Below are 140565 nucleotides of genomic sequence, written 5' to 3'. Positions count from 1 at the left end.
TGAGAGGGGGAGACCGCATTTCCCCACCTCCTCCCCCTGCCATCCGCAGCCATGCAGCAGGTAGAGGAGGATTGCGTTTGGTGGGGAGGATTTATAGCTGTCGTGAGTCAGTCAGAGTGTCAGGGTAAATCAAGCCTGACGTTTTTAACATCTTCCCCACACAAAAGGGGGGCAAGGGGAAACGGAGGAAGCAATTGTAATTTTATGTCTATATCCTGCTCGACTAATCAAGGTGAGCAAGACACATGCCAGCCAGAGGAGATTTTCCTCCTGTTAGCTTAATCGTTTCTTTGCTTTGGCTTTTCCCTTCCTTTCCTGGACTACTATAGCAATCTCCTCTGAGGGGGAAGAAAAATCCAGCTGATCAGTGCTAGAAGCTTGTAGACAAATGGTTCTTGTTTCTCCAGACTGTCTTTTGTAGTATATCTCTAATCAGGTAAGTGAAAACACATTTTAGCAGAAGTTTGACTACCTCCTGTCTCCTCACTCCTATTCAGACCCCAAACCTACTGCTAGCCCTGAGATGGCAGTGCTGTGATGTACCATATCGTGTCCTGGTCCCTTCCTACCCCTCTCACTTTGCTCAGGTTGGACAGGCCTTCACGTGAGCGATGGAGAGAAGGAATATCTGCATCGTGAGGAAAAGCTAGTTCCAGGGGATTTCCAGCAGCAGCATGGCTTAGGAGTTTTGCTTGGTATGCCTCTTGTCTTGCCTCAGGCATGTGCTGCTGCAAAGCCTCCCCGTGCCTTTTACCTTGCTGCCAGCGCAGGCTGCCTCCTCTTGTCCCGGGTAGGCTAATTCCCTCTGGTGAGTAAGGAAAGGCAGGAAGGCAAAAATAAATACAATATAGGTGCCTGTTCCTCACCCTTCCTATGCTACAGCCCAGAGTATCGGTGTAATGCATTAAGAGCATCCTGGCTTGAATACTAGGGTTAGCAGGGTTCTCTACCTTTTGCTAGAAGCAAAGATCCAGTAGACTGGAATACCTGGTGGCAGTGGAAAGGCTTGTGCCCCAGGGAGGGACACTGGCAGCTTCAATGCTGTCTTCTAGCCCATGGCACAGGGTGTCTCGCAGGTGAATGAGGTGGAGCATGCACAGTCCTGAGCTGGAGCTGTTGAGCAGAATTAAAAGCTGCATGCTGGGTCCATGTGCTGTCAACGCAGGGCAGGATCATTAAAATTCCTTGTGTGCACAAAAGTGGGCTAAGTCATCAGCAGAGGGCAGGGAGCCTCTGAGCTCCGTGAGCTAGTGCTGATTTACACCAGCTGGGGAACGGGGCCAAATCTGTCTAATTCAATGAATGATCATTCAATTTTTCTGTCTGCTATCAGGCCCTTAAACAAAAGCCAATTGAAATCAATGGGAGACTTTCATCATTTTCAGGGTTATAGGCCTAAAAAATTGGATGCTTGGGGAAAAAGCAGACAGGGGAAGAGAAAGGGAAGAAGGAATAAATACTGCTGTAACATTATGGTTTACAAAGTAAACAGATGTGAGTGAGAAATGCTTTAGTTACGATTCTCCAGCAGTCACAATTCAGTAAAGCTGTACGTGGAAATGTATACACTGAAGAGCATCCTTCGTTGTGTAAACTGCTCTATGGGCACAAAGGGAGCCTGTCCTCTCTGAATCCTTTCTCTGCATGTCCTATTTCTATATGTGATTAAGTTGTCTGCTCTTCCATTGCAGTTAGGGTTCTTATTAGTAGTAAGCACATGCTCCACGGGATGGCTGCTAATGCACAGAAATGCAGGAAGAAGCACTGCCTTCTGCTCCCAGAAACCAGCAGGATTTTTGCAGTAGCTGGAAGAGGGGGAGGTTAATATCTCGTCCAGCCTCTGGCTGTATTTTGATAAAATCCTTTGTCCAATGACTGCAAAGTACTTTGCAAGTATGGCAGGGTAAATCCCCTTCAGACAGGTATTATCTGGCCTATTTTTACAGCTGAGAATTTGCAGCCTTCAGAGTCATCTAGGCGATGGCGCTGTCTTCACCTTGTGATCTCCTCGGCTGAATGAATATGTCAGGATCGGTCCTTTCAAATCCAGCCCCAGTTCGAACACAGCCCTCCAGTATGTCTGGGTACAGTTAGATCCTTCCTACCTCAGCCTCCCCATCCGTATAACAGGTATGACAATCATCCTTTCCCCTGGGTAAACATTTCATTATGTGATGCTGCTGAAGTACCTCAGAAGGGAGAAGACCTACAGATAAGTCTGCATTCTCATTTTGGCTATATTTGTGTGCGTGTTTTCTGCTTTAACTGCCGTTCTCTTGCTTTGCCTGCTCATTAGTTCTGCCTGAGCGCAGGACCTCTCCAAAAAATGCAGTGTTGGCAGTGGGCATGAATTCTTAACAACTCCTGTCTCTGAAGACAGAATCCAGGGCCAGGCAGTCAGTTTGCTTGCTGAGAGAAGGAGAGGTAGACTAGACGGTAGCTCGCTGCTGCTTTCTCTCGTTGTGGGGTGAGTTTGCAAAATCACAGGAGGATCTGTAAAATATGCTCAGGTGTTGGCCTGCTTCTTGTGCTGCAAGGAGAATTGCTTGGGATGACAGATGGAAAGAGATGCTTCTCAGTCTGTGGAAGGTGTTGAATTTGTTTTTAAAGCTCACTCTGGCCTCTGTCTGCTCTTCTACCCAAGAGATCAACAACAGATTTTGGCTTTTGAACCAAAGCTGGAAATCCTGAGCCTGACTTGGCCAGTGCCCTGTTGTGCTGTCCAACTTAATGCAGAAAGAAAATATTAAACCAGTAAAAAAACCCAAACAAAACAACACAGCAATCAATTTAAAGAAAAAAATGCCAAGGGTTCCATCGTACTGAACAGAAGAAAGAGTTCCCTTAATGGGAAGCTTAAAACTTTCTTTTAGCAATGTTTTTGTTGTCTTTTGTTTCTATTCTCTACTTGTATTCAAAGATTCCTTGACTTTTTTCAAATTCAGTTTTTAACATAAATTAGCTTTTCCTTTCACTGACTTTTTGCATTTTGTTTAAAAAAGAAGCAAGTCTTGGCAAGTTGGAATAGGTGGGAAGGGAAAAGCAGGTGAATCCTGCCTGGGTGCCATTCTGCTTCATTTAATGGCAGGAGTAAGAAGAAAGAAAGAAAGAAGAAAAAAGCATTCAAAATCTTGATAGTTTGTTGATTTTTGACAGACTCTTAAAAGCCAAACCAGAGAAAATTACAATTTTTGGTGGTGAAATCCTGATTTATCATTTTGGTGGATTCCTGCTGAAATGTCATTTGATGGAATTGTTTTGTTTCTGATGAAATCTCAGTATGCACTGAGAAAATTTCAAGTTTCTTCTGGAGCGTGCACTCCCTCCTAGAGCTCTGGTGTTTTCTTTTGGTTTGTCCTTGTTTCTCCTTTCCACCTCCATCCTTGCTGATGCCTTTTTTCACTCCTACTCCTATTCCACTAAAATTGCCACTACAAAGACAGTTAAAATGGCCATGAGGAATCTCCTTCCTGGATGGTCTAGTTGGAGTTGAGATCTTTGTGATTCTGAGAGCTGTTGTCTCGGGCTGACTGAGTTGCCTCCATTTCACACATTGTTGCTCAAAAGTTTTCATCATTCAGCTCAGGGTACCTCCCTCCACTTCTTATATATGGAAAGGCAGATTCTGTCACTGCGATATTCCATGTGGCCCTTGGAGGTCGGTCAGGTAGGCTGGATCTCTACCTGTCTTGATCGGAGAGTCATTCTGGCTTTGCAGTAACTGAAGTTCAGCTTCCTTGCTAGCCTTCTGTTCCTCTGTAGCTCAGATCAGTTAAATAAATAGGTAAATAAATAAAAATGGTGGAAGCCATTTGGAGAATCTTCAGAACCACAGGTTCATCTTTGGTTTGGAGGAAAGGAAAGAGAAAGCTGGGAGGTCTCTTGGCCAGAGGTGTGCACTTTGGGCTTTGCTTTCTAGCTCAGTCCCTTCTGTGCCCGTGGGCCCAGGGAAATGAACTGGTGTTCAGCCTAGTTCCAAGAGACAAAGCACCAGCGTTTTGCACCTCTGTTGGTGGTCTTGGCAGAGTAGTCAGAAAATCAAAGGATCTCTGGAATCTGGAGCTCTCTTCAGAGCTCTGGAGGAGCTTCCTCTGGGGGCGAAGCCTGTGACACAACCTTGGAGATGTGGCCTGCCCATCCCTGGACCAGAATGGTCTGCAGAAATGTGGAGTCACCACCTTCTGTGGCACCCTGGTGCTCCAGACCGTGGCTGAGGAATGTGATGCCTGACAGTGCACTTTTGCTGTGTTTGACTGAGCCACAGATGAAAGTACTTGTGTGTGTCTGTTCCTGGAGCCAGAGATTGACTTTAGCAGTGTGCCACCCAAATGTGTGAGGTGTGGCTGTAGCTCCCAGTGGGGCTTCCAGAGCTACCTCAGCCCCTAAACCTCATGACTCCTTTAGGCACAGGCAGAAGTTTGCTTAGAATGCCACTCTGTGTCTAGGAATTGTCAAGCTGCCCTGTCCATTGAACAGCAAAGAGGACACCTGCTGGGAGGAGAACAAGAAGACAAAAGGCTTAGACAAGACACTTAGCCACCCCTGGCTGAAATGTTTGAGATCATACTGGAAGTGGCTGGGGTCTGGCGAAGGTGCAGTGCATCCCTAACACGAGCCACTGGTCCAGGTCTGGGATGAAATATTCAGTACCTGTTTCTAGTGGGGCGCTCTGCTCCATATCTTGCTGGCAGGCCGTTCCCTGCTTGTCTGTGTACTTCCAGCCCCACGAGAAGGCATGTTGATTCTACATTCCACTTGTTCTCAGGGTGGCTTTTGAAATCCTGTTGTAATTATTCACGAGCTGTGATTGGAGCCCACGCTCAGAAACACTATTTGCATCCAGGGAGGATCTGATTATAATTGTCGCAGGGAAGTTTGTTTGAGATGGATTCTGTGTCAGTTTGAAATTTTTTTATGATGTTCCTTGGGCAGGAGAACTGTGCAGGCGCAAGGTCCGGAGAAGGGTAATGAAAGGGATTGGGGGTGTCAGGCTTGGGTATGGAAATTGCTTTTCCTTCAGAGAAGATGAATGCGGTAGGACTACTTAGCTGGAGAAAGAGCAGAGCAGTAGAAACTAGAATTATCTGACTGATCTTCGGGGTACCACTGTCTTCTCCACTCTAAAGACTTGAGAAAGATGGATGTTTTGTTCAGGATGGTTGATTTAAATCACCCATTTTAATCATGATTTAAATCAACAAGCAGGAAATCTTGATTTAAAAAACACATTTTAATCTTGTATTTTAAAGTTCATTTCCTAATGAAACATAGTTTCTCATTGGTTGGCATAATTTGGTACTATTTTTGGCAAAGCAAAAGGGGACGTGACTCCCATACACATTTATTGGCGTGACTGCATAGCTTGACATACATCTATTCCGATTTGGAACTTTTAAATTTTTTTATTACATTGGAGAAATGGAAAACATGCAATTTCTGATTTATTAGACACAGCTTCTTTTTTTACACTTGTCTCAAGCTATATGAGGACAAAAATTAAAATGCAATTAAAAATGCATGAAGAAAGCATTTTGAAAGTTTGTTGTTGGTATCACAGAGCAGAGGGCTGGAACGAGCCTCTGCAGATAGTCTACTCCATATGTTGGCATTGAGGCGAGATCAATTACACCTTTCCCCTCTGCACAGGTGTTTGTTTAACCTTTACGTAGATGTCTCCCTGAAAAATTCTGCAACTTCCCTGCTATCTGTTCTTGTAAGAAAGTTTTGGGGTTTTAATGTCTAAACTTAAGCTTTCTTTGCTCCAAGTTAAATTATTTCTTCTTCTCTTGCCACTGTGAACACAGAGAACAATCGACTGCTGTCTTAATAACCTGCTAGCTACTGGAAGATTGTTATGCTTCTGTGCCTTAGTCTTTTTTTTTTTTCTTTTTTTTTCTTTTTTTTTTCTTTTTTTTTCCCCTTCCCTAGGCTGTATGAACCTAGTTCATTTAACCTTTTCTTGCCCGTTCTTCTTCCTAAAGCTGTGGTGGTTTTATTTCTTCTCCTCCGGACTGCTTCCTACTTTTTCATCTCATTCTGCATCTCCAGTGAAATGACGTTGTGGGTGCTTCAAAAGGAGAAATTGCTTGCCACAATGTGTAGGCAAACTGTGGAACTCATTGCTACAGGATACTGTGGATGCTAAAGATTAAATGGGTTTGGAAACCTTTTAAGCAAAGTAATGAAAGATGTTCCTGAGCTGTGCATTGCTGGAAGGCCTTGTGAGATTGGGATAAGCGAGATGCAGAGGGAGGAGGGGTAAAATGCTACTGCTCAGTCTTTCGGTTTCATTGCTGGTTTTGGGGAGCCACTAGCCCTGTGGTGGTCATACTGCCACCGGTGCACTGCTCTGCATCCGTGCCATGCTGTTGTGATGTACCAAGAGCCCATCACACTGCTCTGTTTCAAAGAGTTGCTGGGATGTGCCCATGTTTTCCTCCCTGGAGCTCTTCTTTACAGGCTTTCCAGCTTCTGCCCTCCAACTAGCTGTGAAAACAGGAGTCATCTCTGACTTTAGTGCATTGGGAGTCAGAGCCTCAGAAAAGCTGGATGGCAGCAGAGGGTCTATGTGTTTGCTGGGATTTGCATCTTAACCAGAGGCTGTTGGAGTAACGTTCTATCCTATGGCAAATACGAGTGTGGGGTGGTGATGGTAACTTTGCTGGAGTATGGTGGTGGTTAATGCTATCCCAGCGAGGGCTGTGCTAGCACTGTAAACAGCCATCAGGAAGCAAAATCTCTCTCTTCCCCAGAATGTACTGGATTCCAGAGTTCTCCTTTTATCTGTTCAGAAAGAGCTGAAGTGTTTCTAGCTGCTCTTCAAAAGCAATTCTGCACTGCCCAGAGGGGGCTGTAATTCGTGTGGGGAGCCAGGAGAAAATGATGCTACTCCTCTCAGCAGAAGTGTGTAAACCACTTAACTTCTGGCTCCCGCTCCTAAGTGAGATTTAAATGTAAGGATGGGAATGTGGGTACAAGACTCTGTGGGTCACCAGCAGAGCAAAGGTATACTGGGAAGCCATCACTTTTGGAAAGGCAAGGTTTGAGGAGAGCTCTGCTTAGTCCTGTAGCATCTTCAAGGGCATTCAAAAAGGTAATTGCAGTTCTTGGCTTTCCTGATTGCTGAGACCTCATGATGCTCTGTGGTTTTCATGAGAATGCCCTGTTATTGAAGGTCTTTAGAGAACAGTCCTTCTTTGCTCCCATCCATTCTTGGGCTTCCAAATCCCTTTTTTTGCTTTTCAGTTCACCTTGCAGAGGGGAGCACTCTCTAGAAAGACCCTGCCTGGGTTTAACTCTGCTGAGGCCACTGGAGCGCAGCATGGACATGGTAGGTCCACCGTTCCTTGGGTGAGAATGAAGCCACTTCAGCATTTATGGGGAAAGCTGGGATGTGGCTGCTGGTGGGCTGAGGACGGGCAAAGCAAAAAGCTGCTTGTCATCTCCCAAATGATGCTCCCGAGGACCATGGGTTCAGAAGGGGCTCATCACAGGTATTGCATCCCTTGCACCTCTTGAAAAATCTTTGCACTAAGTGATGTCTTTGTTTCAAGAAATAATAAAGCTGGGCAGCTTGCAAGCCGCAGGCTTGTGCTCACCTTCTCCCTGGTGTTCGGGTGCTTGGCAGTGTCTTTGCTTTTGCTGAAGGAGTGTGGATTTTTTTTTTTTTTTAACTGTTACTGCTCCGTGAAAGTAGAGAGTGTGCAGAGGAAGAATAGGTTTGCGTTTTGCAGGTAGGCAGGGGGTGGGCACCAAAACCCTCTCCTCTTTAATCTTGCATGCTGAAGGTGGTCAGAACTTTTTATTTAGAACTTTATATGTTGGCAGCTTAATTAACTAATGGTCCCAGAACGCTTTTACAGAACAAGTGATTTTATCCACTTCAGTGTCGTTATCTCTGTCCTATTGGCACCCAGGCAGTTGCGCACTTGGTTCTTGGGTGGTGAAAGCTGGACGTGGCTTCCTTTCCCAATCCTGGTTTTTATCCATAGGTTTTTGGATTAGAGATTTAACTTTAGAGAGAAAATGAAATCCTCTCTGTAGCTGCGTGGGGAGCACGTGGCTGCAGCTGTAACAGCCTTAGAGTATGAATGGCACAGGGCAAGGAAAACATGATCAGCATTGTTTCATTGCTGCCTTGCCTCGCTGTCTCTGCTCCACACCTGACCTGAGGACACACGTGAGAGCAATACAAGATGTTCAGCCTCTTGTCATGTTGTGTCTTTTCTTTGCCTCTGGCCTGAACCTAGGTCTTTTGGTTGCTAGTTCTTGCAATTTTACTGGTAGCCCTCCTGGTGATACATGTCATGTTGAACTCCTGTGTTGTGGGAGCATATGACAGAGAGAATCACAGCCCTTATTTTAATAAAACTTAATTCCCCTGCCTCCATAAAAATATCTGTGTAAGAAGACACAGCTGAGCCCTCAGGTCTAGATATGAGAAGGTAGAGGGAAGAGCTCCCCCTGGGGTGTGTGTCAGGGGGTGTGTGTGTGCGTATTCAAGTGCTTTCCTGGTGCAGGGATGTGGACTCCTGAAATTGTTGGGTTTGCTGAGGCCACTGCAGTGGAGATTGCTGGGGTGAGCTGGGGTTTGAAGAGAAGTGAAGCTGGCTGTGGAAAAAAAAAAAAAAGACCCGAGTCTTCCTCCAACTTCATACTAGGTTGGGTTTTGCATCTTCTTTGCCAAGGGTGGAAGAAATGGCAACTAGGGCCAGAGCAAACAGCTTTAAAACTCAATGCAGGTCCTCCCTCTTCCATCCCTCCAGCTTTCCCAGACACTTGCTCACTCCCCTTCCACCCACTCAACACAGAGCCCACCATGAAGCCAGTGGCTCATCCCCTGGCCAGTTAAGCACAACCACCTCTGGTGCTGCTGTCTGCTCCCATGCCCTTCCTACAGCATCCATGACCCTACAGGCATTGTGGCAGACTTCTTTCTGGAACTAAAGGCAGTTGGGTCAGCCCCTCCTGCATGTGGTGCTCTGTAGCAGAGGGAACTACTTCTTTTTTTTTTTATTAAAGAGTGATAAAATACACCAGCACACATGGTGGCATCTTCATACAGATGAGTTGATAGTCCCTTAGGTCTGGAAGTGAGCTAAACCCTCCCCTCTGCCCTCACAGACTCTGGGACAATCAAAATTTACTTTGTCCCATGTTTTACAGTGGCTTAGTACCTTAGTGGGTCCCTCTGGGCTGCTGGTGGTTACGGGAATGATGTTGCTATGCTTGAAACCCAGAAAGGGTCAGTAAGCCCCTCAGTCTGGCTTCTTGCATGGCTAAGTGAGAGCGCCCCAGAAATGTAATGTGCTGTTCTCATGGGCAACAGCTCATGCTTGATATTTATAGAGAAATGGTGCTTTGAGAAGACCCCATTTTTTAGCCTCTCCTGCTGTTCTCTAGCTAGGGCTGAACCTTGCTGTTACTAAGGGAAATTGTAGACATCTCTTCACAGTAAAGGCAAAAAAATAAAACTGCTTTGCTTTCCTTCCCATCTTGTCAGGAGCACCCTGCTGTTCCCCTCTGCTTTCTTCCCATCTCACAAAGGGAGTGGATTCTCTTTCTTGGTTGTGCTTCTTTCTAGAAAGCTGGTTGCTGAGTGTGTCCATGCAGCCATACTGTATCCCTTCAGTTGGCTTCTAATAGTAAGCAGAAAGAAAAGTGCAACAGTTTGGGAGAAACGGGGGAGTTTGGAAGACCTGGGGTTAAGTCTCTGTTGTGCTTTGGATTTGCTGTAAAGCCTTGGAAAAGTCACTTCTGTGCATCTGCTCGCTACCTGTAAGCGTTGCCTCTGTCTGCATCAATGTGGTCTGGTCAACTCTTTTAGCATTAAATGGTAGTCATTGTGTCACTTTTTACCATATTCTATCCACAGAGGAAAATATGTGGGTGATAAGCTGAGCCTCAGACATTTGTGTTTCTCAGGTGCTTTCAGGAATATGACCCATGCTTTATGTCACAGGCTGGAAATACAGCAAAAAGCTATTTTGAGCCCTGCTAGCTTTAATTGAGATCCAGGCTCCTTCCAGTCCTTGCAAAATGAGCCTGACACCCTGCACTGTGTTGTTCTAGTGAAAATGTGTTTCTTAAGTTTTTTGCATGTTCTTTGGATAGACATTTGTGATCTGAGGTGTGCGTAATCTCTGTCACCAAAGGAATGGATACTCTGGCTCTGCAGGACTTGTCGAATGTGTGTCAGAATTCTACTTTCGTTTTCTGCTCTGGAAAATCACTGGCTGTGCAAGGATCTCCAATGAGAAAATGCTTGGTTAAAAACTCGGAGGGACACTTCGTGGTGAACCCACGGGAGAATCAGTTTCCCAAGTCTCCTCCTGTCTGCAGGGGCTATGAGGAAATTCATTTATTCTACTCAAAGCCTGCAGGTTTATAAATACAGACTCTTTTCTTCAGGTGAGTTGAAAGGGACAGCTTCTATTTGATTTCCTTTGGGACTGGAGCTTGCTATCTCTATTCCTCAGTTTGGGACTGCAGCAGTGGGGAGATGAGGGGAGGGGGGAAACCCAGGAGAACACTGAGAGGGTCTTGGCTTGTGCTGGACTAGGAAAACCTGTGTCGTGGCAAGGATAGGTAGCAAATCTTGTGATTAAAAGCCCGTTTAAAACTTGTGCTGCTGCAGTGCTGGTTTCCTGCCAGAAGGATTAGCCCCATTAGAGCTCTTGCTGCAGCATCTGTGATGGAGGTGGGTGAATGAGGAAGGGGCTGAAGACATGGTTTGGCTCTTAGGCTTAGGCTGAACTACCTGGCTTTGGAAGGTGAGGGCAAGGGACAGCTTTCCCTGGGCTGGTGCAACACTCAGAAGAACATGCTGGCATTTCTGGGGCCTCTGAATATTACCAGTGTGTTGAAGGTGGCTTTGCGCTCATGAGTGAGAGATGCTATCACAAGGAAACACACTGTGTCTGCAAGTTTGCAGAGCTTGTTGCAGAACTGAGGCTTGAGAAAACAGGTGGGCTGGCTTCTCTTTACAGTAATTTTTTTCCGATGCCATACTCGGGAAGATTCAAATACTCCTGGGACCTGTTCAGGTCTGAGGCTTCTCGGTCACTGGTGGGGTCAATTTCACCTTGCAGAATGGTTTGAAAGGCTCTTCACTGGAGCTCCTCACCCCCCTGCACAGGGATTGAAGGGTTGTGCTCCTTGGCTTGTGAGACAGAATGACCACAGTTGCTGTGAGAGAGCAGGAAATCACCTCTGTAAAGCTGTCCAGAAAGCCTTGAATTCAGGTACAAGCCTCATGTTTATAGAAACATAAAAGGAATCGTGGAAACTAAATATGGGTCAGAGCACCTGCAAGTAGAAAAATCAGAGGGATTGCAGGGTTACCCTAATTTCTCTGCCTTCAGATTTGCTGTGCTGATTTCAAACCTGCCTGGGATCCTAGGCTCTGAAGCAGTCTTTGGAATCCATATGAGGAATGAAATTTCTGGGGAAGGCAGCAGGTAAAAGATGTCATCTAAATGCCTGTTCCATGAGGGTCATATGCTGCTCAGTCATATGTGGGATGCTGCTGGCTGTGATGTTCCTGTTGAGCCCCAAGGGAGGTCAGACACCTGGAGAGGAATGAAGGGCTTTATATGCACAGTTGACGTGGACCTTAAACTTAGCTTCCTTCTGCTCCCTTATCTAGAGGATTGCCCCATAGGGCTCTGCATGCCCTCCTGGGCCCTTAGCAAGGATTCAGCTACTCTGCAGTCCTGAGCTTCATCACGGGGAAACTTCTTCACCTAGCTGCTGCCAGCATGCTTTTGGCGACCCTGGGTGTCCCGTCAGCTGTTACAGGCCATTAAAGGATTTGTTTCTCGGTGTATGAAAAGGCTTAATTCAATTCTCATTCTCTCCTGGCATTCCTCGGAGGTGAGTGCGTCCCCTCGGCATGAATCCTCCAGTGCTGCTAATTGACTTGAAAGTAGCTCGTGTCTCCTTGGAAATGTCACCCAGCCCTTTTCAAGTGCAATTCCAGGCAATCAGGATCAATATGTTTCTTTAGCTAAGGGTATTAGCACATGACTGACAGCCCTGCTGGCATTAGCTTATTCATATGGACTTCCAGATGCTCATTTTTCTTCCCTGTCTCAGCTCTGGTCCTAGTAAGGGGGGGAGAGAGCTTGGAGTGAAGCCATTCCCTGAGCTGCAGTTGTTTACAGAGCACTGGTGGGTATGGCGCTGGCTCTCCCATGCCTGGCCCAAATCTATAGGGTGCTCTTGTCTCCTGCCTTCCAGGAGAAATCAAACTGCATCACCCCATCCATTTGTTCATTGTATCATGGCCTCGAGATGTTTCAGAAAGGCAGGAACTGAATTTTTCTGCCCATGTTAATCAGCGTGGCGTTTCATTTGACATGAGAAAAGGTGTCAGCATATTTTTGCAGTACCTTTGCGCAGAGAATACTGTCAGTGTAATTATCTCTCCTTGGATCTCTACCCTCTCATGCTCCTGGGGAGGCTGCAGTCCACAGCAGAGGACTTCCCTTGCTTTCCTTAGCATGTGGTGATGCTGGGGTGGTCCTGTGCCCAAAACATTTGGGTTTGTCATTCCATCTTTCAGCAAGTATACATTCCTCTGCTTTCTTGCCTCAGAAATGTTTGTGAATTTGTCTTCCCAGCAGCCCTGCAAGGAAGGGGAGTGCTGCGCTCTATTTTTAGAGGTAGGGGGTGAAAGCACTGGGAAATTAATTTAGGGAAGCTTACAAAAGCACTTCTGCAAGTGACTTCAATCCGGGCCCAGATGCCCTCTACTTCCCTTGCCTCCCTCTCTAATAAGGCTGCCATGGCTGATGGACTTGCACCGCTCCTCTGGAGAGACCTCACATCCCTTCTGCACCCCAGCTGTGCCTCTTTGCCTGGGAAGCAGAGGGGACCTCACCTCCCAGTTTGGGAAACACTGACTCAGGGGGCTTAGAAGCAACAATTCAGAAGCAGATCAAAGAATATTTCAGCTTTTCAAAGGAAGAAACTGAGATGCTGAGAGACCAAGACCCATGTCCTATGCGAGGTGATATTTCTCAGACACGATTCTTCTTGGTGCCTGCCACCCTGCCTTGCAGCTAGCTGTGCTCCCAGCTCTTGAGAAAAGCTGCTCCCTGGCATTGGTACATGTTAGAGCCGCAGGAAAAAACCCTGAAGTTAGCTCCCAAGCGGCAAACATTAACATACAGAGGAATGAGGTCTGCTGCACTGTGGTACTGGGAAAACTTTGAGGGCTTCTCTGCCGTGCTGTGAATTTGAGTGTCTCCCTTGAAGGGCTGGTGAAGGCATGTCATTTGCTGCCACCTGGGATTTGTAACTGCTATTGAGGCAGAGGTGGGCAATCTGTGTCAGGGAGCTGCTGAGATCATGTTCCTGAAAGGCACGTCAAGAGATAAACAAGAAAGCCTGGAAGTTTTAATCTGTGAGGCTGCCCGGATACTTGCAGGTGCCTCTGACTGAATTTTGTGTCCTCTGAAATTAGTCAAGAAGGAGTTAACGCACGTGCCCTATGAGACAGCCAGAACAAGTGCATCCGAAACTCCGGCGATCAGAGGCAAGCAACAATTATTAACGCCTCGGCATTTAATGCGGCAGATCGCTTACGCCCCCAGTTATGTTGTGTGTTCAATTCCAGAGCACTCGCAGTTGTCAGTCAGCAGGTCCATAGATCATGGTGACCTTAGCATCATGTCAAGGGGCTTCACTCCATCAGGGATAATGAACATCTCCCACCGGTTTCTTCCTATCATTCATTTGAGATCCAGAAGTTCATCATGCAAATGACAAACAATGTTAATTTTCTGCAAATAATTCCTCCAGATGTCCACGGGATTCCAGCACTCCTTGCCCAGAACAGTAAAATATGTTTATCTTCCTCCCTATAATTCATCACCAGGCCCACAAATCTCCCCAAACTCTCTATAAACAAAGCGGGAGGCAGAGCACAGAGGATAATAGTTCACTGCAGCTGTGCTTCGTGGTCTCTCCATGATACATGCAGGGAAAGGAGTGTTGGAATAGGTCAAGAAGTTTCTTCTCAGGTGAGCTGAATTTGCACTTCGTCTACAGATACAGTGAGTGTGACGGTCTGAGCCAAGCCTCACGCAAACACACGTCAATGTAGGAAGAGAAACTCAGGAGGAATATTTCTGGACTTAAAATTTAGGTCTGGCATGCAGGAATGGCTGTATCTTGAGTGAAACCTGCTGCAAACCTTGTCTGCGTCACTAGAGGACTCTCCATCAGATGGTTTGGCTTTATCGTGGATCTGTATCAAGCTGTGTTTTCCGATGAGTACCAAGGCAAATAGGCAGAGTTTAGTTTCTCCGAGCATCTCTCACCTCCCTGAACTCCAAATCCAGCCAAAACTATGTGAAGAGCTTAAATCCAGGGAGGCTTGGGCCACGGAGCACAAGAAGATGTTTTGGCTTGGACAAATTTGAAGATATGATGCAGGAAGTATCTCCAGCCAATGTACCTGGAATAAGGCAGGCCCATGATGATGCAGCCAGCAAAATGGCTGTATTTTTTACTTGCACGAGGTCAGCAAGCAGCCAGGACAAAAATCCAAGGAGGATGGTGTGAATCCTGGGCTCCTGGCCATGCTCCAAGGAAAGTAAAGTTCAGGAGAATTTGAGGGCACCCAGGTTTGCCTCAGGCTTGAACAGCTTCTGTACTTGTAATTTATTTGTTTGGATATATGAAAATATATAATTTGGTTGGGTAAGTATAAATATATGTATTTTTTTATTTGGTTGGACACGGACAAAAACATGGACGTCCCAAAACTCTTTCTCATCTGACTGCTGAGAGCACCCAGCCACGTGTTCCTCCCTTGCGTTGGCACCCATGAGGTGCTAGAGTCAGCCTGGGGGCTCGGTCCTGAGTTACAGCATGGAAATGGCCTGACCTGGAGACAGGACTGTCTCAGCACAGGTGAACGATGGAGCCACCACCTAAGAGCAAGGCTTGCATGTGCCGGAGGAGGGAGCACCCGGGACTCCATGGGAGGTCCTGCGAGGGCATGAGGCCCCTCTAGCTGATGGCACAGCTGAGCAGTGTGTGGTGGGTGAGTCACTTAACAGGGTACAGCTTTGAATGCTCTTGGAGCATCCTCTCGACTTCAGCAGGGCTTTGCTTTGACAAGTGGGTATTGCTGCTCTGCTCTTCTCAATCTGTTTGCCACAACCCTAGCAGGCCCAGCTTTGCAGTGGCTTTGTCCTCTCCATTCCCCCTGCTCCTGCCAGCCCTCAGAGCACGCACCCACTCCCTCCCCTGCTGGCCTTTTCACACTGAAAGGGTTTTTAAACGTCCCTCTAAGCAGCAGCTGCTGTGTGGCTTTTTGGGTTTTTTTTTTTGGTGTTTTTTATGATGGGCTGGAAATTAATTTCTTTTTCACTGGTGTGGGACTATCCATTCCCCATGTCACAGTGCAGAATGAGCTTGTAACTCTCTTGACTGCCTTGTGGCTGAGTTATGGGGTCTTCTGTAGTGTAGCCCAAAGGGTTTAATTTAACTGTGGATGTTTTGAAGAAAGCAGTGGAGATCTGGCAACTGCCTAATGCTTTTGCTCTCCGTACACTTAGAAAGTTTTTCTTAATGTTTGCTTGAAAGGTTCCTTGTTTTCAATTAAGCTTAGAATTTCTCGTCCTTTCCACAGGTAGGGAAAGATGGTGGTTTTTTTTCCCCTTTCCTTTTTGCTTGTCTGAAGACTGTAACCATGTCTCCATCCTCTCTATACTGAGCATCGCAGATTCTTTCCATCTCTCTTTGCCAGCCATCTCCTATAGATTTCCAGTCACTGTTGTCTGTCTCCTTTGGACTGTCTCCAATTGTTCATACTGTCTTGGAGATCAGCATCCCAAACCGGACAACATGTTCCAGCTGAGATCTTAATAGTGCAGAAGGCATGTGAGGATAATTTGACCACTTATGCATGACAACATTTTTGTGCTTTGATCCTGGTTGCCCTTGGCATGATCTTGAACCTGTTTTGGGGCAAATGGGGTGAAGTGTTTCAGTTACAGTCTAGGCCACCTGTTGTTGTCTCCTTGTCACTACACACAGACACTAATAAGACCATCTGTTGTAGGAACCTGTGTCTCAAATCAGGGATGCTTGGGTGAGCTAATATGAAAGGACAAAAGATGCGGTCTGCTTGCAGGAACTGAAGCTCATTAACCCCCCTGCAGATGCTCCTCCATATAGGCTCCTTCATGAGACTATTTACAGGGTGGTTTAGCATGCCTATTAATATGCAACCTGTGTTGAGTCCCACCTTAGCTGATTTGCTGTAGCTTTCCCAAGTGTCTGCTTGCAGCTGGATCAATGCCACGTGGATTGCTTGTCTGGCAAGTCTAAAGACTGGAGGAGCCACCAGTGACTTGGATTTAAACCACCTGCAGGGTCTGGGATCAGTCCCTGGGCACGGGCACGACACCAGGGGCTTTGCTGCCCATTTGGTGTTCCTTCTGTATGGGAAGAAATTGGTGGGTTTGTGTCCACTGGAGCACTTTTCTACTCACAGAGCTGTGGAGGAGCCATGGGGAAGGAGACAAAAGTCCTTGCTCTTTCCTCAACCCTAGCTCTGCTTTTTTGTAATTTCTCCTTACAGCAATCATCTGACTCATGTTTTTGTTAATGCCCAGTCCATTTTTGGTCCCCTTAATGAGTAATAACATCTTAATAACACTGTCCCATGGCTTTGTCCCTAGCAGGGGAGCATCTAATCCTGCAGTATTTGTTCAGTTGAAGGGGTCACTGGTTTTATTGGACTTACATGAAGGACATGGTATGGATCCAAGTGCAGTTCAGGTGCTGGGCCATGTCTTGAGCTCTTGCAAGAGGGTGATTATATTTCCTCCAGTTTGACTTTGGGGTGTGGAAAGCAAAACTGAAACATCGAGTTGTGAAGCAGGATGGCAATAACAGTCATGAGCAGGAGAGGATTTGATCCTAGCCTGCCTGCTTGTAAGCTAACCCAGCTGGAGGTAGAAGGGAAGGCAGGTCCAGCTAACAGCTGGAAAAGGTGAATAGGAAACTTCAGCCTCCTGAAGGAAGGAGGGACTGAGATCCTCCTCCTCCTGTTCAGGACTGGGCCTAGACTAGAGTGTGATTCTGACAAACCCTGAAGACCTTACAACATTCTGGAAGTAAGGATGGAAATGCGGATTTATTGTGATGCACTGGTGTAACTCCTTAGGTGATGTTTGTGTAAGCACAAGACATGCTGCCTTTGATTTAACCTCTGTCTCAGTGGAAATGACCAAAGAGAACCTGTGAAATCCCTGGTGTTTCTCAGGAGTTTACCCCCAAATGTGGAAGTAAATCAGTGTAACTGTCTTGTCTTGCCTTTACCAGAGTGTTTTAGGTGATCATCTATTTCTGGCCTCACTGGGATGCTGTTTGCAGTCCAAATACTGAGAAGTTCTGCGGGACAGCCCCCATCACCTCAAACTTGTCTCCTGGAGTCAGGTGATTAGGTAAGACTCTCTTTCATCTAAGTGCTTTTTTTATCTTTCTGATCTGTGGAGGGAAGCTGGCAGATATCTTTAAAGGTAAGGAAAATGGAGCCAATATTTTGTATTCCAGAAATCTCATTATTTTCCAACTAATATGCTGATTTTGGATGCTGGGGTTCGGCAATGACACAGGGGTCATTGCTGAACAAAGCAGAAGCAGGTCCATCCTGGAGAAGCCTGCATGAGTAAAATATGCATTTTCTATGGGTGGAAAACATGAATTCTCTCAGTCATGTCAAGGAGTGGGGCATTGTGGGTAGTTTCCCTTCAACTCTGACTTGATGATAGCTTTCACGAGAGGAAAAAGTGTGTTTTAAGAAGTTACTTGATACTGATCTGTCCAGAGTGCTTTTCCCAGGCTGGATTTGGGGAGGGATTATCTCAGATTTTCATTTAGTTCTGAAATCCTGGGTATTGGTTTTATAAACTAAAACCCCTTCACAGCAGGTTGCTTGTTCTGTCTTGTTGTTTTAGCTTGATGCATAGGAAGGAATTTAAATTTTCTGGACGGATGGGGCCTGTGCCTCGCTGGGGTAAATCGGCATCGTTCAAATATTTAAAGGCAGATGCATCAATACTGGCAGCTGAGGATCTGGCTTACTTTGATTAAAATCTGATCAAGATTACTCAGCCTTACCAAGGGACTTGGATTACCAGTCTATAAAAAGAAGAGTAGGAGTGGAGAGGACATTAAATATAAAAATAATCCAATGAAGGACATGAAGCTAAACTCATTGCAAATTGAACAATAATGAAAACATCCTCTTTAAACAGGTGGAGGGTGGCAGGGCTTGCAGGCGAACACTGGGCTTGGAGCTGTCTGAGGTAGAAAAATTGCTCTTGGGTTTCTCGTCGCCATGGCCTCGTCTTTTAAAGGCAGACTTTTTTTCAAAGGAGGGCCTTGCTCGTTAGAAAAGCCCCAAGGGAGTGTTGCGGGAGGAGATGTGGGTGACAAAGCCTTTGGAAAATCCCTGCCTCTGCTTCCTCAGGAGACCTGGGCTAGTGCCTAATCTCACTAGCAAAGAGGTGATTGAAGTTGAGGAACAGAAAATCAACTCTTTTGCAGATTTCAAAATGTGAAATGTGTGTTTGTCTTTAGGGTTTCTTACAGTGGTTGAACTTTACCTCTCCCCTTCCATCACAGCATTTTCTTCCCCCTGGTTTTTCATTCCTTTTTAAATGTAAAACTTATTTAGGGAATATTACTGTTAGGGCAGGCATACTTGGGTCCTAATATAGATGGCTTTTGAAGTCCCCCAAACCCTATTGGGGGCAGCAGATTTCTCTCTTCTCTTTATGGAGCACACCAGCTCAATGGACTTGCACACCCCTTGCTGATCTCTGTGGAAGACATGTGGAAGGAGATATTCTATGGGCGTTGCAGGACTTCTGACTACAGTGTGCTTTTGCATCCAAGACTGGCAACAGTGAACAAGATACATGGTGAACTAGCTGGTCTGGGGGACTGTCTGGGGTGACTGGAAGATGCTCTGACTACTTCAGAGGACTCTGAGAGCCTGGAGAGTGGGGCTGAGTGGCCTTAAAAATACTGGTGACTTAAACTGACGCATCTAAGATTGCCAGAGGAAAGGCGAGGGGTTGGTTGTGGGACCTCCTGGGCGATTATATACACGGATGATCAGCGATAGTGCAATGCCAGTCTGTTCAGTTTTCTTTAATCGGAACTAGGGTCAGATGAGGACAAGATTGTGTTTTGATAAGTATTTGTTAGCAAGTGCTTTCCCTCCCCCTCCCCCCAATATTGTTAATTTTCCTTGCAGTAAGACGTGAATTGTTCAGCTTGTGTTGCTCTGTGTGTCGTGCTCTGTTACTCTGTCTCACTCGCAGCCGCAGAGCGGAGGGAACAATGCCAAAGCTTTTTCTGGGAATTTGCTCTGGTCTTGCTACTTCCCTGGGAGTGCTCAGCTGATGTGTTGGTTGCAGGGTGAATAAAATGCTCAACTGTCAGCTTCTCAATGGACTATTAGAGACCAAGGCAAGGACCAACTACTCCTTCGTCTCTGTGTGCAGGTGCCCCATACACACAGCCATGGTAAGTTTTGGGCAATGACTTTTTGGGAGAGAAATGTTGCTAAACAGTAAATGTGACCTTCTTGACCTGTTTTAAAAGATGTGAGACTTTGCTTAAGGCAGCCTTGGGATAAAGGTGCTTGCCCTCCAGGTCCTTTCCCAGGTGCAAAAATGGGGGCTACAAGTGGCTGTGATACTCTGTGGAAGGGCACCCCTCTGTCTGAGATGCAGTTGTATTTTCACTTGGGCTGGGTGTGTATCAGTGTTTAAACACATAGTTAATTGAAATGCATTGGTTAACACATTTTTAAAACACCTGCTTTCTTGTTGGAGAAATTATTATACTTAGCCAGACTAAACCGCTGCAGGGAAGGTGGAGACGTGGTGCTCTCTGCGGCTGGCTGGGCCGTTCATTTGTTAGCATGGGGTTGAATTTCTGATGACTCAGAAGGGAGCTCGGCTGCCCCTCGGCTATTTGCAGATCTGAAGATCAGTGGTACTGTGGTTATGAACCAGGTTTCTGAGCAATTGCATTGAGCAGAGTTGGGACCAAAAGCCACCTCAGTCTCAAAGTGCGTATAAAAACAAGCAGCTGAGGGTTCCAAAGTGTCAGGTTTGCACAGGGCACTTGCAGGCAAGTCCCAGAAAAATAATACGGTGAATACTGGTTGTGGGATTCTTGCTGCTTGCTTCAGTTTCTTTCGGGCCATGGAGGGGAGCAGGAGCAATTAGAAATGTCAAGACTCTGTCTGAACCATCTGAAGCAGATTAGGAATGAGCAATGAATGTTGTGCAAAAACAGGGGCTTTACTACTGCAGGAGCTGGTATACTGAGTATCTTATACTTTCTGATTTATAGTTACTTCCTGATCTGGAGTCTTCTATCAAATATCTTTGTACACAAAGCCTGAGGCATATTTGATGGGAAAGCTCCTTTTCTTATGGGACATGCCTGTGACCCTTCTCTACCAAGCGACAGCAACTGCAGAGCTTTTGGCCACCCGAGTGGGCCAGGATAACACAGACACTACTGGTAAGCAGTGGTCACTGGTTTGTGTAGCTCCATGGCCTGCGCCTATGCCTGCAGCTCCCCGGGTTGCAGAGCCTGTGTGCTAGCTCAAGGTGTTTAACCTCAGCTCTTGGTGCAGTACATATCTTCAGGCTGTGCTTTGAGCTCCTGAGCTGTGCTCAATCCTTTGTCTTACCTGGGTTTCCTCTTTCTGGGGTCTCTTAAGAGTTGGACAGTTCAGCTGCCCACACCCAGTTGTAACACCCTTCCTTCTTGCCTTTCGTTTGCTTCCCTGAGAAAACGGAGTTAATGTGGTTTTGGCTCCTTTTTGCTCACCCCTAATAACTTTCCAGCCTGATGGCTGATTGCAGCTGTGCTTGACAGAGATCTTGAAGATAACGAGTTCCTACCAGCTCCATATAAATAGATGGCCAGGGAGAAGACTTTATCTTTGCCCTTCTCTGCTGAGGAAGTTCAATCCTTACCAGCGCAAGAGCATCTGTGTGTGAGACAGCGAGGAGGAGAGACATGTTATGAATGCCTATGGGGAAGACTGCGCTTGGAGCTGGTATCCTGCTGCATCCTGGAGAATCCCTCCATGATGTGTAACTCCATGGGAAGTGGAAGTACTGCTGGCCCTACTGTGGACTGAGCACGGTGCAAGGCCTTCTGTTGCTTGCTGCTTCCTCCACAGCCTTTCATCAGAGGCTGGGAGCGGTGATGTGTGTGGTGTTGCTGGCCTGACTTGGAGCAGAGAGCTCAGGTACAGGAGCCTGGCACTGGAGCAGAGGGTTGCAGCCTCCTTCCCAGGGCGATGAAGCTGGTTTAGCCTCTGGCTGGTCGACGGGGCAGCTTTCTTCTGCAGGAGCACTTGCTCTCCCTGAGCAATAGCCAGTATTTCTAGGATATCACTCTGGCTCATCACCCAGCTCCTTTTTCCCCCTCTGCCTTCTGCAGAAAGCTGTTTAATCAAGAGTGTATCAAAATCCATCTGTCTACACTGGTGTCAACAACTTAGCTTCAGGGACATTTTAAACAATTTTCTTTCACACTCTGTAATGGATTTCATTGCCGAGGAGATGGAGAGCAGGGCAGCAAAGGTATTTTAATTACATCTGATTGTGGTATCTTGCAGGCTTACCCTGTCAGTTATTCTGGCACAGTGCCATTTAGAGCCCACTTTTGCCAGCACAGGCATGTTAGCTGGGGGTTTACTGATCACAGAGGAAAATACTGATATTTCACCCCTGACATCACCTTGGGGCTGTGTCTTCTCTCTCTACCCTGCTTTTGTGGCATCAGCTTTTTCCATTCTAGAAGATGTCAGTCCTTCTGTATCGTGTCACTTAGAAGCAGTAAAAACCACAGTCACCTGCGTTATTGTGTGGGCATCATATCTGGGCAGAGCAGAGGTACTGTGCTTGCTCTTAAGAGAACCTGCCTTACTGCAAGGGAAATGTCCCTTGAACCCTTTCACCAGCTCACATCTTGGTTTCACACCCTGTCAACATAAAAAGGGGCTTCCCTTTTTCTCAGTCAAGCAGGGGAAGATTGAAATGCTATCTCCAACAAAACTATTTGGGGGAAGAAGAAGGGAATGAGACAGGGAAAGCTGCTGGTCTCACTGTGCTGAAACACCCCGATCAGACCCATGGGGCTGGATCAGCAAGTCCTGGGACAGGCAAGAGTATGACGGGTGGAATAAAGCACATTTTTGGAAGCACCTGCTCAGCAAACAAGAGGAACTCCAGCTGGGTGTGTGTTGAAATGCCAATATCTATTGTATCTTTACATAGCTTTAGGTGTATTTTCACTAGCACTCAGGACAAGTGATATCTGCAATGCTGCCTGCATGGATGCTGGAGCATTCAGCAGGTAGCAGCTCCCAGTGCCCATACTTTGATCTGCCTTTTCAAAGTGTTTAGCATGCAAAAAGCAGAAACTGTTTGAATCTAAACCTGGGGTTTGGAGGAAGGGAGAGTCCAAGGAGGAGAAGGGCAGAGTTAAGGTAATTTATTTTTTTTGGTATGACTGCTAATATGCATTTCCATTCTTACAAAAGCTTTTGGTTCTGATTTAATAGGAAATTTAATCCTCAAGATCCACAATTTTTCAATGTTGGAATGTGTTTGTGTTCCTAACAACACTCATCTGTGTAATTTCCTCCTCTTAATAGATATAACCTCAGCTGCAGATTAGAGAAGTGTTTTGTTTGTGATTCCTAGGTGCTCTACACTTGATGCATTGTCTTCCTACAGATGCAGGGCAAACTCTGCTCATCCCTTCTGGCCTAGGTTGCAATGATGGATTAAGTAGGTAAGTAATAGAGTGGTAATGAGATAACCACTGACATCAAGCATTAACATGGGAATAAATGAAGTTACCATCCAGAACTAATGGCCTGAACTATCACTGGATTGTAATTAATGAATGTGGTGGCTGAGATTTACAAGGATATTTTAGGATGCTTCTTGCATGCAGCTTTGGGTTTTATGGCTTGGTTGGAGAGAAATCAATTAATGCCAAGAACTTAATGAATGGGCAGAAGCTGTTCTTTGTCAGTTTGTAGTGCCCCATTTGTAGAAGAGGCTAGACTGGCACATGTGAAGTAGCTGACTTTTCTTACTTCAAGGGGTGGAAGAAGTGGGATGCTCTGACTCTGGGTCACTCACTCTTTAGTGCCTAGTAGAGATGTTGCAAGGTGTCTTGAAGGTCTTGTTTCTTGTATTTTATTAGGGCAGAGAAGCAGGAGTCTTGGTGGAAACAATACATTTGGAGTGAACCCATGCAGCAGGCTGACAAGTTTGCTTGTATGTAGAAGAGAGTGCCAGTGACAGGGATTCTCCAGCCAGGACCTCTGAACTGAGCAACGACAAGCTGCCCTGTTTTGCCTCATGAAGGCAGGATGTCTAGCTCCTTCTTCAGGTTTTCTCCTCCCTGCAGCTGTGGTCTGTTCTTCTGTATGTCAGCCCCTGTCTCACCCTGCGGTCTTGCTATGGTGTCCTGTGTGGTGGAGCCTCCTGGAGCAGGAGTTGAGGTGTCCAGGCTGCGTACACGCAGTGTACCCATGCTCAAGCGGCGTTGTCTGGAGAGCTATCCCTCCCTGCTCATGTAGCTTACTAGGCATGTGACCCTGCTAAACACTTCTCAGATGTGTGAATAACACTTTTGAGGTGGTTGCTAGGCTCTTGCAGAAAACACAGCAGAGCAGTCAAAATTCTTCATGTTAATTGGTAGGAATACTCCAGCAACCTCACTGCTGCCTTCCTCATCTTTCCATGGCAACACTCTCTCTACAGCAGCCCAGGTGCTTGTGGTTGGATATAGCGGGATTTTTTTGAGCCCTCTGTCTTCCAAATTGCCCCTTGGAGCATGGAGGGAACATCTGTACTTTTAAAGTATGGGCATCATGTGATAAATCAAATAGCTTCCCTTGGTGTACCCATATTCCTTTTTTATGCTTCAGAGACAGAAAACTTTGGAAACATGCCTGAATTGAACCTTTGCATTTCTTTGGGGGAAAAAGCTGTTGCCCTGGGTTTTTTTAACAGGGAGACAAAGGTGATGAAAGTCTTGAGTGTTTCTCTTCCTTCCCATGTCCTGAGTCGTCACACCTTTCTGTGAACTGGAGAGGGACCACAGGTCACAGCATCTGGTGAGCAAAGGAAAGGATAATCTTTTTCTCTGCTGCAGAGCACAGCCTGGTTGGAGCTGTGATGTCTCCTTCAGGAAACCAGGATGGTGGCTGGAAGGAGCTAGCGGTGAGAAGAGGGAGAGTAGACAGGAGAGAGAAAGCTCAGGCATAGCATCATCCTCACCTCTGCTCCCTGCTGTGAACAAAGGTGTGTGGGACACATGAGACAGCACAAATAGCGACACTGCCTGTTAGATGATGCCCAACTCTGCCAGCATGGGCAGCATCGAGCATTGCAGAGCAGAGGGCTGGTGCGAAGGAAAGGACACAGTGTCCTCTCTTCCTGCTCCCCACCTCTCTGAAACATTCTCCATGTGTATTCTAGCATTGTTATCTCTTTTGGAACCTGTTTTACAGGCGTTTTTAATGATTCCAGGGGAAAATGAGGCTCAGATGGCCAGTGACGAACCGAGCCCAAAGCTCCACAGACTTGGGGAGGTTGCCACTTTGCCTGGAAGCATTACCTTTTCTTGGTGCAGGCTCAATAGCTCCCTTCTGTGCTGAACAGGAGGAAGGAATTTCCACCTGCTGGACCAGCACAAGCGGAGACCCAAATTAAACAAAGAAAGGACGGTGTATTCAGGGATATGTAAACTCTTCTCCCCTAGCCTTAGGAAGTTTATTGCCCTCAACAAAGTACACAGTGTGGCTGCCATTCCTGAGAAGCCCAGGCGGGCCGTTTTGTGACAAGGGAAAATTACCCAGGCTGTTCTCCCGAAGGCAAGTGAGCAGGAATTTTCCTCTGACTGGTTCAGGACAAAGTTAATGTAGGGAAAGCCATTAAAATTAATGCTGGTAAACAAGGATAAAAACCAGCAGGGTTGTAACAAAATTTGGACCAGATTGGGTTTCCCAGCTGTCGTGCTGCATGCTGTCTTAAAGGCAGCAGGCGGAGGGAACGGGTAAGCTGAACTCAGAAAGCTCTTGTTGGAGTGGGCTTTGAGATTAGGGTTGGGGGCATCTGGGCTTCAGTGGCACTGGCTTCATGGCCCTGCACTTTGATCCCCCCAGGCCCACTGTCCTTTTCTGGGAAGCAGTGATGCTGTTTTGTCTGATGGTCGTTACATCTTGTATCTATTCATGCAATGGTTATCTGCCGTTCTCCAGAGGCTGCTGTCAAAGTTCAGTCCCTGCTCTAGGATTCTGGGAATGTGCCCACATGTGGTTGCTCGCTGCAGGTGTTTTGTGTGAGCATGTTTGGGAGCAGATCTCAGGCTGTTTGGGCAGTGACGCCCTCCAAGAAGGTGATTCTGAGTTCAACTGGGAAAGGTGCAAAGCGGCACGGTGATACCCCTCTCCATTTCGTCTGCTCCCATGTGAATGGGAGAGTGAGGATTACTGGGGACGTGGGTCCACCGTACTGGGAGGTTTGATGTCTTTTCTCATGTTGGTGGTGAGTATAGGCTAAACGGGGCCCAAAGCATCACAGGGAAAATACCCTGGCACAGGAGCTGTGTGTTACTGTTTTCTTCTAGGTAAATGGCTTTTTCCAACCCCACAGCATACAACATAAGCCAGTCAACTTCTCCAAAACTCCTGGCACCAGATATTTAACTGACTTGATGCTTTGGAATAGGTCAAATCTAGTATAACCAAGCCAAAATTTCTAGCCCCAGAATTGAAGCAATGGCCTGTATTTTCAAGTGACCACTGATTTGGTGTTAGTGGTGAGAAGGGAGAGATGCAAAAGCAGTTAGCCACTTTCTTGCAGTGCCTGAGACACTTGGATAGTATGTTTGAAAAGAAAGAAGGCAACAGTCTCATCTCTGAGCACAGCCATCTTCAGCACAGATAAACAACATAGATGCCAACAGCCATAGAAAAATCCACAGTCCACCAGCCAGTGCAAATAGTAGCAGAAAGATCCTTTAGTTCCTCAAGAGGCATTATATACCCTGTATCTCCCTAGTGAGGCTGTGTTTGCTCAGTTTTCCATTATTTTGATGTCCCTGTCCTGGATGGTCAGGTTTTTGCAGGACGGATTGGGTTCTGGTGGAGTCTCCATGCAGCAACTCACAGAACAAAGTGAAGCTGCTGAGATAAAGTGCTGCGATGTCTCCAGCCAAGTGCGGGGAACTAGAGTTGGATGTCTAAAGTTATCCTCATCAAAGAGATGAAGGAAAGTCTGGGCCAGTCAAGACTGATGCTGGAGTGGAAAGCAGTGTGAAGAGAGGCCCAACACGCAAGTCTTCTTTTGGAGTCCTCATGCCTGGGGGAATCTACAGGCTGCCTCTATGGGGAGACATCAGCCCCTTTTCTCCAGTCAAACTGCCAGCAGGTTGCTATCTCAGAGGTACTGTAGGTGGGGTGGGCAGGTTTTTTTTTCATGAGACATCATCAAAGAGTCGGGGTGACAGAATTATTTTTGTGGAAGTGACTATGTGAAATATTTTTTTGTTTTGATAATTTGAGAACCAAACTGTTCATGGATTTTAAAATTCCTGTCCCCTCTGAGTTGCTTTGTTTTGTTTTTTATTCCATCTCCCTTATTCCTCAGAGGGAACCATCCGAACCTACACAGTTTGTTATTTCTTGAGGAAATACAATCATTTTCCAGTCTAACCTAGTCTGGAAATGCTTCTGGTGATTAATTTGTCTGAGAAATTTACAGAGCTTGGATGGAACAGAAACCAGGCTGGTTCAGGGAGAGCTTTCTTGTGTTTGAAGACCCACTTGAGTGGGGGTGTTGTTTCAAAGGTTTTTATTGGAAAAAGAAAATTTTTCATAGGCTTTGTTTGGGAGACTTGGGCTCCAGCCATTCTTCTGTTGCAGCTTCTTGTATGGTACCAAGATCTGGAGCCTGGCCATCCCCGTCCCAGATTCCCATGCCTGCTTCATTGCAGAGCTGTGCCACCTCTCACGAAGTCCTACATCTTGAGCCATTTGCTCTCTAGGGGCACCATTTCTGCAGGTTGAGATGGATGTGCTGCCATCTTTGCCTTAAGTATACTTTGTACCCAAAGTCTTTCCCAAGAACAAAACAGGATCGTATGGGTGCAGAGCTGTGTCTTGAATGCAGTAAGGCCCTCCTGTCTCACAGTGGGAGCTCCAGGTCCTACATTCATTATTATAGTCTGCTCAAGCTGCTTACCACCAAGAACCTCTTTCTGAGGCTTCCCAACATCCAGTGAGGTTCAGAGTCAGGCACCAGAAAGGCAGATTCAGTGGCAGTAAACACCACAAAGTCCCCTGCAGAATATCTCTCTTTGGCCTTCAGTTTCCCCACCTATAAAACAAGCATGTTTTAACAGTTTTCTGTTCCCTCATACAACAAGGAGTTGTGGAAAACCACTAGGCAATAGCTGAAATCAGATGAACTGATCTGTCACATCCCAAGAGTAATCCTGGGGTTCAGGGGCTGTTCTTATCATCTCCATGGGATGTCCCAGAGCTAGCTTGATTGGAGGCAAGGTGCATCACGGAAACAGGACTATGCTGGAAAGGCTTGGTCAATGGGGATACTTCACGTGGGGCAGGAGTGGTGGCAAGTGCCTGTGTGTCTAGAAACACAGCAAGAAGTGGGGTGGAGAGAGGAGACCACCCACTGCTGTTGCTGACTTCTCTGTGAGCTGCCAGCTCTGCTGTCTAGCGCTGGCCCGATCCACACTGTAACTGCTCATCTCCAGTGTGTGCCTTCTCTGTGCCCTACATGCTGCTTCTCCTATAAATAGCCCGATGGGAAGCGGAGCACAGAGCCACCGCAGATGGCCCCCAGTTCCACATGCAGTCGTGTGTGAGATCCCAGATAGGGGCTGTCAATTCCTTGCCTTGAGCCACCCGTGAAACCTCATTAAAAATGGTGTCCTCTTCCTTAACCCCCGTCACCCCCTCCCTTCCCACTTCAACTTGCCTGCATTCAAGCACCCTTATTAAACATGCACTTCTAAGCAAGGAGCGCTGACTTTCCCTTAATTGAGGCATAATAATTAGAGCATTAACACATTAGGAGGGTGAGACAGCATGTTTAGCTTTTGTGATTAATTATCTGAGGATTGTAATAAGTTGTTAAGACATTAATTACTCTGGCATGTTTATTGCTCTTTATTGCAGAACAGACACTTGGTAGCAGCAAGTGCTGGTGCATCTGGAAATACAGCAAAAAGCGGGCTGGAGGGAGTAGACCTACTCATCCACAACACAGTGGGCATGTGACAGGGTGGGAATATCCTCCTGCGTGGACCTTGGTGATGAAATAGGTTTATCTCTCTTCCATCTCCAGGAAGCCACAGATGGATAGAAATTATATGAGTCCTGTAGGACAATCTAGGACCTGGAAAATCCTTTCTGATCTTTTCATCTGGATTTTTCTCCTCTTGCAAATGAAGTGTTTCCTTTCTGATGGTTTGAGCTCCCTTTCATTTGGAACTTTGTGTTTCCAATTCTGATCTGTGTGGCTCAGCCTCTGGATCTTATCAGAAAAGTTGTCTGTATTAAAGACAGGCTAAAGTTGTCAGCAGTGGTCAAGGAATGAACCAGGACTCCAGTGCCCTTTCTCACTCCTCCATTGGATGAATTTTCTTCTGGATAATTGGGAGATATGTTAGGGAAGGGTGTTGCTCCAGCAGCAGGAGAGGTTTGGACTGCCGTAGCCTGCTCTTTACACAACAAGCTGCTCTGTGGCCCCTCGACGACTCCACACTGGTTGGTCAGATTTGGTCTAATGGCAAAGTTCAGACCTGGAGGACAAGTAGGTCTTGTATGCTTCTGAAACTCTGACCAAGAGAAAAGGCAGCCAAATCAGCAGGAGGGTATAGTGGGCTTGTTCCCAGCCACATACTCTTCCCATGAAGTAATGCATGATGCCAGACCCTCCCTGCCCCAACCTCCCTCTGCAGTTATCTGGGCTGGGGAGAACATGGGAGACACAGTGGCAGCCCCAACCACCATCACAGATAAAGAAATTCGGGAAGACGATGAAAGACAAGAAGCTGGGGAAGCTATGGCTGCAGTGTGTTGATGTAGATTTCCTTGGGGACCCCTAGACCTGATGATTCTCGTTTCTAGGGTGTTGCTGTGTCCTCATGTTGTTGCAATACATGCTTGTGTCTTGGGACTGTTGCCTCTTGTTAGAGTTAAAACACGTGATGATCTTGACCAGTCTTTGTCGCCCCACCCCGGATTGACCCAGCAGTCTCTCTCCCTGTGGCTTCCACCAGCTCGAGCTGGTGTCACTGTCACTCAGTTGTCTGGGTGGCTGGGGCGGAAAAATCCCTTCCCTGGGTACAAGCTGGGATCTGTCTTGTGTCAGCTAAATGCAATCTGTTGCCTTCAGCCCCTTGGAGCCCCTGCCTGCATCTCGCTAGCCCAGCCTGGATTTGGCATTCACTGTCAGGTACCTGCTTTCTGCATTCAGAGTATGGAAAGGGTCAGCCTGGCATTTCTGCTCAGCTCCTAGGGACAAAGCAGGTCATGACTTATGCATTTTATCATTAAAAAGATAATTTCCTTTAGATGTGTGCAATAAGACAACAGCACTGACCTGTGATCCTGGCATTGCACAGCATTAATGATTTTCCTTTGCAGGTAATAAGCAGCAAATGTACACATTTTGGGGAGATCTGATTTTTTCTTTTTTTTCCTTTTAAGACTGCTGTCTTCCTAGGCCAGACTTAATTAGCAGACCTCATTATTTCCTCAAATGTAACTTGACTTCCATTGAATGAGAATTGTTCAGTGGATGGGGAGCAGCAGAGCAGTGCTGCAATATTCATATTGTTTTAATTGCAACATTAACATTTCATGCTGCTCTTGGCATACTTTCAGGTGCGGCCCTTTAGCTCAATGCAATGCTGTGAAAGGTTGGATCAGAACAATTAGGATAGAGTGACTGGATTTTCTTTTTTTATTTTTTTTTTTAACGAACCCAAGCTTGGATTCAATCCCCATCACTCCTTTTGTTGGGTGGAACAGGCAGTCAAACACCCCTGAAGTGTAAATCCTTTTTTGGAATAAAGGATGTGCTGTAGTGCATGTTTAAATTTTCTTTTTGCAGAGCTGAAGCCCTGCAGGTACAAGAGATATGTGATCCCCTGGGCTGACAGCACCTCCTGGGACTTGACCTTTACCAGGTGAATCAGAGATTCACCCAGTAAAATGTGTCTGGCCAGCTGGGCCAGCATCACATATGAGCTGGAGGGAAAAAGGCTATTTCCCACTTCTCAATTACTTCCAGGGCTCTGGAATGCCTGAGACTGGAAATGACACTGCAAACAGATAATGACTAGGTCAGTGAAGATCCTAAATGAGCACAGGGATTACCCCGCTCTGTCCCCAAATTGCATGTAGGGTTTGGCTTTCTTGCAGCAGGGTCAGACAACACTGAAATGCTGGGCTCAGCCTTAGCAAGCTCCAGTCACCTTTGCTGTCTTGCTGTGTACCGCATGCTTGCTGCTAATTGTTCCCATACCAGAGAGTAGTGATGAGTGATGGGAGCTACCAGCAAGAGTGACTCCAGATTCCACCCTGGAACAGCCTAATGAGGGTCTCCTAACTGGGTCACTGAAAGGAGGTGAGCAAGGAAGGCCAGCCAGCAGCTCTAATAAATGGCTTCTCGGTGTTTCTCTCTGAAGGCTGTATCGCACTGCGTGACATGCAAACTGTTCAGTTGACTTTAAAGGACAACCAAGAGGCTGTTGTGTCCATTTCAGCCTTTAGGAGGAAGAGGAAGGGTCATTGGGGCTCCCCCGTCCTGTCGAGGGAAGGCTGAGCTTTGCACCCACGCTGCTGCCTGCCGGCTACATGCTGGCACCGGCTTGCAGATCTGTACTGAGGCTGGTGAGTGAGTCTGCTCTGCAGCAAGGACCTCTGTGTAGAGGAACAGACTCTCCCTCTCACTCACAATAACAAGTGCCACTAGTCAGTCAACCTGCTAATGGATAGCCTAATGAGTAAGTGATACTGCTGTGAGCTCCCCAGGTGGCTGCTTGGACTCTGGGCTGCCTTCCTGGCATTTGCTGGCAGCAGCCTATGGATGAAACACCTTGCTGGAAGGTGAAATCTCCATGTGGTGGAGAGGCAACAGGAGGGTTGCGGGAGCAAGGGAGCCGCTCTACTTATCAGTGTTCTCCCTTGGATCTAAGCATGTCTTTTCCATTTCAGGGAGCATCTGAACTCATCCATATGGCTGGGATGGCAATTCAAGCTGGAAATGCAGTAGTACCTTGGCTGGTCACTGGAAGAACAGCAAGGGAAGAGCACACAGCCCATTTCCAGAGGCTTTCCAAAGGCTAACGTGCCATCTTAGGTGACTGGCTCTCCTATCAGCCAAACAGGCTTGAAATGTTCTCCCATTAGTACTTGTGTGCAGTAGCATCCATGAAGGCTCGTCTTGTTGGGATGAATAGCTTGGGTTTGGATTCTCTGGTGTCTAGTAAGCTGCTTGTGCTGAATGGAGCACCTCCCTTTACTGGGATATTTATAGCATCTCTCTTTCTCCCACGCAGATTGTCTGATGTCTAATAAGGGATGATACACTACAGTTTGGAAGGTGCTAATAATGTCTCTCCTCTGTTTGACAGTCTGTTCCCATGAAATTTATAGACTCTGACTGTCTCTGAGACCTCTGTCTCTCTGTCAGATCAGGTGGAAATCTGTTCACAGTGTCAGAAGTTGCTGGAGAGTGTGCAGAGGACAGACTGATGCAGCAGGATTGCATATGCTTTGCACTTCTTAGGAAATTAGGCTGAAAATATGCCCAGCTCTGTTTCCTGCAGATCTGGCGGGGGGGGGGGGGGGGTGCAGCTGTAGCTCAGATCACCAAATTGCGAGTTTGGGAAAGCAAGCTGGTTGTGTGGGAGGAAGGCGATGAGCTCAGAAACTACCCAGGAGAAGAGCTGCTCTGCCCCCCGCCATGTCGCTCGGCCTGCCATGCTGTGGGCTCTTCAGGCACGTTCGAGCTGCCTGGGGCGACGAGAGCAAGTGCAGAGCGTGGCCTCTTGTGGAAAACAGCCCCTGAGGACAATAAAAGAGCAAGCCCAGAGCTCCTGGCTGGTGTGAAGAATTGCCCGGCTAAAGGCTAATGAATGCCACAGCAGGAGACAGAGCATTTCTCTGAGGCCATTCATCCCCTTTATCACCCTGCTAACAAGCCCCAGAGTGACTTCAGAGAGACTTCTCTGGAGCAGCACCATCCCTCAGCTGTGTTGATGGCTGGGTGCTGGAGGTTAGGAATACGGTTGTGTGGCAGGAGTGCTCAGCAGGAAACCACAGACCACCCCCCCAAATAACAGCCCCGAGTTTGGGTGTCAGCAGTAGGGACTGTGCAGTGGCTCTGGCTTTGCTGGCCTGGAGACCATGCCCTCCTTCAGGCCATGTGTTGTGCCACCTGAGAGATTTGGACATAAAAGCCAAGCATCTGTCTTTTTTAAAGTGCTTTTGGGCAACGAGGGCCCTGCAGCACCCTTAGGAGGATTCCTCTATCCTAACTCCCAGCTTGTCTAAGATTTAAGATTTATAAGATTTATACAAGACCCAACAGGAGTTTGCGGCCGCCGGCACAGAGGTGAGTTGGTTCTGCTTCACTTGCAGCACAGCTGAGTCTATGCCCGAGTCGTGTGCGAGGAGGAGAGGGCAGGAGTGATGTGCTCTTCGTAAGTGCTAATAAAAGCTAATTCATCCCTTTACTCCAAGACAGTAGGAAGCATTAGCAGCTGGCTGAGTGCCTCCTCCACTGCGGCAGCATGCTGGGTGCCTCCATCTTCCCCCTGGCTGGGAGCAAAGCATGTCCTCCCGTGGAGGGGAGGGCATCTCTGTCAGCAAGAGCTGCGCTGTCTGCGACTTAGTCAACAGGCAGCCTGTGGTGCTGTCTGTAGATGGCATCCCTCCTGGGAAGAAAAACCAGACAGATAACCTGGGCAGGTGGGTCTGGGAATGAGGATGGATAGCCCTTGGGCAATTTCCCATGCTGCGCTTCAGCTCTAGCAAGCACCTCTGCCCCAGGCCTTGGGCCACAGCTCACGGGAACAGAGAAAAGCACCATCCTTGATTTGACTGGGCTACAGGAGGCCCCCAACTGCCCAAATAGGCGACCAAATAGGTTAGAATACCTTCAACAAGCATGTTGTGTGCTTACCTGTGCACAGTGCATACAGGTATGTGGGGTGCCACCCTGTGTGCTCACCTACCAGGGTGATTGTGTCTGGGCCCAGTGAGTGAGCATTAAGTAGAGCTAATTGCCAGTAATTGGAAGGTTTTTCTTTTTCCTCTTGTCTCGGTTTTCTTGATTTCTCCTTCTCCTCCAGGTTTAGCTGTAGGAGGATGCATTTTGTGTGGTCTGTGATAAGAACCCCACGCCCAGTGCCAGTGGCAGGCAGGGCTGGGGGGAAGATAGGGAGGCAAGGAGGAGAAGAAGGGAAAGCAATCAGGAGGGGTTGTATTGTGTCTGGGTGTCCTCAACAATGCTGGTGGTTTTGGGGGCAAAAAAGGAGAAGAAAATCTGCAAAGCCTTGCAGGTGGAGGGTGGAGAGAGCTCCATGATGGGTGACTGGGTTGTTCCATCAAGGACAGAAACAGCAGGAGAGCAACAGTCAGTGGGGATGTCTGGAGCATGTTTGCAGAGCTGTCTGCTCCCTCTACTCAGCTCTGGAGCAGAGGAGAAAGATAGGTGTGTCACGGAACCAGGTGTTCCCCTGAGTGTGAGCAGCACACCAGCAAGAGGACTGCAATCCTGATTTTTTTTTCTCTCTATTCTTTATCAGTAAGTCTCAAAGCATTTTAAAAGGGAGCTTATACCACAGACTGGGAAACTTCATATCTTAAGGCTTTGGAGACTAGTGCAAAGCCCACCAGAGGAGCCAAGGCCTCCACCTGTGAGTGCAGAGCCCCTGTCACGTGCTGTCCTCCCTGGCTCCAAATAGTCTGCACTCCAAACCCTGGCCTTTCTCCCAGGGCCCAGCACTGACCAGACTGATGATGGGGAGCTCATTGGAGGCCAGTCATGTCCAACAGGGTGGCTGCAGGACATACTGCCTCGTATGGCCATGTGTGATCAGCTGGACTGCCTGTGGGAGGGAAGGACACTGGCATGTGAAATGGCCCTTCAAAGCAGGGTTGAATTGATAGGGGTGCACTCTGGTCCCAGTCCGTGAGGCCCCTGTTTCTGCCCTGACCTCTCGCTGTGTTATGGGAGGAGTTCACTCACAATCTGGAAACATCTGGCACTTCTTTGCCTTTTGCCAGCCCCATTAAATGTCAAGTTGAAGGGAAACACAATGCATCACCTTTCTCATGGGATGCCGTTCAGCCAAAAGTAACAAGAGATTAGCCTTCAATCACACAGGGACTGGAGCTGAAGGAAACCTTCCTGAGGACACGCTGGAGAAACATTTTCATTAGCAGAGGAGAACCTGACAGAGATGAAGTGCCCCTTCACCTCGACTGCCAGACCTCTTCCCTGCCTGGCATTAACAGGACAAGGAGATGCTAACTGAGGAGCTGGTGCCAGCTGCAACACTTTTCAGTGCTGTCTGCATCCAGATGTGAGGAAAAGCTGTGACACAGTGACGTAGCGCTTTTATAGGCCCATCGGGGTGGCTTTGGTTTTTCTCCTGCCAGCACTGACTGCTGGAAGCAATCTGGCTCTCTCATGCCATCAATCTAATGGAGGAAATATGTGTGAGGTTGTGAGCCACGTGCCTGAATGGATACTCTAGCATGGGCCAGAAAAAGATGTTCTTGGGTGATAAGGTCCGTAGGTCCAGGAGGTATCACGGGCTGTGCGTCCTGCAACATGTTTTGCAAATTTAACAGGACTGCCTTTGTGGTAGTGGAGGCTTTCTCTGCTTCATGGAAAGCTGTCCCACAGCCCACTGTTGCAGGCATCTGCTCTTAGTCTGCATCCGCCCAGGGCAGTCGAGATGCCCAGGATTCACTTCTGCTATTGATGTCTCCTTTGTGTTACAGAAACGCATCCTGTGCCCCAGCCGGGGCCTGGCACAGACCTGTCTGTCCTGGTTACTGGGAATTAGCCAGCAGGATCCCTGCAGTCGCGTCTGCAGTCCCCCACCTCGCCTCCCTGGGGCTGGCGTGCTCCTGACAAAGGCAGGCTCCGTCTCTTTCACTCACAGCTGAAGGATGCCTTGCCTAGTCCTATCTTGCAGGTTGGAAGGAAATCATTTTAATTTGTGTGGCACATTCCTTTGCGGGGGGCGGGTAAAAAAAAAAACAAAAACAACAGAAACTCTGGTCATTCGGGGTATTTTTAGCTCTTTGCAAAGGACCATTAGCATCTCTCTCTCTCGTTTTAAAAACTCCCTGAAGACCATCCTCTCTTTGGGGCTGCCTGCAATACTGCATCACATCCCTGTGGTGAAGGTAAGCTGGTGCTCAGCACACCCCAAGACTCTGACTCGCAAGCAGCCTCGTCTCCTCTCCTTGCTCTCTGGGTGCCCACCACACGCGCAGCCCTCTGAGAATAGGTGCCCTGGCAGGGAGGGTGACAGTCTCAGAGATGTCTTCTGGGATGGGTTTTATCAGGAACATAATTTAAGCTTCCTGAAAGGAAGGTGACACAGCCTGGCAGGTAAGGCATAGTTTTGGGACACAAAATCAGGTGGCTTCTGATTGTGGAGCATCCTCATGCTAAGGTACCTCTTACTTCCCCCTCCTCCCTTTCAGAAGTGAGAGCAACCAGAATTAGAGGAAAATTTGGCTCCTGACCTTTTTTTCTCCTGAAACCTTCACCTGCCTTGTTTTCTTTTTTCTCCTACAATGTCAGCTGGCTGAGTTTCAGTGTCAGCCTATTGAAAGGAAAGGCACGTGCTGGCTTACAGAGGGAGAGAGACCTGAGACAGGATAAATCTGGAGGCAATGAGATTGGAGGAAGGCAAGTCAGCTGCTCTGACACTTTTATTATGGAGCCAGGCTGCTTAGGAATGAATCTTTCTTGAAGCGTATATTGCTGGATGACATTTCTACCAGGTGCCGGCAGTAACCTTTGCCAAGCCTCACTGTCCAGCCCTGCACTTGCTTGTTCTGGGGGAAAAGGGAGCGAATGTCATCTGGAAATGCCACAGGCAGCAGGGCTCAATGGTGCTCGATGCACCTCCAATGAGTATGAAAGTACCTAGACTTTCTCACCAGAAATGCTTCAGGCTTTGGTGACTTTGGCTTGTGTTGTTTTACAAGGGAGGTGTTTGCTTCTGCATGTGTTTCTTATTTCAGAAATGAAGAGGATACAACAGAGATCAAAACAAAATTCTCCTTGGAGTTGCCCAGAAGGATGGATAACTGCAAGGAAAGATTACTCCATGGCCCTGGAAAAGGAAGATCTACTTGCTTAGTAACCTAGTGATGAGGTACTGACTCTGCTCTGTGCAGAGGCTGGAAGCCAGGGGAGATTTCGGGTTACAAAGAGGGCTGGGCAGAGTTTGCCGCCCTCTCCACTCCTTTCCTGTAACACTGTCAACTTAGATTTCACATCAAGAGGGTGATGATATGGCTGGCAGTGACAATAACAGAATGCCACCGGCAGAGGTGAAATCTTTCCCTCTGTGAGGGTGCTTCTTCCTTTCCTTTCCACTTGGCTTACATCAAGAACTGCTGGCTCCCAATGCCAAGCGGGACATGCATACATGCTGCCCGAGGGACAACGTATACTGTGCTGAGCATCACTTTTCCTTGCTGTGTCGGTAAGCAGCTCTGTGTCACTGATGCCTCATTGCTGCATGGTGACCAGGGACAGAGGGTGAACCCTTGTCACTGCCTGAGACAGATCAGGGTCATTGGGAGCTGCCATGTTTGCCATCATGAGAAGCATTGCATGGAGTGGTCCTTTGCCATGCTGGCACTCTGGGGACAGGAGATCTGCCAGGGATGCCCCTTCAGAGCCCTGGAGGACATCTGTGTTCTTTGGGGGCCAGGCCCGAACTAAGTCAAGGTCTCAGGGGCAGAAAAACGTGTTAATCGTTAATGTTGTCTGGAGGCTGTCTCACATCTCCTCTAAACGGGAGCTCATCTCGTAGGAGAGTGCCTGTGCCTACACAGCTTCAGCAGCCCCTCTGCCAGACTTCTGTCTTTGAGGGCCAGGTCAGCAAAGCCTTGGTGCTGTTCTGGGTCCAGCTTTTGTTTTCCAGCTGCTTACAGAGGACAGAATGAAGGTAGCTGCTGCTGCCAGGCCACACTAGAAAACAGAGGCAAGGGACGGGCCTCTTTGTGCACTTAAAGATCCAAGAGTTTAATCTGATTCAGGTTCTCTATTAGCCCTGACCCTGTCTTGCATCTTTTCTGGCTGACGCCTGAGCCTGTCTTTCTTATGCTTTTTTTCTTTTTCCCTTTTTCCCCTCACCTTATGAAAAATGGCTTTGCCATCTGCATCTGTCAGGAGTCCGCCGAGCCGTGTGTATGGCTCAGTGAATATACAAATGTGCGGTTGGATCATGGCCCCCTCTGACAGGCCGGAGATGAATACCAAATGTGCAGGGAGAAGAGTGCATTCCCTTCCTCTTCTGCTGCTGCCTCTGATGGTTGTTTTTCTTATCCCAAGGAGGTGTGAGAATCGCCTTTGGGAGCAGGGCTTCCTTCTGCTCCTGTTCTGCCTTGCCAAGGATCAGTTCTCTGCCATCCATCATCAGACAAGTCTTCTCCTCGCTCCCACATCTCGGCTGCTGATGGGAATGCTGGGGAAGGGGTAACGATTTTATCCTGCTTTTTCATACCATCCTGTTCCCTCTCCCTATTGCATCCCACCTTCTAGTCCCATTACAAGGCAATTGGCAGGCTGGGGCTTGAGGATACTTGCCTTCACTTGCTGATCCAGGTACTTTTAAAGAGAAATAAGGATGAAGTAGAGGGGAGAGGATTGTTTGGACTTACCAAAGTGGCTTAAAATATAATTTTGAATGGAAGTTTTCGGCAATGCTGTGCATGACTCCACATAAGACATGCTGAAAGCACCCAAGCACTCCTGCATGTCTCAGCCTCGCCGCATCCGCTTTCCCTGCTATAGGTGACCAGTGCTATGGGGGTCTGCAAGGAGGAATGCACTAGCTATGGGGTCCTCAGTTGCAATAACTCTGCAGGGTCACTCAAGTACCCAAAGGGAGATGACAGCCTGACTTGACACCCATGGATTTGCTCACCTCCTCCTGCCTCTTGGTTTCCTGCAGTCTGGTACGTGAGCTGCTTCCCTGGCCTTGATGTACTAAGAAGCTTTCAGCCAGGTGGGCTCAGAGGAGCAGGCAGGCAGAAAATTAAATGAGTCTCTCCATGCTCTTGCCACAGATATCTGGTCAAGGAGGGGAAGTTTCTGGGAGGACAGATCCCCACTTTGGCAGGAGGAGAGAGCAGGCAGCTTGAGCTGAGCTGGTTTTTTGACAAGCAGATGGATGTTCAGTGGGGGCCCAAGAAAACCCTCACTTCAGGCTCGCTGTGAGCCCTCCAAACCAAAGCATTGTGCTGACGCAAAAAAAGCATCGCTCCATTGATGCTCAGCCTGAATTACCTCTTCCAGGCACCTGATTCAGAACGCAGCAGCCATCTCCTCCTGCCACTGGCTCCCAGGAGGAGCCAGCTGCATGCTTGCAACCAGGCAAGGATGCAGAAGGAGCAGTTGAGCTGCAAGGAGGGAGGAAGGCGAGCAATGGCAGATTCCTCTGGCGTCTCCACACCGTGGGGCTCTTGGCGAGCGAGCGCTCATCTGCTTTGAAAGCTCTTAGTGCTCCTGCAGGTGGAAGCCAATTTGTCTGCTCTCCTGCCCAGGTGCCATCTGTTTGTAAGATTGCCTGTGTGGTGGATGAGCATGATGGGGATGGTGAAGGGAAGGGGCTGCTGGGGTGGGAGAAATGAGCCTAAAACTTTCCTTGAGTAACTTCAGCGCTTCTGGCTGCCATTGCTCCCTCTCCCCTGCATCATGGCAGGGAAATCACAGCCTGTCATTTGCTGTTCCTGGAGCGTGATAGGGAGCTGAGGCACCGCTAATAGCAAGCTATCATTTTAATGCTAATTTCCTACTGTTAGCTCAGGGTGGGGGAGGCTCAGCCTGAGTGGAGGGAAGCCATTAGCAGATGGAGAAGGGGGACATGTGTGGGGATTGTTCTGCACCCTGCGAAGGGACTTCTAGAGGGCAGATGATTAACCACCACCAGGAAAACTGGTAGAAGGCACTGGGGTCAGTCTCTGGTAGATGTGGGAGGGAGGGAACTTGGACGCTTTGTTCCAAGTTTTCTTCCTGTAGGGATTTCTCAAATGCTTCAGGCTTTGGCTTGAATTTGGTGTTTGCTGCTTGTTTCCAGCCATCAGTGCATTGCGACCCGGGGGATGCTCAGGGCGCTGGCAGGGCTGCAGCTGGTGGCATGGTTGTCCCTTTAACAAAGGAGCCAAGCAGAGTTGGGTTTAGCTACTGTCTTTTTGTGAGAAGTTCCCCAATTCAGGAGCCTGGACATCTGTGTTGGGTAATGGGCTTCAAAGCAGGGAAATTTTGAAGCCGTTCTTGAGATACACAAGAGCAAAAGAAAGAAACTTGCCCTTTTGTCATGGGAACAAGCTCAGCTGCCCCAAGCTGGAGAGCTGGCAGGAGAAACCAGTGGCTGAGTTTGGAGTTGTGAAGGAAACTGAACCATTTCCCTGCCCTTTCCAGAGGTGGGAGTTTCCACATCCAACCTCTTGGTCAGTATCCTTTAGCCATGCTTACCAAATGGAAGAGCTTGTGCCACTCTCCAGACTGGTGTAGTTGCCTGGGAGCTCCTGTGGAGTTTGAAGAAAGGTGACTGGTTGCAGTAGGAGTGTAGGGCCTGTTTAGGATTGTGTTGGCAGCAGTCAAAGAGGCTCCTCTACCATTTCTAGACCTGCTTGGAAACCTTGGGGTGTGAGCTTAGATGCCGTGCCTGGCTTGAAAGAAACTGGTTGCCTACTACCGAGGGACAGCATTGTTTTAAGACAAGGGACCAGTAGTTTCCTGGTCTGTGGTTTGACACATCTCCTGAAGACCCACCAGGCTGTGCTGATCTAGACCATTGGCTTCATTTCATATGGAAGCATACATGGATTTTCTAAAACCACATTTTAAAACTCTGTTGGCATCTAGCAGAGAGGCAATGGAGGGACAAAACCAGCTATGATAAAGGGAAAGAAAACCAGCAACTGGTTAAATGTCAAAGGGATGGGAAACCAGGAGGGAGACAATCCTGCCAGGAGGACATTAGCACGAGGCTACATTACCCACAGCACTGCCTGCTGTGGTTACAAACTATCAGATCTGCCTTAGGGTGGAGCATGACCCACTGTTTTTTAGGGAGCTATTTCCATCTGAAAGATGGCTCCTAGATTTTCTAGAGCCCCTTCCCTATCCTGGGTGAGGAGAGAGAGAAAAAAGTGAAGGGCTACTTTTTCCTAGCTGAAGAGAGTGAAACAAACTTTCCCTCAAGTAGCTGAGTGAGGAAATCAGCACCTTATGTATTCCCGAGAATAATACAATCAAGTAGTTGGGGGGAAAAAAATTTTGAAATAAAATAGCATTGCTTTTCCCAGTTCAGCACTCTGAATAATGAGCCTACAAGCCGGAGGGAGAGCTCCCGGGAGAGGCGCCTGTGTACAGGAGATGGACACAACAAGTGTCTCGGATGGGCCAATATCTGAAGCGATATCTCTCTAATTTTCTACATCAGTGAGAACACAGCGCGGTGCCATCAATCATAGTCAACCTTCCCTCAGAAAGCCACCTCCTGCTTCGCCATACTGCGGCGTCCCCCCTCCGCTTCTGTCCCTGGCTGGGGACCGCAGGTGTCCCATCCAGCAGCGCCTGCAGGCACGTTCACTCCCGGGGGGGTTTCTTCTTCATCACGTTTAAGCCTGCTTGTGTTTCTGCCTTTCTCCTTCTTCAACCCCCAGCACCTGTTCCTCGCCAATGCTTTATTTCCAGACTGCGTCTCCCCTTCCTGGAGTCAGAAAAGGCCAAATACTCCATTTATCCCCAATGAGTAGGTGTGGAGCTGCCTGTCCTGGGATAAAACCCCTGCATGCTGCCTGGAGAAGGGATGGGGGTGGTTTTGATGTCTGTACTGCTCATCTGGGGATGGGGAGGTTGGACTTTACATCTCCCCTGAGGCTGCTCCTGCAGTAGTGACCATCTGGGTATGTTCTGGGGACTGCTGGTGCCTGGTCTGGCTCCTTTTGCCCCAGCCCCAGCTTGGGCATGGAGCAGCTAAGGGAGCCATCTTTCATGCTGGACTGGTGGTGTGATGCAGCAGCTCTTTGGACTCGTGGTTTCCCTTTTTGTGAAGTCCTTTGCTCCTTCCAGGCCTGGCTGTGTTTCCACCAGACCCAGCGGCACCTCTTTGGTAGGAGCACTGGTGGTGGGTGTCCTCCTGAGCAGGCCCAGGCATGACGCACTCCTAAGCTGGCCAGAAGGCTGGTGGGACATGGATCTGTGCTCATGGCTGTTTCTTCTACTGGAACATGGACACAGCCAGTGGGTTTGATGGCTCTTGCTTCTTCATCTCTCTCATGTGCTAGATTGGGTGCTCTTGCTCAATTGTGGTGGCTCTTGGACCTACCAAAATCTGGCTTATGTCAGCTGTCATGACACAAAACTAGTTTGCAATCCCAGTTCTGTCTCCATGGGATCAAGCACTAGCTAGAACCAAAGACTGTGATTCTTTCTTGAGCACAGCCCTAGACAGAAGCATCTTCTGAATAAACCTGTGCAATTGCCACCTGCCTCAGCCTCTTACACTGGATTCTGAGAGCTGCTAAGGATCCTTGACCTCTCTTTCAGGCATGGTTTCCTGCATGTATCATCCCTGCTCCAGTGTTGTGGAGCTATTGCTGCCCTCCATAATAGCTGCTTTGTTTACTTCCCAAATGCCTGCCCTTTCTGTAATGAGCTATAATTCATCCTGGTTTATACAGTGCTCAGAGATACCTGGAGCAAGGAAGGTGTGCCATTAAACCGCCTTCTAGGCTGCTCTCTGGACTGGGATTGTTGATCTCCTGGAGATGTAAAACAGGGAGGACATGGGGGATGAGACTGAAATGGGGAATTATTACCTAGCAGGGTAAAAGAGGCTGACTGGGTTGGAAACTGCTGGGAGCTGACATGCAGGTGCAGGTGAGTGGCAGGCAGGCAGGGCGAAGGGATGAAAGATGTTTTTTTAAAGCATCTGCTTTCCTCTCTTCCTCTGCTTTATAACCTGTTTTTATAGAGACTGCATGAGGAACACATTTTTTTATTAGCAGCTTGGGAGTGGAGAGTAATAAAGATTAATTTTTTAAATAATTCCTTGCATTATCTTTTAATTTCCTGTGGCAGAGTTTGACTTTTAAATCTGCAGACAGAGTTAATGTGCTCATCAGTTTGGAAGCAGCAGCCAAAGGAGCTGTGGGACTCTGTGAACTCGGGACGCCTCAAGTCTCAGCCTCTCCTAGGCTGGCCACAGTCTGTTCCCTGGCCAAAAGAACCTGTTCAGGTCTGCAGCGCTAGGCTGCATCTCTGTCCCAGGAAAACTCAGAGAGATCTAATCCGTACTGCAGCTCATGGTGTCCATTTTACTTCCTTCTGTCAATGATAATGATGAAGCTTCCCTGAGGAGGAAGGAGGGAAACCTGATGGCCCTGCTGTGCTGCTGTGGGCGATGCATCTTTGCTGGCCTCCACCCAGGATGGCATGTGCTGCTGGGACCTGTGCTGAGTTGCACGGGATAGTGGGCACGGGTGTTGTCCAGCTGGGTTCCTCAGTGGTCTTGCTGGCACTAGGGGAAGATGGTTGCCGGACTCAGGGGAAAGATATTAGGAAGAAATCACAAGGAAGCAGCTGAAGGAGAAGAGTGTGAGGTGAGAGAGAGAAGTGACAACACTGGGGATCTGATAGAAAAAGTCTCTCTCTGTCCACTGCATCCACACTCTCCATCCCAGCCCCCATGAGCACAGAAGACCTTATGCTCTGCTGGTCTTTAACCCAGTTGGGACACTGGCTTACCATGGAGCTGAACTAACTTCACTGGCTCGGATGAGCTCTCACATGCCCTGTAAGTGTACCCATAGACAGGGTGGCACTGAAGCTGGGCAGAAGTGATGCCCAGTATGCAGAGACACCAGCCCCAGCCTACTTTGACCACTGACCTTCTTTTCACAGCTTGTTTTTATTATATGGCCATGCTGGCTGCTCGAGTTTGCTCTGAACTTCTGATCTCTCTGTAGAGCAGAGGCAGAGAATAGCCGTTATGGACAGCTAGCCAGTTTGGACAGGAGCATTTTGGCTCACATGGGTACGAAAGCAGCTGTAGCTCAAGTGCCTGCTGTGGGCTTTGGGAAGGCAGAGGGGAAGCTGAGTGAAGCGGGAAGCACAGTAGGAGTGTTGACCGTGTCCTGAGAAAGCATTTTACTGGAGTACATCACTCCTGTGTTGAAACCAGGACTGGGATGAGGGTTTTTGGAGATGTCTGCGGATGAGGAAGAGCCAAATATTGCATGGGGAGCACTCTGACCCAGACAGCTCCTGGCTCCCTCTGACAGATGCCATCTGGAGCAGGCTTTGTGCATGCCTGGGTGTCTATGTGCTTTAGCAGCCCTCTGATGGCCAGCTCTGCTGACCCAGCATGGGAGGACTGTGCTCTCCCTCCTCAGAGTGCTTCTCTGCATGGTTGGAAGATCAGCTCTGCATCACGGCAGAGGGGCTCCAGGCTTGATCCAGCCTCACTGCTGCTCCCACATCTCCCCTTGCTCCTCAGAAGAGGAGAAGCACACCTCAGCCCATCCCCAGGTGTGAAGGTTGGTTGCCCCATGCCAGGTCATCTGTGTTTGTTGGCATTTTGCTGGGCAAAGCTGCCCCTGATGAGGTCTGGATTTGCGAGCACAGTGCAGGGGGATGTGGGTTGGTCTGCTTTTGGAGGCTGTGAGACTGCCTGGCACCAGGTATCCCGCTCGCAGCAAAAAATGTGGTTTAGGTTCTGGTTTTGTACTTTGGCAGCAGGCTGAGGTTTCATTCTGCTGGCCAGGCTTCATCTGACTGGATCCTCTGGTGTCTAAGGGAGTGACTGAAAACTTTGGTGCAATGTCTCATGCATGTTTTGGGTGGGAAAACACATTCTTTAGCCCTCTCTTTGTATTCTCCATTTATTCAACTCTTGGACAAAAAAGGGACCCTGCCCTCTGCCAGCCAAAGATGACAGAAGTGCCCTAGGGATGGTCCTGATCTCAGGAGGGAAACTGAGGCACAAAGAGGTGTCTTGATGCCTGTACCACTAGCACTGCAGTCACACACACATCCATCCTTGTGTGTATGGCTGCCAGCTCTGGTGTCCCGACGTGCTATGAATAACCACAGCTTTGAGTTATGTTTTCCAGCCAAAAGAAGCATTATTTGCTAAAGTTACCAGGTGTCAGAAAAACTGGGGGGGGCAGTTCCCGATTGTCAATACCTGTCCAAAAGCAGAAATCTCTCCTCTTGTAGTGGGTTCTTCTTTTTTTCCCTTCTGAAGCCACAGAGAGAAAAAAATGGAAATAAAAACAGCAGGGAGAGAGCTGTTAAAAAGCTTAAAGCTGTCACAAGGCATTGGTTAGTTTATGTTCAGTGAAGTATACAAACAAGTTTTCAGCTTGTTGGTTGGAGCCAAGGAGCAGGTTTTTTTGTGTGATAAATATGTTTTATAGGTCTTTTATGGGATTTTTTAAAATGGCTGTCCCAATAAATTATTTACCAGGGTAATAAAAGATCAAGGAAATTGTTCCAACCATATCGCTGAGCATCTAAATCCCAAACTTTTACTAGGGTGGAAGGACCCTCTGAATTCCCGTGGCCTTATAAAAGATGGTCCAGGCGTGCTGTTTGCCTATGGCGTTCTTCTAGAGGCTGGGTCCCTAGCCAGCCCCAGCACTCAGTGTATCTCCAGGAGGTCCCAGAGGCTTGAAACCAGTTTTCAGCCCCTCAGCATCTACTCCTGGAGATGGATAGCATTTCCCTCCACTGCTGGCTCTCACAGCTGCAAATCTCTTGATAGTCTCTGACTGTTTATTTAAGTTTCCAAAAGGTCTCAGAAGCATAATGGTCCTTTCTGGTGTGAAATGGGAGGTAGAAATCACTTAGAAAGCAGCAAGGAGTTTGAAGAACAGCCTTAGCCCCTGCAGTACAGGCTGCAAAGGCTGCCACATAGTCCTGCAGATAACTGGGACCTCCTTCCACCCTGGATATCTGGATGGGTACGTTTTTCCTTGCTTGGTATCAACCACCATGCAAGGGAAGGGCTAGGTTATTCTAGCTGCTGGCCTGGTCTCCATGGCAGACAAGCCCAAAATAGCCTTTGTGGAGGTGAAATAAAAATTTATGGCATTACAGCCACAGAGTCTATAAATACATCTTTTTGGGCATTGCACCAGGCTTTAGAAAAAGTTCAATCACTCTCCCTCCCTGCTCCTCACAAGGGGACAGAGAAAGGAGAAGGCTGGGGGTCCTATCAAGGGTCCCCATCTCATGACAGGGCAAATACTTTGGCTGCATTCCAGACTTTCTGTAGTAAGTGGGATTAGATTTAACCCCTGGTAGGGTTTAAAAGACATCCAGTTGTTAATGCGGTGGCTTTTGTACAGACTCTGGTTGAGAAAGATACATCCCTGTGTGGTAAGCTGGTCATAAATAAATTTAGACGGGATTTTAGAAGCAATTTCTGAGGCTTGAAAGAGATCATTCTGAAGTGGCCTTCAAAAGGGATGGTGGGTGGGAAGGGACAGCCACTGTTTCAAGATAGCTCTCAATATTCATGGGAAGGATTATTCATTCAGAGCCTTTCCAGAGGGGAGAGTCCTTGGGTATCCGATGTGTTGAAGTGAGACTGGACTGATCTTTGTTCGTGCTGTCTTTAGCTTATATTAATCCCACACCTCAGGGTGTCTGCTGTCCTCTGCAGGGTCCAGGAAGGAATACTCATCTCCATGGATGCCTAATTTGGCTCCTGGGTTTGGTGGTGCTCTTGTCTCTCTCTGAGGTGGTGGAGAGTGGCCACAGCTGGAAACACATCTGGGGACAGGGAGCAATTTCCCTGGTCAGCCAACAGGGAGCATAGGGCTTTATTTGGCTTCCTTCTGGCGCCTGGAGGCTTTCTAAGGTTTTACAATTTTCTGAAATAATTCTTCTGCTGTTATAAGGCCCTAGGAAATTCATGGAGCTGCTAATCCTCATTTGCTTCCCATGCCACTTTATAGTGGTGGTTTTTGGACTTTCCTTGGGCTGGTCCTGCAGCCTGGGTCATGGCCATGTCTCCAGACCCTTTGGTGTAACAAACCACTGGAATTGAGATCCTGAGCAGCTCCTGGATGTCCTGAGATGCTCTTCTGAGCTGTCCTAAGCCTGGAGAGATGGCAGGCAGTAAAAAAGCGGCTTGCTCCTCTAATGTGGGAGCTGGACTAGAAGGAACAGCCCTGTAGCATCCATTCTCTTGGCTGGTGGCTGCCAAAGTTTTGTGGTATGTTGGCTGCACCCCAGAGGCTATCAATGCTGGTGCCCACTTCTGTGGTGCATCCCCAGCAAGTGGGCTAAGCCAGACTGAGGGCTCAAGGCCCACGAATTGTTACAGCTTTAGCCTGGGGAAGGTTTAAACTAGATCTGTGTGTTTTAATGGGTGATGTTTGCTGGGGTCAAGGCTGTGTGGTTTGGCTTTTAGGCTGGCAGCTGGAGACTAGATTTCAGAGCCGGCTTTCCATTGCAGGGAGCAGAGCTTGGTACAGTGTCTGATGTTTGACTAAAGAAAAAAGGACACATCTCCCCACATCTCTCTTATTAATTGTAAACACATCCTGCCAGTTTGGGAATGGATGCCGTAAATTTAAATGAGGATTGAGCCAGCACGGGGCAGGTGTAAGAAGCCCAGATGATGTGTGTAGGCCAGGCTTAGTATCTCCTCCCGCTCGCTCCAGACTATGCAGCACGACTCCGCTGACTTCGGTGGCATTTCCTCCTGGCTCGCCTCCTCGTGATGGGAATTGGACTGCACGTAATTGAAAAGGATGGGGCGTCTGCCAGCAGACTGCGAGCCACATTCCCCTTGGCAGCTTGAGATTGTTGGTGGAGGACGGGGGAGACAGGCTGGGGCAGACACTTGCACTGGGGGGAGGTGAGCCTCAGCATTGCAGGGATCCCAAATCCATCTCCATCTGAAGTTCTCTGGATGCGGCTCCCTGTTGCACAGGGGTTGCCCGTGCCCAGAGGGGGACTGATGTCTCCAGCTGCTGTTTCATAAGCAGTAATTTGCTCTCATTTGTGATCTCCCCCTCACTGGCAGCAGGACAGACATGTGAATAACTGCTCCTCTGAGCAGCTTTCTGAACCAAAGGCTTGATCTTGAAAAGCATCCTGTGATCTGGCCAGCTGTTGCTGACATTGGGCTTTGCACTGCCATGTCTCCCTGCCCAAGCGTCTGTCAAGAGAGGCTGAAAGAGGTAAAAGGCTCCCGGGGTTTGTGCGGTCCTGAACACTAACGAGAGCTCAGTGTATACAGACGGTACAGTGGGCCTTGGTGTAAGGCCAGTGATCAAGACGCAAGGGCGTTGTAAATCTAGCACCTACAAAGATGCGGGGAACAAAGTGGGGCAGGATCTGCATTTCAAAGAGTGTTGTTTCTGTAATGGCACCGGGAGCCGACATGCCTGCCTGCTGCCAAGGTGGAGCAATGAAGCTGTTTGAACTACGGTCTCTTGGAGCCTGTAACTACCAGCTCCACATTCAGGGCATGGTTAAAGAAAAGCTTTATAACCCTCCACTAATTGCACGGTGCTGAGCGTAGGAGGTGATGCCTGCTGGGCACAGCTCTGCCTAACACAGGAAACATCAGATGATGTCTTGAAACCAGGCTTTGCTTTCAAGTGTACATCGTCCCTCACTTGGCTACTAATGACAGAAATGTCCCTGCCACTGAATTGAGGCTGGCCATGCCAGTGCTAGGAGATCCCCTTAGGGAGCGCCAGGTCCTACCTCAAAAAGCCTGCAGTCCAGGCAGCAGAGGCAGCCGTGGGAGTAAGAGGTGAAAGAAAATCCAGTGGTGATTAAATGATTTGGTTTTGTCTTCCAGTTATAGCAGGGATTGGGTTGGGAATGACTGGACACGGCCAGAGCTCTAGCCTGGCCACGATCACTGGACAAATTGGCCTCCTTCACTGCATACGGCTTCTTTAAAAAAAAATCAGGGTTGGTTTTGGCTATGAATTGGTTTTTTTGTTCGTATTTTCTGGAAGGAGAAATTCTAGAGGGTGGGTGGTTTTGGGCAGCTCGGCACAATTTTCATTTCTCTGTGTCAGCCAACTTGGTGGGAGATGGAGGATTTCCTCCCCAGCACTGCCGGCTGCTCTCATGCTCTCAGAGCAACTGTTTTGCTGGGGGAAGAGAGAGCATCAGCAAATCCCAATTTCTGAGTGACTCCAGCCTGCCCTGCCTGGCATGGGGTTGTGACAGGTTTGGTTTGCGGATGTCCCTGGGTGATGGATGAGCAGACCTCTGCGTTCCTTGGCAGCCCTGCTGACATCCAGACCCTCTGAGCCAAGACCGGGAGCAGGATCCTGATGCTTGGCTTATGTTGAAACCTTGTGTGCCTCAAAGGGGCTCGAAGGAGGGGCAGTTATAGAGGGAGATGCTTCCTCTAGGAAGCAAAATAAAATAGAGCAAGGCGGTGGCTGGACATAGCAAATAAGACAGCTTAGTTTTTTCCCCCCTCCCCCCCATCACCAAATTGAGTGAGGAGCAAGGATTTATGAATAAAACTGTTCTGTTTGTCCAGGTCAGTCACCTGTCCAGGTCACCACTGTGCAGTTATTTACATCTCAGACGGCACCATCAGGGAGAAAAACAAACAGAAAGAAGAAAAATCCCATCTGTGTCACTCAAAACACCTTGGTTCACTTGGGCTGTTGTCCAGAAAAGCACTTAAGTGTCCACAAACGTCTGCCTGGGCGGCAGCGCGTGGCATCCCTGCCTGGGGCAGGTCAGCAGGGGCTTTACTGTCAATGTTGGAAGCCAGGTGTCACAGTGAGGGGCCAGGGAGGACCTTGCTCTTTGACCCCTGCCTTTGCAGCATCCTCGTGAGGTACTCTGCAAGGTAGCCCCTTTCAGCAGTTCCTGATTTGATCATTGCTGAGCCTGGACTGGGAAGTTACAATGTTTTTATTTCTATTTCTTAATCAAGTGACCCTGCCTGTGAGAAATTGAAACCTTCCTGGAAATGAGGATTTGCTCCTTCATACTGAGATGACTGGAGGCCTGCAGGATGTCACCCTGAGGCAGGACATAATTTTTCAGACAAACAGGTACTTCGGGGTCACCAGGACGTAAAAGCAAAGTCCTTTGGTCACAGGTCTGCCCTTAGGCCAGTCTCACTTTCAAGGCTGCATCTATACAGTTATGCTTCTGGACCCATGGAGACCTCAAGCCCAGCTGCCAACACTGGCGTGGTTGCGGGACCTGTACGAGACTCTCCTGGGAGCAGCAGAGCTCTCTCTTGGTGTTCCTCTCCAGAAACGCGCACGTCAGCAGGAGGGTGGAGGCAGGATGGGCTTCTCTTGTGGCTCAGTGGACTCCTACAGAGAGCAGAAGGATGGTGAGCAGCCCCACGGCTGAGACCAGAGCTGGACCCAGCACAGTCACCAGTACTGTGGGCTGAGTCCACCATTGCCAGGCCCTCCTGGCCTGCTGCGATAGCGCGTGGGGCTGAGGACTGCTCTGGCCACCACCATGGTGACACGCAGGATCCCACCTCGCACTGGCTGCCAGTGTGCAGGGCATCACACCATCAGCACGCAGTTATGCATTTGCTGTTTTACAAACCTTGGCTGGGTCATTAACAGAGGAAGGAAATAAAAAAGCAAGGGCTCCAAATGGATCCCAGAGGGATTCCCTGTAGCAATTAGCTTTATACTTGAAAACATATTTCCAATCTTTACTGCCTGCTCTCTGTATTTGAAATAATTTTCTACCCAATAAACCTTACTAGCCCCCAAACATAATTTTAGCAATGCATTAATTAACAACAAGGCGACCTGATGGTTCAAAAGCTGAGCAAAACCCAATGCATGTATTAGGCAGTAAGACAGTATTTCTGAGATGCTCACTGGGGCAGTGTGTGGATGCAAGTGCTTTATATAGGACATTACCCAAGGCCCAACTGGCCAGAGCGGAGGGCAGTCTGCGTTCTCGGTTGCTGACGGGCACCTTCTACATTGGATAACCACGCTGGGATTTGAGATGTACCTCTTTCTCTTGCAGAGCTCTAACAAACAGACAGTTTGTTAGTCCTTCATAAAGAATAATTTTGGATATCTGTTAGGTTTAGGAAGGTCTCCAAACCTGAAAAAACCCCCACTTAACATTCCTGGTGCCTTGTGGCAGGGAGTTTCAGTGGTTAGACATGTGCAATATATCCCTTGAGCTGTTGTGCAATCGCCTGCTTTCCCTTTGCTTTGATTTACATCCCCGTAGGTGCAGTAACTAGCAGGGCTAGCAGAAAATCCCTGGTGACTTCTTACCCGCAGCTCCCTTGGTGGTAATGCATGCTGGAGGAAAGCACAAGGCTTGAGGTGCCTGGTTGCTTCTGGGGGTGCAAGCCATTTGTTCAGGGCCAGTGAAGGCTCCTGGGCTGGGGAAGGCATCAGGTGGAGGGGGAATATGGACTCACCGCACTGTGCAGCGCTGATGCATGTAGAGTGGGGCTCCCCCGAGCCCAGTTAACCCACTTGCAGGTCCCTCTGGGACCCAGTCCCATCCAGCTTCTGTAGAGCATAGGCAAGGATGGGGGGAGCATTGCCAAGAAGGTTGGATCTGCTCCCCATGCAGCTTTACCCAGGCAGGTCTGCAGCCCATTGTGGACTGGTGGAGAATGATGCACTGGTGTGATGGCTTCATCACGTCTCAGCTGGCCACCTGGGAAATGGCCAGCTAGTAGCTGGCAGTGACCATGAGAGTGGGGACCCTGATGGTTGCCACCACCATGGGGGCCATGGCAGAGGCAACTGGAGCACTGATCCAGTGTTGCCTGGTCTCTGTGTGCAAGGTAAGCTTGTAATCTCCTACTTAACAAAAGATGGGAGGTATCATTACAGGCTGCTGCTGCTATCTGGGCTTTCAGCTATCGTGGGCTCATCCTGCTTTATCTGTTGCATGTGAAATATCCCATGTAAAGCTATGCAAAGCTGCAAAGCTACCGTAATCCTTCCTAAAGCCACCCTGCCCTTCTGTGCGAATATTATATTAGATGATATGCTTATTAAACTCACTCAACAGAAGTTTTACTTCCAGCTGGTGGTGATAGTCTTGAAATGCCATTAAGGTAATAATTATATCACATTGCCCTTGATCCAGATTTTGGGTGGTAATTGTTCACACCTGCTGCTAGCTATTTAAGTGATAGTAGATGCAAGGGAAGAGTTGTGGCATCGTGAGTGGTGTGATCTCAGATGGGCATGGGAAACCTGTACGGGCTCCTTGGGGAAGTTTTGTCACTGCTCTTTTCCGTTATGCTAGTCCCAGTCAGAGCACTGTTCCCAGACCACCCCAGAGCTCCTCCAGCTTCTCCACTAGGATGGTCTGAAGAAAGGAGAGAAGGCATACAGCTGTGTGGAGGTGGGACCTGGGACACTCCTCTGGCACCTGCTCTCTGGTGGAGCAACCTCCTGGCCACATGTGAATCAATGCCTCTGTCTGGGGCTGGATGATGGATGGGAGGTTCCCTGTCCCTCCCTTGCACATTTGTGTTGTCCCCATGCCTTGGAGACAGAGATAGTGCTGTTTAACACCTTCATAAAGCACCTTGAGTTCTGCTGGCAAACAGTGATGGAAACTTCATGCTCAGAGGAGGAGAAAAGGAAGGGAAGTCTTTGGAATGAGACTGCTGTGGCTCATTCTTCATATCCATGGTATTGTTGGATTTGGGTCCCTCTGATTTACCTGGTCTGTAGAAAGCAACTGGTTGGCCAAACCCCTGTGCTGGAGATAAGACACCAAGCCATGGATGTCTCACTTTGCTCCTTGCTCTTCCACTCAAATGTAAGGCTGAATTAACTTCAATTGTTTCTGTGAAGCTTATATATTATATGGAACTCACTCCTATCAATTCCACTTACATCTTGGGGGGGGGGTGGGGAGTTGCAGTTTAAAATTTAGCAAAATTGCAATAGGTGGTTATTTTAAGTCAAGTGAACTCTATTAATCCTCCAGTCAGATGTAAACCCACTGCCTATCACTCATCCCACCCCACTCTGCCACAGCCCTGCTGAAAGGATCTGTTTATCTGTAAACCCTGTGAGCCTAGAATGTGTTGCTTCCTGGGTTATGGATTTAACAGAGAGACGACAGCTTCCCCTCACTTTGTTGGTACCGAGTAAGAGCAGGGCACAACCTGACATCCTGGTCCAATGGGATTTGTAAGGCTAAAGAGTCCGAAGACTTGTTGAGGTGTATCCCTGGACTGCAATGGCCCTTTACTTCTAGCGAAGAAATCAGTTCAGATTTTGCATGAAATGGGATTGCTCGGAGTGACTTTGGTTGCCAGTCCCAGTTAGAGCAGAGGCATCCTCATTCTGTTTTGGCCTTAGTGAGATACCAGGGAGTCTGCTAGGCTGCTGGGTAGCTTGGAGGGGGATCCTACCTCTCCTGAACACATGTGGAGGGGAGGGAGCTGTGTGGTAGCACCTGGTGCTAAGCAGAGGATGTTGGGATTCTTGAACGTTAAGAAGGAGCCCCAGGAGGACGTGGCGACCCAACCTGGCTGTAACCCTCCTTTCAAAAGTGGGATTTTAGTCCTCTCCGAGAAAGCAATGATGATCTTGTTCAGAGCAGCACTCCACCAAGGCTGGGTCTTGCTCTTGTGCTGTCTTGGAGCCGATGTCAGAGTGTGGACATGATCCCAACCACTATGAAGTCAATAAGGATTGTTGTCTCCTGGCTGGGAACTGGATCAGGAAATGACACACTGGCCAGGGGGTTTATTGCCCTCCTGGAGAGGGTAAATCAGGAGTGACAACAAGCTAGGAGAATTCCTTATGGCTGTGGAATGAGGTAGCACTTCACTCCAGAGGTCAATAGGAAGTGCTGCATGCTAGTATGAATCTCTGTAGTCTGTGACAGAAGAAAATGAGTTAGTAATTGGTTCCCAGGTGCAGCTGGTTGGGTGGCCACTGAGATTGTTTAGTCAGACCACCTTCCAGGTCCTCAAACCTCTCTAGCATTGCTGGCTGTGCAGCAGATAAGGATCTCTAACCCCATCGTCAAGGGCAGGTGGAAATGGCAGCATGTGTCTCTAGGTGGACCCCAGATGAGCCAGAAGAATTAGGCTTTTGGGCTTCATGCCTTTGCTAATGTGTCCTGCTGCCTCCAAGGCTGAATGACCAGCTGAAGGCGATTATGTACGATGACATAGAGGTAAACAGATGGACATGCCATGGCCTCAGGCTCCAGTGCTGGGCATCCCCCCCTCTGCCTTCAGCTTCCCGCCTTTCTGAATCTCCAGAGAGCAAGCTGCTGGCAGACATTTACCATCAGTCATGGGTGGGGAGTGATCAGCTGGGTTAGCATGACACTGATGTAAATTTAAATCCTTCTTTTGCTCTCTCTACTAGCAGCCCTGTATTTTCAGGAAGAAAGAGAATGGGAAACAACTTTTTTAATGAAGTACAGCATTTAAATTCTCTTTATGTTTAGTCCTAGCTGGAGCTCTTTACCCAAATGAAGCAGAAAGCATTTACAGTTGTATTTTCCATCACACCAACCAAGGAATATATTCATTTGCAGTAACATGGCACTCAATGAAGTGGAAAATAAGCTCCCAAAATTGCTCTTGCTATGAAATGGTCTCAATGACTAGGAAAAGCCTGTTTGGTTTCCAGTGACCAGTCACTTTGGTTATGATAAAAAATAATTTGGTCAAACACCTGAGCTGTGGCAGAGTAGATGCTTGGCCCTGAGATAGCTCTGCTTGGGACTGGGCTTGGGATTGCTGCCTCCAACGGAATTCCCATTGCTCCTCCTCTTGGTTTTGCTTGCCCAGGAGACCTGGATGAGACCCTAATGCCTCCAAGGGCTGGCCATCAGTGGCACATGGATGTACGGCAGCTGATGCCCCATGTGTCCTGCTCCACATCTGCCACACAGCCACAGAAGGGGACATTGCCAGCATCGTGGCAGGGCTGGCCCCTGGTTGGTGACAGTATTGCTGCTCATGGCCACCACATACAGGCTAGACATACAGGTTTCCCTGCGAGAAGCAGGCTACGAGCAAAGGAGGTGGAAATGGGTTCCTCCTTCCGTCTGCAGCAACACGACAAGGACGTGAGTGGAGCATTAAGCAGGTACGGACCAAACACCAGCAGAAGGTTCTGCTAATTCCTTGTGATGTCTAGTCCAACTCCATCGGCACAAGCAACAATTGCTATGGGAAATGCAATTAATAATTAAGCACCTAGCACTGGCAGGTGTCAGCAGGAATCCGCGGGGCCTGGCATCCCCCGCGTTGACACCTGCCTCTGCCTCTACAGAAGCAGGCAGCGCCAGGCAGGATGCAGCCCTTCACTGCCTGGATCGATACTCAGTGAGATGCAGATTTATGCCTTGAAGAACTACTTGGTGGTATTTCCACAGCATGGATGATGGCTTCCTGCTGTCAGGGCTGTGGGCAGCAGGACGGGGCTCCAACACTGCCTGCCCAACTGTTGAGACCTGTGCATCGTCCCCAGTTATCATTGCAGTAGCACCTCCTAGCTTGATCCATCCCTGCCAAGGATGTTCTGCGAGCATTTTCCATCCTCACTGTACAGGGTGACTTCGGGTGGAAACAGCTTGGCAGCACTTCTCTGCAGTGTCAAAGACTGGGAGCGTCCCACCCTCGGGCTGGCACAGCCACTGCAGGGGTGAGCACGGTGGCTGGGCTGCAGGCAGCTGAGCAATGATGCCCTGTCCCAGCAAAGAAGGGGGCTCACTCTGTCCCTGGGCAGCACATCCCCCAGCTGGGGACTACAGCACGCAGCAGAGCCATCCCAGTGCTGGCTGGCAGAAAGCAGCACCTTGATGCATTGAAATGTCTCGCTGAGGTGTCCTCCTGGCTTACTGCAGTCTTGGGACCCTGCTGCATCCCCACTCGCAGGCTCAGCCAGCATCACTTTTGCTTGCAGCTTTGGCTGCTGTTTGTGATGACTTACAGCCTTCTTCAAGCTGGCTTTTATTTTTAATTACATTTTGCCTCTGAAGATGAGCTGCTTTGCTGGTTGCTTTTTTTCCCCTGCTCTTTTTTTCTTTTCTCTTTTAAAGGCCAACACAGTTTAGACTCCTTGAGAAATTGCTTCAGCTTTTAGGAAGGTGCAGAGCCTTTTCCCTGGGTAGCAAAGTGTTGATTTCCTACCACAGGGCTGAGTGATGGTGATTCCCTTATTAAACTGCACTTAGAGGCAGCGACTGTCAGGCAGGGATGGAGAGCTTCTCCGATAAGTTGGAGCTATTCATTATTAAATTATCTTCATTCACTTGAACATCTCATTTTCATTGAATTAGATAAAAAGTGCTCAAAGGCAGCTGCTACAGTTGCTTGGAGGCTGCCAGGAGCAGCGTGCAAATGTCAGTGCTGGCCTTTCCATGAGATGGCTGCCCTCTGGGATGGACCTTAAGGCTGGTGTAAAGCTGAGGAGTTGCACCAGCTGATGGCCTGACCTTGGAGACCTTGACTCACCAGCTCTGAGAGCTGGAGCTAGTGGGGATCAACTCCACCAGGGAATAAGGTAGCATGGCTCCAGGGCTGATCTCTGCCAGCTTGGGAGGGGTGACCAAGGTGAGTGTCCCCAGTAACTGGGGGCTGGTGTGACCACTGTGGGAGTCAGCACCGGTATTTCAAACACTGCATGTCCTGCTGGGGGGCTGCAGCTGGGCTTGGCTGAGTTATGCTTTAAGCTTGGCTTAAAGGACCCTGCAGGGTATGTGAGCTTGCCCACGGTGCCTGGGGAGATGCGCTGCTGGCATGGGCAGGTAGCACGGGGCAGGCAGCAGGAACTTGGGCATAAAGCACGTCGCAGTGCAGGCAGCAGTGAGCTGCCTTTTCCTGTGCCCATCTCAGGGCAGAGACAGTGCATGACATGGGGTGGGGGGTGGTTCATCACCTCCGGTCACAGCAAAATGCATGCAGGAGCTGCCTGGGGCTCAGCAGGTCTCAGCCTGTTCTAGAGGGGCTGCCTCTTGCTGTTTCGTTGTCTGGTCATCTTACCAACAGCAACAACCCTGTTCTTTGCCCACCACCCAAGTAAGAGCTTTCTCCTCCTGCCACCACCTCTTCCCCACCTTCACCCCTTTTTATCACTCCTTTCTTGGGCAGTGTGAATTGGGCAATCACAAGCCAGGCAAAAGGGTATGGATGGCACTTAAATACGAAGGCATCCAGACCCTGGATTCTCTAGAGAAACGCCAGCAATGGCACCAGCTCCCTGCCTGCATACCCTTGTGGATGGCTGTGGTGGTTTGGTGTCTGGCGGGGTTTTGGCGCGGTTTTGGCAGTGGGGGAGGGGGCTACAGAGATGGCTCCCGTAAAAGGCTTCGAGAAGCTCCCCCAGCTCCAATTTCGGACCCGCCTCTGGGCAAGGCCAGGCCAATGGCACCTCTGCGAATAACTGTTTGAGAGTGAAAGAAGCCGCTGATCGTGTCTTGTGCCTCTTTGTTCTATTTGTGTTGGCGAGCGAAGGGGACGGGAGAGAGACAGCCCTGCGGACACCCCGGTCAGTGAGGCAGGAGAGGGGGAGCTGTGCCGGAGCAGGGGTTCCCCCGCGGCCCGCGGTGCGGTGGCGGCTGAGCCCCTGCAGCCCCTGGAGCCCAGCGGGGGCCCAGAGGTCGCCCTGCAGCCCTTGGAGGGCCCTGGGCCGGAGGAGCAGGGCCCGGGCCCGGAGCAGAGCGCGACTGCGGCCGCGCTGGAGCCGCCCGTGGGTGGGAGGGCGGCAGCCCCGGGAGGGCCCCGCGCTGGGGGGTTCTGGGGAGCTGCGGCCCCGCGGGAAGGACTCGCGTTGGGGCAGCGGGAGGAGGAAGGTCTGCCGTGAGAGGGACCCCGCGGTGGGGCAGGGGAGGGCTGCGAGGGCCCCTCTCCCTGAGGGGGAAGGAGCAGCGGAGACCCCTTGTGCCGGACGGGCTGTGACCCCCATTCCCTGCCCCTGCGCTGCTGGGGGGGAAGAGGGAGCAGAGCTGAGCCCGGGGAGACCGGAGGGGGGGGGAAGGGGGGAAGGTGTGTTGTATTTAAGACCTGGTTGTATCTGTCATTGTCCTTGGTGGTGGTGGTGGTTGTTTTGTATTAAATGTGTGTTGTTATCCCCAAGTTGAGTCTGTCTTTTGCCCGTGACCATAACTGGTGGGTGAGCCCTCCCTGTCCTGAGTCTCGACCCTCAGTCAAGCCCTTTTGGTTGCATTTTCTCCTCCCCATCCCTCAGGGGACGGGGTAGGAGTGAGTGAGCGGCTTCTGCGTGGTGCTTTTGGAGCCAGCTGGGTAGGCTCAAACCACGACAATGGCTTTACCCCTGCCCCTGCTGCCCTCTCCCCACCTGAGCAGCAGTGTGTCCCCCTTCGGGGCAGCCACCAGCCACACTGGGCCCAGCTTTAGCCCTCGATTGCAGATGAGCTGTTTTGAGTCCTGGTGGTTATTTTTGTGGGAGGATGCCATCTGGCTGCTTGATCTCTCCGCTTTCACCTTGGCATCAGTAGCTGGCACCCAGCCCCATTTCTCAGCACCGAGCCAGGGGGCTGCTGTCTGGGCTTGCCAGCCCGCAGCTCTTCAAGGGGTTTTGCAGAGCCTGGGATGGTTTAAAGCTGCCCTCTAGGAATGTGAGGCTTTTGTTTCGAGGCAAAAGACCTTGGACATGGCACAATCTGCCCAGGCATCATTGATCTCTGTCCCAGTTGTATGTAAAGCTATATCTTTCCCTAGGAGAGCTCAGAAGCAGGACACTTGGCTGCTGCGCAGTCCCAAACGGTTCAGGAGCAGGCAGAATCCCTCTCGCCTATGACAGCCTACAACCTCACCAGCTGGTGAAAATCCGTTTGCTTTGCTGCCCTGGGTGCCATGAAGTCCTTCGCACTTCCTGCCCGCAGCTACCATTTTGTTCCCAGCAAGGAACCACTGGCCCCTTGGACCAGTTCCTCAACAACTGTTGCTTTTCCTTGCCAGTGAATCTCACCCGAAGAAGCTGCTTTGATCAATGAACTTGTATTTCAGCCTTCAGCCTTGATCAAGGCAGGGGGAGGGATGAGAGCGAGTACTCACAGGCTCTTTGGGGACAGTCTAGAAAATGAAGCTCATTCTCCAAGAAAAACCTGCTTCAAAGTAAGAGGCGGTGCTATCAGAATAAGAGTGATCCAGGCAGGCAGAGGATGAGGAGGAGGGCCCCAGCAGGGCTGAGTGAGGTGTGGCTCCAGCGGGGATGGTGATGGTGGCACTGTCATGGGGCTAGAGCTGCTGCTGGATGAGGGCAGGAAACCATAGCTTGGGAGGTGTGGTGGGGAGGGGGAATCTATGCCTCCCCCTACACTTAATTCTGCTGCAAACTTGATTTTCTCTGTGTGTTAGCTTTTTGGCTCTCCCACCTTCACCAGCCCTGGGGACCAGGGGACAAGAAGGTTTTCTGAGCTGAGAAGGGGCTGTATTTGCTTCCTTGAGTCAGTGATTCCCTCCCAGACTTTAACTGGTGGGGATGGTGCTGCAGGTTGGGTGTCATGGACCTGAGGATGGCTGTGGGACAAGAGCAAGAGGGAGAAACAGCATCCCCTCCTTGGTAGCTGTGGTCTGACCATTTCAGCCATAAGCTCTTTGTGTTGGATGGAGGGATGCATAGACACTGCTCTACGTTTGATCAGATCAGAGCTTCTGGTTAATGGTAATTAATGGCCAGGAGGGGACCTCCAGGGGCTTGTCAGCTTTGTTTCTCCCACCGCTGCACTCAGGAATACTGCGTCAGCAGCACTAGCGGCCACAGGCCCTACCTCTGTAGGTTGCATTACCTCAAAGGGGAGCAAAGGACCGAGCAGTGATGCAGAGCCTGGAGGTCCCCATGAGCAGGCGAAAGCTTTGGCCAGAAATGGCCCTCCAGCACCAACCTTCCCCACTCTGGCAATCCTGCTCCATTCCTGCTCCCGCTCCTTCTTCCACTGTCACCTTCCTCAGGTGCGCACACACACACACGCAGACACCCCTCTCACCTTTCCTTTCAGCTACAGATGGTAGGCAGGAAAACCAGCCAGGCAGATGTGTTTTTCATAGCTCCCAAGCCAGGCATAACTAAACATTTACATTTATTACCAATTAGATGGGAAACAGACTGTAGTTTTATGTACTGTATGTGTCTGGATATACTTTGGTTTGTGACCTTACTTACACTCCCCCCAGCAACTAAGTCTCTCTTGGTTAGGAGCAAACGCCTGGAAAGCATCCGCAGCAGCAGATCCCAGCCCAGCATCCCAACTCCCTGCCATTAGGAGATGACGTGGATGCTGTAGCAGCCTCTGACACTCCCTGGGCTTGCTTTGCAAGCGGCTGGAGAAAGCCTGTGCAGGGTTTTGCTCCGGGATGATGCTGATCATCCCTAGGGACACCCGCCTGTCACATCCCCTGGGCAGGGATTGCTATGGTGCCCAGCCTTCGGCAGGAGCAGCGTCCATTAACCCCATGTATAGATTTGCACACAGCACGGCTGTCAATTTATGGCTTGCGAGTACCCAATGCCCGCGGCTTCCAAGCCAACATCACAGCGGCCTTTTAGCAATGTTTGAGCCAACAGCAAAATGCAAATAAATCCATAACCAGACTTCAGGCCTCGCTGAGAGCGGGAGAAGGTGTGGAAAAAAAAAAAAGTGCGTGATGGTGGTGGTGGTGCCCTGTGCATGGTCACTAAGGCACTGACGTCCTAATGAAGACTGGATCCAGTCTAGCAATGGTCCAGCCCCAAGGTTGTCACCACAGTAGAGTGCCATTGCATTGCTGCTTGTGCAGCTCTGCGAGGCCAGCAGCTTAACCAGAGCTAGTCTGAGCCGCAGGAGCTCAGGACAGGATTTGCATGTGACCAGCTAGCCTTGGGCAGACCGACAGACTCCCAGTCACATGGGGACAAGAACTTACTGGTTCTTTGGGGATACTGGTTCTGCTATAGGGCTGTTGGTTCTCGATCCTGACTTGGGGTAATGGTTAAACTGCAAAATCTCAATCCTTTTCTCCAAGCCACCAGCCAGGAAGAGATGAAGGGAGAAATGTGCGGTGAGGCCAGGGCACATTGGACAAGAGTGTTCTTTAAAAAAGGTTGTCCCACATCCACCCTGATACTGGGAACATGCCCACCTAATGTCATCCCCACAGCAGCCCAGCTGGGATGCGCCTCTACTTCCACGTTCCCCCCTCCACCTGCCTGTGCCTCCCCCATCCTCCCCCTAGCTCCCAGCAGGTACTGCAGCCATCAGTTCAAGCTGCAACATCCCACTTCCTTCCTTGCTTCCACTTGCTCCCCCTGAACCCTCCGGCAGTCCTGTCTGAAGCTCACCTCTGGCTGTGCTGCCTAGATCACCTCTGGCTGTGCTGCCTAGATCCCTGTGCCCACCTCTACCGTTGCTCAGGCAACAACCTCTGGGTTGAATGCGGGGTTTTATTCCCCTCCTCTCTCCAGGATGCTGCTGCTGGGGAAACAGCCCGGACACAGAGGGAAAGCCACAGATGATGCCATATAGTGGTTGTGTGCATCCCTCCAGCCGCTGCCAGGGATGCCGGGGGGATTTATTTGATCATGGTGGGGCTTTAGAAATGCAGTGTTTTATTAGAAACCTATTAAACTGCTCAACCAGGTGATTAAGAGATGTTGCGGTGCAGGGCAGCAGCTGATGCAAATCGAAGCAAGGTGGGGGCGGATTTCCCACCTGAGCAGGGAGAGCCATGGCCTGACATGGCCAGAGGGCTGAGGCTGGCTCTATGAAGCCAAGCTGAGGAATAAATAAAGCTGATAGGCTAAAGCAGGTGGGTATAAAGGGCTGCAGTATTTTGACAGAGTTATTGGAGAGAGAGGGACCAGCCCTGGGGTAGAAATGGTCCAACCCAAGCTCAGCCCATGGAGGATCTGGTGCTTGTGTCCATCTCATGGGGGGCAGCATCCTGCCTTCATTTGGGTGGGAGGCACCAGGTACAGGCAGGACTGAGGGTGCCACAAGCCTTGGCCACTAGCCTTTGGTCACTTCTAGAAAGGAGCCGACATGGGGATGGGGCTGCGTGGGGAACCTTTATCCAGCAAGGGCTGGAGAGGAGGAAGATGGGAGGTGCAGCTTCTACAGCTTCATGCATGGATTTGTCCCATCATCCTGCTAATCAGCAAACACAGGTCATGGTTGAGCTGGAGAGCCAGGTTTAAGATTAAAAAACAATATTTTTTTTCCCCTCTCCCTTAACTTTGCTAGAGTGTGACAGGGTGGGGGCTCTTGGCAGCAGGGATGTTAAATGTTTTTCCACATGGTCTCTTGATTATTAATGGATTTTAGTACTTGACAAAGTAGAAATTAGGAGATAAAAGCTATTAGAAACTAATTTGGGTAATCACTGATTCTGTTCCCCCAGGAGCCTTTCTGAGAGCACTGCTCCCAACACCACTGCCGAGGCTCAGGAGAGAAGGAAATCTCTTTTTAACTGAGTTTCATGGGCTTCAAGGGAGCCCTCTGATTTACAGCTGATGAGGAGATGGGTTGGATGAAGCAGGCACGATCCAAATATTGCTCTTCTTGTAGCAGCCTCCTGGGATTTATAGTGTTTCACATCCCTGAACACTATTTGGGGTGGTTTATATGCCATATTTTTTTACTGTTACGTTGGTGAAACAACCATAGAAACTAGTTTGGGAAAACCATGTGGGAGACAGATAAGTCATCAGCAATGAAATGGGCTACAGGTGGAGAAACAGGTCCCTGAGACCATTTTCTCCTTCAATTTCCATCTCCCCCATCTCCCTGGGCAGATCGATAATGCCAGGGGCAAGGACTGGGCAAGGAACCATCACGGGGAATCAAATTAAAGAAAAAGCTGGAAGATAGTGACTGATGTAGTAACCACTGCTGATTTTGAGACAGATTGGCTGGCAGAGTTTGTGCATCCTTTTACGGAGCAGAGGCTGCCTGTAGGCTGGGAGAGCACTTTTAAAAATAATTCAAGTGATCTCTTTCCTTCTTTCTTTCCATTCAGTCAGGCTCTGCTCCTGGCACGCATAGTAGGAGCAAAAGGTCTGTCTTGCATCTTTGTCTGGGTGCTTTTTCATAGAGCTTTGCCCTTCAGGGAGATCCTTCCAAAATTCACCCACCATCTCAACCCCTGGTCCAGGAGCAGAGCCAAGACGTCCCCTGGGGGCACTGTCCTGGAGGCGGCTGGGCCAGGCAGGGGTTCAGGGTCCAGCCCGATGAGGTAAGTCCTCCAGCCAGGCTTCTGGCTGTGAATCAGCGCTGCCCCTGGCCCCGGCACTGCTGATTTACGCTGACTGCAGTGGCACCCTGTGGCAGGGCACCCGTATTTAATGAATGGGGGTACCACTGCCAGCAGCAGCAGCTCCTAGCCCTGAGCTAGGGGAGGAAAAGGCAATTTGCCATCAGTGTCCCCAGTCCCCTGCAAGTTTCTCCGCTTGCAGAATGGAATGCTGTGAAGATATGTTATTTAAGGGTGTCTGAAGAAGTCTTCAGGTTCTTGAGAGCTGGGAGCAGCTGGTGGGCACTCAAGGAGGTAAAGGGGTGGGTGCTAATGGGTGGGTGAGGTTATGCTTTTCCATCTTTGCTTAAGGAGGAGTTAGAGGGGAGGGAAGAAGGGAGCTGAGGAACTGGGACTGGAGTCTTCTGAGATCCCCACCAGCTTGAATCATCCCAGGTCCTCACTAAGCTTCTGGGCGGGATACAAGAGGGTGGCTGGGACCTGTCCTCCATGCCTGGTCTGGAAGCAACCTCCTCCTGCCTCCTCCTCTTCTGCCCCTTGCAGTCTCTCCTGCCCTCTTCGGAGGCTGCAGCAGGACACTGAGGAGGGGGGGAAGAAGAAGCTGAGGTCGTCATCATTTCAAGAACCTGTTAATTGTCCTCCCATGCTCCCTATGAAGTGGCCATTTACTGCAGGCCCTGTAAATCCCCTCTGGAGAGGGAACACCAGGAAGCATGGTATGGGAGGATGAGAGCCCTCGATGGCTTTGAAAGAGACAGCAGAGAGATGGAGCAGAGAGGAAGAACCCATCCCACTGTCGGCGAAGGGAGAAAATAGACCGAAACAGAGAGAAGCTGAAAATGTGCTGAAGCAGCTGATGACAACCGAAACAGCAGGAGAAGGTTCCTGCCTGCCAATTAATGAGGCTCTGCTGCTAATTTGCCACCTTGACTGCACTTCTGAGCTTGTCAGGAGAAGGGGGAGGGAAGATGAGTCTAAAAAAAAAAAAGACAGTGAGGTTTTGGCTTGCCTCTTGGCTGCGCAGACATTGCTGGGGGAAGCAAGGGGGGTGGCGAACCCCACCACCCCAAGCCTGGAGTGGGAAGAGGATGATGACAGGTCTCCATGGGCTTGTGTTGGCAGAGGAGCTCCAGGCCATGGCACTACTCAACCTGGAGATCCTGGTTTCCCAGGGATCACATCCCACGGTTTGCTTCGTTAGTTGGGAGAGTAAATGGTGATCCCACGCGTGCCCAGCAGCATCTCTGGTACCTGAGGCAAAACCGTGTTATAACGAAGAAGCTGGAACAGCCCCGTGCTGGAGCGGAGAGGTCCACAGGCAGCTTGCCATTGCCTGCCTCCCCCAGAAACACTGTCAAACAGCAAAACAGCTCTGTTGGCAGCTGCCTGGTGGTTCTGTGCAGCTAACGAAGCCAGAGGAGCCCTGAGCAAAATGCTCAGCATGAAGACTCCCACCAAGTGAAATGTCTGATTTCCACTTCTTGCCTTTCCTGCAGCCCAAACCAAGAGGGCAGAGACCACAGGGATGAATTTCAACTGAAATCTGCACCTGTGTGCTGTTTACATATAAAGAAAAAGAGTATCTGCCAGCAAAGCATGTTACCTGGAGGCCCCTAGCCCTCCTTTCTTCCCTTGGGGTTGTTTTACCCCCTGTGCATCCCATGCTGTTCTCCCAGGCTGATACACCATCAGTTGGGAGGTAAGAGTGGGGAAACTGAGGCGAGCTGGAGCATGGATACAGACAGGGATGTAGGCAGCCAGGGATGCCAACTTAGCCCTACAGCCTCCCTCCATTCTGGCTCTTCATGGCAAAACTGTCCTTGTTATCTTGGCACAGCCTCATGCAGAGATGCTCTTGGCCATGAGGCCAAAGGCACCACCTCACGTGCAGGGCTGGAGGCTCAGCCAATGCAGCGGAAAAGGGGTGAAAACACTGGAGGGGAAAAAGAGTGTAGGTTAGATAGCGGGAGCTGCGAGCTGTTCAGTTCAGGTATAGCCAATCCCAGCGCTTCACTGACTGTGTGGGGCCGGGAGATGGAGGTGGGACCAACCTGCACCTGGGAGCCCTGAGCAGGGATGCTGAGGGAGAGTGCTGCAGATAGTCCCATCCTGCTGCTGGGGCTGTGGGTGAAACAGCCCGGCCTTTCCCTGGCCTCCTTTTCCCTGGCAGTGCTGCTAAATAAACATGTCTGGAGGGAACCGGAGTGTCTGCCATCAAGCAAGTGAGGAGCTCAACTCAATATTTAAGAAGCAGCTTTCTGGCTTTCATGCTGCAGAGGATATTGTATAAATGCAGGGGCTTGCAAACCAGAGCCCAGGTAAGGATAACCCCAAACACACCAGTATTTAACACCTAATGGGTTTGACGCTGAGTTCGTGGTTCAGGGTGGCATGCTGGCTTTTTGCATCCAGAGGCCAGATCCTGCTAGTGCCATGCAGCAGTGACTCCAGCCAGCTCCACTGGTGTCAGTGGTGTTCTTTGCAAGGGAAAGTGCTGCAAGGTAATCAAATGCTGACCTCCAGTTATTAACCTCATCTTCTTAATCACCTCCATCGAGTGCCTTAATTGCTGAACAGGGATGGGAGGTCCTGGCTGCTTCCACCCGAGATTAACATGCAGCCTGGCAGTCCCTTCCTGTGGGGGCATGCTGCTGCTGCTTTTCCTTTAACTTATCCACTTACCCTGACAAAAAGTGGTTCTCTCCCAAAATACAGCAATTTATCAGCAAAATTCAGGGAACCATCCCTCTCTTTTTCCTCCACTAGGTTAAAGAGGTGGTGCAGCCCCACAGCTTGGGGGGCAGGTGGCTAGGGATGTGTTCAGCATCGCTGTCACTCCCCGTCCACTGGCCCCTGCATTGCACATTGCAGTGTTCAGCCGAGAAGGCACTGTGCTGGGCTGGGAATGTCGCACACGGCCTCGTTCCCACTGGGAATCAGTGATTTTGGCCAAGATTTGGTGCTTCTGGGCAATACATGATGGTATCTTGCTGGGGGCCTGCAGGGAGGGGAGGCTGCAGCACCACTCTGCCTGCCAGCATGGGGGCAACCACCGAGGATGGAAAGAGTTGATGGCGCATCCCTCCAGCTGCCTGCCTGCCCCTTTTTGCCCTTTTTTTTGCATTAAACTGAAGGTAACCAGCCTTCATCCCTCTCCATCCCCACACGCAGGACTGTTACTCTCAAGGTGTCACCCACCTGCCTCTGGAGCCAGCACCAATGCAGAGATGCCCAGGGTCAGTCCCCTGCCGGGTGGAAGCTGCTCCACCATGTCTTGGCTGGTGGCTTCTTGAGATGCTGCCAGACATCCTGATGGCTCTTGTATTCACGTTCAGTTGGTTTTAGGATGTATGACTGGGTAAAGGCATGGAAAAGCATGGTTGGAAATGCTCTGTCCGGAGGCAACAGAGGATGGAGCCAAGGAACGTTAGCACAGTGCATGGCCCATGTGACAATGGGGAAAAGAAGTGATGTGATGGCCCAGAGAGATGTGTGACAGAAACTGAAATAGTCTTTCTAGCTGGGAAGCCTCCTGGCAGCCCTGCCTGCTCAGGAGCAGGTAGCACTACCAGCCCTCTTGCCTATATATTCCTCACCTCTGGGCAGAGCCTACCACCTTCCCCTGGGGAGCTGAGATGATGGCTTTGACTTGTCATTTCCTCCTGGTGTGTTTAATTGCCTGATTTTTTTTTTTTCCCTTTAGGACTGGGAGACAAGAGAGGAGAAGTGGGCAAAGGAAGACAGATGTAAGGAGAAGTCCAGGTGACAGATTGAAGGATGCTATAACCACAATAGCTGGCCTGATGGATTGATAGATTAGACAGGGAATATAAATAGCAAGCATGGTTTATCTACGCCCGTTTTATTTTCATCTGGCCTATCTCTTTATCTCTCCTAGTGTTATTTTCTTCTCGCTTATCTCTTTATCTGTCCAACCTGAGGATGGAGGAGAGGGGGGAAAAGGCGGGTGACAGAAACAGGATGGATGAGTTTGGGTTACCACCGCTTCTGCAGCATCCAAGCAGGCAAGTTTTGCCAGCCAGGGAGGATTAGGAAGCGGACTCAGATCTGCACACTGATACACTTTTCCCCCTCCCTCTCCTTTTCCCTGAACCCTACCCATCCCCTCTGCCCACATTGCCTGCTTTGGGGATGCTACGGGTTGAAGAGTCGGCTCCTTCCTCTCTAGTCTGTCCTCAGCCAAGAAATTAGGGCAGCCGCTGAAGCGGTGAGCTCTGCTTGTCTGGATACCAGTGTTTCCATCTGACAGCCGGGCAGCACCACTGCTTGATATTCTGATCAGGCACTGAGCGCAGCAGCAGCAGCAGCAGCACCAGGAAGGAGGGAGGGGAGCCCGGCTCTGCTGAGCTGTCAGCTGCCAGCTCACCTGCCCCCACCACCCTGCTCTTTGCCCCAGCTTGCCAGGCTGAGCTGAGCAGGCACTGAAGTTGCCACCAGCTCCCTGGCAGTGGAGCTGCTGGAGATGCTGGCCTCAGGGAGACTCGCTACTCCTTGATGCCAGCACTGGGTGTAGCAGAGGGAGGTGTCCAGGATGGGTTGTGTCTGGTTTGGGGTTCTTTCTAAGAGGATGGTGAATGAGAAGGCCTTGAAGAGGTCAAGGAAGATACCAGAAGTATGGAGCAACCTATGTACACGGACCAAGCAATAGAGCTAGGACACAGAGATGACTATCATACCTGTCTATACAATTGTAACTAGCTGGAAAGCGTGGCTGAGGGTCAGATATCCCCCATCTCTTCCCATACCAGAGCTAAGGATCATCAAGTGAAGCTCCCAAGGGCCACACTTGACATGCCCAAAGAAGTGGCATGTGCCATAGCAGGCAATTGAGCCGCAGCACTGCTCACTCTGAGGGATGGTGGATGTTTACATGGGACCAGGAGGAGGTTGGACATGAGATGTGGCTGGTATCAGGCAGGTCCTTCCCCTGAGCTTGGGAGTGTCTGTTCCAGGCACCTTGCTGGGAGCAAAGGCGAGAGCCAGGGGGAGCAGGCAGGAGCTGCCAGCTCCAGGTGTGGGCAGGATCCCTCCCTGCCTCCAGGCACATCCCATCGTCTTAATGTGTCACCTCAGAGCCCCATCCCTCCGAGTTAATGAAGACATGGACAGGAGACAGATGGCCAGTCCATGCAGTGGCATCTCCCCTCCTCAGGAGGCTCGGCTAAAATCCAGAGAGCAGGATGGTGTGGACACACAGGGGGGACAGGGCAGCCAGACATGCACAGGAACCTCCTTGCCATCCTCTCCTGCTGCGCAGCAAGGGAAAAGCCAGGGCCAGACATGACAGTAACTGGTGTTTTTTTGTTGGTTTTTTTTTTTTTTTTTTTAATCTCAGTTGGTTTTGGTTGCTCTTTTGCTCAAAAAAGGCATTTTTTAAAAAATATATTAAACAGATACATTTTACTAAGATGTCTCTTGGCTGGAGCCACTGACAAGAAATGACACTCCCCAAATAAATAGGCTTAAAAAAATCCCTCCCAAACAAAACAAATAAATAAATACATAAATAAACCTTTTTTTTTTTTTTTTTCTTTCTTTGTTTTGTTTTAGGTTTCTTTAGGGTTTTTTTGTAAGGAATTGCAGCCCAGAGGTCTCCACCGGTGTCTGTGATGGCAGTGTCCACGGGCGACATGCCAGGTCCTCCCCACTCAAGGGGTGAAAAAGCCTCAGTACTGCCACAGGTGTGGGATGCTCGTGGAGAGGCCCCAGGGGAGATCTGCTGGGTCTCAGGGGCCTGGGGTGTGGTTCCGCCCCTGCGCTGTGTGAGAGGGCATGCCTGCAGGATGGATGGATTGTGGGGGATGCAAAAGCAAAGGCGCCAGTAGAAACCTCTCTTAAAAAGACTACAAAAGTTGGGGTGCCGAGAAGGTCACCACTGGCAGGTTGGCATCTGCTCTGGTGGGCCCAGCAGCTCCCTCTGTCCAAACCACATCCCCCCTGGCCATCGGTGCATCTCCCCAGCCACCGATGGAGTGGCCATGCTGGCATTGTCCCCATGCTCAGAGCCAGTCTGTGCGGCGTGAGCCACCCCTCCTCATAGTCCTGCTGGTGTCCTCCATCTGCTTGAGCCCTGCATCTCTTTGGCCAGTCACTGGGTGTACCATGGAAGCACGCAGTTGGCACTAAGGTAAGGCCTTGATTTAATTTCTTAGGGTGGTTATTTTTCCCTTCCCCCTCCGGGGGAGTTGTTTCTCCCAGCACCCTCACTTCAAGATCTGAGCAGCCCCAGTCGTTAGCTGCACAGTTTGCCCGTCTCCTGCTCTAGTGCATTGGGCAGCTTGGTATTGAAGGCCCTCAAGGAGGACTGGATCCTTGCCACCTCGTTGTTGGCCAACTTCAGCCTGTGGCGGAGCAAGCAAGTGAAGAGGTCGAGGCGGGTTTTGCCAGGGGGTGACAACCTGTTCACCCGGTCCCTGATCTCCAACAGCTGGAGCATGGCTGAGTCCTGGGAGCCCTGGGTATAGGGGTAGTCCAGCTGAAGGATCAGGTCACGAATAGCATCCGGTTCAAAGGGCAGGCTGTAGCCGAAGACTTGCAAGCTGTTGATTTTCATGTACCCCAAGTTCTTGGATGGATCTGCCATTTCCAAAGGTTCATAGTAGATTGTCTCGTTGGAGCTGTCATCCAGAGACTTGATGCGGCTCCGCAAGTAGACATGGACCGTTTCAAAGAAAGTCTTCCACTTATTGCCCAAGGTGAGTGTCCAGTTTTGGCACTGGGCAGAGGCATCTACATTAGTCCTTTCCCAGTCTGGGAAGTTGCCCTCGTTGACGGGCATGAACCAGCTCTCTGAGTGGCTTCCCCCAAAGGGGTTGACGTAGATGGCCATGACAGGCTCCAGCGTGCTGTTCTTGGTGAGGCAGATCTGCAGGGAGAGGGCCAACATCACGTGAACCAGCCCAGGCTTGTACTTGTTGCTCTTCAGGGTCAAGAGCATGCGTTTCCTCCAGGAGGGGTCGAACCAGCTCCCCAGGCGCATGTCGTTGCTGATGAAGATGGAGTGCACCTCAATGCGGCTGTCTCGTTTCTGCAGGAGGTACTTAAGCTCCAAGTCTTGCAGGTCCGTCTCCAGCCCCAGGTAGTGCTCCAGCGAGTCGGCCACCTCGGGGCGGCAGAAGCCCTGGGTGAGCACGTAGCCGTGGTTGCAGGTCCCACAGCGGGTGCTGTTGTCCTCTGCACAGCTGGCGCAGGCTGGCCCCTCGCCCAAGGCACACGGTATGGACCCCTGGCAGGACGGCTGGTCGGAGGGACACGTGCAGCTGTGGCTTTCTTCCAGGAAGGTCCCAGGCACGGTGGTCTCGCTGCAGTACAGGAGTGACTGTGCGCGGCTCCACCAGTAAGGGAGGGACCTGGTGGAGAAGAGACACGGGAGGAGAGATGTTTACATGGCATCTTTGGGGCATGACTGACTTTCCCTAGGGATGGAAGACCTGCCCACCTTGTGTTCATTTTTCTGCACTGCTGGTGGCCCCCCATGAACTGAGCCCCATTTTCCACCTCCAGGCTTGGACCCAGCCTCTCAGGGCCACATCCCAGGGTGGCACGGCTGCTACTGCTGCCTGCTTACCCCTTGGCGTCCCTCTGGCAAGGTAGGAGCTCCTCCAGTCCCAGTCACAGGGAGGTGGGCCGTGGGTCTGAACCCCCCTCGGGGCTTTGAGCCCTGGCGTGGGACAGGGGTGCTGTGGCACCCTACCTCTCCTTTGGCAGTTTGAAGTGAGGTTGCCGGTGGCACCGTTTGCTGAGGTTGAAAAGCCGTCGGATGAGTCGGTGGGTTTTCCTGGAGAGCAGCTTCAGGCTGGTGCCCAGCTGCTGGTAGCGATGCTGGACGTCCAGATCCATGGCCCAGAAGTGGGAGATGGCTGTCCTGTTCAGGAAATGATCCCCAGGGAGCCTCTTCACCAGGGCCTGAAACTCCTCTTTGGGGGGGGGAGAGAGATGGCATCAGCAGACCCAGGACAGCAAGCAGTGAAGGTAGGGCTGGAGGTAACCTCCCTCCACCTGGGCTCTCAGGTCTTCACAGTGAGACAACCACCCTGGATCCTGCCCTGGAGCCCCACCACCCAGCCTGGGTTGCTCCCAAAGGAGGAGTTGCAGGGAAGGAGGTGCTTGCTGGGGTCTCCCTAGCCTCACCTGACTCCTCGAACTGGCTGTAGTGGCTCTCCCAGGCTCGACGGAGCTGGGCCAGGCTGCTCTCCAGCGCCTGGATGTCAGCCTCAGGGCAGTTGCAGCGGGGAAAAGCAGGCTGGCACTGGCAGCGGCAGTCACTCCGGTGGCACACCAGCTCCCCGGCCGAGCTGCAGGCGATGTAGCTGAGGGCAGCCGCCACGAACCTCTCCCGCAGGTAGGAGGGGAGCACCGTCTGCAGCCCTGTGAGCAGGAGGCAGCCCCAAGAGTGTCAGGGCACAGGCAGGCCCCCTTGAAAACATGACCCAGGCAAGGAGGGAGCGAGCCTTTCGCCTTCCCGGGCTCCCACCTTTGCATGATTATCATATCAATTTGCTGTGGAGCCGCTTGTCTGGGCTCTGCATTGATCTTGGCTCCTTTTGGCAGAGGAGCAACAACCTCATCCTGCCCAGCTTTGATTATTTTCATCCCCCTTCCTCCCCAGCCCTTAAATTAAAAGCAGCATCTCAAGCCAGCATCATTCCCTGTGGCCCAGTGCGCACCCATGAGCATCCCATGGTGGCACTCATTCATCACCATGTCCCCACCAGCCTGATCCTACCTTGGAGCTGCACTTTGTTTTCAGGGCTCTGCACCAGGACAGAGCTCACCGAGTCCAGGTTATCATAGTTGCTGCAGCCGAGTGGCCCCGTCCGTGTTTCAGTCACCTAAAGGAGGGACCCGCAGGTGGTCAGGGGCACAGGAGGGGACCCAGGGCACATGCCACCCCCCCAAAAGTGCTGCAGATAACTGCTGGCCAGGCTTGCTGTGCCCCACTCCCCATAGTGAGGTGATGCTCAGAGAGAACTAATTGGCTGCTAATTGGCTTGTTGACAGGCAGCAGCCCTGCCTGCAGCCCGCTGAAAAATGTGCCTTTATTAGCGTGCCCAATTTCCCATAAATAACACGATGTGCTAACTTTGACTGCTCTCCCCCTTCATCTCCCCTCCCTGGGGTGTGATGCTGCTTTAGGGTCTCAACCAGCTTTAAGGGGCCCTGGGCGATGCCCAGGGCCACTATCTCCCCACGCTGCCCTTTCCCTCACACCCTTGCCTACCTTGATGGCGGCCGTGGCAATCTGGATGTGGTGGAGCCGGCGCAGTGTGCTCTCCCGGTCGATGAAGTAGGAGGCTGCCAGCTGGTGCAGGGTCTCCAGCGAGACCCCTGAGCTGTTCCCGGCCCCCCCGGCAGGCTCTGCTCTCCGGCTCAGCTTGCGCTTGTCCACAAAAATGGTCAGGGACTCCTCTCCTGGGGGGGAAATGTGACGCTTTTGGGGAGCTGCTGAGCTGCCCCCCCATTCCCTTTCTTGGCCATATTTCTCCTGCAGTGCTCATTTCCCTCCCTCCCTCCTTTGCACGCTGCCTTGTGAAAAGGGAAGGGAGCAGGAAGCAAGCAGGGAGCGCGCACCCACCAGCACTCACCTCCCAGCGTGGCAGCGAGCAAGAAGTGGGTCCCATACTTTTTGATGAGGCTGTCGGTGATCTGCTGGGGGCTGGGCCGGCGTCCCAGCAGTCGGATGTTGCGGATGAATTCAGGGGCCAGGGGAAGTGGCAAGCTGAAGAAGTCTTTCCTCTCCAAGGCCAAATTATTCACCTTCCAGCGAGCAAACTCTCTGTGGGAGGACAGCAGCGATGGGGAGAGGGCTCAAAGCTGGTCTGGCCATGCCATGTGCATGCTATCCCCTCCGCTGTCCCAAATTTCCACCTTGGGGCAGAGGATTAGTAGGTGGAAAGACTCCTGTTGGGACCATCCCAACTTCCCGATCACCGCAATGGGAGTGAAGGACCCGCTGCGCACACTCACCAGCTATAGATCCAGCCAGGAAGAAAGCATTGTCCCTCCCTAAGCCATCAACGGCAATAATGAGCTACAAGCAGCGAAGATGCCTGATACTGATTAATCAGGCACCTCCGGTGGGCATTAATCACAGCCCAGGGCAGGGCAGAGCCTTTTCCAGCCCACTGGGCTGGATGGGCCTCGTCCACCCTCCATCCCCATCCCTATGTATCCGGGTGAAAATCCAACATCTAGGGGCTTCATGGTTTTAAGTACTAGCAGCATTTTGTAGGAAGCTGGAGGTGTTGGGATGTAGTGGGTCCCCTCATAGCCTCGGAGGATGTGAATGTGCCCCACCCGCCCCCCCCAGCATCACTGGGCCCCACGGGGGGGAGCCGCCAGCCTTCCGCTGCCTCACACAACCAAAGGCCCCATAAACAACCAGCAGCTGATTTCAGCGTAATCTTTGGCATTTTGCTCTAATTAAAACGAGGCAGCAGCTTTCAGACAGTTTAATTAGGGCTGGTTGGGAAAGGAGGGAGAGGGAGGAGGAGGGAACAGTGGATGGGTGGGTGCAAAGCAGACAAGGGGCTTGGCAAGTGCCGGGTTGCCTCCCATCACGATTTTTAGGCCCAGAAAGTGGGATGTTTAGGCAAGGACTGGAGCTAGGGGTGAGGGACAGGGGCATGCTTGCATGCACACTCCCTGGGTGCTGGGGTGCATGGCAGTGGGGGGCCAGGAGCCCTGTGCTGGGTACCCCCATCCCACAGGCAAAGCAAGCCCCAAAGGCTGCTAGAAGGTTCTCCGCCTTGGAGGAGGTGCAAGCCGGCCGCCGTCCCTTCGGCTCCTCCACCACCGTCACCAGCAGCATCCCTGGAGTATGTGGGTCCCTTGGCATGGCAGCGTCAGCACATAGGAAGGGGGTAAGAGTAGCTCTCTGGGGCTGCCAGGCTGCATAACAAGGCACCCACGTCAGCTCCCCCAGGAGGTAGCAGCCTGGCTTTGCTCCACTGCTGGAAACACCCGGGGCTTGGCACCAGCAAGGAGAAGAAGGCAAAAGTGCTCCTTAGGAGAAGGTAACAGCTCCTGGAGGTGGTGGAGTGGTTTTCCCACGCTGGCTGTCATGGGGTGGCCCTTTGCTGGGGTCAGCGGACACCACCACTGCCAAGCCTGCTTCTCCACCAGCAAGAAAACCCACCAGCATTAGCCCACACACACGTAGCATCCCATTGCTGTGGTCTGTAGGTTGCTGGCACTGGGGACATGCCTGGGGGTCAATCAGGATGGCTCTTCACGAGCCCCAGCAGCATCCCAGCCCCAGATGCCTGGCAATCCAGGCAGGCTCAGTAATTCAGGACAGAGGTGTCTGTGCACAGCAAAAGGACAAAGGAGCATCCCTCTGTGCCTCCCACTATAAGGGCTGATCCCATCTCAACCTGCACACTAAATCACTTCCGGCTCAGGGCAAATCTTGCTGGGAGCCCATCCCAGCCATGACATGAACAACCTGGGGGAGGCTGCTGTTATATTCCATGGGAAAGCAACATCTCACATACACTTATGCGCCATCTCTCCCAATGGGCAGCCTCCTCCCACACACAGTGGTCTGCTCGTGCAGATTAAAGTAGGTCCCTCTCCACCCTGCTGTGCCCCCTCCCAGCTCCAGCACGGGGCACCCATGGCCTCTCACCTGTAGATCCTGTACCTGGTGGTGAAACCTTGTCGATAGCGCTCCATGAAGTCCACGTACTCCTGGGCTCGGTAGAAGGGTCCCCGGTCAGTGAGGAGCCAGTCGAGGGGTGCCCGGCCAGAGGAAGAGGAAGATGAGGAGGAGGAGGAAGGGGTTGCAGGGGCAGCATGCTGCTGGGGCACTGTGCTGCCTGTCCCGCCGGCCACCCCCCAGCGGCAGCACGCACTCAGGGCCAGGAGGGCCAGTGGCCACGGGAGCATCGGCGGGGGCCCGTCAGCACGTGGGAGGTCCTGCCGCCCCATCCTGCTGCCGCCCGACCGGCTTCTTCATTCTCTCACCCCGCGGCGATCCTCCGGGACAGCCCTGCCCTGCAACGGCACCGCGCGAAGCAGGGAGCCCCGTGAGACTGGTAGCATTGGGTGGCTGCGCCAGGCGAGGTGCCAGGTGGGGCCAGTTCAGCATGGATATGAACCAGGTGCAACCACAAGCTAAGGGAAGATGGGGTTCGCATTGGGGAGGCTGCTGGGATGCTGATCAAGGGAAAGCCATGCTCCAGGGAGAGCCACGCATCAGGCATGGACGGGTTGTGCCACAGGCAGTAAGAGTTTATGGAGTTAAAGGTGCTGGCTGCTGCTGAAGTTAAATGAAAACCTAGCTAGTGCCTGTTTGAGAAATTTCTGGCTTTTTCTTTACATTTATCTCTGCTATGCATCAGCCTGGTGAGCCAAGCTTGCTGCTACGGGGTGCCCGTATTGTGGGGAAGGTGGGCTGCCTCTGTGTCCTGCATTTTGGGGATGCCCATCACAAGCATGTGCAGGTTGTTTCAGGGGGGGCTAAAAGATAATACACCTAGGGAACTGGAAAATATGAGCTTCTTTAGGTATGGGCTAAGTTGTGTGTGGTTTATGTTAGACTTTCCTTCGCATCCTGCCAGAGGCTGAGACGATGGATGGATGGATGGATGTCCACTCCAGGGCTGGCTGGGCTGATTGCAGTGGTGCTTTGAATGCACTTGATGTTTATCTCAAGCTAAGACCTTTCTGCTTTCATGGCCCAGCATGGCAGTATCTGCGGGAGTGAAGATGGAGCTTCGCTGGGAGCAGCGGACCCTGGGTCAGAGCTTGAATTTGCAAGTGAACGCTAGTACAAACAGCATCCTGCCAGGCAGCAAGAACCGTCTGCCTATAGAGAGCCCATCACTGCAGTGCTTCCAAGGGAGGTGATTTTTATTCCAGGAAGTTGGCCGGTGGGGGCCTGAAGCCCAAACGCTTGCCCCTACTTGGCACACACCAGCCCCATGTTCTCCCAAACAGATGAATCATTGTGCTTTAACATGTATTATTATTATTTTAATTTTTTTCTTCTCCCTCTCCTCTATCTTTAAACCCTTGAGGGTGCACTTTGATTACGTTTTCTCAGCTTCTCGCTCAGCCCTTGAGGCTGGGGCCCTGTTAATTTTAAACAAAAGCTGAGATTTTTGCATCACCTGATTGGGGTGCTGGGGCAGCGGGGCAGGCAGGAGCAGCAGGCAGGGTTTTTTCTGTCTCCCTTGCACTATCTTTCCACATGTCACCCTGCTTTCTCCCAGCCTTGCTGACAGCCACATAACACCCCAGTCATTGCCTCCTGCGCCTGGCACATGGAGTCCCCCATGGCCATGATGTGGTCGAATCTTGGCCCAAATGAACATGCCCCCATGCTGGGGTTTCCTCACTCTGCGCCGCGAGTGTTGGAGGGGGCATCTGTCCCCCCGAAACATGGCAGGACCCAATGCCAGCTGCTCACAGAGCTGCTCATGCACTGCCACGTGTGGGTGATGGCTGAGCAGCTGAGGCACTTTGGCTGCTCTGAAATCCACCCTGCCTGCTTCCCTGCCTGCAACCAAAGCGGGAAGCAAGCAGCCGGGATGCAGCAGCTGCCTAAAACAGGCAAGCACCTTGCCCTTCTCCCCAAGAATATCTGCAGATGCAATGAAAATTGAGGCAGCCTGGGGACCATGCAAGGCTCAGGATTAAACCCTCCCAGGCCCCTGCTGCCCTGCAGCCATGAGTCCTGCTGCTGTGCTGTACAGGGTGACCCAGGGAGCAGGGAAAAGCTGCCGTGCCCAGGAGGGCATGGTGGGAGCCAAGGCCTGGCAGCAAATCCTACAGATGGTTTAGATACTGACCATGGGCTAAACCCTCCATGACTTGGTCCCTCTCCCATACAGCAGGAAGGAAAGGAGCACTCCGGCTCTCGGCCAAGAAGCCGAGGCGAAAGCACTCCTTGAACAGCATCTTTCTAAACCCTGCTCATGAAAACATACTGCTTGTAGCATTAAATATGGCTGTGCTAGCAGAATACCTTGCTTAAACAACCAGCGCACTAGGTAGCCTGCCTGTTGCACCACAAACAGGCTTGGCATGGCTGATCTCCTCATCTCCTGACCACTCCAGCCAAGATGGGGCTGGGCTGGGGGGCAGAGGCTGCTCCCTGGCTGGCCCCCTCTCTCCTCTCCCCCTGCCTGGGTCTGTACAGCCAAGTGGATGCTTTTCCACAAATGCCCTGGGAGACTGGCCTCATCAGTCACCACTACACACCACCACAGACTGGTATGGATGGTCTCGCACCAGTCACCCCACTTTCCTCCCCAAGGCTTTCCTGGTGAAAATCAGGAGGACGTGGCAGCATCCTTCCTTTTGATTCAAAGCACATAGGGGATCTTTTGGGGAGACCAGGCAGAGCACTGTCTCTTCCAGCAAACCATCCTGGGTGCTAACAGCTTCCCGCCACCACTGACCACCCCCTTGCCACCACCATCACAGGGGGTACCTCCATGTGCCTTCCCCAAGAGGGTCTCCTCATTCTGTCCTTCCCCTCCAGGCCCCCTCTCCTACCTCCCCTCCCAGCACTGCAGCTCAAGGCAGAAACTTCTTCTGGGTGGCCATCATGGGGACAGATATTAGGGGTGGTACCACCTTGGGCCACCTCTTTCCTTGGGCTGCAGTCCTCAAACCAGCTAAAACCATTTCAGCCTGCTCTGCTGCCTTCCCTGGGGAGCTTATTCTGAGATTCATAGCTGAACATGAGATATTTCGTTGTGGCCATGGTTTAATACAGAGCAATAAAAATTGTCGGAACTGTGTATTTCCAGTGCTTGGCTGGTGCAAATCCAGCAAAGGTGTCCTTCTGGCGTGGAGTCCCTTAAAAGCAGCAAAGTTTCCAACTTTACTAAATGAGCTCTTATTTACACCTGCCTCTTATTTACGCCATGAGTGCTGGCACCTCTGAGGCAGGCTCTTGCGTGGGGACAGGCACTGACGCACATGAGCATCCTTGCCAACAGACACTTGAAGCCCCAAGTCAGACAGGAATGGGCAAGCCACTGCAGGCAGAAGGGCCTGCACAGGAGCTGCACTGAGTTACACAGCAACCTTATCCCGGAGGAGCAGCTTTCCTGCACCATCATTAGCTGGGCTAATTTATTTTATATAACCCCTGATCGATACAAGCAAAAACATGCAGAAATTGCTATAGCTCCATACAGCCCTTAGTCCATGCAGCTGGCAGGGGGAAGGGGGGGTTGGCTTTGGTTTTGCTGCTGCTGCTCTGCAGGGCTGGGTGCAATGCTTATTGGGGTGCACCTCCACCTGCTCACATCAGCATCCTCCTAGGAGAGCAAAGCTCTTCGGAAATGAGTAACTCCCTTGACCTTACTACTAGAGCTGGAAATAACTTTCTAATCACTTTTCCTTGATCCAAAAGAATGAAGATTTGATGAGAAGCGTCTGACTACTCTTTTTTTTTATTTAGGGTTTTGCATCACAAAAGTTGGAAAACTTCCAGCTTGTTATTTTTTTTTTCCTTCCCCCTTCTATAAAAACCTTAAAGCAAAGGAAGAAGAGTGCCAATGCAAATATTCTTGGCAAACTTTCCCAGGACCACAACCTCCTTCCTGGCCAAGTCTTCCTGATCTCCTTGCAGACCTCCAACGTCCCCATTACCTCCAGCATAATGCCCCAGTGTCCCCCTGGTGATGGCCAATGCACAGCTCAGACTGTCACTTGTCACAAGCTGCACCTTAAAAATAGCTTGTTGCAATTTTTAGAGCGCCTTCCCACCCTTGAGATGGCAACAGGACTGCTTCTGTGGTGGTGTCCTCATCCAAAAAGACTCAAGAGACTGAGGCAGGATGGTGCAAAGTGTGGATGGGGATGCTCAAGTGCCTGGCGAGCAGCTCGGGTGAGCTGCAGAAGACTTTCTGTACTGCCCTTGGAACTGACGGTGACAGCAGCAACATCCTGCAGAGCTATGCTAAGGTCCTGCTTGCTTCCATGAAGACGGCATCTCCAGAGCCACGCATTCCACTACTAATCAGGCTGAGTTCGATAATTAAGATGTTAGCTAATTGTCAGGGACATTAACATTGATTTCTGCCCTTTCGTGCTGCAGGAGTGGATCTGGAGATAAATAAACTGGGAACTGTGTACTGGGGAGAGGCTGTGGTGGTATTTGCTGGGTGCTGTGGGGAAGCACAGGACTCTGGACAGACTAAGATCCTACCCCCTGTAAACACTGAGCAGAAGCCCAGAGCAAAAGCAGCAGCTGATGTCTGTGCCAGGCAAAGCAATACCTGTCGGTGGCAGAACTGTAGGATGCACCCAGCCACAGGGGCTGGTCCCTGGGGCACAGCAGGAGCAAAGATGCATCCGTGCGGGAGGAGGGAGCAGTCGGGATGTGTCTTGAGCTCCCTACGGGTGCCTTTTAGTGGGAATGAATGTCAAACTTGGCAACCGAGTCACCTTTCATTAAATATGGGAAAGCTTTATCAAATTAAGGCCACTTAAAAGAGTCTGGGCAGAGGCTAAGTGCAGTTCAGTTTCTGAAGCGGATTGACTCAGCTGAACTGTGCCTATGTGAATTCACACAGGCACCCAGAGCACCTCTTGCTTTGCTACTTGCACCCCTGGGACAGACCATTGCAAAGGGCTCAATCCTGCAGGATGCTCAGCCCCTCACTCTGGAGTACTCAACCTTGCTTGGGGCTTCATGGGACCCAGCTCCCTTGCACCCAGCTCGGTCTCTCCCTGTCTACACTGCTGCCTCCTCTGCCGCCCCCGGCTCTGTCGTGGTTTGCAATGAGCTGCAGCTGCCAAGCTCACACCCGCACGCTCCCAAGGAAGCGCCAGGGCCTCATTGATCTGCTGGGGTAATTAAGAGAGCGAGCCAGGCACCGCCGGAGCGACAGCAGCACAGTAATCGCTGGCAAAGCGGGCACGGCAGGATGCTGTCAGCCACCTGGCACCCAGCCTGCAGAGACACGGCTCCAGGCACCTCCAGACAGCCACCTTGGAGCCTGCCTTCCTTGCTCGCACAGGGATGTTAAAGATCACAACCGTGGCTGTGAACCAATTCTCGCTAGGGTCCTGCGAACCAGCCCCCGTAGCCCTTTCAGTCACTATAGCTAAGTGACTTTAAGTCACTGCCTTTGCTCCCCAGCTCATGAGACTGGTTTAAAAACCTGCAAGACTTGATGAATTGGGTTCCTTTTATTAGCTTTTCTTCACATCCTTAAGAGCAAGGCACTTGAAGTTGAAAGCAAAGAAAAATAGCAGAAAATCCCAGGACTCAGGGAGCTAAGGATTTGCATAAGACATCAAATGAGATGAAGCCTGGGCTGCCATCAGGGGAGATAGCAGCTGTGTGCAGCGTGTCGCACCAGCACCATGTGTTCTGCCCTCTGGCTTTGCTCACCCGAGACTTTCACACCCACAGGCGGAAAGCCTCTTAAAAGAGCAATGTGCAAAATACAACTCCCCCCAGCGAGGCGGCGGCAGCAGCGCTGGCTTCCCCCGCCTTGTGCTGAGCTCTCAGCCCGAAGCATCCCGGCAGATGAGTCTCTGGGGCCAGGGAAGAGCATCCCTGCAGCCCCCTCCCGAAGAGGATGTCTCCTCCCCACTTCACGCGCCCCCCGACGGACCCCGCAAGCCGAGTACCAGCCCCATGCAGGAGCTGGGGGCAGCGCAAGGTGAGGACCGCTCCCTCCCATCCCTCCCTTGCCTTCGCACAGGTGACAAGTGCCAGGGGTGGGCAGTGAGGCAAGGCGGTAGTTCAGCATTAGCAGCACAGGGTAAATAAGGCAGTCGGTGGCTGGTGCTGGGCAGAGCGAGGGGGAAGATCTGGGATGTCAGAGTGGGGCCAGCCCCCTTCCCAGCACCCCGCTGCTCCCCAGGTCTCAAAACTGTCACTGAACCCCACCAAAGCGCCTCGGCTTGGAAAAAAAAAGTGCAAGGCGCTCCTTGCAACATCTCCGAGGCTGGTACAGACCCTCCTGGCTGCTGACAGAGAGGGGACACTGACATCTGCCGGCAGGTCCCACCCAGCCCCACAGCACCCAGTCTCCGGGACCACAGCGGGGGGCAGCCCTGGTACCACCACCCTTGCTCCGGGGCAGCCTGGGAGGGCAGCGGCATGCGGGTCCCCCTAAGAAAGGGCACGACAGGTGCTTTAACGATCCAGAGTTTTGCTTCCTACTAAAAAAAAATAGCGTTCGGTGAAGGGAATTGAGCCTCGCAGCCGGGGAACCCCGTCTCCCAGAGCCGCCGGAGGCTGCGGTCACCGGCACCGCGCTGGTAACCCCACGCAGCGTTCGAGGTGAGCAAACACCCTCCGACAGGTCGCCCGCTCCTCGCCTCGGCCCGGTGCTCCGGCGGGAAAGCCGGTGGCAGCGGGGCCCTGCGTTGCAGCACGGGGCAGGGGAGACCTCTCCTGTTGATTTATGTATGCCCAGCGGTACAGTTCGAGCACTTCGGGGGGCATCTCCCCCCGTCCCTGCGGTCCCGGAGCACCTCACACCGGCACCTCCTCCGGCGCAGGACACGCTGCCCAAGCAGCAGCAGGTTTCCTGCCTCCCGGGCATCTTGTTTACCCCGGCAGCCCGCCAGCACCCGGTTCCACCGGCCGGTCGCAGCCCCCCGGCTCCGCTGGGCCCCGCGCTTGGGCACCGGGGCGGCTCCCGCTCGGGAAAGGCTCGTTGCCTTCCTCTACACCCGTCCTCGTCGGGGAGGCTGCGAAGCGAGCCCGGAGCAGGGAGACAACTTGACCAAGGTCACCGAGCGAGCCGGCGGCGGCCGAGCCGCGTCTCCGCCACCGCGCACGGCAGTACCCGGGATCTCCGCCGTGCGGGGCCGCCGCTCCCCCCACACCGCTCCTTCCCCTTCCCGCCCACCATCCCACCCACCGGCGGCGTCCCCACGCCAGCTCACCCCCTTCCCGACCCCACGGACTTACCTCAGGCTCCCACTCAGCGCCGGCAGGGCACCGGCCGCCTCTCCGTCCCGCTCCGCCTCAGCGGCCCCGGGCCCTGCCCCGCCGCCGCCTCCCGGCCGCCCCGCGGCGCCCCATGGCCGGGCGGGCAGGCGGCCCCGCCAGCATCCCGCGCCCGCCGCGACCGGGCTCCCGCTGCCGCTCCCGGCCCCGCGCCGGGTCCCGCCGCGCTCCGCGGGCGCCGCCGCCGCCGCTCGATAATATATGCAGAGGCGGCAGCCAATGAGAGGCGCCGCCGGCCTCCCCGCGCCTTCCTATTGGTGATAGCGCGTCCGGCGCGGGGCGGGGCGGAGCGGCGGGGGGGACACGCGTGGAGCGGCGCGGGGGTCGCGGCTCTGGGCGCTCAGCCCGGTCACTGGGCCGCAGCGCCGCGGGGGCTTCTGAGCCCCGCCGGCCTTTCCCCTCCCTCCTTCCCGGCCCCCAAGGCCGCATGTCCCCGCCGAAGGGCCGGGTGGGTGCCCCCACGGTGCCAGGGAGGGGTCGCTGCCTCGAGGCCCTGGTGGGGCATTGGCACTGGCTTCGTCCGGACTTTGAAGGAATCCTGATTGTGCCGAGTTACGCCATCAATACCAGTAAACAGTTTGGTATGTGGATGTCACGCGTCGGGTGTTGTGGGTGATCAGCAGGAGGATGCTGCCAGTCACCTCGGATTTGCCATTCTCCGCTGTTTTCTTTCTCAATGCTTTATTTATCTGTATGTATTAGTCACGCCTCCTGCCAAGCCCCTTGTTTGCTCCCCTTCATGTGGTGTAGGTGTTAATGGGGCACCACTCCTGGGGACACGCTCCGTTTTCAAACAGCAGCTGAAAGGACCTTCTTGATAACCCCTTCTGAATAATGCAATTGCACTTTTTTTTTTTTTTTTTCCCCCCAGGAAAACTCCTTTTAAGGATTTTGTGTCCCCTGATGAAAGGTGAGCAGAGAAAGGGCCTGGGAGAGGCCCTCCAATTTCCCTGTGCCCCCCAAAATGAGGGCCGTGCCCCTTCCTACAAAACACCACTGCTCATTTTTACTGATTTTTCCTGATTTTTTTATTGTTTCTGCTGCCAGCTGCAGCTGATCAGTGCTGGAGGGGGACAGTGCTGCTGAAACACACCCTGCTGCATCCTCACTGTTTTATGTTTTGTTCAGTTCTTGGCTCTGATTGCTAATGAGGCTGGCATTGAAAATGTGTCATTTCTGGTGAGCGTGGCTTTTCCTCCCCAAACTGTAGTGGATAGCTGAGAGGGTTATTATAAATCAGAAACAGGTCTGGGGAAAAGCACCCACTGTGGCTCTTCCACTCGGTATGTTTGGGGCACAGCATTGTTGCCTTGCAATGCCCACACGGGAGGATGTTAAGCTTCATGGCTGGCACAAATGAGGGAGGAGAAATTTGGGGAAATCCCTGCAGCTGCTGCAAGGTGAGGGAGAAAGACCTAAAAAAAAAAAAAAAAAAAAAAAAAAAAAAAATTGCAAGATTTTTTTAAAGTATGGTGTATCTGCTCTGTGTGGGTTTCTTTGGAGGCACCAGTCAGGATGGAGCCATGACCCCCCACAAGGAGCTGGTGAGGAGCTCGTGGGGTGGGAGCTCTGCTTCCAGGGCGACGATGCCTCCACACCCCTCTGCTCCACGGGTGTCAGTCGTCAGGAGCCTCTGAGGGGGAAAACCAAACCGGTGTGGCCATGTGTTCCTGCCGTGGTGAGGCCTGGGCCTTTCACCCCACACTGGGAGGAGAACATTTACTGTCAGAACATTTTGGCTGCAGAACTACAGGTGTCTGCAGGAAGGTTTGGCAGTTGGGCAAGCTCTTGGTGCTGCTTCGAACTCACTTAAAGAGCAGAATGAAAGACATCCGGTGCAAAAAGAACCAGCAGGTTTGGGGTTGACCTTTACGCTCTCAATAACCCAATATGTTTGTATTTTTCATAACACACTGGCTTGGGGGCTTTGGGGGTCTTCTCCTGGGATGTTGAAGGTCCGTGAGTTCTTCTGGGTTTTTGGAGGTTTGGGACTTCGGAGGTCCATGATTTCTTGTGGGGGGGTGGGGGGCTGTACCTGTAAGTTAGTGCAGAAGGAGGCAAAGGCAGCTGAGCCGGGCAGCACCGGCACCCCTCCCGCCACCGCACGGCTCCGCAGTCCTCCCGGTTTTCCGGAGGAGAGGGGAGGCGCGGGGCCGGGGAAACCGAGCCGCGCCGTGCCGTGCCGTGCCGTGCCGTGCCGTGCCGTGCCGCGCCGCGCCGCGCCGCGCCGTGCCGAGCCGCACGGGGAGGCGCCGGGCCCCGCGTCCCCGCCCCTCGCCGCCGCCGCCGCCGCCGCCCGCCCGGCCGGCGCTGGGAGCGCGGCGCGGGGCTCCAAGATGGCTTTGGCCGGGCTGTGCGCCCTGCTCGCCGGTTGCTGCCTGGCGGCGGGCAGCGGCCCCGCCGAGGCGGCGGCGGAGGCGGCGGCCAAGGAGCTGGAGTGTAAGCTGAAGAGCATCACGGTGTCGGCGCTGCCCTTCCTGCGGGAGAACGACCTCAGCATCATGCACGGCCCCTCGGCCGCCGAGCCCAAGCTGCTCTTCTCCGTCCGCAACGATTTCCCCGGCGAGATGGTGGTGGTGGATGACCTGGAGAATACGGAGCTGCCTTACTTCGTGCTGGGTGAGCCTCCGGGCGGGCCTGCGGGCAGCGCCGGTACGCGGTGGGCCCCCTCCCCTCCCGGCGGCGGGCCCCGAGCATCCCCGGCAGCGGGGCTCCTCCCTGCGGCACCGGCGTGCGGGTACCCTGCAGCATCTCGGCCCCGGTGCCGGTTCACCCCGCTGCAGCATCTTGGCCCTGGTGCCGGTTCACCCCGCTGCAGCACCTCAGCACCAGCTGCAGCACCAGGCTGGATGCCATGGAGATGCTGCAGGCCTGGGGTGCTCGGTGCATCCCCAGGTTGTCATCCACGGGGCTTGTCTCCAGCTCCATGCATGGTCACCGGCAGCTTGTGCTGGCAGGAGGCCCGCAATCTGCTACCGGTGTGGCTGGCTGGAGGTGAGGGTTTCTGCTTTGTCTGCCCCTGAGCAGAGTCACCTTTCCTGCAGCCTGGTGGAAAAACACTCCAGTGCCCGGCATTTCCCATCCCGCCTGCGTGTGCCGTCTCCGGTACTCCTGCCCCAGGTTTTAGGCTTTGGCCTGCTCACATGGTTCAGGTGGTTCCCACCCACTCTAGCCAGGCCTCTGCGCCTCACCCACTGTGTGAAGCACACCTGCCCAAATCTGATGGGCTTCTTCAGTTTTCTCCCACCAAAAAAAGCCAACGATTTGCTCCGTTGTTTATGCTGGGATCAGAGTAAGGCCTTTGCCACTTGTGCACAGGGACCCGCTTCCCTCCACGCCACCTGGAACATGTTGCTGAGATTTCTATTTTTTAGTGATATTTGTACAGAATACCAGTTTCTTACCACCGCCTGTATGTAATCCCCTACCCTGGGCAAATGGCTTTCCCAGCAGCCCCATGGGGATTGTGTGTACCTCCTGAAAGCCTTGTCCATCCGTTGCTGCTCCAGCAGCACCTTGGGTGCCCTGTGAAGTTTTTTAAATGCCACCTTCGTCTGGATGTTGGCCTGAAAATGAAGCACTGGTGTGTTGCTTTGCACAGCATTGCCCCTCTGTTCTACCCTTGTGTGCAGGCAGAGTATAGCAGTGGACCCAGTCTGGGTTTTCTCTCCAGCAATTCATCACCTCCACGGCCCCTGACCTCTCTGTGCACAAAGAAGCCCTGAGTCCTGGGTGCTGCGTGGGCTCAGGGCAGTGCTCGCTGCTGTGTGAGCATCCCCCTTCTCCCATGAGAAAGGCGGAGGCAGGTGGGGGGCAGTTTATGCCATGGGGAAATGTATGTGGGGGCACCCAGGGACTGTTTGCTCGAGGCTGGGTGTCGTGCGGGGAGGCGGCAGCAGGCTGTGCTGCCCCCCAATCCCCCGGTCCAAGCCCTGTGCTGCGGGATGCTGCGGCGGAGGCCGGAGAGCGTTGCTGTGGCAACAGGGCGGCAGCGCAGCGGATGCAGGGGATGCGCAGGCATGGCCGCCAACCCCGCGCCACTTCGACGCCCCAAAGGCGACACGGGTGCTTGTCCCCTGGCCCCTCGGATTCAGTCCCAGGGAGCCGGACCCCGATGGGCTCCAGAGCCTGGGATGCTGCCAGTGGGGAGCATCTGGGTGGGGATGCATGATGCTGCTCGGGTGGGGGTCCCTGGGCATGGCCCCTGGCTGGTACTGCAGGAATTTCCTCCGGGATTTTTCAAATCCATGACGTGCCGTATGCTGGGCAGCACAGGAAAGGACCCACCCGCTCTGACAGCCTCCACTGCACCCAGGGCTTGCTGGGCAGGGGTTTGCTTTCACCTCCTTCTGCTTATGGCCACTGGACAGACACAAGGACAGCTGGCCCTGTATCAGTGCACCCTGATGTCCTGGTGGTGACTGCACTCTTCTGGGCACTACTTCATCCGTCCCCCAAGAGCCTGTGGGTGCACGGGGGCTGAGCTGGCCCCTGGCACGCAGGGGTTTGAGCTATGGAAACAGAGAGGTGGTCCCACTACAAGTCTCCCTGCCCAGGGTGCTGGGGCTGGGGACTGGGCTGGCAGGAGGGAACACCTTGCAGGCCCCCTGTTTGCCAGGGTTTTGGCTTGAGGATTCCTGGGAAATACCATGTTACATCTCCCTCCCTCCTGCAAGAGAAGGGCTTGCTTTGAAGCTGGCATAGCCACTTTGCCATGTGTGGATATTATTGTTGTTGTTGTTGTAGGTGTTGTGCTGCTTTGCCATGCATGGGGGGTGTTGTTGTTGTTATTGTTGTTATAATAATAATTATTAATATAATTAATATTGTGCCTGGGCACAACTTTTGCATGGCAGAAGCCCTGAAGTGTCTAGAAGTCTTGCAAGACCCAGAGTTGGTATCTCAGAGGCTGCACCCTCTGAAGCTGGACAGCCCCCAGCCCAAGAAACCCATGGAGCAGGAAACATCACTGCTGGCACTGCGCACTTGGTGGGGACGTGGCCGTATCGGGTTGATGCGTGGAACTGGTGTCAGCGGCTTGTTTCCACAAGCCCTCATGCATGGGCTGGAGAGTGTGTTTGAGCCTCCTTCTAGGAACCTGGCTTCATGCAGCGCTGATTGCCACATCCCTGGCAAACCCCAGGCCCATTAATTATGCCCACCTTGTTATGTTTGAATGTGTAATAACGTGTCGGAGCGGTGGATGATATGCACACCCACATCTGTGCCTCTGAGCCTGGTCTGGTTCAGTGTCTCAAATGGGTAGCTGCTCCTTCTCCTCTTGCTGGTTTTTGGACCCAGGGCCTATGTACAGGAAAGGGGTTCCTGAGTGGAGAGGAGCTGTACTGCCGGTTGGCAGGGGCTTGGACCAGACCCCAGGGTGCTGCCTCTGGGCCAGGGAGGGCCTGGGTTTGGGCTTGGAGCACTCTGAAGGGCAGACAGTGCTGCACAGGTGCTCCTGGCAGTGGCACCTTGGCTCTGCCACATAGGCTCTTGAGCAACTCCCTCGAGATCGTTCTGTGCCTTAGTTTCCCCTGGGAAACTGAGAGGGTGGGAGCATGAGGGGAGGTGGCTGTGGCAGGCTGAGACTGTGGCAGGGGGAGGGGTGAGGGGGAGCAACTGGGAAAGGGTCAGATTGGGGAGCCGAAGAGTATCCAGGTGTCATCCCCCTCTGGTCCTGGCTGTCCCCCTCAAAACACCCCTAAATAATTCAAGTGCTTTCAAGCTTGGTCAGTGTTCACGGAGACCATTGTGCGTGGTTTCCCCCGCCTTGGTGGCACCTCCGTGCTGCAGTGGCGAAGCCAGGCATCCCCCTGATGGGCACATGGTTCAAGGTTTCTCCCCTAGCTGGAGATGAGCTGGGGTCTTTGGAAAGTCATATGTGGTGCTTGCTAAAAATAGAATGCCGGGCATGTGTGTTGAACTGGGTACTCCAAAAATGGCTGTCACTCCTGACCCCTGATGAGGTGCTTCAGTAACATAATCAACTTAATGATGAGCATAAAGGTTGTGGGCATCCCCTTGCAGCTGGTGAGTGGTGTGGCAGGGACTTTGATGGATGCCCTCCTGAGCCAAGCTCTGCTGGGGTTTGCCTGTGCCAGTGGGGACGATGGGGACCTGGGGGCTGTCTGCCCAACCTGAGGATCTGCAGAAGGCAATGGGAAAGTCACGCAGGGGGACTTGCGTCCATCCCCTTCAGGCATTTGCTTCTCCCTGCTGTGGGTAGTGGTGAGCTGTGGCTTGGCCAGGAACTGGGGGGGATGCGTTTGCTTTAGCTTGCCCTGACCTGCTGCCCTGCAGCTTTGGCTTTATGTTGATCTCTACCTGGGAAGGTGAGGCATTGTTGGCTGCCTGCTCTCCATGCAACATTTTTGGGTCTCACCAGAGGCAGGTATGTTGAGTGCGTTGGTGCTCAGCCCTCCCAAACCTGCAGACCCCGTGGCTGCTGCCACATTCCTCTGAAAGCAGAGGGATATTTTTTGTATTATTACCCCTGGTTTATCATGAGGGGAGGTGCTTGGGCAGGGCTTTCAGCTGCTTTGTAGCTCCCTTTGCTAATGAATGGAGCGTGTTTTAATTGCACTGGCCGCCTTCTTGTGCACGTGCTACCTCATTGCCTGCATTTTCTCAGGAGCAGCTTGGTGCACGCCGTCCCCACGTGCATCACTTTTCGTGCTCATACCCATAAAAACCCACACAGCTTTATATGTGTGTTCTCAAAGGGACTCTGACACCATTCCCCCTGTTTTGCTGTGAGGTTTTTTCCCACCTCCCGAATTTTCAGGAAGCGGCGAGGGTGTGGGAGCAGGGATGGGGCTGCTTGCTGGTGCATGTCAGGCTGCCTGCATTTAAAATCACCCGGTTTCATCCTACTTTAAATCAAGGAAACCTCAATTTGAAATAGTTGCCTTTCATATCGTTCTTTGTTTGTTGCATTAGTTGTATTTTTTCCTGAAGGGAGGCTGAGTCTTGCTGGTCGATGGCCATTAAGAAATGCTAATTAGGAGCTCAATATTCCCTGTCCGCTAACCTTCACACCCCCTTCTTCCTCACTGCCTGGCTCGGCAGCATCCAGCCACATTTGATATGTCATTAACTGGATTCACACTCCTGCAGGCTGCTAATTTTTTGGGGCCCCATCCTTCCCAGGTTATAAACCAGTGAGCGGGATATTTATTAGCATCCTGGCTTCCCACAGCCCCTTGGGTTCGGTGGAGATTTGCGATGCAATTAAAAAGGCACGCAGAAGATGGTGTCTTTGACTCCTTTGCCTTCTCTGTAATGCACTAGATATTTGAAAAGTAAAGTCTTGAAATACCTTTTTCTGTGTAAAATCGACTTGAGGAACAAGAAAGCGGAGTGGATGGGTCGAACTTGTGCTTTCTGGGCTCTGGATAATTCAAGATCTTGAAATACAGGATGGTTTCTCGTGTTTTTTTTACCCTGAGCGTGGAGGAGCTGAAGGAGCCTTTTCTACCTCTATGGTTTCCAGGCCTGCTGTTGTGTCCTGAAACAGGGGCAGCGCAGCTCCTTGCCCCCTGCTTCCTCTGCTCCCTGTCACCCTCATGGGAGCCTTGGCAGCAGAGGATGGGAGAAGGTTCTTAACTTCAATGACTTTAATAGATTATCATAAACTCAGGCCTTAATACAAGCTGTCATGATTTCAAATTATCTTACTTTTAAATTAAATAGATTCCTTTTTAAATACAAAATCAATTCTAATTTTTTAGAGGGGTGAGATTTTTCAAAGGCACCGATGAGTTGGGCATATTTAACTGCTCTTGAATATCTCCCCGAAATATCTAATCAATTTTTTTTGTTAAATCTCAGCTAAGCTCTTGGCTGTGCTGGTGGATGCTCTGGCTGTGACTTCCCTGGGTTAATAATGGGATAGCACAGGAGGTCATGGGGATGTGAGACAGACCACCGCGGGGATGCGGGATGCTGCTAATCGGGCTGACGGGCTGACGGCGCTCCTGCCCGCCCCAGCTCTCCTTCCAGGCTGCACAGGGAGGCAGCGAGATGTGACACCCGTCGGCTCTCATCCATGTCCCATGTGTCTCCCCGCCGCTGCAGACTGCGGGAGGTGGTGTGTTGTGTCCTGCCCCCCGCCCCTGGCTCCTAAATGGCCCCAGAGAAGGGAAGCAGGAGCCAAGGGGCTGCAGGGTTGCGTTACCCCTTCTTTTATTTTTTTTTTTTTTTTCACTTCCATATCAGGTGGGAAGAGCATCACATTGGGTTTTGGCTGACAATTGCTTGGCCCTGCTTCTCTCAATTGGGTCTGGGTGCTGCAGTGAGTCCCAAAGCTGGTGGAACACAGGGCAGGTCTTTGGTCTTGACCCTCCATGATGGGAAAGTGGGTCTTGAGGGGTGGCAGTGCTGGTCCCCAGCTCAACTTCATTTCCAAGGGAGGCGAGGGCACCCCAGTATCACCAATGGAGCCCCCCTTCCCCATCACACATCCCCTTCCCATGAGGCCAGGGCACAGCAGAATGCTGCAGTAGGGCTGGTCCCACTGTGGGACCCACAGCATTGCTCCAGTGTGAACCTTGCACCTGGAAATAGGTGTAATGGCAAAATAATGGAGCAAATATTAAGAAATTCGTAAGTACCTAGAGAATAACCAAGTTAAATTACACCAGAGGAGCTCAATTGCCTTGCTTAGATTGATTGAATTACTAAATGAGCCTGACTAATGGAATGGAGTGGATATATCGGACTTTTACTCAAGATCCTGAAATAATTTCTCTAATAAGATTGTGAGCCATTAATTGAACTTGGCTTTGATCCTGGACACTGTCGCTTGCACTGAAACCCGGTGGCATGATCGATGCTTCCACGTGCCTGGCCAAGGGGGCGCCTGCTGGCACCTCCCTGCTGGGCAGCTTGGAGGGCAACCAGGGGGTTCACCAGGCAGGTCCAAACGCATCCACGCTAGGACCTGTGGTGGGGAAGAGACCCCAAAACACCCTGTCTCGGTAGCCCTCTTACCTGCTGGCAAAACCCACCCTGGCAGTGGGATGTGCTTAATTCCCTTCTGCTGCCAGCAGCTGATCGCCTGGCTGGGATCCTAACCCCAGTTCCCATCACTGTGGGGTGAATTTGAGATGGATACTTCGGGGTTTACATCTGCAAATCCAGGGATGCCACCTTTTTTCCTATGCACTCCTGGAGTGGTTGGTGCTGGTGGTGGGATGTTGTCCATAGCATCCAGAGCACTGCTGGCTGCCCAGTCTGTGGTGTGAGATGCTTGCGTCCTCCTTTTTTCTTCATCAAACCTGGCTTGTCACTAAGACCTCAGTGTTGCTGCACCTCCTTCCCCCTCTGATGCTTTGGTGCTTGCTTTTCGCCCTGGGGGTATCCTCTTGGGTGCTGGCAGCAAAAGCCAGCGTGCCCCAAAGTGTGCCATCAAGGCCTAGGGGCTTGCAATGCTTCCAGCAAGGTAGAGTGGGACCTGACGAGGGGATGCATCCTGCCATGGACCTGCCCTGGAGCACCTGGTGGGACAAGACAGGCTCTTCTGATAGGGTTTGGGTGCAAACCACTGGTGCGACCCCTTTCCTGCCCTTGCTCTTGGCCATGCAACATAAATTTGACCTCTCCACATCCCTTTTGCGGCTGAAGGATGGGGCCAAAGTGGGTGAGGTGACATGCTCAGAGCTGCTGAAGCACCAAGCGCACCCCCATGCCTGGTCACACACCCTCCTCCAGGCGATGGAGCCCAGCACCAACCTCAGCTATGAGCAGGGACAGCCCTTAAAACCCAGTGCATGGGAAAATGCTGCAGCAAAGTGGGCAGCATCCCTGGGAGGAGCATGGCGTCCTCTGTGTCCAAACCAAGAGTTTGACCAAAGCTCAGGAGGGAAGCACAGGGTGCACGTCCCTGTCCTTATGGACAGCTTGTCCCTGTGCTGTGCCCATTGCCAACCAGCTCTTTTACTGGGAGTGGAGGTTTCAGTGGCATGTAGAGGGCTTCTTGTATATTTTTTTCTTAACCAAGGAAAAAAAAAGAAATAGGGATTTCGTCTCTGGGAACCCGTTGCCACAGCAACCATGCATCCAGCTGGCTCCAGTGGCAGCGGGGCTGGGAGGGGATCTCGCTGACCCAGAAAGCAGCGGGGGGAGCTGGCCGTGGGGCTCCTTGGCGTTTCAGTGGTGGGTATGAGGGTCTGGCAGTGCCCGGTAGGGCGGACAGGGGACTGGTGCTCAGCCGAGGGGGCTGCGGGGGGCCTGGCCCCCTGTTTCAGCTGGACGTGCAGAGCGATGTTCCTGGCTTCTTTTAATCACTCCCAGCCTTAATTTCTGAGACCGCATCCAGGCAGGGATGCTCAGGCTCTCCCCCGTTGTCACTCTGAGACCTGTCCCAGTTTTGGGGGCCGGGCTGCTTGTGCAGGTGCTCCTCAAAGACCTCCAAAGCTTTGTGGTATGCTTTACCCCCTGGAATTGGCTCTGGTCTTAGCAGTGATGGGGACCCTCGGGCAGTCACATGCCTCCCTGATGCTGCTATCTCACCTCTGCCCTTCTCTCCCCACACTGGTAGCATTGGGGAAATGCATCCCATTTCCTACCATTTTATTTTATTTTATTTTATTTTATTTTATTTTATTTTACTTTATTTTATTTTATTTTATTTTGTTTTATTTTGTTTTATTTTATATTCTAATTTATTCTATTTTATTTTTGTAATTGTTGCTTAGCCAGCTAAATGGATGCTCTGAAATCACCTCTCTTGGAGTCTCGTTGCAGAGCAGTCCTCCAAATAAAGGAATTTTTGCCTGGCAGGATTAAGGCAGCATCTGGATGGTGACAGTGCTGCCATTTAAGACTGGTTGTCCTTTTACTTGCAAATTGCCGGGCTCTGGCTTCTCTGCAGCCAGCCGGGCTGTGGCCGGTGTCTCACCCCAAGCAGCAGCGCTCTGAAGACTGGGGGATTTGCCTACATAAGGGAAGATTTTAGATTGCCAGGTTCTGGCCACCTTGCTATGGCCTAATGCTGAGAAAGTGCCCGGAGGAGAGCATCCTCTGCTCCCACAGACTGCGTTGGTATTTCTGATCCTGTTTTGCTGCCCTGCAGCTGGGGGATGCTGGGGATGGATGCTCACCCCGCAGTGTCGGCGCTGGGCTCTTCAGGGTCTGGTCTGGGATGTGGTCTAAGATGACCCCATGCTTTGCTTTACTGTGGAGCCTCATTTGCTGGTGATGGGCTCAGGCAGGGGTCTGAGCCCATCCCCTCTGATGTGTCCTGTCCGCAGAGCATGAGATCTGCTGGGGAATGGACAGGGGTGTTTTTCACAATTTATAATTGAAGTGCGGATAAAGGATCCTTGAGGGACCCTCTAGCTGTTGGTGGCATATCGGTCACAGAAGTTTGGGGTCCATGGCCTTGATGCAAGAGGAGATATGGTCCCTTTCATGACTGGCTCTGAGGCACTTCAGTAATTAGCATGAGTAACGAGCATAGCAGAGCAAGCAACTATGAGGGATGCAGAGAGCTGGCTTTGCTCCCATGGGGAGCTGATCCAGCTGAAAACTAACCTAGTGGAGGAAAGAAGTTGGAGAAGGGTTGGAGAAGGCAGCAGGAGATGTGAAGTATAGCCTGCCCATGTCCTTGCTTGGACATATCACTTCTGCTTGGCCCAGTGAGGGCTGTGTTTCCTTGGGAGTGCTCCCTGAATCAGGTCTGCTGCCCAAGCAAAACCATCATCTGGCTGCCAGAGCCATTTGGGGTGGAGGTCTGCCTTATGGGAAGGGGAAACTGGTACAGACAGGACTTTGACCTTGGTTTTTGGGAGCGGCACGTCCTGTTCATCTCTCCTGCACCCCTACCCTCCTCCCCTGCCAAAAAACCTGGCCGCGATGTCACTGTCACAACACAGTGCCTGCCTGGGAAAGCAGATATTAGCAACCCTGAAATATCCCGGGGACAGGCTCTTGTGTGATGGGAGACAGTTACCATGGAAACCTCCTTCAAATAAAATAAAAAAAAAGAAAAGAAAAAACCCCGAAATTTAAAGCAGCCCTTGTAGCTCAGAGGAACTGTAGACCTTATTATGGGTTTTGGCACCCCTCTTTTTCTTTTATTTGTTCCAGCTAAAAGCTCCAGGAGACAAGGCAATTAATTTGAGCATCCCAAGGGGAGCGAGAGAGGGAGGGCACAGTACTGGGAACCAGCTGCCTGGGCCAGTGGGCTCCCCATACTTCCTGGTGCCGCTGCCCTGCAGCCACCAAATGCCCTGCTGTAAAGGGGTTTTCTCCAGCACAGAGGAAGAAGCAGGGTGGTTTTTTAGAAGAGGTGGCCTAAGGCTTAAAAAATTTCTTCCCAGCTCCATAGGTGAGGATATGGGAAGCGACTGAAGGGCACAGCTCCAGCATGGGGGTGGGCACCTCAGCACAGGTCAGGGTGATTTGTCTTTACATGTGTGGCATCAGGAGGTAGTGCCCTTTCTCCTGCTGAGAAGGGCAGCATCGTGGCAGGGGGGCCTCTGCGGGGATCGGTTGGGCTGACTGGCTTCGGTGGGGAAGGGGAGATGCCTGGGAGAAGCAACATCATGCTCCCAAATTTTCTTGCCAGTGTCAATTTTGCAGACGTGGCTGCAGCGTCCCAGGGGGGCTAAGTCCAGCTCAGTGCAGATTTTAAATTGCTGTGATGCTCTCAGCCCGTCCTCTCCCCTAATGATGTCCCCAGTGTCTGCAGCCACTGGGAAATCTGGAAACATCAGGTTTGGACCTGAGAGCCTGTTGTGCCTCCCACTGCCCCAGGCCAGCCTGGAGCTCCACTGGGCGCTGCTTTCCCAGTGGCTATTTTACCAATGCAGAGCTGTTTTTCCATTCCAGAGCTGCATCTCCCCAACTTTTCCTCTGTTGCTTAGCCAGAAATAGTTGGTCTCTGTCTTTTGCTGCTTCAGGAGAGCTCTGGAGAGGAGTAGCGATGGGATTTTAGAGCTGTTGCGCTGCCATGGAGCTGCTAGCTTTCTTGCTGGTGAAAGGGACAAGCAAGGAAGTTTGTATGTGTAGATGAGACCCATGTGACTCATGAATTTGAGGGGGATTAGAAATGTCTCTACTGGCCCGTGAGATAGGAGCTGCAGGGGTCTCATCCCAGCTGACATCAAGGCGCAGCTTTAGCCAGGCTGGGATGCGTGTTCAAGCATCCACAAGCAAGAAGTGTCTGCGAGCAGGTGCCTGAAATGTCCTTCTAGGGAAAAAACAAAACCAATTTTATTAGCTTTTCAGAAGGAGCTGCTCTCTTCCAAGGTGTGCAGTGCTCCTTACACACTCAGACCTGGTGGGCAGGAGAAATAGCACAGCCCACTTGGTGGAGGTTGGAAATGCCTGTGAGCTGTGGAGGGGAGCACATCATATGCATCAAGCTCGCTTAGTCAACCTTGGACATGGGCTGGTTTCCACAGCTTTTTATTATCATGTTTTCCCCCCTTTCTTGCTTGTCAAGTAAGGCACATTGCTGCTTAACAGCTGAAGGACTCAGCTTCAAGCTGCCCACCCCAAGCATCCCCCCGCAGTCCCCCCATGCTGGCTGGCACAAACCGGGGTGAAGGGGTGTCCCATGGGCACTGAGGCTGAATGAAGGAAGCAGGGGTTCCCAGGATGAATGTGGTGCACATCTCCCTGTGGGATGGTGATGGTATAGTTGGCCTGGGCTGTATCCAGCCCCCTTGTAATTAAAGCTCAGCGCTCGGGAAGAAAGGCTTTTTGCATGCTGCGGGATGAAAGGCAGCATGCATGTGAAATGCAGCCGTGCCAGCGGCAGGAAAGCATTGGGGTGATGGAGAGAGGGCAGGAAAGGAAGGACCACGAGGTGGGAGGAGTGGCACAATGGCAGTAGGTAGTAAATAATTGGAGGGACCACGCGAAAGCCAAGGGGTGTTAGCAGCAGTGATGGAGGGTACTGGCAGAACCGCTCACCATGGGTGTGAGCCACGGCATCCCTGGTGGCTTCTTGAAGCCACCATGCACAGAGCCCAGTAAAGTGCCCTTTCAGCCCAATAAAGCTAGTCACTGCAGGAATTAATGACTAGTTTTGCACCGAGTGGCAGCATCCGTGTCCTGGGAATAGCACTGCAGGGGCCGTGGCTATGTATTCAGTGGGTTTCTGGCTAAGGAAGGGAGGAGGTGGCAGGATGGCTTGCTGAGCCTCAGTCTTGTCAACAGCCAGAGTCAGTGGGGTTAAAGCAAATATGTGGCCATAAATGCAGGAGTTTGCAGTTACCTGTTGCTCAGAGTTGGACAGGGCTCTTCACTCACAAGATACCGAAAATGCAGCTCACCCTCACCTTGATTTGATTTTGTTTGCTTACAGAAATGCTACTTATTTATTAAAATGGGATGCTTCTTCCCTTTGGTGCAGGAGGATCAAGAGGCAGCAACCCCTCTCTCAGAAACCCCCTGGTCACAGAGGTGCTGTCCTGGCCAGGGTGACCCTTGGCACTTGGCTGGGCCAGAGCATCCTGGCTCCATCCCCTTTTTTCTGTCCATCTCAGATTTCAGCACTGGACTAAGAAAATCAGTAGATTTTCCTCCTTTTTTTTTTTTTTTTTTCATGCAAATGCATGGGAACTTTCTGCCTGTGGTTATGACATTGGGGTTTCCTTTTCCCTACCAAGGGTGTGAGCCCTGCCTGAAAAGACAGGCAGGTAAATACAGGCAGGGCTGTACTGCCGTGTGATCACATTAAAGCTGATGGGTGCTGAAACTGAAGAGCGGCGTTACATAATTTGGACTGCAATGCAGAAGCGCTTGCTTAATTTTTAATTATCCAATTGCCACACGTACATAGCACTCGACCTGGGAGGCAGGGTTGGCCCGCAGGCACGTGCAAGGGGGCTTGGCTGGCAAAGACGATGGGAAAGCCTTCCCTCGTGTTCCTGTCCTTCCAAGTACAGTGAGAAGAAATGTGTCCCCGTGGCACTGGCATGCACAGCAGGAGCAGGGCTGAGCTGTGGCGTCTGGGAAGGATGCTCTGCAGCCATGTCAGGGACCCAGCAGCATCCCATTGAGCGGTGGGAGAAGGAATGCACATCTGCAAAGGTCTTTGAGGTTTCTCTAGGTCACAGAGTTAGATAAATGGAAGACACCATGTTTGCTTTGCATCCAGATTTTCTGTAGCTAGTGCTAAAAGAACCCCAAGTGCCTCCCACGGTGGACTTGTTGGGATGTGGGAGAAACAGTGAAAGAGCTGTTGTAGACTTCAGCTGTGAAGCACTGTTTGTTACCCTCCCTATTTCTCCTCCTCTTTCAGATCCTCACTCTGCACTTTCTGTCCTTCCTACAAAGGCAGCCACCTCGAAGCAGCTTAGGCTTCAAAGTTCCCAAAATAACAAAGGTTAAAATAAATTAAAAAAAAAAAAAAAGAAAAAGAAAAAAAAGAGTCAGTGCCCCACTTGCACCCAGGCTTTGAGCTTCAAAGCAGCTGCAGAGAGCCCCCTGCAGCGTCCATGGTCAGGCATCTCTACACTCAGGGTGCCATCTTCATCCTCCTGAAGTCACAGGAGATTTTGGAGTAGCCAGGATGAGGCTGCAGGTAATTGCATCCATTGAAAGTGGCGGGTGTCCTGCTGCTCTTGCTGCCTGTGGGGGCAATCTGGAGAAGGTCTCTCATGGAGGAGAGGGTTGTGGTGGCTGCGGTGATGAGCAGGTCCATACAGGTGAGATGGATGTCCACAGGGCTCTGTCCTACACCCACCAGCCCTGTCCCTTGGGCAGGCAGGTGGGCAAACAGCTCTTCGTGGAGAGGCTCCTTGCTCAACGTGGCACTTTGTGCCTCTGCTGGCTCCACTGATTTATATAGATCATCAATATGACAATTATATACACCTGCAGATTTAATTACCTCCATTTTCGTCAGGCGGTGACAGATTTATGCCTCTATTCAGTTCCTGTAAATCTGAAACAAGCTTGACTAGACCCAAAAGTCCTCCCATTGATCACCACACACTGGCTGGTCTCTGGCCCTTTTGACAAGCTCTTCTTTCAAGAATGATAAATTCAAGATGCACAGTTAACTTTTCCCCCTTCTACATCTTTCTTCCTTCTTCTTTTTTTTTTCTTTTCCTTCTCCCTGTTATCTTTCAAAGCGCCTCCACAAACTTGAAAATGGAGCTTGAAATCGGGTAAGAGCTCCTAAGCACCAAAGAATTTATGACATTAGGCTGCAGTGAGTAGTAGCCCGTGCCTGTCTTCTCCATCCCAGTATGGGGCCACTGGTTAGGATTCGTCCTGCTTCCAAGAGCAGCATCGGTCTCTCCAGGGAAGGTGGGAGGAAGAACTCTTGGTGCCTCTGATGGCAGCAGAGCAGACAGGGTTATTTCAGTCCTGTTTCACCCCCTGGGAGGTCCACCTCATCCCTCCTATGACACAGAAGACTGCCAGGTCCTGGCTCTCCCCCCAGGAGATGAACAACGAGTGGCCGTGCTTGTTTCCTGTGCTGAGCATGAGAACGCCAAAATAACATCTAATTTGCCCAACCTCTTGGCCTCAGCACCATGAGTACTTAAACAAATTAGTCTGCAGGAGCAGGCTGAAGTTTACCCTTGAAGTGAAGTCCATGTCATCACTGTAATGTATCCCCCCCACCTCCCCTGCCTGTCCCACCACCACTGCTGCCTGACCTCGCCTGTATGATATGCTCCGATGTCTTGCTAAGTGCCTGGCAGATGGGCTGGAGTGGCCGGCCATTACCTTCCCTGCCAGCCCGCGATGGATATAAATAGCCCTTTGCCTCCCTGTGAAAATCTCTGGCTGGCTTGGAAAGCTGAAGGTAATCTTGGCAGGCATCTTGGGTCTATAGGGTCCAATGGCACAGATGGCTGGGGTTTAGAGAGGAGAAGTTGCCGGCTGGGTGTTGAAAGGCTATCTTGATGGGAGGGAGTTGCCTTGGGGTCTCCTTCCCTCAGTGAGGCAGTGCCTGGAGGAGCAGAGAGTCTCAGCTGCTCCTGAAGGGACATGTGGATGCAGGATGCATCCTTGAAAGGTTGCCTGGGTAGCATCTAGCTGGCTTTGCAGTCACCCTCCATCCCCAAGACACTGGGCAGAGTGGGGTCAGCCTTGGCAAGTAGCTGACAATTGGGGAAAAAACGTTAAAAATGCAGCATATATAGCATGGTCCTTTCCCTACTGCCAAAGTCTGTGCTGCAGGTATTTCTCGAGCTGGGATTTGCCTCTGGGCTGTCTGGCTCAATAGCTGTTGGTGGCTCTGTCTTCCCTGAATTTGGTTCCTTTCTCAGTACTTTCATATTTTATGGTGGATGAAACAGTGCCTTTTGTTAGTTTTTACATGCCTGACTCTTGCAAAGCGAGAAATAGTGAATAATCATTGCCTTTCCCACTGCTCCACTGGCTTCATGATCTTGTGGGCTTCTAATCCTGTCTCTGCTCACTTGTTTGTTTTCCTTGCTGAGGAGTCCTAACGCCGTTGGTTTCTCCTCTCCACAAAGCTGTTGTGACATCTCATCTTCCTTGTACACCTCCTCCGAACCTTCCAAGCTTTGCCTCCTCTATTACGAGATGGCTGACCTGAATACTGCTTGCAGTATTCGAGATCAGCTTGCTTTTACCAAAGTTGAATTTCACCTGCCCACTTCCTTGCCCACTTTCCTCCAGCACTTCGCAGCTTTAGCTTTGAGGAGACTAAATTTAGTGTTGGTGACCAACTTTGTCATTCACCACCTCTTCCAGAGCATTTCTGAACAGCTGAGGTCCTGACAAAGATCTCTGTGGGGCTTCTTAGTAACCTCCTTTCATTGCGAAAACTAACCTCTTACTCCTCCCCCACCTGGTGGGCTTCAGGATGACTTTCCCTCTTATCCCAACCTCACTTCAGCACTGTGGGAAACTTTGAGGGTAGATTTTGACAATGACTCTTTGAAATGAGTCTGTCAAACTGCATCACCCTTATCTACTGGCAAACAGTGTTGAGAGCCAGATATTCACCCATGCACCTACCGGTTCCTCTAACAAACTGTCCAGGGCAGAAGTAGGATTTACTGGACTGTAATTTCCATGATGCACAAGAGTCTTTTTAAGAGATTGGGGTCTCCTCCGCCAAGTTTTGCTCCTCCAGTTGCTCACCCTTTCTGAGTGATAGCTGGTGTGTTAGTGGAGTTCAGCAGCTGTCCTCCTCTGCTGCTCGTAGCAGAGCACCATCTGGGCTGAGGAGTTCGTGCTCTCCATCTCTCTAATTTTCTAGGAGGCAAATTAGCCAGGGCAGTAATTTTCCATGGCTGATTGGGAGCTTCTCCATCATTTGGACTCTTTCTGTGGAGTTCTGGGCTTCCTTCTGGAGGAGGTGATGTGATGGCGTTGCAGGGTAGGGTATCAACTAGAAATACGGTCCTTTCTGGGATTTAAATATCAACATTGCATCTCATAAGTTGTTGTTACACATTCTCTTTAATTTGCTTTTGCTCACTGTCGTGGTGGGGGGCTTTGGGGTCTTTTTTACATGACCGTGTCTCACAAAGTGTTGGTCCAGGTGGTGGACTTGTCTGTCTTTCCACATCTCCTCTGCAGCTCATGGTTATGGCATATGGGACCAAACTGACAAAACAGGAATAAAAATCAAACACCAGTGAGTATCCCAGCCTGCTTGTTGCAGCCACATGCATTAGACAAGTTTTTCCCCGTTTTTGGTCAAAATTGACAAATACAGTGGAAAAATATCTCGGAGGGTATGTTGTGCAGGTGCAGTTGGGACACATCCTTGGGTCCGCAGAGAAGAGCGGGGCAACGGGGCATATTGCATTGTAAGGCCAGCATCTGCAGAGCAAACCAGGTCAACTCAGACCCATTAATGATGAATCAGTGTCCTTCACTCTGGAAAGGGCTGCATGGCACAAAGTCTTTCCCAGAGTGGTGGAGGGTTTTGTTGTTAAAGAAAGGGATGAAGTAGGGCCTGACATATTCGGGACAAAAATCCCAGTTCAAGGCTAAAGCGTGGCTACAGCTTTGAAATGTAAGCCCTCGATGACCTTCCTAAAAGCAAAGGCACCCTACATTTCAAGGAGAAGCCTGGTTAGCTGTCAGCCTTGCTATGACAGTTAATTGCTTCACGTGTACCAGCCCCACGTGCAGACGTTGTGGTGGGGTGATCTCTCTGACCTAGCCAGAGAGTGGCTCCAGATACAGCGGGTGCCTTTTCCTTGAGCCTTTAGGTTCTCCCACATCTATGGATCTTTTGGAAATTTTGCCCAAGATGCCTTCTCCTGTGAAATTTTGCCATGATGCCGGGTCTCGGTGTGGGGACGAGGATGTGGGCATGAGTCCATGTCGATGTTGGGCTTGGGGGCCATGGTTTTGCTGTTGCACCAGTTCAGGTGCTGAATTGGACTGCAATGGAGGTGTTACCTCCCAAAACTGGGAGATGCTGAGGTGCTGCCTCTAGAACGACTGGGTTGACTTTGGGTGGGATGGCTGTCCCTATCCTGTGAAGATAAAGTGGGGTTCGTGTTTGCTGGTATGGAACAGCTGGATTGTCTTGAAAAGGCAGAATGACCTACAGAATGAGCTGGTTTTCCTTCCTGGGATTGGAGACAGGAAAAAACAATGCAAATAAAATCTGGATAGTCAGTGATGAATGTGATTTTTTTTTAAACATGCCCATAAAAACGTGAATATTATCCCATGAAAGATGTGTCACTACAGCCTCAGAAGTAAAAATGAGTTAAATATCAGGATAGCGTTTTGACATCTGATTTGATAGGACTCAAGGCCTGAGGTCCCAACAGAGAGTGTGAGTGGCTCATGGTGCAAAGGTCTTCTGAGTTACTTCAGACATTGGAGACCTTTGGAGGAGTGCAAGGCCAGGGCTTGCTTTAGTTGAGTTAGGGCCCTTTAAAGGGTGTGCGAGGTTTAGATACAGAGCAAAAGCCTTAGCTAATGGTGAACTTAAATAAAAACACAGTCAGGTTCCGGATGGAAAATAAGCCAGGTTTAAATGTTAACGAGGAAATGTAAGTCCAAGTCAAAATCTGCGCTCTGCTGTATGAAATGAGTCTGCAGAGACTGGCATTATGGCAGAATTCATTTGACTAATCGGAGCCATCTATTAGTGCAAAACGCTTCCAAATGGAAAGGAAAATCGTTCCGCCACTTGTTTTTTTCCTTCATCGAAATGCTGGTGTGCATTTTTAAGGAGAGTTGTGCTCTTTTTGTGCCATGATGCCGGGTCTCGGTGTGGGGACGAGGATGTGGGCATGAGTCCATGTCGATGTTGGGCTTGGGGGCCATGGTTTTGCTGTTGCACCAGTTCAGGTGCTGAATTGGACTGCAATGGAGGTGTTACCTCCCAAAACTGGGAGATGCTGAGGTGCTGCCTCTAGAACGACTGGGTTGACTTTGGGTGGGATGGCTGTCCCTAGGGAAATGAGGTTATTTGGGATGATCAGTTATGAAGCATGTATAAATCCACCCACCCTCAGCAACTTCATCTGGACTTTTGTCCTCTCCTCAGTTTGCTCCTCTACAACTTTTCCTTCCCCTGTCCCTCCCCTCACAGCTGGTCTGGGAGGGGAAGCAGCCACAGTCGTTATGTTGAAAGCATCAGCTGGGGTCTTTGGAGGCTGCTGCTTCTGTAGCTATGAAAGACCTGGGCCACATTTGATACCAGGTGAATGTGGCACAGCCTAATTAGTGGTCTCCTACTGTTATTAACCCCTGACTCAGACAGGCTATTTTTTAACAGAGGTGCAAGAAGTTAATACTAGTGCTAATGGCTTCATATCCAAGGCCTTAATGAAAGCCAAGCAGGGACCAGACTTATCATCAATATCTTTCAAACTTTGAACTTGAACTGAAAATTTCCTCTCCCCCCTCCTTCTTTTTTTTTTTATGTCTTTCTGCCCACTTTCCCACATCCTCTGGGGTCTCTTGGCCCTGCGGTATGAGCTGGCCAGCACGGTTGGCACCTGCCAGCCCCATGGCAGAACTGAGTCCTGTAGCATTCAGATAAATGGCCCCAGCTGACTGCATGGGTCACTGTAGCATCTCCCACCAAGTGATAAGATGTCTACTTGGAGAGCAAGACAAAGATAAAAGTGAAATGCATTGGACTGGGAGAAGAGAGAGCAAAGAGATGCAGTGTTAGGGAGGAAGCTTGTTCTTCATCTTGGTCTTGTCTTTGTCTTGTCTTGGTCTTGCTTGAATAAACTCCAGGAGAACTTCACAGGTGCAGGAAAGCATTGTATGTATAATTTTTTCAAGTAGAAATGGAGTGGGATAGGTGCAGCTAGCCTGTTGCTAAGACCCTCGAGGAGAGGAGAAGGAGGTCCAAGGATGAAACTTGCTCATCCAGATGCTGCCTCAAGAGCCTTTGTCCAGGACAGGAGAAGAGGTGGTAGAGCAGCCTTGTCCTGTGGTGTGGTGGAGGGGTTATAGCCTGCCAATTCAGGGTGATGACGGTTGATTTCTGGGGTGTTTTCCTCTGTTTCTAGCACTTCTGACTTTTGTGTGATGCAGCTGCAGGTTTGTGTTGTGATGTCTGGTGGGAGAGGATAATGTGCTCAGGCTCTGTGGCTGGATTGTGCTTTTTTAAAACAAGAATCCATTTTTTATTGAAATACATTTTTCTTCTTAAAAATAAGCCTGTTTAAATAAATTTGAAATTATGACAACCTATTTTAAGGCTTAAATTTACTATAATCTATTAATCATTTAAATAACTTCCATCAAGGAGTCCTTCTCAAATATTAATGAACTGAAGGGTGCTGCTTTTTCAATGATATGTCAGATCAGGGGGAAAACATCTTTAACTCTAGCTTTCTAAATGTCACAATGTCATATACTTAGTATCTATTATTTTCACTCTTTACAATGGAGCAAATGCTGGTATTTACATTTTTCCAAATGTCAGTGTGTTGAGTTCCTGTTGTGCATAAAAGCTCTTGCCTTAATTACTCCTAATTTCACGTTAGCAGACAGGTGCAGGGAGAATATTTTCTTCCATTTGAGCTAGTTCATTTGAAGTTGAGAAGCCATGGGGAGCTGGGGAAGCAGGAAAGCTTGTTTTCCCCTTTCAGCCCATGAATAAAGACCAGGTGGGAGAGGAGGAGATCTGCTTTTTCAAACCCTCCAGGCTCCCAGGACTAGCTTTTCAAAGGGGATCAGTGTGCCTAAACACACAGCTCAGCGGTTAGAGGGAATTTCAAAAGTGCTTCTGGCTTTCTAGATGCTTTAACTCCTCTTGGTTTTGCTTCCCTGTGGCATCGAGGAAAGCTCAGCATCTCTCTGCTTGGGACACTCAGAGTGCACTGATTACTGCCAGAAATATGGCCCGTGCTGAGCAGAAACAATCTGCCAATTCGCTCACTGCAGCTAATGTTTCTTTTGATTAATCAAATCAGTTTGGGAGGATGAACCTGGTTTCTGATGCAGATTACACACACACACACACACACACACCGCTAGATAGCTCACTTAAGGCAGCCTAATGAAATTAATTAACAGTAAATTTAAAATGTTGTTTTTCAGTACTGTAATTGAATTCCAGTTTTCATTTGAAGGCAGCATGAAACAAGCAAAATAAAGATGACAATTTGCAAAGTGAGCTGGGCTCTTTCCCATTGCCATCAAAACGCATGGCTACAAATGGGATGGAGCAGACAGGTCTGGCTGGACTGTTCCCACAGGGCAGAGACAGGAGGGGAAGCTGCGTCTTGCTGGGAAGGTCATCACATTTTTAATGTTCATTCCAACGAATGCAACTGAAGCTTATATTTTCAGGAAAAATAACTAAACGACAGGCTCGAGCTGATGGCTGAGATTAAGGTGATCTGAGACGGTGATCAAGGTGATCTGATCTGAGGTGGAGGTGGTGGTTAAAATAGTGCCTATCTCTCCCAGGGATATGCAGGTGTCACCTTTGCTTTTGCTAAGACCAAGCCATTGTATGTCCCTGAAATTTTGGAGTCAGCCAGCTGAATTTGGTTTAATTTGACATTCAGGGTCCTGCAGCACATGTTGTGTCCCCGTCCTCAGCTCCTCCTCCTGCTTGGGTGTCCTCTGCTGCTGTCACTCCTCTGCTGCTGTCACTCCTCAGCCCAACTCTGTCCATCTGTCCCACTGCTCCCAAACCCTGATGTTAAAGGTAATTAGGGAAAGTTGGGGAATTTGGGCAGAAGATGCAGGTACGTTTGCAGATCTCAGGGCTGAGTCCTCTGTGTGGAGCTGTAAAAAATGGTTGAAGACTGAAAACCTCTGAATGCAGAGCCAGAGCTGCAGGTGCGATCACAGTTATGTGCATGTTTCTCTGTTCACAAAGGATGGGAAATATTTTCTGTCTGCAGTAATTTGTGACGTGGTCCCAACGTTCCCATTAGTGCCGCTGAGAAGTTGTCCTATATCCTCTGCTCTCAGCTGAAGCTGTATTTAACAACAAGCACGTGGGTGAAACCTGTCCAAATTACGGCTGGAAGGATGCTGCCGGGCTCCCTGGCTCTGGCCCTGAGATGCTGTCAGGAAGTGCTCTGTCCCTGCACCACGTCTGGATTTTTGGAGTGTCCCACAATTGGATTTTACCCAGATATATGATTTTACTTTGCTTTAACTCTTCAGGTTGTGGTCATGTAGGGGCAGCCATGGTGCTGACAGGACGTAACCAGAGGGAGCCTTCTGTGTGTGTCCCTTGGTCCCTCCACCCATTTTCTGGGAAGAGGCGAATATCCCCCATCACCCCTCTCCTCCACCTTTCCCGCGTGACCGGCTTTGCTTTTGCAGAGATCTCAGGCAACACGGACGACATCCCACTGGTGCGCTGGCGGCAGCAGTGGCTGGAGAACGGCACGTTGCTCTTCCATATCCATCACCAAGACGGGGCCCCCAACCTGCCTGGCTTTGACCCCACAGACGAGCCCCAGACCGAGTCGGCAGAGGAGGAGCTGAGGATCCTCCATATCTCTGTCATGGTACGTGATGGGAAGGCAGCCTCTGTTTAGGTGTCCAGAAACATGTAGAAAATATAGGGGCTTTTGAAAAGACATGTATTTCCCCATCTGGCTCCAGCTGCCCTAGGATGGGGAAGTCAGCCCACATCAGGGGCTGATTAAGATTCCCTGGGCACTTCTCCAAACAATGCTGCATGCAGGGTGCTTTAACACTGAGCTGCTTTAAACCTCTCACTTAGTTTGTGTAACTTTGCAAATATGTTTGCAGGGGTGCCTTTATCCCTAGGCGTGGGGGGGGTGCTGGGCTTTGAAGGTCTCAACCACCTTAACCCAGGGTTAATCCACATTGACTTTGTCAGGAGCCCTTTGCCCAGTGGATGGTGCCTGGCACCCACTGCTCTGGTGTGCAGTGGCTGTCACGGTGCCACTGGGCACTGTCACAGCCACTTTTATCATCACGGCAGCCTCGTGGCCACAGTTTCACAGTGTGCAGTAAGCAAGAGCATCCCATGCACAAAAGCTGCACAGCTCTCCTCCTCCCCCCAGTTACACAGGGATGAGGTTTTGATGGCAGGGAAAGGAGGGCAAGACACAGATCTGTGTGTTGGAGGTGGATCTGTAGTTTGTTGATTGGTGGGTTTTTTTCATTATGTTGGAAAAAATTTGAAGAATCCGACAATTTTTGTGCCATTGGAAGATAATTAGCTGGAGACAATGTGTTGCCGAGGCTGCAAACAGGCTGTTTAATGGTGCCTACCCTAATGAGAGCGTCAATAGCTCTTCCAGATTGCAGCCCCAGGCCAGGTTTCTCCTCCATCATTTGTGCTTGATTAGTCCCAAGGAAAAAAATATTCACTGGCAAAGCCACCCCCAAAAACATTTTGCATTTTTATTGTCCGTTCCCAGCTGATCCTGAGAGGATGCATCACCTCAGGAGAGACTGGTCCTGCTCTACCACCTTGGTCTTGATCTTCTCGAGTACCACTGAATCCTAAGATTGAGACAGGAGTGCCTGAAACAAGGCTTATTATCAAGCTGATGAAAAGGATGTCTGCAACTCATTGGTCTTGTAACAAAATGTAAATAGAGATTGAATGCTCCCTGTCCCCCTTTTTCCCCATCACTTTCAGCTCTGCTTTGGCCGCATCCTTACAGCCTGACAAACAGGTTGGCTTTTGTGCTAGGAGTCAGGATCATGTGGAGTTTTCAAGGCTGATTTTCTTTCTTTCCTGTGTGATTGCTAAAAGAAGTGTGAGCGAGGGGCTGTATCCATCGTGACAGCAGTCCACACGTGGGCTGTGTGAGAAGCGCTCCCATGCCTGTCCAGCTTGGGGCTCCTCTCACAGCCATTGTATGAGTGATGGGTGCAGGAGAATGAGGGCAGAATGGGATTTCTCTGGTGCCCTGATCCCCCTCCAACAAGCAGCAGGTGAAGGGGACTCCAACACTGGTTTTCCTCCTCCTTTCGGAGCCTCTTGAAATCTCAAATTGCCACAGGCTGCCTTTCCTCGGGGATAGTTTGAGCTCTTGGACTATCAGGGCAGAAAAAATTCAGTATCGATTAATTAACAGGTCTTTTTTGAGAACCCACTGCCGCAGACCTAAATAAATGGGCATCCACCTGACTCGAGCTCCAGCTTGGTCTCCCTTGTTTACCAGCACAGGTGTATGGCAGAGCTCTCTGGTGTTTGGGGGATTTAATGTGAATACAGAGGGCAACAAAGGAAAGCCAGGAATGCCCCGCTATTATTCCCACCTGCTTGTCACCCCTTCTGCAGGTGGACCCTTCCCCAAGGTGATGGAGAGCCGTGACATGGGAGGACATCTCCAGTGGGGTATGGGGATAGCCCCCACTTATTTGTGGATCAGAGGAACTCAAAGGGATTTGAACGTGATAGAAAATTGGGCCCTGGCTTTACCACTGAAAAACTCAGTGTGAACATGGCCAGGCTTGAATCCAGTGCCAGTTTTCAGCCCCAGCAAGAGATTTCCTGTCCTCTTGGCTGCAGGCTCCTGGCGGGAGAGACACTGAGTGCCAGCCAGCCCCCCTCCTCTGCTGGACTGCTTGTCTCCTTAATCACTAGAGCTTCTTTGTTTTTTCTTTCTTTTTATTTTCTTTTTTTAAAGAAAGTTTGGGAGGAGGCTAGGAGGGTGCATCACAGCTCCATTATCTGGGAATGAAAGAGGGTTAAACTGTAATGGCCATTAGAGCTCCTTTTCCAGCTGCTTCTCCTGCTTCTTATTCAGTAATTCCCTTAATGTTTTATCCTAATGGAGCAGATTATTAGTATTATTTTATTTTATTAAGATCACCTATTCAATAGTAAAGAGGAGAGGGACCAGAGCCACGGATGGACACAGAGCTCTTTGCTGGCTCTGAACGTTGTTGTTGTTGTTATTATTATTATTGTTATTGGCATAAAGACATATTCTGGGCATAAAGGGCCAGTTTGGGCTTTCATCTCATCACCTCTATTTGTGTGCAGCAACAATGTCTCTGCAAGAGAGTGACCTTGGGGACAATGGTGAGGTGGCAGGGCTGGGTGCAGTTTTGGGGATCCATCTTTGCGGGGCAGGAGCTTTTCAGTCTCTTCCCCCTGGGCGTTCCCCAAACAACGTTTCAGTCATCTGGCTGTCTTGAGCCTTGATCTCCTTTAATCTGTGCTGCAATTTCTGCAGGATACCCTGGGAAAAATCTCCCAAGATTGAGAGTGACAGCACTGAAACCGGTTGGAAATGGGTCAGAAAAAGTTGCCTGTAGGAGCATTTGCCTGGAATAAATCTGATCTCTGCTTTCAAAGACGTGTTGAGGGAGAGTGAAACAAAACACGCTCTGTTTTAAATGCTGCTTTTTCATGCCTCGGTGGTGACTTCAAAGCTGGTCTAGCTTGAGGCAGGCTTCAGCTGGCAGTATTTGGTCATCGCTGGGTGCCAGCACCCTCTTTCCGGCATGACCGGGCTCCTCTTGCCATTGCTTTTGCTTTGGCCACCCCAGAGCATCCCCAGGGCATTCACATCCCTGGGGGGTGCCTGGCGCTGGTTCCCAACTGAGCCTTGCTCGCGTTTGTGCCCACAGGGAGGGATGATCGCCCTGCTGCTCTCCATCCTCTGCCTGGTGATGATACTCTACACCCGCCGGCGGTGGTGCAAGCGGCGTCGGGTGCCTCAGCCCCAGAAGAGTGCCAGCGCCGAGGCGGCCAATGAGATCCACTACATCCCCTCAGTGCTGATCGGGGGCCATGGGCGGGAGAGCCTGCGCAACGCCCGCGTGCAGGGCCACAACTCCAGCGGGACGCTCAGCATCCGCGAGACCCCCATCCTGGATGGCTATGAGTACGACATCACCGACCTGCGGCACCACCTCCAGCGCGAGTGCATGAACGGTGGGGAGGACTTTGCCAGCCAGGTCACCCGCACGCTGGACTCGCTGCAGGGCTGCAATGAGAAGGCCAGCATGGACCTCACACCAGGTGGGGGTGGGACGGGGGAGCATGGGCTGAGCTGGGTCCTTTCCAACTTATCTTCTCTCCATCCTTCCATATGCATGTTTTCCCTTGAGCATTTTCCCTGTTTCTCTGGGTTTTTGTTGCGTGTGAGATACTGGTGGCACTCTGAAGGCGCTTCCATTGCTGGGAGACCTTGCGGCCAGTTGAGAGCAGTCCCTGCTGAGTGGGACATGGCTGGGACAATGTAGGGTGGAGCTTTGAGGGGAAAGGCTGTTGTTCACATGGTCTGATGAAGAACCAGAATGGTGTCCCCTCTGAGCTACCTCATGGTGACCCCCAAAATACACTTCTATATCCCAGGATTTCCCCTGTATGATTCAGAGTTAATGGTGTCTTCTGATCGCCAGCAGGGATTCTTTGAGGCTTGTAACACACTTGCTCATTGGCCATACTACCAACTGAGCCACCCAACTGAAGCCTTCTCAGCTAAGACATGGTTTGGGAAGACCATGGTGTGGTTCCTAAAGCTCTCCAGGGTTTTTCTTTATGGGCCTGAGTACGTAGAAGTGCCCTGAGAGGCTGAATGTTAAATCTCAGCTTTTGGCTAGCTTGCTGGAGGTTCTGGTCCCCTTCAGGCTTTGAGGAACTCGTGAGTGTGCATTGGGGGCACCTCAGCCCTTTGGCCATGGCACCCTCATTGCCTCATGCAGATGCTGGAGATGGATCCAAGGAAATCTCTCTCTCTTGCCTTCATCCTTTTTTCTGAATCTTTATCCCTGAAAGATTTTGCCTTCAATTCTTCCTGCTCAGGGAGTGATAACGCCAAGCTGTCCCTGATGAACAAGTACAAGGACAACATCATTGCCACCAGCCCCGTGGACTCAAACCACCAGCAGGCCACGCTGCTGTCCCACACCTCTAGCAGCCAGCGCAAGCGCATCAACAACAAAGCGCGAGGTAGGGGTGTCCCTGGGGTGGGTGGGGTGCTCTGGGCCTCCACGCACCCATGCTCCACCCTCTCCTGGGATAGAGAAATAGGGCCAGCATTGGGCAAGAGCATGGAAAGGAGTGTTGGGCGGGGGGAAGTAGAAAAAGTGATGTCTGCAAGGATCAAACGATGTTGGGCTGGTTGTTTGCAAAGATGAAGAAGGTGTTGGTCACAGTGAATATTTTATGACACTGACATGGCCATGGGGAAAAGTTGCAAGGTAATGGGAGCTGTAGCAGGGTACATGGCTGTGTGTGGTGGGAAGGGGAAAAGATGCTGTCCCTGCTGTGCCAGGCAGACAGGGCTCCTGGTCTTCAAGGCAAGGCTTGCCCTGAAGGGGTGATGTAGGATGCGGCAGCTTAGGGTGGCACAGTGCTGGCCCCACTGTGACCACACTCGGTGTCCCCTGCAGCCGGCTCAGCGTTTCTCAACCCTGAGGGGGACTCAGGGACAGAGGCAGACACCGATCCCCAGCTAACCTTCTACACGGACCCCTCGCGGAGCCGGAGGCGCAGCCGAGGTGGGTGCAGGTGCGGAGGCGGGTGGCAAGCCGTGGCCCATCTTGCCTTGTTTGCCATCACCTTTCTGGGTTCGGAAACTTTCTGTCAGCAAAATATGGAAACCCAGGCACAATCTGGGCTGTCACAGGCAGGCACTAGTCCCTGCTCTTGCAGCAGGCTGCCACTGCTTTCCGGTGGTTTCTCAGCAGAGGATGAAATATATTCTGATTTTTTGCTGAAGGCTTCTGCCAGGCTCTGGTGTGTATTAATGAGTAACATGCTTCAAAGGCTGTCCTGTGAGCTCCTGTGCTGCTGTTCGGTACAGTGCTGCTGTGGGTTTGCTTCGGCACCATGCACATACGAGCTGTATGTGTAGTAGAGGATGGGGACAGGCTTGGTCCCCAGGCAGGATTCTCGCCCCACTGCCCTGCACCATCCCTTTGGGAGGTTTTCTCCTCCGGGGAGTAGAGTTTGTGTCTGTTTCCCCTCACTGAGCCTTGTTTGCTGGGTGGTGACTTGTTTTTCTGGGAGTGGCAGGACTGGGAGGCATCTCCTTCACTCCCAGCACACATGCTGGGCGCTGGGAGGCTGGTTCAGACTGTCTCCACAGGTGATATCTCAGCCCCCAGCCAGCTTTTTCGACTCAGATTCTTCAGAGAAGAGATTAAAAGTCAAAGACCTGTGTACCCTGAGCAGTTAGGGCTCTCAGGTGCTTTTTCAAAGGCACCTAGGAGGCTGTTGTCATGGCAAAATTAACCCAAAAGAAGTGCTGAGAAGAAGGAGAGGGGAAAAAAGAGGGATATTGCATTTACCTTTCTTCTCCTCGATATCTCTGCTCTACTTTAAAGTCCTGCTGCTGAAAAGGTCTCAGTGTGCTGTGGTGCAGGGGTGTGGGAGAGCCTGGGCTGTGGGGGCTCAGGGAGACCCAAGCTGCAGCAGGCGGGAGAGAGGGTCCCATGGCAAAGGCTGCTTCATGCTCTTGAAAATCCAAAGTGACTCTGCTTGATTGGATTGATGCTGGATTTCTAGGGGGCTGGGCAGGGTCTCTGCACCCCAAGATCCCCTGGCTGCACCCCAATAATTTTCCCCAAGAAAAACCCCAAGATTTTCCTAGGTCCCCCAGATCTCAGATTTGACTGTGCTTTCATGTTTTGCAGTGGGGTCCCCCCGGAGCCCCGTGAACAAGACCACACTGACCCTCATCAGCGTGACGAGCTGCATCATCAGCCTGGTGTGCTCTTCTCACATGAACTGCCCCCTTGTTGTCAAGATCACCCTCCATGTCCCTGAGCACCTCATTGCAGATGGTGAGTGCCCCATGGTCTTACCCACCCCCTCCTGCTCCGTTCTGTAAGCTGTAATAGAGAGGAGGAGTGAATGATGGAGAGGACAAATGCAGGATGGGCACAGGACGGAGGGGACAGGTGGAGGACAGATATGGCTGTTGCAGAATGGAGGGGATGGGTGCAGGACACAGGGGGCAGATGTGAGATGGAGAATAGCAGTGTGGGAGTGAGGGATGGAGGCATACAGGATGGAGGGGATGGGCACAGGACAGAGGAGACAGATGAAGGATGAAGATGGCTGTTGTGGGACAGAGGTGATAGGTGCAGTATGGAGGGGACAGGCATGGGATGGAGGGTACCAGTGCGGGACACAGGGGATGGGTGCAGGATGGAGGGAATGGGCACAGGATGGAGGGGATGGGCACAGGACCAAGGTGACCATTGTGGGATGGAGGGAACAGGTATGGGATGGAATGGACCATCACGGGATGAAGGACATCAGTGTGGGACAGAGGGAACAGGTGTGGGACCAAGGGGACAGGTGTGGGATAGAGGTGGTCATTGTGGGACAGAGGAGACAGGCACAGGATGGAGAGGGATGTCATGTAATGGAGGAGAGAGGCGTGGGACAGAGGGGGTCATCACAGGGCAGAGGGGATAGGCACAAGACAGAGGGATTCATTGTGGGACAGTGCGGGCTGTTGTGGGGCAGAGGGCACTGTCTCAGGATGGAGGGGGTGGACAGGGTATGGAGGGATCCATCACAAGATGGAAGGGACCATCACGGGATGGAGGGGTCCATTATGGGATGCAGGGGACCATCACGGGATGCAGGTGACAGCAGTGGGTCACTGCCGCTGACTCCCCTCTTGGCGACAGGGAGCCGGTTCATCCTGCTGGAGGGGAGTCAACTGGATGCCAGTGACTGGCTGAACCCGGCACAGGTTGTCCTCTTCTCCCAGCAAAACTCCAGTGGGCCCTGGGCTCTGGACCTCTGTGCCCGGCGCCTCCTCGACCCCTGCGAGCACCAGTGCGACCCCGAGACTGGTAGGTGGTCAGGTGGTTGGGGTGAGTTTTGGAGCTCACCTCTGCCTGCTCAACCTGGCTCTGGTGGGAAAACACTTTCGCACCTGGCTGCACACACAAGAATGGAGCTGCCACGTGCCCCAGGTGGCTGCAGGCTGGGTTTGGTAGGGAAACACGTGGAAAGCCTTGTCTCCCACGTCCCTCGTCTCCCCTCTCTCTGTAGGTGAGTGTCTCTGCTACGAAGGCTACATGAAGGACCCGGTGCATAAGCACCTCTGCATCCGGAACGAGTGGGGAACAAACCAGGGGTGAGTGCTCCTGCTGCAGTGTGCCCAGGCTTGGACCATCCTCACACAAGCTGCTGGGCTTCAAGGGCAGTGTAGCAGGGCTGTGGAAAATCCTCTTGTGTGAAAGAGTTAGAGGCATCTTGGTGAATCGTAAGGTCAGCGCACAGCTGGGCTCTGCAGCAGGTCTGCAGGAGGCAAGGATTTCTATTCTTTGAAGTAATCAGAGATGATACAGAAGAGGCCATTGCTAGGTTTCAGAGTAAACACTCCTTGGAGAAGATTGAGACTGCTCCTCTTCCTCTTGTGGGCACTCTCCTTGGCATTCTGTGCTTCATGGGGCTTTTGGTTTGGGTGTGCGAGGCGTCAGAGAAGGGCTGAGGTTGGGCTGCAGTCCCCAGTGGAGGAGTGAGGCTGTGGGATGGAAATGCCCCATTGAAAACTGGGCAAATTAGATGCTTCGATGCTATGGCCTGAGGAAACAGAGCAGTGGCCATCTGCTCCACAGCTTTACACCCCTGGAAGTGCAAAGGGAAATTTTTCTGATGTTTCAGCAGCAATTTGGTGGGAAATCCCAAACATTCCCATCTCGCTGTGACCCTCAGGGGATGCTCCATCTGGTCCTTAACACTCATGGGTCTCTGACGTGCAGATGGGGACTCCCAGGGATGGCTGGAGGTAGTTTGCAGAAAGCCAAGACAACCCCAAAACCAGAGGCCTCATGTGCACTGGCACCACCAACCCCCTTCTTCCTCCCCTCGTCTCGTTGTGCTGCAGCTGGATCTGCGGCAGCGGCAGCCTGCACGTGGCAGGACGCCCTCTCTGAAGTCATTAGTCTTCACAGCAGGAAGAGAAAAATCATCAAAGGCTGGACTTGGCGGCACCCCCACCATGCCACTGCGCTGGAGGATGGCAGCCACGGGATGCTGCCTGTGCTGACTGGCCCCGGCTGCGTCCCTTTGAACTGGGGCCTGGGGAGAGCACTGCTGCTCTGTCTCCAGCCCCCTCTCTGATTTCTTCATTTTAAAAGCAATTTAGCAATTAAACTCAGTGCAGAGCACCAGCTGTGGGAGATAAGGGCAGCCATCATTGTGGGTGCACTAAGTCAGGCTGGGGACCGGACGATGCTCATGAGATGGGTGGCACCATCCTGGGGATGTGCTGAGTGGTGTGGTCGGGGTCCCCAGACCACTGCAAGGTACTGCTGCCGTGGTGGGAAAATACAGACAGACATACAGATGCCCTGTTCATCCCCAGGGTACAGGTGTCGATAGGTACGTCCCCAGCTCCTCTGTGCTCATCTATTAAGAGGCACTGAGCGATGGGGATTGGGGTGCGGAAGGGGATTGGGATGTTTTATATTTAGGAGTGTCTCACAGTGGGTTGGACAGAGACCATGGCTACCCACGACCACACATGGCTTTGGTGCCAGCCTGTGCTTTGATCAGAGCTACCAGCAGTGTGCTGGACCCACCACCTTGCAATAAGCAAGAAGGCAAATGACTGTCCAATGAGGCAGGTAATAAAAATGGATAAGCACAGGTAGAGAAACATTTGCTTCCTCCCCCTCTGCTTTTCCTTTACTCCTGGGAGTGGGACTACATCTTCACACTTTTTCTTTCATGCACATTGCTGTTCTCTATCTTCTTCCTGATCTAGCTGCTCCATCATCTAAAGGGAAAGTGGAGAAAAAGTTGCTTTCAGGCGAATTGAGAAAAAAATATAGATGGTAACAAGCGGGAGAGAAGCCAAGGGCAGGAAGTATAGATCCATTCCTGCAGCCCTCTGGACCTGGTTGCAGCTCTAGACCCAGCTTTAGTCTCAGCAATGCCAACATGAAAGGTGCTCAGGGCCCACAACGTTCCTCTGGGGGATTTGGGTCCATTTTTCAGACCCAGCTCCATCATGATGCTGCCACAGGAGCCTTCTCTGTGCTCATCCTTTTCCTCCTGCAACAGTGTTCCTACCTGGACAGGATACATGTTGTCTTGGGTCTTTTCTTATATACCAAAGTTGGCTATGACAAATTATACACAGCATTTCTAACATACTTTTCAGTTTGGGGAAGAGAAACCTAGCAGATCTCTTTTTCCCCAAGATGCAACATAGCCCTAGACCATGGTGTGGCTATCAAAGAAAGGCCCTGCCCTTCTCTGAGCTCTCGAGAAGACTCCAATGCTGCAGTGTTGGTGCTTTTTCAGCACCACCCTTTGAGAGTTCCTCTCTCAAGCTGTTTGAAACCAGGGCCATTTTATATTCCTTCCTTGAACTTGTCAGATTTTTGTTTCAGAAAATGGTAGCAGCTGAAACCACACTTTGCCATCCCTGCCTGCAGCTTCCACTATTTATAGGGGCTCTTGAAAGCGTGCTCACACTAAGTATCATGATCCCAAGGCCAGCTTGATGTTTAATGAGGATTTTTTTCTGCACTGCGGTCTATTCCAGATGCTGTTTGGTGCAGCTCTACCTGCAAGGGCTTGTGGTGGTGGAGGTCTCTTCTACCTGTCCAAGGTGTCCCCTGTGAACCCTTAGCCTCCACAGCGTCATGTCTGTCATGAACTCTCTTGGCCCAGTGGAACCATCTTGTCAGAGCCTGTTTAACTGAATAACTTGTAACTTCAACACATTTTTTGGGGTGGAGGTTGAGCTGGCAGGCCACACAGTCTTTTGTTGCACTCATCAGCTCACTCACAGCTCTAGCCTAACAAGGTTGCCCACAGGCCACCTGAAAGAGATGTCTGCAAATCCTCTAGTCTCTCCCCCATCCCAAGGAGTGATCAACTGTGCCTGAGTTTTTTCTGATCATTGTTTGTCTAATATGCTCCTAACTCCTCCAATATTGAAGCGATGTGCTGCAGCCACAGGTAGCACAAGCCAGGCAGTGAGTCAGTCCCTGCAGAAGCCACATTGGCTCTTAGCAAAGGGGAGCTCAGCAAAGCAGGACCTGGGGGCTCTGCCAAATCCCTTGGCATGTTTGGGAGTGACGTGGTCTTTTGTTTTCTTAGGGTGGCGTTTTTCTGAAAACTCATTTCAACCCTTTGGTTTAGATAGGTTTGCCATTGGTTTGTTTTTGTTTACAGTGATTATGGGTTGACTCGCTGTCTGTTCACTCAGCAGCATCTAATTTTGCTCATGAAGGCGAGCTCATCTTTGAACTTTATTGGCAATGGCAGTGAGGCTTTGTGTGCTGTGTGTATTTTGGGTACCATGCTGAGATCCGCGCCTCTGCGGTACATCCTTTACCCAATGCATCCAGTCCCTAAATCTTCATCAGTTTTTCAAAAAATAAGATCTTTTTGATCATGGGTAGCAGATACATTTGATCAGCTGCTTTTTTTGTGCTGCTCTTCAGCTGTTTTAAACAAATCTGGCTGGTGCTGTTTGTGTGTTCACAGTCTGTCTCCCTACTTTGATATGCATTGTTAATTAGCTGCTTTTCGGCTCTTACTGTAGCGTTTCCTGAGTAGGATGTGGTTTCCAGCAATCCAACCAATCCTGCCTCATCTTTGCTTATCAAACCAAATTCCTGCGGTTACTTCGTGGTATGGCTTGACCAAAAGTCAAATCAGTTCATTCTGCCTTTAGTTAATAAAGTATTACCTGCCCACATTTATATCCCATCCCTGTGTGCTGTTCTTGCCTAGGTGCCCTTTTCAGACACCCCGATGAGATTTAAGACGGCCTGTGTTTAAGGGGTCTTTACCAATGTGCCCTTTCAACTTGTAATGGGCTTCGCCCCGGCATGAGGAGGTTTTAGTCCAGTTTAAGAAAATTTGGCGGATGCATCTGGCTGGGTACTCTCATCCTCTTCTAGCAGCTTGCCACCCCACCCCACAGCCTTGCAGACATTTTTTCCAGCACAGGACCCAAATTAGTGCAACAGCCTGTGCCCTGCTCACCCACCTCCCCTCCCCGTGGTGCCTTGTCTCTTCTGCATGCAGTTATCCCACTCCCTGGTCATACACCTGCTTCTCCTGTCCCATCCCTATGCACCATCCACTCCCCAACCCCCAGAGAAGCCAGGGACACACTGAAGTGACAAGGACAGCACTTTTCCTGCTTAAAGTCTTTTTTTTCCCCTTCTCTTTTTCTCTTTTTTTTTCCCCACTCCTTTTTCTATCTTTTTTTTTTTTTTTCAACTCTGCCTCTCTCCAACCCCTGCTGTGTGCCTCGGCTTTGCGAGCTTGAAGGACGGCCAGATAAAAAGCTCCTCTTTCTTTCAGATCCTTTCACCAAACCACCCATCCGCCTCCTCCTCCCGCCCCATTCTCCTCGCAGATTTACGGGCAGCCGAGGGAGAAAGCGCCGGCATTAGCATTTTTAATAAAGAGCTGCTTGGAAGGGATGGCAGGGGGTGGGGAGGTGGGAAGGGGAGAGGAATCAGCAGCTGAAGCTGGAGCAAAGCTGTTGCAAAGCAAAATGAAGTTGGGGAGGAGCTGGGATGGACATTGCTGTCGGGAGAAATCGACAGCTCAGTGCTCATGTAGCATTTGCTCTCTACTGGCTCTGCATCAGGGTGAGTCTTCATGGGTCCCCACTTTGGTCATTGTGGGGAGTGGGTCCTGGGGCTGCAGAAGGGGTGCAGGTGCTGCAGCAATGCTTCTGTTCCATTCACCCTGGGCTTGAAATCCTGAGCCACCAGTGAAGGGATGCGGCAAGCGCCTTTGTCTGTGCTGCTCACTCCCAGTACGCACTTGGAACTGGTGCTTTGATGCCATGATGGGGTTCATCATGGCTGTCCTTGTGCCACTCGCTGGGTGGAAACCTCTGGGAGCACAGGGGTTTAGGGAACCAGACACAAAGTCACCTATTTCAGTGCATAACAGCCGACCACCTTCTCCTCCAGTGGCATTTCAGCCACACTCATGTGCAGTGACTTCTCAGTGCCTTCTGCAGCCCCTCCGACCTCCCTTCCAGCTCCCCTCAAACTGCTCTGGGTTAGCTCATTGTGGTCACATCCTACAGGTACCAGGCTTTGATTCCTCATCTCACCCATCTTGTCCAGAAGAGCTTTGCAGGGAGCGAGGAACAGCAGGAGCACAGTTCTTGATGCTGGAAGTCAGTTTGACCTCGTCCCCTTGGGTCTGCAATTCAAACATGGCCGGGGTCCTGTTGAGGTGGGTCAGAGGATCACCAGCAGCACCAGGTCTGGAGGGCTTAGCAGGTATCTCAGGAACTTCCACTCAAGCCCAGATCTGGAACAAAGCATAGCTGATGGTCCATCCAGCAAAAGCAGAGGCCCGAAGATTGTCTTGGGGATGCACTGGCAGTGCTTTGGCCATGAGAACTTGCTGACTGAATGGGGAGTTTGCTGGTTCTCAGCTGCTCTGGTGATCCCCTGTTTTGTTGTTTCAGATGCCTACCTGAGTGCTAAGCCTTGCAGGGAGCCAAGAGGTGTCGTTTCTGTCCTATTTAATCCAAGCTGGTCAGGAGGAGAGCTGCTTCTGATCAGTCCCACTTTCCTTTGTGATCCCTGCAACCAAAATACTTGCCAAGAGCAACAAAAAACAGAGCAGTGAAGTGCCTCCAGTGATCACAGAAAGTGGAGAGGGAGACAGCTATGTGGGTGGGCACATGCTTGCATGCACAGGAGAGGAAGGAGGGAGTGAAACAGCAGCAGAGGCGCAGGGAGCAAAAGGCAGCAATGGAGAAGGTGAGGTGTGCCTCGGGGAGGAGACCTTGCCCTGTCCTCTGCAGCAGAAGGCACAAGTCTGCAAGGGTGCGTGGGTGGAAATGTCAGCGATGAGCTCCTGGAGAGCTTCCTCAGAGATAAGTATGGATGAGTGCCTCTTGTTGAGCTGGAGTTCTTGTATGGAGACTGTCTCAGGGCTTACCTGCAGAAGGTGCTATGTCTTCACAGACTCAATGGTGCTGTCAGAATTGGTTGTCCCCTGCCACATAGGCACATAGCTAAAGGCTGAACATTCCTTTTAACGGGCCTTTTTTGACTCCAAGTGGAGGCAAAGTGGGGCAGGCTGGGGACATGCCATGTGGCCCCTTCCTGGAGCATGGAAACCTCTTCCCTGGCTCAAAGCCATCATCACACGAATTTTAGCCACAGCTGGAAATTGCACCCTGAGTGGAATCAACATGGCCTGGGAACTGATTTCCATCTCTCAGGCAGGTCCAAGCCCACTGTCTACGTGTCCCGTGTGTGTTGGCATCCATGGGCTGCCAGACGGCACACCTGGCAGAGGTCTGGCAGCCACCGCACCTCTGCAGTTCCTACCCTGGCACTGAGCTCCGCTGCAAGCCGAGAGTGGCTCTTCATAACTGCTTTTCCACTCGAGTCAATGGGGAACAATACCTTGCCTCTGCTTTTGTTCCCTGCCTGATGTGTTCTTGAGAAGCAAGAATAAAACCCATCTGCGGGAGCGCTGGAAGGCGGAGGCGCGAAGCATTCAAGGTGTTGGTGAGACGCAAGGAGCACATCGCTTTTCGGCCAAAGCTGACCTCATTCAGGGCAATCCGATCTGTGGGCTGAATGTAATCCCCTGCTCCCAGCTGACTGGATGGGAAAATGGCATTGTATCCCAGCGAGGAAATGAGACGGCACACTGTAATCCTGCAATCAGGATTTTTTTTTTTTTTTTTTTTGTCCTTGCTGAAATAACTTCAGATTAGAAATTAAAGTGCTTGTGCAGGAGAGCTGTAATTGCCTCTGGAGAAAATCCCTGGTCTTGTCAGTGGCACCTGATACTCTCACTCTGAATTTTAACAACAGCAATGCAGTGGGATGGAAAATCTCTTTTTCTCCCCAGCTCTGAACTCTTGCAAAGGGGTTTTTGATCTTTAGCGTTTGGGAGTGGGGTTTGTGTTGCCTGATTGCGGGGCCCACCACAGTTGGGTCTCTGTGCCTCCTCTTGCTCTGCCTTGTCAGCCTTGCTCTGCAAGTGATGCTCTGCCAGTGGGACTGTGCTTCTGAGGATGCATGTCCCAAGGTGTCGTGCCTGTGTTTGTCCCACTGAAGGGCACTGGCCACCAAATCATGGTTGCACATCAACCTGTGCATCTAGGGCACCAGGAATGGAGGAGATGGGGCCATCAACTCTCCAGCCTTATGCTTGGCTCCAAGCTTCCAGCTTGTCTTCCAGACCCCTCTGTAAAGTCCCATAGGGGCTGAGGCTTCCTCAGCTCCCCTCCTGAAACAATGAAACCTGAGGGGGATAAGGCAGGTGGTGAAGCTGCAGCCCTGGATCTGACGTTCTCCCTTGCAAAAGCCTCACAGAGAGGGGGTTCAGCTGCATTTTGGTTTTCTTGTTGCAGTTCGATGGTGACGCAAATCCCTAAAATGAGAGCCAGGCAGGTGGTACCTGAGCACACAGAAGTGTGAGGCTTATGGATGCAGGGGGGAGTGGAGTGCACAGTACCCCAAAATAAAGGATGCAATACATCACCGACCTGTTGTCAGGTTGGGGCTGAGGTGAAGATCTGATGTTGTAGGAATCCCAAAAGATCTTGGATGTGGAGCTATTTTATTGCCTTGTCCTGGCTTGATTTAAGCTGTCTTGTCCCAGGACCCCTCTGCATGTGAGCTTGGGGCTAAGCAGGGGAAAAGTTTTTTGCTGTGAGTGGCAGCAGGGGACAGTGTGATGCCCCTGGGTTTCTCTTCCAGGCCTTGGCCATACACCATCTTCCAGCGTGGCTTTGACTTGGTGCTGGGTGAGCAGCCGTCCGACAAGATTTTTCGGTAAGCAGTAAAGGCAACCTGGTCAGCACATTTTGGGGCTCAAAAATACGGCTCAGTGCATACAGGCAGGCTGGTACCCCAGCCGGCAGGGCTGAGCACGGCTGTCCTGTGCCACCTCCTGGGGACATGTGAGCATGGCTGGGAAGGTGCTACTACAGCTGCCATGTGGGATACTGGATGCCCAGCAGCTAGTTCTTCTCCATTCATGATGAGAGTGTGGTTTAGGCTCTGAAGGAGGATTTCCACCAAAAGGGCAAGTGCTTTTTTTTTTAATTACCTAAATTATGTGTGCTTTTTGGGGGTCATCTGGGTGCATTCGGAGAAATCTCCCCACTTTACCCTGCCCACCTGCCTTTGCTTTGACTGGCATCCCTGTAGGGCAGGGGGGGAGGTTCAAGGGCGTGGTTTTGGGTAGGGGCAGCCCTCCAGACTCAGTGCTTCCCTCAATGCCAGCCTTTGCTGCTCTCCCTGGCAGGTTCACCTACACCCTGGGGGAAGGCATGTGGCTGCCACTGAGCAAGAGCTTCGTCATCCCACCAGCTGAGCTGGCCATCAACCCCTCAGCCAAGTGCAAGACTGACATGACAGTGATGGAGGATGCAGTGGAGGTCAGGTAGGCGTGATGGCGGGCTGAGGGCATTTAGGAGGTGTTTCATCAAATAAATTGGTAGTGCAGCCCTGGGGTGAGAGGACCAACTCAAAACACATGGGGGTTGATGAAAGCTGGGACCCCTGCCCCACATTTTGCAAGTAGAGATTAGTACGTCCATAACCTGCCCCTCTTCAGTGCCTGCAAACTGAGCTTTCAGGGGTAGCTGTCATCATCTCAGTAGCTCCTGCATCCCTCTAAAAGCTTGGCTGCCATTCAGTTCTCTGGCAACCCAAGGGAAACCTGAGCTCCAAAAAAATGCAACCATGGTCGTGCACGCCTTCACAATGTCTTGTCAGAGCAGTGACATGTCTCCTTGTCCTCCTCCTTGCAGGGAAGAGCTGATGACCTCCTCCTCCTTCGACAGCCTGGAGGTCCTTCTCGACTCCTTTGGCCCTGTTCGTGACTGCTCCCGGGACAATGGGGGCTGCAGCAAGAACTTCCGCTGCATCTCGGACCGCAAGCTGGACTCGACAGGCTGTGTGGTGCGTGGTCCCTGGGGATTTGCAAATCTCCTTTGGTGTGAGCAAGAAGAGGGAGCATGGAAAGGGAAGGGCTGTATCCTTCCTTCCTTCCCATCACCTTGGGATGGATATTTTGGGGTTGGTTTTGCAGTGGGAAGAGATGTTTTTGGGCTGGTACTCCTCTATTCTGCCCTTGCTGCACCCACACATGAGGGAGAAAGAGCCCATCTGCTTGCTGACTCTCTTGGAGGTCCCATGTCATTCACGCATGTCCCCTGTCACTGGCACAGTTGCTTTGCTGTGCAGGGAAAGTGTGTTCCCCGAAATGGAGGGGTTTGTGTGGCTGGGGAGTCCTGCTGCAATGCCACCACAGCTAGACATGCAGGGTAGGGAGGCTGTGAGCAGGGGGCAGCTGGTGGGTTTTGAAAAGGCAGTGTTGCTTTAACAGTCACTGGAGCTTGGTGCCAGTGTGTGGGGTTGATGCCACCCTTTGGTAGGGGGTGGCTCGGGGGGTTCCCACCACAGGGGCTGCACTCCCCATGGGCAGAGAAGGTGGGAGGAATATCTGCAGCCATTGGCAGTGTTGCTGCCATCCATCCAACAGCCCCTGAGCAGTGCTCAAGCTGCAGTTTCCCGTGGAGGAGCTCCCGTGCTGGAGCCCTCCTCTCCGTCTCACCCCTGGGGCCAGATTTCTTCCCTGGAGTCTTCATCTCTTGCTTCCCCCTCACCAGTGCCCGACGGGACTGAGCCCCATGAAGGATGGCACAGGCTGCTACGACCGTCATGTTGGTGTGGACTGCTCAGATGGTTTCAATGGGGGCTGTGAGCAGCTGTGCCTGCAGCAGATGGTCCCCCTACCCGAGGAGCCCCTGCTCTACAACATCCTCATGTTCTGCGGGTGAGTGCCCCATCACCACCCCAGCCAAAGGGACACCCCCGACGTGCTGCTGTACCTTGCCGCTGCTGCCTTGAGCTCATAGGGTTGGGTGGCTTCGGAGGGAGGTCTCCATTCCTGGTGTCCCTGCTGGGGTGACCTGGTGGCCCTAGTCCCCACTGGTGGGGGCTGCAGCTGGTGGTGGACCCCATGCTGGCTTCCCAGGTGCATTGAGGACTACAAGCTGGGCACGGACGGGCGGTCATGCCAGCTCATCTCGGAGTCGTGCCCCGAGGCGGGGGACTGCGGTGAGCCCCGTGAGCTGCCCATGAACCAGACGCTCTTCGGGGAGATCTTCTACGGCTACAACAACCACTCCAGGGAGGTGGCCACGGGGCAGGTGCTCAAAGGGACATTCAGGTGAGTTGAGGATGTGGGGAGGTGACCCCAGCAGGGTCAGACCTTGCTGTCCTCTCCAAGAAGAAAGCATGGGAAACAGTCTGGGGCTGGAGGCTTAGCAGACTGCCTGGTCCATCCACATCTGGCCAGGTTTTGCAGGAGAGGAGGGGCTAGTGGGGAGGGTGCATCTGAAACTTTTCATCAAGAGTAGACAACTTTGTAACCTATGCCCAAAGGAAAGGCTTGGTGCTGGGTGGCTTTTTGGGATGGGTCACCAGCTGGTGGGGATGACCCCTGGCAGTTCCCCTCTCCTCCAGCCCTGCCTTCCTCTCTGCAATTAAATTCCAGGCAGAACAACTTTGCCCGGGGCCTGGAGCAGCAGCTGCCGGATGGGCTGGTGGTGGCCACGGTGCCCATGGAGAACCAGTGCCAAGAGGAGCTCTCTGACCCCATGCCTGACCCCGAGTTCCTCACTGGTAAGTGAGTCTGTCTGGACCCACACCTCTTCCAACAGGGCAGCTGCTGGCATGCCCGGCTTCGACACCTACCCCTCCCAGGGGATATATCTACTCACTGCGCTCACCTGCAGCAGCAACAGTGGTAGGAGGAAGGCATTAAAAATGAAGATGAGGGAGAGTCTGTAAATTAATTGTGTAGCATAAAAGCTCAGGCATCCATTGGATATTTGCAAAAAAGGATTTTTTTTTTTTATTCAAGGCTGAAGGTTTCCAAACATCTTTCATTTGTTTTCCAAATTGTAAACCCTTTGCCAGCATAATGAAGCGTTCAAAACCTGCTGCAAGCAAACCAAAATGTTTCGGTTTGTCCTGCCAGAGCATCATGGGCCACAAGCAATAGGGTTATCATGGATTCCTAGACAACCTTCAAGGATTTATCTTTATTTCACCAAGTTGCCAGCACCTCTAAATAGCCTTTGTTTCCTTGATGCTTGTTGCTGTTGGCTGAAATAGCTGAGGACACCGGGCAGCTACTAAATGAAGGATGTGGATAGTAAGGTGTTTTGGAAGGTGTCTGCAGGATGGTGTCATACAGGACCTTGTGCATTCACTCTGTTTGGCAGAGCTCCCAGAAGGGTTTTGGGAAGCACCTGTGAGCTGCACCCAGGATCCAATGGGTGCTGGTTGCCCCAACAGGGTGCATGGCAATGTAAGTGTGCGTGCAGGCAGATGCAGGCAGGGTGAAGGGTGCTGGTGGGTCCTGGCAGGGCTGAGCTCCCTTTGGGGAGCCACATCAGTGGGTCACCCCTGCAGAAATGGGGATGCTCAACCCTGCCTGGAGGTGCTGGAAGACACCTGCCTCCCAGTGAGGCTCTGCTGTCCTCCCAGCTGCATTGACATGGTTACATGGATGTAATGAAGGCAGTGCCACCACTGCCTCAGCATCATGGCGGGGTCGGTGAGACTGGGACTTTGCTGTCAATTATGCCAGGGAGGCAGAAGCCAATAAATTATCCTATTCATTTCCCACTGCTGTGCTGGCTCTTTGTGGCTGATTAAGGCAAAAAAAAAAAAAAGAAGAAAAAAAATAAAAAGGAAAAGAAGTAAAATCTTCTCTGCTTGTCAGTAAGCAGATCTGGATATTGCTGTGAATACATGAGAGGCAGAGCTGCTGAGTAAGGAAGGGCTGTTTTTGCATAAACACTTTGCAGGGAAGAGCAAAGCTTTGAAGCTGTTGGTAGCAGCCAGCACCGAAGGGAAAGGCACTGGAAGGCAAAGGATCTTATCCTTATCCTCTGCCTTCATTTCTTGTTACAGAGCGGGAGATGCCTGTTGTTATCCTCCTGAACTCCTGCTGTGTGGCTGTTTAGCAGCAGAGTTTGCTGCTTTGCTGCCAAGCGGAGGTGTGCGGTGTTGGCTGTGAGGGAGGAGACAGCTGTGCCCTGGCATCCTGCTGTGGCACACCATGGGATGCTCTGCTTACCAAAATCAGAGCCATGAGCACCCTTCAATTGACTTTCTGGGGTTTTGTTCAGGCTCGGTGGCCTCTCTGTCTCTCCGCTCATGGAAGCTGAGCTGCTACGTGCCTTGGCTCATGCCTTGTGCAGGACAAAGTGGATACCCAGCCCTGGTCTCCGTGAATTTCTGGCTCACGTGATGCACAGTTAAATGGCTGGAGAATGGGATGTCTTTGCCTGAAGAGGGAGAAACCCCAGGTCCTGCTCAGCTCCAGCGTTGCCATAATGTCCCAAGGGAGTGGGACCATCAGCAGGCATGTGGTTTCCCCTGTACGCATGTGTCCAGCTTGGCTCAGTCCTGGCCAAAGGGGACCCAGGGCATCTTAGTTGGCTGCACCAGGGCACACATGGCGTGACGGTGACCGTTCCCAGGCCTGCAAACAGCTCATTAAAAAGCTCAACTCTCATTAGTGAAATAATTAGCACACCTGGGCATGTCTTGGGAGCGGGCGCCGGGAAGGAAGCAGGAGGGGATGAAGGAGGAGGCTCGTTATCTTCCGATACAGAGCCCCAGACGGCAAGATGAAACGAGCCCACGTGTTTTCCTTCAAAACCATGATTTTAATTGCTGGGGAGCAGCTGACCCTCAGCTGTGAATGCCTAGCCGCCTCCCCAGGGGGATATGGTGTGTGCACAGTCCTTTCCCGCAACTTCTTCCCACCCTGCTGGCTGCATTGCCCCAGACAAAGCACAAGGGTCTGCAGCCACCACCCTGGTGAGGCATTCCTCGGCAGTGGCACTGAGCCCCCGTGTCCTTTCTCTGGCAGGGATGGTGAACTTCAGTGAGGTGTCTGGATACCCACTCTTGCAGCACTGGAAGGTGCAGTCCGTCATGTACCACGTCCGACTCAACCAGCTGACTATCTCCCAGTGTAAGCATGCAGGGCTGAGGGGAAGAAGGGAAAAAGGGGTGGCAAGAGGACACACAGCCTTCTGGTAGGTGATGGGCTCAGAGATGGGGTGGCAAGAGGACACACAGCCTTCTTTTGGCAGGTGATGGGCTCAGAGATGGGTTGCCAATCACAAGTGTGTAGGGAGATGGCAAGGGCTTGGGGTCCTCTGACATTTGAGCATCTCCTCCCATCTCCTCCCCAGCCTTCAGCAACGCACTCCACTCTCTGGATGGGGCCACCTCCCGTGGAGATTTTGTGGCACTGCTGGACCAGTTTGGCAACCACTACATCCAGGAGGCAGTGTATGGCTTTGAGGAGTCCTGCTCCATCTGGTATCCCAACAGGCAGGTCCAGCGACAGCTCTGGCTGGAGTATGAGGACATCAGCAAAGGTAAGAGCCCTGCTTGTCCCCAGGAAGGTTTCCCACAGCCACCCTATAGGAGCAGGAAGCTGTGTTTTCTTTCGGCATAGCAGGGAAAACGCCCAGCTCATGTCAGGACTGCATCCCATCTCATCCTCTTATTTACACCCTGCTCTTGCGCCCTTTGAAGCCAGCCGAAGGACTCCTGTGGACTGCAGCAGGCATTAGTCCAGGCCAGAAAGGAAGATAAATACCCACATCCCCAGGGAGATGAGAGACGAATGCTCTAATCCCACCAAGCCGTCCTGCCTGATTCTGGACTTAACTGTTATTTGTCTTTAATCCTGTTCCTTCCTTCCTTTTGTCTCCACCATATCTGCTCTCTTCCACTTGCATCCTGCGGCCAGACTTTTCTCCCTCTAATGTGTTTTCTTCTCCTGGGCTATCAGTGCTGTGCTTTTAATGTCTGGAAACCAGTTATGAACTGGGAGGTTCACCATGGTGCACAGAGCATTCGGCACTGCTGCATCCCCTCCAGTGCCCTCTCTGCAGTGAGGTGTGACAGATCCCTGGTGGAAGGGGTTTTGCAGGGAAGCTGGTTTGGATGTGAACTTTCCAAAAGCAGAGGCAGCCTAATGCCTGCCTGCTGCCGTCTGTCACCACAGCATCTCTTGTGCTGGCCTTTGCAAAGCTGTCTGCAGGCATTTTGCTGCTTGTGCTAGCGATGTTGGGTTGCACCACCCAGGCTTGGGCAGTAAGCAAGAGCCAGCTCCCAAGCCTGGACACAGGGAACGCTGAGCGGAGCTGTTGCTTTTTAGGTGACCGTAGTTTCCTCCCCCCTGCCCAGGAGCTCCTGGATGCAGGCAACATGAGCTTGGAGCTCACAGGTTCCGTGACCACCACATTGGTTCCATCATGAAGCTTTGTAATTCTCAGTATTGGCAGCAGCCTAAGGTGCTGCTCTTGCTGTGCCCTGGCCATGGAGACATTTGTTTTCTCTCCAGGGCTCTCATGTGGGAAAGGCTTCTTCCTAAGCCTGAGTCTGGATCCTGCAGGCTCAGACCTCCTGGAGCCTGGACTTCTTCCCAAGCCCACCTGCGAGAGTACAGACCCATAGCTGTTTTGCTGTGGGCTCTCTCCAGATGTAGCATCTTTTGATTGCAAGTACTTTCTTTTCTTCTGCAATTTCCTCCTCTTTGATTTTCCTGCTTGGAGGCTTTTCAGGTCTGGCAGTCTCTTTCCACCCACAATATCACATTTCGGTTTCACTCTGGCACCTGCCACTTTCCCTCCTTTGCTTTTGTTTGCAAACGTCAGGAGCTGGATATTGATTGAGAAATTGCAAGAGACAAATCATTCCCTGGCTCCTCTGCTTTCCCTTGGTGCCTGCTAAGCTGCAATTCACAGCCAGCCCTAAATGATCCATTTCCCACTTGCTGGGGGAGTGGAGCAATGCTCTTGTATCCCGGGTTTTGTTTAAGAGCTTTGTTTTCTTTGCAGGATTCTCGAGGATAGGGTAGCACTGGCCCACTTCTCAGCAAACCCTTACAATAGGAAGATCTTCCTATTGAGCTGTGGAAGGGCTCTCTGGCAGCTCTCTGCATCAGCCAGCCCATACCAAGCCACCACCAGCAATGCTCTGATTTTGCCCCAGGAGTGAGGATTTGCCTGGGCATCCTTCACCTTCCTCTGACCCCACCAGCCTGTCTTGACCGTCATCAATGGTCCCTCTGGGCCCCTCTTTCTTTGGTGCAGAGCCAGAACATCCTTTGGTAGGGCTTTCAGGTGGAAAGCTCTATTCCCTTGCATGGCAAGTCTTGCAGCAGCAGGGTAATACTAGGAGGCACAGTAGTGATGGGCAAATCCTACCTTCTTGATTGCTGTGCCAGGACTTTTCCCCTTGTGTTAAAATATTTCCTGCTATGGGAGTGCTGAAGAAAAGCCCACCAAGCACAGGGTCTGGCTCCCTGCCTCATGCAGCTGGAACTCGGTGGCACCCAGCATCAGGCATTTTTGTGCAGAACTGGGAAAAGTATAGACTATGGCAATGCTTTCCTGCTGCAAATCTTTTTTCTGCGCCTGTTGGGTTGCAGGGTTGCCTGAGGGTTGGCAGGGTAGGACCTGCAGATATTCTGTTGTGTGCATGGGGCAGAGGTTTAACAAGCCTTCAGCCTCATTAGTCTGGCTGCGGGTCTGTGTTCCCGACAAATTTATCTGCCTCCATCTCACCATTTTCTTTTGCTTCCTGATGGTGCTTTGTAAGCTAAGCCCTTAGGGAGGGACAACCTATTTCCTTCCCCAGCTGCAACTTTGCCTGCCTCCATCATGCCCCATGACAGTGCAAAGAGACTGGAGGAGCTGAGCTTGAGCCAGCTCCTGAAAGGGAACTGCTCCTCATCTTCCTTCCCCTGTATGGGGATCGAGTGCAGGAGGGGTGGAGGGGCTGGAGAGGGGCTTGGTGCCTTTGTAGCCATTTGGGGAGCTTTCTGGGCCTCGTGAGGCACTAGAAAGCCTTCCCTGCTCATTCTGAACTCTTAGGTGCTGCTGGCTGCAGACTTTTTGTCAGGGGGGCACCAAGTCAGCATCGTTGCTGTGCAGCCTGGTCTGGCAGTCATCCTCTCTGGTCTCCAACATGTACTGTCACTTCAGCTTTGATGGGGGTCCTTGGGAACCAAGGGAGTCGAGCAAAAAAATCAACTGTTGGGCCAGGAGGGCTTTTTCAGCATAGTGGTTTGGTAGGGAGTTTTGGCAGGGCATCCGCATGGGGTGAAGATGCCCAAGTAGAGCTTTCATGAGTCTCCAGACACATGAAGAAGGCTCCCTCTTGTGGGGACCTGCTGCAAGGGTGGTCTGTCCCAGTGCCAGGCAAAGGACTGGGGCTGGGGAAACTGAGGCACAAGGAGACAAAAGGACCTGCAACGGTAGAGGCCAGGGTGGACTTTTCAGTCCTGACTCCTCTAGAGACCAGTGAGCATTTCATCTCTACAGAGCAAACGGGGAGCTATTAAGGATACAGGGAGATCTCTGGGTAGCACTGCCTCTCTTCTGGGTGGAAGGCAGGGCTCTATGTCCCTCGCATCACCTTATCAATGGCTCAGACCCCACCCTGGTGCCCCTCTTTTCCCGTTCCCCAGGCAACTCCCCCTCGGATGAGTCGGAGGAGCGTGAGCGGGACCCCAAGGTGCTCACCTTCCCCGAGTATATTGCCAGCCTCTCCGAGTCAGGCACCAAGCGCATGGCAGCCGGTGTACGAATGGAGTGCCGGAGCCGTGGGCGCTGCCCCTCCTCCTGCCCGCTCTGCCACATCGCCTCCAGTCCTGACGTGCCGGCCGAGCCCATCCTGCTGGAGGTCACCAAAGCAGCTCCCATCTACGAGCTGGTCACCAACAACCAGACCCAGCGGGTGAGGAGCCACTGGCTGAGGGTGGTGGGGTGGGCATGGGAGGTGACAAGACAGCATTGGGGTGGTCTTTGCAAGCACTTTGCCCTAGTAGCGTCATGTCAAGTTGTGGCAGCCCTTGTCCATTAGCCAGCCCTGCTCTCCAGGGTGGACGGACTGTGCTGAACCCACCAGGGGATGGATGAGCACTGACTTGAGTGGTAGCAGGATCGGAGCTCACCTGCCTGGTGCTCATCCCCTACTCCTCTCTCCCAGCTTTTGCAGGAGGCCACCATGAGCTCATTGTGGTGCTCAGGCAGCGGGGATGTCATCGAGGACTGGTGCCGCTGTGACTCGAGTGCCTTCGGGGCTGACGGGCTGCCCACCTGCGCACCTCTCCCGCACCCCATGTAGGTCTCCACACGTGCCCAGCCTGGCCTCTTAGTGTGATGGGTCTCAGAGGAGGCAGCGATGGCCAACAGTGTGGTTGCAGGAGGTGGTGGGGCTGGGGGGGGCTGTATGGGACAGGTTTGCAAGTGGGTGGGGGACCTGGAAATCAGGCAGAGGGTGCAGACATGCAGTGTCTTTTCTAAATTCAGCTGAGGACTGGGGAGCTGTTTTTGGATCCATCCTGGCAGAGCATCCTCAGGGAAGGAGCCTTTTGGACCAGCATGCTCAGAGCCAGGGTAGGAAAGGGGGAGTCACTTCTCTCCTGAGGTTGCTCTCTCCTATGGATTGATGGCTTTGAAGCCCTTTTGCTGTGAAAGAGTAATGCAAAAAACCCCCCTATACTACCTTACAGAAACCCAACTCATTTCTGGTGCAATTGTTCATGGTCTGCACAGCAGAGTGAGGCCCACTAGCAAACACACTCATGCTGCCGTTTGCACCAGTCATGGTGCTAGAGAAGTTGTCTTCAGCATCTTACCGCGTGCCTCAGCCTGGTGGTTTTGCTGCCTTTTTAAGGCACAGAGGAGCAGCAAAGCAGTGATAGACATGGGTGAGGGTGAGCACAGGTGGGTGGTGAGGACAGCTGGCAGACCTTGCCCTCCCGAGATGCTGACCAGCTGGCATTGTCCCCCAGCCTGCGGCTCTCCACGATTCATGAGCCCAGCAGCACACTGGTGGTGCTGGAGTGGGGGCACTCGGAGCCCCCCATCGGGGTGCAGATCATCGACTACCTCCTCCGTCAAGAGAAAGTCACCGACAGAATGGACCACTCCAAGGTGGAGACAGGTGAGTGGGGACTCCACTGGTTCTCTCTGGGGAAGATGGGATGGAGATGTTGGAAAGCCTCTGTCTCTCTCTTTGCAAGGGGATGCTGCAACATATCCACTATCCTGTGGAAGTGAAAGCAGCCCCTCTCCTGCCCACCATGCTGCAGAAGTGGCAGCTCCACGCCATGGTGATGATTCTGGAAAAGCAATGGGGCCATCTCTGCACCAACCTCATGCACGAGCCTTGGTCCCCTTTGGCATAAGGCAGTGTGGCACAGACCTCAGCTGCTCTCCACAGCCCTGGGGACACCTACATTGTCACCCGTGACGCATCCTCCCCTCTCTCCTTAGAGACAGTGCTGAGCTTCGTGGACGACATCATCTCCGGTGCCAAGTCACCCTGCGCCATGCCAGCCCAAGTGCCTGACAGGCTCTCCTCTACCATCTCCCTCATCGTTCGCTGCCTGGAGCCCGACACTACCTACATGTGAGTCACCCCCTCTATGCTATGCTGTGGGAGCGCCATTGCCCTGACCGTAGTGCTCCTGTCTGATGCTGGCTGTCTTTCCATAGGTCTTAGGAGTCCAGAGCTTCACCTTATTCCTTCTCATCCAGGTTCACACTCTGGGGAGTCGATAACACAGGAAGACGCTCTAGGTCCAGTGATGTGACAGTCAAGACGCCCTGCCCTGTGGTAGATGATGTGAAAGCTCAAGGTGAGATGGAGGGAGCTGCTGGACAGTGATGTGGGACCAGGAACAGGGAGTTTCCCCCTTCCAACATGTCCCCACACATGTCTCGTGTCCTGGCTGTAACATCTTATTCACCCATGGTGGCCCAGGTTCTGCCATGTGGTGTTGAGGGCTGGTGTGGAAGGTGGCAGGAGGCAGACATCCTCTCCACAAACAGACTCAGAGGTCTTTGTGCTGGTGGAGTGGTGCGAGGATGGGTGGAGGGGCAGGCATTCAGGACATACCAAAACAGGCAAGAAGACCTGCCTGCCCTGCCCAGAAAGCAACTGGTAGTGTTGGTAGCAGCTATGCTTAAGAAACCCCAATTGTGTAGCTTCTTGTAAATAAATGGTGTTTCACTAACAGTATGTGATGACACTACCCGTTTATTTTCCTAATTGGACCAAACTATGGGAACCTAACCTGGACTGAGGCTGGAGAATGCCATCTACTCTGTTGCTCCTCCATTGGGACCTTGTCTTGATATGACATAAATCATAACTCAGGGGACAAATCTTGGCTCTGGTCTTGGTTTTCCTAGAGCTAAGCTTTAGCCTGGTGGGCTTTCTTCATGCCTTTTCTTGCACCTCACTGAATATCCCCTGTTCTTTTGCCCAGAAATAGCAGACAAGATCTACAACCTCTTCAACGGCTACACCAGTGGCAAGGAGCAGCAAACAGCCTACAACACTCTGCTGGACCTGGGTTCCCCCAGCCTACACCGGGTCCTTTACCACTACAACCAGCACTATGAGAGCTTTGGGGAGTTCACCTGGCGCTGTGAAGATGAACTGGGGCCCAGGTAGGTTTGGGAGCTGGATTGGCTTGGCAGACAGGCTTGCCCACCAACAGGCTTATCCCTTGTAGATGCTGGTCAACAGGAAGGTGGCCCTCTGGCAAATCTTATGAATTTGATGATAGAGCTTAGAGTCTCACAGTGGGGTTCTTGTTTTGCTGGATGCTGTGCATATGTTTGAGGTCCAGTCATCTCCCTTGAAGGACCACAAACATAGGACAAGGTGGAAGGTGGTAGACCATTGTCAATCCATCGTACTTGTCCATCCCACCAGCATTATACCATTTCTGGAGTTTTGCCTAGTCTATTCATGCTATGGTGGGAAGGGGATGGGGTTCTCTTTTTCCCTCAGTGGCTGCTGCCACAGGAAAAAAGGCAGAAGGTCTTGGAAAAATAATGCACTTTTGAGGAATAGAGGTTGTTGCAGGTGAGAAGGGGAGGGAGTGTGTTTGGAGCGTGTTGCTAGAGAAAGGTTGCAGGCATTGATGGAGGGAAGAAGGTGCAAGGAAGGTGGTTGTACTTTCAAGCCTGCTGGAGAAGGTGACACAGAAGAGCTTCATTGTGGAAGCTGCTAGATGAAGTGCATGCAAACACACACACATGTGCTCGGCCATGACAAGGTCAGACTTGGCTTTCCTCCTTTTCCTGGTCTTTGGCTTGAGTTGAATGCATCTCTGTGTGTTGAACTCACTGTCACTTGTGGTCCAAAGCAGTCAGTGGATTGACCTTGGGTCTGAACTGCACGCGTTCCCTCCTGTTTCATCCATGTCTGTGGTCATGTAGGGTGATCTCAGGGCCACGAGTGGTTTTGGTGCCCAGGCAGAGCTGAGCTGCCACGGCATGTTTTGGAGGAGGTTGCCCTGAGCTCTTCCTGGTTGAAACAGTCCCTTCAAGCCTGAGTGAGCACCATGTCCTCTCCCCAGGATCCTAGAGGTCACTGCAGTGCCTCCAGCTGCCTGGGGATGGGGTGCGTGTGAAAGCAGCCAGACATTCCCTTCTCCCCATGTCCTTTGACGTCTGCTTTTGTCTGCATGGTTTCCCAGTAACGTGGATGTTTCCAGTCAGTTTAGCAAGCTGGGCTGGGAGATTGTGTGGGCTGCAGTGGTGTTTCATAGCATCTGGCCTCCAAAGAACTGGGGCCTTGAGCCCGTCTGGGAACCATGATTACTTCAAATGTATGTCAACAACAGCTCCTATCTATGAAATGCATGGCCTCCACCTTACCTCCTGCCCCACACCTTCTCTTGCTTGTCTCACCACTAGCTGTCTTCCAGCCCTGCTTCTTCAGGTGGTCACTTGTGGATTTCTAGAAGAGGACTGGAGATCCTCTGTGTGCCTTCTCTGTCCCCCAAACTTCTGCTAGATGGTCAGAAAGACTCACCAAATAGCTGGTGGCTGCCTTGCACTTAGTGGCTTAGGTATGTCTCCTAGTTCAGCTTTGGTGGGAAACTCCTAAGAGATCCTCCGCTCCCTGGGGCAAAGCTGGGGTCTCTCCTCTTTCCCCTTTTCCCATTTATGTTGTAAGAAATGTGAGGTCTCAGTGGTGACATCCCAGCACATGGAGTCTTGTTAAGGCTGAAGCTCCCACCAGCACCTCTGCCCAGGGTTGCTTCATTCCCATGACACCAAGTGGGATCAGCAGGCTTGGACTTGCGTATCACCTTTGTCTCGAGCCCAGCTGTGGTGATGCTGCTCTGTCTCCATTTCCAGATGTGAAATCCAGACCTGTTTTGCACAGACCATCTGACATCTGTTGTGATGGTTTGCATGAGGACTATATAAAATTTCTTACATGACAGACTGGAGTCATCACACAGCCACTGCAATCACCAAGGCTGAGCGTTGCTGTCGCTGCTTGCTGCCTCAGTGAGGAGACCAAGGACCAGACAGAACATGAGGTGGAAGCTACCTCCCCAAGCCCCACGAGGCAGAGGTGCATTGGCATGGAGCAGCCAGAAATGCCACTGAATTGCCCAAATGTTACTGTTTGCTCTGTGAATCTATGATCCAGAGGTTTAATTCCAGCCTCTGGAAATGCTGGAGCACTTAGGATGAGATGACGCAAGTTGCTGATGAAGTGTTTGCAGCTCGCGCTACTTGGAAAGAGATATTTAGGCAGCTGCAGTGGGTTCTGGTGATGAAAATCTTGGAAAGCAGACCTGTTTGATCATCTGCGAGGGCGAAGCATCCAGACTGGTAGTGACAGGACAAATCACTTGCAGATGACATTATTTAGCCAGCAGACAGGGTGTTTGTTTGACTGTTGCTGGTGCTCCTTTGAAGTCCTGGATGTGGACCCACACGACTGATTCTACCATGTCCCTCCTCCTCCATGCAGCCATGCCACTTTCTGGCTCTGCTCACTTGGTGTATGCTCAGTTCCCTTCTTGGCGATGCTGGCTGCTGGACTGAAGGAAGCAAGGGTGTGTACAGATAACTTGTCCGAGGTTATGAAAGCGAGTCGGTCCCTCCCAGTCTGAGAAGGGCTGCAGAGAGCCCTGGGCTTTGCACAAGGAGAAGAAATGGGTGGAAAGGCAAGTAATTTTCAAGCAATAATAAGTGAAAGTAGGATTTGATGCAAAGCCTGGTGAAGTCTGGTGGTGTCTATGGGCTTTGAGCCAAGACCTGTGGGATCATATTCAACGTTCCTGTTAGGGTACCTGTAATGCTGGAGGAAGAGAGGCAGTCACAGCACCTTGCCTAGGTCTCTAGATGTGGGGACCAAGACATGTGAGAAGACAGCTACCTTCTTAAGGCCCGAAGACCTGGCCACCTTGGGTGGCTGTCTCCAGAGTCAGCACCATGCTAAGCACCTTCACCTCTCTGCTGTGCTGTGGATGTGAGCCCTGGGCCTGCATGTGTCACAGGGCTACAGAGCTCGACAGCCTCTCAGTGGCTCCAGACTGGCCCTTGGAACTGCAGCCACCTCTGTGATGGACATCTTGAGGGTTTCCTCTCCAAACAGCTCTCCCTGGCCTGGAGGAAGATGTGGAGGGACTGTGGATATTCCTCCATGGTTGGTATATGTACCCTTGAGCTGTCAAACCAGCCACAACACAGCCATGTACTCCGGACACAGCCCCTGCTTATCCAAGTAAGAATGTGACAAAGATGCTTTTTTTAACATAGCATCACGATTTGTGCCTCTGCTGCCTGCTCTGTTTTGAAAGATGCTGAGTTAAAGTTACCAAGGAGATGTATCTTCTCTCCCCTGTCTATACTAACCCACCAACTGACCTTGAAGCTGGCTAGGAAACTTATCTCAGCTCTTGAGACACTTAAACTTTTGTCTGGGTTTCCAGGCAATTGTGATACTCACCTTCAAGACATTTAATTTGAATCCATTACCTCCACATTTGCCAGTTTCCCTGGAGATCACCCAAAGTGCTAGGCAAGTTTAAAATGAACATAATGTGTTTTATCTGAACAAATTGTTTTTCTTGATAAAAGCATTAGAAGCACAATTTCAAGAGGAAAAACGTGAAAAGAAGGCAATACAATTTAGGTCATATTTGGCCAGGATCCGCTGCACTTTTCCAATATCTCATCCAACATAGGAGCTGGTAATTTAGCACTTTCTGGCTACTAGATACAAGCCCACACCGAGGCTGTGTTGCCCTGGGGGTGCTGTGTGTCCGTCTTCTGCTCAAGATGGATTCCTCCTGGACCTTCTCTCCCTCTGTCCCCTGACATTCTCTCCTGGCTTCCTTGGCCGTGTTGTGTCTCTTTACAAAGTGCTATTGCCGTGACCTCCTTTCCTTGTTTTGCTCTCTGCAATTGGAAGATGCAAAACACACGTGCAAAGAACTGGGGTCCTCCGCCACAGTATATGCATCAGTATATTCCTTCTAGTTTGCGTGCTGTCCTGTGGGACACGTCCTAAACTGTCACTAAACATTACAAGTTGTATACCAGGAATGTCATTCATTGTACTTATATGTTGTGATATTGCATCTTATGAGGATCATAATTTTTATCTCACGTTCAGCCTTCCATACAAACCCCCACAAGCCAGGCATGATGTTTTCAGTGGATTTTTTTTCCTAAATCTCCTTCATGCTCAGTGGTGTCCTGGCATGCTGGCTCCCAATACTCTTTTCTTCTCTACCAAGTCCCCCTCAGCCATGTGATGGCAAGGGAATGACACTCCTGGCATGACTGCTTTTTCCCTGCCCTTCCTGATGTGTCACTGGAGGTGTCCTACACCAAGCTATGAGTGACCAGCACAGTTCCCAAGCATGCAACACATGGATTTCATGGAGAGGACACATGTGGTGACACTGCCATGGGCTGGCCACACACGTCATGCCTGACACCTTTTAGCATTTCTCCCCACTGCCTGCAGTGCTGTTTGCTCCCACTTTCCCATCCTGTTATATTTGGGGTCCAGTAGCTGCAGCAGTGACTGGTGATGCCATTTGAGTTGTTGATGATGTCCATCCCAAGGGGTGTTGGGGGATTCACAGCTACTCCTGTGACTATCCCCTCACTAAACCCTCAGCACACCTGGCCTTGTTGTGGGGATGATATGGGGTGGAAGAAGAAGCGGGGACAGGGCAGGGAAGTGTAACGTGAGTCCCAAGACAAGTGCAGCAGGTCCAGCACCACCATGGTGGCATGGGCATCTCAGACCCAGGTAGGGACTGTTCACATGTGCATTTAGGCTTGCGGTGCTGCCACGGGGCTGGTGGCTGCCCCCAACCCCACTTGTCCTGGCAGCGTTGGGTTCTGCTCAGCTGCTTTCCATGCTGCCCAGCTCTTGTATTATCTCTTCTCCCTCCAGGACCTCCCGTGGTGTCCTTAACCATCTTTGCTTTTCTCTCCTCATATGCTCCTCCTGCCCTTCCCGCCATCCCCCTGTGGTGTGTTCATCACCCTCACCGCCCCCTTGTTGTCTGTCTCTCCTCGACATCTCCTCTTGCCTGCCCTCACTGCAGGAAGGCTGGCCTCATCCTCTCACAGCTGGGGGACCTCAGCAGCTGGTGCAACGGCCTCCTGCAAGAGCCCAAGATCAGCCTCCAGCGTTCATCCCTCAAGTACCTTGCCTGTCGCTACAGCGAGATCAAACCCTATGGGCTTGACTGGTCAGAGCTCAGCCGGGACCTCAAGAAGACATGCGAGGAGCAGACGCTGAGTGTCCTTTACAATGACTATGGTGACAAGGACTACTGAGGGTTGCGGGTGCCTGCTCTCATGCTGGCCTTCCCACAGGCATTTGTGAGGGTTTTATACACAGACCCATGGGGGGGGGGGGGGTGGGGGGTGTGTGTCTCTGATGTTTCTGGAGGCGAAAATTCGAACTGGGGAGCAAAACCAGCTGCTCTGTGCAGGACTGACTCAGTATTAGTTTTTTCTTTGACTTGGCCAAAAGTCTTTCTAGTTAGAAGTCTTGTGGGACCCAGTTTTCTTGGTTTTCTTTTATTCATTTTACCAAGAGGTTCCTCAGCATTGACAGAGAGGGCAGGTTGGGAAGCCACAGCCCTCTCCTCCTGCCCCATCCCTGCCCTGGCTGTGAGGACCATCCCCAAAGCTGGGGGACACTGATCACAAGAGAAACATAGTGACACAGCCAGAACAGGAGAGTAGGGGATGCAGAGTTGGGAAAAATGGAGGCAGGGCACGCAGGTCAGGTTGAGATGCTAATGGTTGTGACTGAGCAAAATAGCTGCTGGATGGCCAAGAGGATTGGGATTTTTTTTTTTTTTTTTTTTTTTTGCAATTGTAAGGCATGAGATCTGGATGAGACCTGGCTGAGCAGTGGTGTCATTGCAGGGCAGGGCTGGCGTGGTGTCACCACCTGGGGCGAGGAGAGAGGGGCATTGATGAGCCCACCTCTTCAGGTTCTTCTGTCATGGTCGTTGATGCTCCAAGATGCAGAGTCCTCCAGAGCAACGGCAGCTTGGCCTCAGGTCCAGCTGGACATTATGAGCTTTCTTCTTGTGGGACCACATTTCTAGAAACTAAATTTAAAAATCCCTTCCATTGTTTTTTATTTTACCTACCATAGTAAAGACTTTAAAGCAATGTCAAACTACTGCTCAGGAGAGCCCCAGCCAAGACAGCAGCTCCCAGACAGAGTGACAAGGCTGCCTTCTGCACCAGCCAGGCTCCGCATGGCAGGGGGAGTGGGGTGTAGCACACACTTACGCAGCAGCGTAGGATGGTCCTGGTCCCAGAGAGGGCTCAGTGACATGGCACGGCGGGCAGACTTCTGGGGGTGTTGCTTGCCCATGTTCAGGCTCACATCTGCGGCTCTCACCAGTGACTTTTTTTTTTAAACCAGAGAACTGGGGTTGTCCTGGGACACTGGGCTTGATTCAGAGCAAACTGTTCTCCAAAATCCTGTTGCCACTGATGGTGTTGGAGGCAGCAAACAGCTTCCTTTTAGCTTCAGCTTCTAGCCTGGTTTGCAGAGGAGGCATCTCTGGACTTGCCAGCTGAGCACCTTTGATCTGGACAAGGCAGGAGCTCTACAGTGGGACTTTTACAATGCCTTTTCAGAGAGAAATTTCCTTTTCATTTTTTCAGTCTTGGCAGGAGCAATCTTCAGCCTGTCTCTTATGATTTTCTGCCTCATTCCTCCTCCTACCTGCCAAGGACACGGCTTGAATATTTGTGTGGTGCTGAGAGGGAGGCAGCTGTGGTCCACAGCCAGTCACAGCCGGCAGTGCTGCAATACAGTATTTGCTCAACAGCAGTTCAGTATCTTTCTGCAGGACCACATAGTTGTTTGCTCTTCCCTTCTTGCAGGCAGACCTCTCTTCCAGGGGTAGCTGGCCTGGACTGGGGAGCTGCTGGGAACAGCCACCAGCAGTCAGTATTACCTGGGCATCCCTGTGTTGTTTCTGTAACGAATGTGTCTAGCAGGGGTCATCAGGCACCTGCTCTTTGCAAGAAGGAAGTCTACTGGGTCATTTTGGCTTTTTCTCACACGTTTCTCCTTATATTTTGATGGACCTGATGCTGCTGAGGGCTCAGGGCTCAGAGCAAGACTGGTGCCATCTCTATACACAGGTATATGTGGGCAGGTGATCTGTACCGAGCCACTGCTCCTTTTCCTTTCAGCCACTGGCAGTCTTGGCCAAGACACTTTGGGTTATCCTTTTCCTTCTCCCAGAGCATGCTGAGACAACTTTTAACTTCCAGCTGGGCAGCCGTGCAGGGATGGGCAGAGGGCACCTCCGCTCAATGCCTCAGAGGGATGCTTGAACGAAGGCTGCTCTGGCCCAGACACAAATTAGTTGCTCGCCAAGTAATACCGCTTACGTGGCCTTTATATGAAATGCAGACTGTTTTCCTTTGGGTAGCAGACTCCTCTCTTTTATTGCTTACTAGGTACAGCAGCAGGGGTGGGAGTGGTGAAGCCTGCCAGCCACTTGACGTGATGCTGCCAGGAAAACCCTGGACTCCCCCTGCGTTCACACTTGCCTAGGTTACTTTTTTGTCCAGACCCAAGATTTGCACCGGGGCTCTGCAGATGTTTCTGTTCTGCTGCTGTGCTTACATTTCAGAGCCTTTGCATGGTCAACCAAAACCCCGCAGCACCATCAGCCGCCTGGGCCGGACTCTGCTCCCTCAGCCCCTGCTTCCCCATCGGCTGGGAGATGGACGACCCCGGAGGGTGAGGGGAAAGCCTCCCGTCCAAGGTCCTTCGACAGCACCCTTGCACAGTTGGACAGGACTCAGCATCCCCATCCCATGATGGACCATGCAGACTGCTGGTGGGGCTATGCTGCACCTGGCTGACCTCTGTGGCGTTGCTGTACTTACTGTACCAGCAGGTCCTGCTGGCATGGCATGTGTGCAGGGCCATTTTCATGATGAGCCTGGCTTTGTGAAGGCTTCCTTCTTGGTTTCCTCGCTCTGGCTTCGCAAGTCAGATTTTTGCCCAAACTTTGATTTTCTGGTCAAAATTCCTCAACTAACACATACGTCCATCTCAGACAAATGCCAGCAGCCTGACGTGGTGGCCCAGACTGGAGCAGGGAGTTGCACCATGGCTACAGATCTGGCCTTGGTGGGATGTGTTGTATGGGGCTTGCTCACCCAAAATACCTGTAGGCAAGCCCTGGGGTGTGCCCTTACCTGCAGAGCTGACACTGTCCATGACTGCCGTAGGGTCCTACTGTTGGGTCTGCACAATATTTTCTCTTTTGGACTCCTAGT

The 140565-nt window shown here is 51.5% G+C and overlaps 2 protein-coding genes across 3 annotated transcripts; one reads left to right on the top strand and one right to left on the bottom strand.

Moving 5' to 3' along the window:
- Positions 1–68845: 68845 nt before the first annotated feature.
- Positions 68846–74544, bottom strand: BRINP2 (BMP/retinoic acid inducible neural specific 2). Its single transcript, XM_009948397.2, has 7 exons — positions 74243–74544; positions 72198–72388; positions 71834–72024; positions 71339–71444; positions 70744–70980; positions 70307–70529; positions 68846–69962 (listed from the first exon to the last, which is right to left on the bottom strand). Exons 1-7 carry the CDS (start codon positions 74542–74544, stop codon positions 68846–68848), a joined length of 2367 nt encoding a protein of 788 aa, XP_009946699.2.
- Positions 74545–83886: 9342 nt separating this feature from the next.
- ASTN1 (astrotactin 1) lies at positions 83887–139831 on the top strand. 2 transcript variants are annotated; one of them, XM_086462381.1, is made up of 23 exons: positions 83887–84169; positions 105275–105462; positions 108518–108911; positions 109698–109844; positions 110288–110395; positions 111533–111682; positions 112541–112708; positions 112911–112995; positions 120587–120661; positions 121137–121274; positions 121645–121795; positions 122506–122672; positions 122874–123068; positions 123396–123523; positions 125790–125894; positions 126118–126306; positions 129411–129679; positions 129932–130065; positions 130740–130891; positions 131224–131359; positions 131488–131588; positions 132222–132405; positions 139735–139831. In XM_086462381.1, exons 1-23 carry the CDS (start codon positions 83887–83889, stop codon positions 139829–139831), a joined length of 3744 nt encoding a protein of 1247 aa, XP_086318507.1. The 2 variants fall into 2 exon arrangements, with proteins under 2 accessions (XP_086318507.1, XP_086318506.1); XM_086462380.1 differs by lacking the exon at positions 139735–139831 and adding an exon at positions 137337–137571.
- The last annotated feature ends 734 nt before the right edge of the window (positions 139832–140565 follow it).

Source organism: Leptosomus discolor, chromosome 3 (genome assembly GCF_034619465.1).
Source record: "Leptosomus discolor isolate bLepDis1 chromosome 3, bLepDis1.hap2, whole genome shotgun sequence".
In the NCBI taxonomy this organism is placed as follows: domain Eukaryota; kingdom Metazoa; phylum Chordata; class Aves; order Leptosomiformes; family Leptosomidae; genus Leptosomus; species Leptosomus discolor.
Note: the sequence above shows the minus strand (reverse complement) of the source record. Positions and strands in the feature narration are given on the sequence as shown.

Excerpts from the sequence above, each read along its gene's own strand:
- ASTN1 (XM_086462380.1), top strand. The coding sequence starts at position 83,887 with ATGGCTTTGGCCGGGCTGTGCGCCCTGCTCGCCGGTTGCTGCCTGGCG. Across the intron at positions 112,996-120,586 it reads GAGTGGGGAACAAACCAGGG|GCCTTGGCCATACACCATCT; the intron begins GTGAGTGCTCCT and ends TTTCTCTTCCAG. Across the intron at positions 126,307-129,410 it reads GTATGAGGACATCAGCAAAG|GCAACTCCCCCTCGGATGAG; the intron begins GTAAGAGCCCTG and ends CCCGTTCCCCAG.
- BRINP2 (XM_009948397.2), bottom strand. The coding sequence starts at position 74,544 with ATGGGGCGGCAGGACCTCCCACGTGCTGACGGGCCCCCGCCGATGCTC. Across the intron at positions 72,389-74,242 it reads ACCAGGTACAGGATCTACAG|AGAGTTTGCTCGCTGGAAGG; the intron begins GTGAGAGGCCAT and ends GTCCTCCCACAG. Across the intron at positions 69,963-70,306 it reads TTCAAACTGCCAAAGGAGAG|GTCCCTCCCTTACTGGTGGA; the intron begins GTAGGGTGCCAC and ends CTTCTCCACCAG.